Genomic DNA, 141,493 nt, shown 5'->3' with positions numbered 1-141,493 from the left:
TACTTCTCTCCAGCCTCCCACCCTTTTTGGGCCTCCCACCCCTTTTTGGCCTCCAATTTTTCCTGGCCTCTACTTCTCTCCAGCCTCCCACCCTTTTTGGGCCTCCCACCCCTTTTTGGCCTCCCACCCCTTTTCGGCTGCTAATTTTTTCTGGCCTCTACTATTCACCGGTCTCCCACTCCTTTCTGGCCTCCCACTCCTTTTTGGCCTCCAATTTTTCCTGGCCTCTACTTCTCTCCAGCCTCCCACCCTTTTTGGGCCTCCCACCCCTTTTCGGCCTCCCACCCCTTTTCGCATGTTAATTTTTTCTGGCCTCTACTGTTCACTGGTCTCCCACTCCTTTTTGGCCTCCCACTCTTCTTCGGCCTCCAATTTTTTCTGGCCTCTACTTCTCTCCAGCCTCCCACCCTTTTTGGGCCTCCCACCCCTTTTTGGCCTCCAATTTTTCCTGGCCTCTACTTCTCTCCAGCCTCCCACCCTTTTTGGGCCTCCCACCCCTTTTTGGCCTCCAATTTTTCCTGGCCTCTACTTCTCTCCAGCCTCCCACCCTTTTTGGGCCTCCCACCCCTTTTTGGCCTCCAATTTTTTCTGGCCTCTACTTCTCTCCAGCCTCCCACCCCTTTTTGGCCTCCCACCCCTTTTCGGCTGCTAATTTTTTCTGGCCTCTACTATTCACCGGTCTCCCACTCCTTTCTGGCCTCCCACTCCTTTTTGGCCTCCAATTTTTCCTGGCCTCTACTTCTCTCCAGCCTCCCACCCTTTTTGGGCCTCCCACCCCTTTTCGGCCTCCCACCCCTTTTCGCATGTTAATTTTTTCTGGCCTCTACTGTTCACTGGTCTCCCACTCCTTTTTGGCCTCCCACTCTTCTTCGGCCTCCAATTTTTTCTGGCCTCTACTTCTCTCCAGCCTCCCACCATTTTTTGGCCTCCCACTCCTTTTCAGCCTCCTATTTTTCCTGGCCTCTACTTCTCTCCAGCCTCCCACCATTTTTTGGCCTCCCACTCCTTTTCGGCCTCCTATTTTTCCTGGCCTCTACTTCTCTCCAGCCTCCCACCCTTTTTGGGCCTCCCACCCCTTTTTGGCCTCCAATTTTTCCTGGCCTCTACTTCTCTCCAGCCTCCCACCCTTTTTGGGCCTCCCACCCCTTTTTGGCCTCCAATTTTTTCTGGCCTCTACTTCTCTCCAGCCTCCCACCCTTTTTGGGCCTCCCACCCCTTTTTGGCCTCCAATTTTTCCTGGCCTCTACTTCTCTCCAGCCTCCCACCCTTTTTGGGCCTCCCACCCCTTTTTGGCCTCCCACCCCTTTTCGGCTGCTAATTTTTTCTGGCCTCTACTATTCACCGGTCTCCCACTCCTTTCTGGCCTCCCACTCCTTTTTGGCCTCCAATTTTTCCTGGCCTCTACTTCTCTCCAGCCTCCCACCCTTTTTGGGCCTCCCACCCCTTTTCAGCCTCCCACCCCTTTTCGCATGTTAATTTTTTCTGGCCTCTACTGTTCACTGGTCTCCCACTCCTTTTTGGCCTCCCACTCTTCTTCGGCCTCCAATTTTTTCTGGCCTCTACTTCTCTCCAGCCTCCCACCATTTTTTAGCCTCCCACCCCTTTTTGGCCTCCAATATTTCCTGGCCTCTACTTCTCTCCAGCCTCCCACCCTTTTTGGGCCTCCCACCCCTTTTTATCCTCCCATCCCTTTTTGGCCTCCAATTATTGCTGACCTCTACTCCTCTCCAGCCTCCCACCATTTATCGGCCTCCAACCCCTTTTTACCCTCCCACCCCTTTTCGGCTGCTAATTTTTTCTGGCCTCTACTATTCACGGTCTCCCACTCCTTTTTGGCCTCACATTTCTCCTGGCCTCTACTTCTCTCCAGCCTCCCACCATTTTTTGGCCTCCCACTCCTTTTCGGCCTCCTATTTTTCCTGGCCTCTACTTCTCTCCAGCCTCCCACCATTTTTGGGCCTCCCACTCCTTTTCGGCCGCCAATTTTTTCTGGCCTCTACTTCTCTCCAGGCTCCCACCATTTTTTGGCCTCCCACCCATTTTCAGCCTCCAATTTTTTCTGGCCTCTACTTCTCTCCAGCCTCCCACCCTTTTTTGGCCTCCCACCCCTTTTTACCCTCCCACCCCTTTTCAACTTCTGATTTTTTCTGGCCTCTACTACTCACCGGTCTCCCACTCCTTTTTGGCCTCACATTTCTCCTGGCCTCTACTTCTCTCCAGCCTCCCACCCTTTTTGGGCCTCCCACCCCTTTTTGGCCTCCAATTTTTCCTGGCCTCTACTTCTCTCCAGCCTCCCACCCTTTTTGGGCCTCCCACCCCTTTTTGGCCTCCAATTTTTCCTGGCCTCTACTTCTCTCCAGCCTCCCACCCTTTTTGGGCCTCCCACCCCTTTTTGGCCTCCCACCCCTTTTCGGCTGCTAATTTTTTCTGGCCTCTACTATTCACCGGTCTCCCACTCCTTTCTGGCCTCCCACTCCTTTTTGGCCTCCAATTTTTCCTGGCCTCTACTTCTCTCCAGCCTCCCACCCTTTTTGGGCCTCCCACCCCTTTTTGGCCTCCAATTTTTCCTGGCCTCTACTTCTCTCCAGCCTCCCACCCTTTTTGGGCCTCCCACCCCTTTTCGGCCTCCCACCCCTTTTCGCATGTTAATTTTTTCTGGCCTCTACTGTTCACTGGTCTCCCACTCCTTTTTGGCCTCCCACTCTTCTTCGGCCTCCAATTTTTTCTGGCCTCTACTTCTCTCCAGCCTCCCACCATTTTTTAGCCTCCCACCCCTTTTTGGCCTCCAATATTTCCTGGCCTCTACTTCTCTCCAGCCTCCCACCCTTTTTGGGCCTCCCACCCCTTTTTATCCTCCCATCCCTTTTTGGCCTCCAATTATTGCTGACCTCTACTCCTCTCCAGCCTCCCACCCTTTTTTGGCCTCCCACCCCTTTTTACCCTCCCACCCCTTTTCGGCTGCTAATTTTTTCTGGCCTCTACTATTCACCGGTCTCCCACTCCTTTTTGGCCTCACATTTCTCCTGGCCTCTACTTCTCTCCAGCCTCCCACCATTTTTTGGCCTCCCACTCCTTTTCGGCCTCCTATTTTTCCTGGCCTCTACTTCTCTCCAGCCTCCCACCCTTTTTGGGCCTCCCACTCCTTTTCGGCCGCCAATTTTTTCTGGCCTCTACTTCTCTCCAGGCTCCCACCATTTTTTGGCCTCCCACCCATTTTCAGCCTCCAATTTTTTCTGGCCTCTACTTCTCTCCAGCCTCCCACCCTTTTTTGGCCTCCCACCCCTTTCTACCCTCCCACCCCTTTTCAACTTCTGATTTTTTCTGGCCTCTACTACTCACCGGTCTCCCACTCCTTTTTGGCCTCACATTTCTCCTGGCCTCTACTTCTCTCCAGCCTCCCACCCTTTTTTGGCCTCCCACTCCTTTTCGGCCTCCTATTTTTCCTGGCCTCTACTTCTCTCCAGCCTCCCACCATTTTTTGGCCTCCCACTCCTTTTCGGCCTCCTATTTTTCCTGGCCTCTACTTCTCTCCAGCCTCCCACCCTTTTTGGGCCTCCCACCCCATTTTGGCCTCCAATTTTTCCTGGCCTCTACTTCTCTCCAGCCTCCCACCCTTTTTGGGCCTCCCACCCCTTTTTGGCCTCCAATTTTTCCTGGCCTCTACTTCTCTCCAGCCTCCCACCCTTTTTGGGCCTCCCACCCCTTTTTGGCCTCCCACCCCTTTTCGGCTGCTAATTTTTTCTGGCCTCTACTATTCACCGGTCTCCCACTCCTTTCTGGCCTCCCACTCCTTTTTGGCCTCCAATTTTTCCTGGCCTCTACTTCTCTCCAGCCTCCCACCCTTTTTGGGCCTCCCACCCCTTTTCGGCCTCCCACCCCTTTTCGCATGTTAATTTTTTCTGGCCTCTACTGTTCACTGGTCTCCCACTCCTTTTTGGCCTCCCACTCTTCTTCGGCCTCCAATTTTTTCTGGCCTCTACTTCTCTCCAGCCTCCCACCCTTTTTGGGCCTCCCACCCCTTTTTGGCCTCCAATTTTTTCTGGCCTCTACTTCTCTCCAGCCTCCCACCCTTTTTGGGCCTCCCACCCCTTTTTGGCCTCCAATTTTTCCTGGCCTCTACTTCTCTCCAGCCTCCCACCCTTTTTGGGCCTCCCACCCCTTTTTGGCCTCCAATTTTTCCTGGCCTCTACTTCTCTCCAGCCTCCCACCCCTTTTTGGCCTCCCACCCCTTTTCGGCTGCTAATTTTTTCTGGCCTCTACTATTCACCGGTCTCCCACTCCTTTCTGGCCTCCCACTCCTTTTTGGCCTCCAATTTTTCCTGGCCTCTACTTCTCTCCAGCCTCCCACCCTTTTTGGGCCTCCCACCCCTTTTCGGCCTCCCACCCCTTTTCGCATGTTAATTTTTTCTGGCCTCTACTGTTCACTGGTCTCCCACTCCTTTTTGGCCTCCCACTCTTCTTCGGCCTCCAATTTTTTCTGGCCTCTACTTCTCTCCAGCCTCCCACCATTTTTTAGCCTCCCACCCCTTTTTGGCCTCCAATATTTCCTGGCCTCTACTTCTCTCCAGCCTCCCACCCTTTTTGGGCCTCCCACCCCTTTTTATCCTCCCATCCCTTTTTGGCCTCCAATTATTGCTGACCTCTACTCCTCTCCAGCCTCCCACCCTTTTTTGGCCTCCCACCCCTTTTTACCCTCCCACCCCTTTTCGGCTGCTAATTTTTTCTGGCCTCTACTATTCACCGGTCTCCCACTCCTTTTTGGCCTCACATTTCTCCTGGCCTCTACTTCTCTCCAGCCTCCCACCATTTTTTGGCCTCCCACTCCTTTTCGGCCTCCTATTTTTCCTGGCCTCTACTTCTCTCCAGCCTCCCACCCTTTTTGGGCCTCCCACTCCTTTTCGGCCGCCAATTTTTTCTGGCCTCTACTTCTCTCCAGGCTCCCACCATTTTTTGGCCTCCCACCCATTTTCAGCCTCCAATTTTTTCTGGCCTCTACTTCTCTCCAGCCTCCCACCCTTTTTTGGCCTCCCACCCCTTTCTACCCTCCCACCCCTTTTCAACTTCTGATTTTTTCTGGCCTCTACTACTCACCGGTCTCCCACTCCTTTTTGGCCTCACATTTCTCCTGGCCTCTACTTCTCTCCAGCCTCCCACCCTTTTTTGGCCTCCCACTCCTTTTCGGCCTCCTATTTTTCCTGGCCTCTACTTCTCTCCAGCCTCCCACCATTTTTTGGCCTCCCACTCCTTTTCGGCCTCCTATTTTTCCTGGCCTCTACTTCTCTCCAGCCTCCCACCCTTTTTGGGCCTCCCACCCCATTTTGGCCTCCAATTTTTCCTGGCCTCTACTTCTCTCCAGCCTCCCACCCTTTTTGGGCCTCCCACCCCTTTTTGGCCTCCAATTTTTCCTGGCCTCTACTTCTCTCCAGCCTCCCACCCTTTTTGGGCCTCCCACCCCTTTTTGGCCTCCCACCCCTTTTCGGCTGCTAATTTTTTCTGGCCTCTACTATTCACCGGTCTCCCACTCCTTTCTGGCCTCCCACTCCTTTTTGGCCTCCAATTTTTCCTGGCCTCTACTTCTCTCCAGCCTCCCACCCTTTTTGGGCCTCCCACCCCTTTTCGGCCTCCCACCCCTTTTCGCATGTTAATTTTTTCTGGCCTCTACTGTTCACTGGTCTCCCACTCCTTTTTGGCCTCCCACTCTTCTTCGGCCTCCAATTTTTTCTGGCCTCTACTTCTCTCCAGCCTCCCACCCTTTTTGGGCCTCCCACCCCTTTTTGGCCTCCAATTTTTTCTGGCCTCTACTTCTCTCCAGCCTCCCACCCTTTTTGGGCCTCCCACCCCTTTTTGGCCTCCAATTTTTCCTGGCCTCTACTTCTCTCCAGCCTCCCACCCTTTTTGGGCCTCCCACCCCTTTTTGGCCTCCAATTTTTCCTGGCCTCTACTTCTCTCCAGCCTCCCACCCCTTTTTGGCCTCCCACCCCTTTTCGGCTGCTAATTTTTTCTGGCCTCTACTATTCACCGGTCTCCCACTCCTTTCTGGCCTCCCACTCCTTTTTGGCCTCCAATTTTTCCTGGCCTCTACTTCTCTCCAGCCTCCCACCCTTTTTGGGCCTCCCACCCCTTTTCGGCCTCCCACCCCTTTTCGCATGTTAATTTTTTCTGGCCTCTACTGTTCACTGGTCTCCCACTCCTTTTTGGCCTCCCACTCTTCTTCGGCCTCCAATTTTTTCTGGCCTCTACTTCTCTCCAGCCTCCCACCATTTTTTAGCCTCCCACCCCTTTTTGGCCTCCAATATTTCCTGGCCTCTACTTCTCTCCAGCCTCCCACCCTTTTTGGGCCTCCCACCCCTTTTTATCCTCCCATCCCTTTTTGGCCTCCAATTATTGCTGACCTCTACTCCTCTCCAGCCTCCCACCCTTTTTTGGCCTCCCACCCCTTTTTACCCTCCCACCCCTTTTCGGCTGCTAATTTCTTCTGGCCTCTACTATTCACCGGTCTCCCACTCCTTTTTGGCCTCACATTTCTCCTGGCCTCTACTTCTCTCCAGCCTCCCACCATTTTTTGGCCTCCCACTCCTTTTCGGCCTCCTATTTTTCCTGGCCTCTACTTCTCTCCAGCCTCCCACCCTTTTTGGGCCTCCCACTCCTTTTCGGCCGCCAATTTTTTCTGGCCTCTACTTCTCTCCAGGCTCCCACCATTTTTTGGCCTCCCACCCATTTTCAGCCTCCAATTTTTTCTGGCCTCTACTTCTCTCCAGCCTCCCACCCTTTTTTGGCCTCCCACCCCTTTCTACCCTCCCACCCCTTTTCAACTTCTGATTTTTTCTGGCCTCTACTACTCACCGGTCTCCCACTCCTTTTTGGCCTCACATTTCTCCTGGCCTCTACTTCTCTCCAGCCTCCCACCCTTTTTTGGCCTCCCACTCCTTTTCGGCCTCCTATTTTTCCTGGCCTCTACTTCTCTCCAGCCTCCCACCATTTTTTGGCCTCCCACTCCTTTTCGGCCTCCTATTTTTCCTGGCCTCTACTTCTCTCCAGCCTCCCACCCTTTTTGGGCCTCCCACCCCTTTTTGGCCTCCAATTTTTCCTGGCCTCTACTTCTCTCCAGCCTCCCACCCTTTTTGGGCCTCCCACCCCTTTTTGGCCTCCCACCCCTTTTCGGCTGCTAATTTTTTCTGGCCTCTACTATTCACCGGTCTCCCACTCCTTTCTGGCCTCCCACTCCTTTTTGGCCTCCAATTTTTCCTGGCCTCTACTTCTCTCCAGCCTCCCACCCTTTTTGGGCCTCCCACCCCTTTTCGGCCTCCCACCCCTTTTCGCATGTTAATTTTTTCTGGCCTCTACTGTTCACTGGTCTCCCACTCCTTTTTGGCCTCCCACTCTTCTTCGGCCTCCAATTTTTTCTGGCCTCTACTTCTCTCCAGCCTCCCACCCTTTTTGGGCCTCCCACCCCTTTTTGGCCTCCAATTTTTTCTGGCCTCTACTTCTCTCCAGCCTCCCACCCTTTTTGGGCCTCCCACCCCTTTTTGGCCTCCAATTTTTCCTGGCCTCTACTTCTCTCCAGCCTCCCACCCTTTTTGGGCCTCCCACCCCTTTTTGGCCTCCAATTTTTCCTGGCCTCTACTTCTCTCCAGCCTCCCACCCTTTTTGGGCCTCCCACCCCTTTTTGGCCTCCAATTTTTCCTGGCCTCTACTTCTCTCCAGCCTCCCACCCCTTTTTGGCCTCCCACCCCTTTTCGGCTGCTAATTTTTTCTGGCCTCTACTATTCACCGGTCTCCCACTCCTTTCTGGCCTCCCACTCCTTTTTGGCCTCCAATTTTTCCTGGCCTCTACTTCTCTCCAGCCTCCCACCCTTTTTGGGCCTCCCACCCCTTTTCGGCCTCCCACCCCTTTTCGCATGTTAATTTTTTCTGGCCTCTACTGTTCACTGGTCTCCCACTCCTTTTTGGCCTCCCACTCTTCTTCGGCCTCCAATTTTTTCTGGCCTCTACTTCTCTCCAGCCTCCCACCATTTTTTGGCCTCCCACTCCTTTTCAGCCTCCTATTTTTCCTGGCCTCTACTTCTCTCCAGCCTCCCACCATTTTTTGGCCTCCCACTCCTTTTCGGCCTCCTATTTTTCCTGGCCTCTACTTCTCTCCAGCCTCCCACCCTTTTTGGGCCTCCCACCCCTTTTTGGCCTCCAATTTTTCCTGGCCTCTACTTCTCTCCAGCCTCCCACCCTTTTTGGGCCTCCCACCCCTTTTTGGCCTCCAATTTTTTCTGGCCTCTACTTCTCTCCAGCCTCCCACCCTTTTTGGGCCTCCCACCCCTTTTTGGCCTCCAATTTTTCCTGGCCTCTACTTCTCTCCAGCCTCCCACCCTTTTTGGGCCTCCCACCCCTTTTTGGCCTCCCACCCCTTTTCGGCTGCTAATTTTTTCTGGCCTCTACTATTCACCGGTCTCCCACTCCTTTCTGGCCTCCCACTCCTTTTTGGCCTCCAATTTTTCCTTCCCTATACTTCTCTCCAGCCTCCCACCCTTTTTGGGCCTCCCACCCCTTTTCGGCCTCCCACCCCTTTTCGCATGTTAATTTTTTCTGGCCTCTACTGTTCACTGGTCTCCCACTCCTTTTTGGCCTCCCACTCTTCTTCGGCCTCCAATTTTTTCTGGCCTCTACTTCTCTCCAGCCTCCCACCATTTTTTAGCCTCCCACCCCTTTTCGGCCTCCAATATTTCCTGGCCTCTACTTCTCTCCAGACTCCCACCCTTTTTGGGCCTCCCACCCCTTTTTATCCTCCCATCCCTTTTTGGCCTCCAATTATTGCTGACCTCTACTCCTCTCCAGCCTCCCACCATTTATCGGCCTCCAACCCCTTTTTACCCTCCCACCCCTTTTCGGCTGCTAATTTTTTCTGGCCTCTACTATTCACGGTCTCCCACTCCTTTTTGGCCTCACATTTCTCCTGGCCTCTACTTCTCTCCAGCCTCCCACCATTTTTTGGCCTCCCACTCCTTTTCGGCCTCCTATTTTTCCTGGCCTCTACTTCTCTCCAGCCTCCCACCATTTTTGGGCCTCCCACTCCTTTTCGGCCGCCAATTTTTTCTGGCCTCTACTTCTCTCCAGGCTCCCACCATTTTTTGGCCTCCCACCCATTTTCAGCCTCCAATTTTTTCTGGCCTCTACTTCTCTCCAGCCTCCCACCCTTTTTTGGCCTCCCACCCCTTTTTACCCTCCCACCCCTTTTCAACTTCTGATTTTTTCTGGCCTCTACTACTCACCGGTCTCCCACTCCTTTTTGGCCTCACATTTCTCCTGGCCTCTACTTCTCTCCAGCCTCCCACCCTTTTTGGGCCTCCCACCCCTTTTTGGCCTCCAATTTTTCCTGGCCTCTACTTCTCTCCAGCCTCCCACCCTTTTTGGGCCTCCCACCCCTTTTTGGCCTCCCACCCCTTTTCGGCTGCTAATTTTTTCTGGCCTCTACTATTCACCGGTCTCCCACTCCTTTCTGGCCTCCCACTCCTTTTTGGCCTCCAATTTTTCCTGGCCTCTACTTCTCTCCAGCCTCCCACCCTTTTTGGGCCTCCCACCCCTTTTCAGCCTCCCACCCCTTTTCGCATGTTAATTTTTTCTGGCCTCTACTGTTCACTGGTCTCCCACTCCTTTTTGGCCTCCCACTCTTCTTCGGCCTCCAATTTTTTCTGGCCTCTACTTCTCTCCAGCCTCCCACCATTTTTTGGCCTCCCACTCCTTTTCCGCCTCCAATATTTCCTGACCTCTACTCCTCTCCAGCCTCCCACCCTTTTTTGGCCTCCCACCCCTTTTTACCCTCCCACCCCTTTTCGGCTGCTAATTTTTTCTGGCCTCTACTATTCACCGGTCTACCACTCCTTTTTGGCCTCACATTTTTCCTGGCCTCTACTTCTCTCCAGCCTCCCACCATTTTTTGGCCTCCCACTCCTTTTCAGCCTCTAATTTTTCCTGGCCTCTACTCGTCTCCAGCCTCCCACCCTTTTTGGGTCTACCATTCCTTTTTGGCCTCCCACTCCTTTTCGGCTGCCAATTTTTTCTTGCTTCTACTTCGCTCCAGCCTCCCACCCTTTTTGGGCCTCCCACCCCTTTTCAGCCTCCCACCCCTTTTCGCATGTTAATTTTTTCTGGCCTCTACTGTTCACTGGTCCCCCACTCCTTTTTGGCCTCCCACTCTTTTTCGGCCTCCAATTTTTTCTGGCCTTTACTTCTCTCCAGCCTCCCACCATTTTTTGGCCTCCCACCCCTTTTCGGCCTCCAATATTTCCTGGCCTCTACTTCTCTCCAGCCTCCCACCCTTTTTGGGCCTCCCACCCCTTTTTGTCCTCCCATCCCTTTTTGGCCTCCAATTATTTCTGACCTCTACTCCTCTCCAGCCTCCCACCCTTTTTTGGCCTCCCACCCCTTTTTACCCTCCCACCCCTTTTCGGCTGCTAATTTTTTCTGGCCTCTACTATTCACCGGTCTACCACTCCTTTTTGGCCTCCCACTATTTTTTGGCCTCCAATTTTTACTTGCCTCTACTTCTCTCCAGCCTCCCACCCTTTTTGGGCCTCCCACCCCTTTTTGGCCTCCAATTTTTCCTGGCCTCTACTTCTCTCCAGCCTCCCAACCTTTTTGGCCTCCCACCCCTTTTTGGCCTCCAATTTTTCCTGGCCTCTACTTCTCTCCAGCCTCCCAACCTTTTTGGCCTCCCACCATTATTCGGCCTCCCTTTCCTTTGCAGCCTCCAATTTTTTTTTTGGTCGCTTTTTCTCTCCAGCCTCCCACATGTTTTTGGCCTCCCACCACTTTTCTGCCTCCAATTTTTTCTGCCTTCTACGTCTATCCAGCCGAAATTGGGTGGGAGGGCAAAAATGGGGTGGGAGGCCGGAGGGAACTAGAGGCCAGAAAAAAGTGGAGGCTGAAACAGGGTGGGAGACTGGAGAGAAGTAGAGGCCAGAATACAGTGGAGGACAAAATGGGATGGGAGGCTGAAACGGGGTGGGAGGCCGGAGGGAAGTAGAGGCCAGAATACAGTGGAGGCCAAACTGGGGTAGGAGGCCGGAGAGAAGTAGAGGCTAGAAAAAAGTGGACGCCGAAATGGGGTAGGACTCTGAAACGGGGTTGGAAGCTGGAGGGAAGTACAGGCCAGAAAAAAGTGGAGGTCAAAATGGGGTGGGAGGATGACAAGAGGTGAGAGACTGAAGGGAAGTAGAGGCCTGAATAAAATGCAGGCCAAAATGTGGTGGGAGGATGAAACAGGGTGGGAGGCCTTAGGGAAGTAGAGGCCAGAAGAAAGTGGAGGTCAATATGGGGTGGGAGGCTGAAACGGGGTGAGAGGCCAGAGGGAAGTAGAGGCCAGGTGAAAGTGGAGGCCAAAATGGGGTGGGAGGATCACAAGGGGTGGGGGGCCGGAGGGAAGTAGAGGCCACAAAAAAGTGGACGCTGAAATGGGGTGGGAGGCTGGAGGGAAGTAGAGGCCAGAAAAAAGTGGAGGCCAAAATGGGGTGGGAGGCTGAAACGGGGTGGGAACGGGAGGGAAGTAGAGGCGGGAGAAAAAAGTGGAGGCCATAATGGGGTGGGAGGCTGAAACGGGGTGGGAACGGGAGAGAAGTAGAGGCGGGAGAAAAAAGTGGAGGCCATCATGGGGTGGGAGGCTGAAACGGGGTGAGAGGCCGGAGGGAAGTAGAGGCCAGAGGAAAGTGGAGGCCAAAATGGGGTGGGAGGATCACAAGGGGTGGGGGGGCCGGAGGGAAGTAGAGGCCACAAAAAAGTGGACGCTGAAATGGGGTGGGAGGCTGGAGGGAAGTAGAGGCCAGAAAAAAGTGGAGGCTGAAATCCAGTGGGAGGATCACAAGAGGTGAGAGACTGTAGGGAAGAAAAGGCCAGAAAAATTGAAGGCCGAAATGGGATGGGAGGCTGAAACGAGGTGGGAGGCTGGAGGGAAGTAGAGGCCAGAATAAAGTGGAGGCCAAAATGGGGTGGGAGGATGAAACGGGGTGGGAGGCCGGAGGGAAGTAGAGGCCAGGTGAAAGTGGAGGCCAAAATGGGGTGGGAGGATCACAAGGGGTGGGGGGCCGGAGGGAAGTAGAGGCCAGAAAAAAGTGGACGCTGAAATGGGGTGGGAGGCTGGAGGGAAGTAGAGGCCAGAAAAAAGTGGAGGCCAAAATGGGGTGGGAGGCTGAAACGGGGTGGGAACGGGAGGGAAGTAGAGGCGGGAGAAAAAAGTGGAGGCCATAATGGGGTGGGAGGCTGAAACGGGGTGGGAACGGGAGAGAAGTAGAGGCGGGAGAAAAAAGTGGAGGCCATCATGGGGTGGGAGGCTGAAACGGGGTGAGAGGCCGGAGGGAAGTAGAGGCCAGAGGAAAGTGGAGGCCAAAATGGGGTGGGAGGATCACAAGGGGTGGGGGGCCGGAGGGAAGTAGAGGCCACAAAAAAGTGGACGCTGAAATGGGGTGGGAGGCTGGAGGGAAGTAGAGGCCAGAAAAAAGTGGAGGCTGAAATCCAGTGGGAGGATCACAAGAGGTGAGAGACTGTAGGGAAGAAAAGGCCAGAAAAATTGAAGGCCGAAATGGGATGGGAGGCTGAAACGAGGTGGGAGGCTGGAGGGAAGTAGAGGCCAGAATAAAGTGGAGGCCAAAATGGGGTGGGAGGATGAAACGGGGTGGGAGGCCGCAGGGAAGTATAAGCTAGGAAAAAGTGGAGGCCAAAATCGGGTGGGAGGATCACAAGGGGTGGGAGGCTGGAGGGAAGTAGAGGCCAGAAAAAAGTGGAGGTCAAAATGGGATGGGAGGATCACAAGGGATGGGAGGCTGGAGAGAAGCAGAGGCCAGGAAAAAAGTGGAGTCTGAAATGCGGTCGGAGGCTCAAACGGGGTGGGAGGCTGGAGGGAAGTAGAGGCCAGAAAAAAGTGTAGGCCAAAATGGGGTGGGAAGCTGAAACGGGGTGGGAGGCCGGAGGGAAGTAGAGGCCAGAAGAAAATGGAGGACAAAATGGGGTGGGAGGCTGAAACGGGGTGAGAGGCCAGAGGGAAGTAGAGGCTGGAGAAAAAAGTGGACGCCGAAATGGGGTGGGAGGCTGAAATGGGGTGGGAGGCCAGAGGGAAGTAGAGGCCAGAAAAAAGTGGAGGCCAAAAGGGGGTGGGAGTATCACAAGGGGTGAGAGGCTGGAGGGAAGTAGAGGCCAGAATACAGTGAAGGCCGAAATGGGGTGGGAGGCTTAAATGGGGTGGGAGGCTGGAGGGAAGTAGAGGCAATAAAAAAGTAAAGGCCAAAACGGCATGGAAGGCTAAAACGGGGTGGGAGGCTGGAGGGAATTAGAGGCCAGAAAAAAGTGGAGGCTGAAATGGGGTGGGAGGATCACAAGAGGTGACAGGCTGTAGGGAAGAAGAGGCCAGAAAAAAGTGGACGCCGAAAAGGGGTGGGAGGCCGAAAGGGGGTGGGAGGCTGGAGAGAAATACAGGCCAGATAAAAGTGGAGGCTAAAATTGGGTGGGAGGCTGAAACGGGGTGGGAGGCCAGAGGGAAGTAGAGGCCAGAAAAAAGTGGAGGTCAAAATGGGATGGGAGGATCACAAGGGGTGGGAGGCTGGAGAGAAGGAGAGGCCAGGAAAAAAGTGGAGTCTGAAATGCGGTGGGAGGCTGAAACAGGGTGGGAGGCTGGAGGGAAGTAGAGGCCAGAAAAAAGTGGACGCCGAAATGGGGTGGGAGGCCGGAGGGAAGTAGAGGCGGGAGAAAAAAGTGGAGGCCATAATGGGGTGGGAGGCTGAAACGGGGTGAGAGGCCGGAGGGAAGTAGAGGCCAGAGGAAAGTGGAGGCCAAAATGGGGTGGGAGGATCACAAGGGGTGGGGGGCCAGAGGGAAGTAGAGGCCAGAAAAAAGTGGATGCTGAAATGGGGTGGGAGGCTGGAGGGAAGTAGAGGCCAGAAAAAAGTGGACGCCAAAATGGGGTGGGAGGCTGAAACGGGGTGGGAGGCCGGAGGGAAGTAGAGGCCAGAGAAAAGTGGACGCCAAAATGGGGTGGGAGGATGAAACGGGGTGGGAGGCCGCAGGGAAGTATAAGCTAGGAAAAAGTGGAGGCCAAAATCGGGTGGGAGGATCACAAGGGGTGGGAGGCTGGAGGGAAGTAGAGACCAGAAAAAAGTGGACGCCAAAATGGGGTGGGAGGCTGGAGGGAAGTAGAGGCCAGAAAAAAGTAGAGGCCAAAACAGCGTGGGAGGCCAAAACGGGGTGGGAGGCCAAAACGGTGTGGGAGGCCGGAGGGAAGTAGAGGCCAGAAAAAAGTGGCGGCTAAAATTGGGTGGGAGGCTGAAACGGGGTGGGAGACCGGAGTGAAGTAAAGGGCAAAAAAAAGTGGAGGTCAAAATGGGATGGGAGGATCACAAGGGATGGGAGGCTGGAGAGAAGCAGAGGCCAGGAAAAAAGTGGAGTCTGAAATGCGGTCGGAGGCTCAAACGGGGTGGGAGGCTGGAGGGAAGTAGAGGCCAGAAAAAAGTGGAGGTCAAAATGGGATGGGAGGATCACAAGGGGTGGGAGGCTGGAGAGAAGGAGAGGCCAGGAAAAAAGTGGAGTCTGAAATGCGGTGGGAGGCTGAAACAGGGTGGGAGGCTGGAGGGAAGTAGAGGCCAAAAAAAAGTGGACGCCGAAACGGGGTGGGAGGCCGGAGGGAAGTAGAGGCGGGAGAAAAAAGTGGAGGCCATAATGGGGTGGGAGGCTGAAACGGGGTGAGAGGCCGGAGGGAAGTAGAGGCGGGAGAAAAAAGTGGAGGCCATAATGGGGTGGGAGGCTGGAGGGAAGTAGAGGCCAGAAAAAAGTGGATGCTGAAATGGGGTGGGAGGCTGGAGGGAAGTAGAGGCCAGAAAAAAGTGGACGCCGAAATGGGGTGGGAGGCTGAAACGGGGTGGGAGGCCGGAGGGAAGTAGAGGCCAGAGAAAAGTGGAGGCCAAAATGGGGTGGGAGGATGAAACGGGGTGGGAGGCCGCAGGGAAGTATAAGCTAGGAAAAAGTGGAGGCCAAAATCGGGTGGGAGGATCACAAGGGGTGGGAGGCTGGAGGGAAGTAGAGACCAGAAAAAAGTAGAGGCCAAAACAGCGTGGGAGGCTAAAACGAGGTGGGAGGCCGGAGGGAAGTAGAGGCCAGAAAAAAGTGGCGGCTAAAATTGGGTGGGAGGCTGAAATGGGGTGGGAGACCAGAGGGAAGTAAAGGGCAAAAAAAAGTGGAGGTCAAAATGGGATGGGAGGATCACAAGGGATGGGAGGCTGGAGAGAAGCAGAGGCCAGGAAAAAAGTGGAGTCTGAAATGCGGTCGGAGGCTCAAACGGGGTGGGAGGCTGGAGGGAAGTAGAGGCCAGAAAAAAGTGTAGGCCAAAATGGGGTGGGAAGCTGAAACGGGGTGGGAGGCCGGAGGGAAGTAGAGGCCAGAAGAAAATGGAGGACAAAATGGGGTGGGAGGCTGAAACGGGGTGAGAGGCCAGAGGGAAGTAGAGGCTGGAGAAAAAAGTGGACGCCGAAATGGGGTGGGAGGCTGAAACGGGGTGGGAGGCCGGAGGGAAGTAGAGGCCAGAAAAAAGTGGAGGCCAAAAGGGGGTGGGAGTATCACAAGGGGTGAGAGGCTGGAGGAAAGTAGAGGCCAGAATACAGTGAAGGCCGAAATGGGGTGGGAGGCTGAAATGGGGTGGGAGGCCGGAGGGAAGTATAGGCGGTAGAAAAAAGTGGAGGCCAAAATGGGGTGGGAGGCTGGAGGGAAGTAGAGGCCAGAAAAAAGTGGAGGCTGAAATGGGGTGGGAGGATCACAAGAGGTGACAGGCTGTAGGGAAGAAGAGGCCAGAAAAAAGTGGACGCCGAAAAGGGGTGGGAGGCCGAAAGGGGGTGGGAGGCTGGAGAGAAATACAGGCCAGATAAAAGTGGAGGCTAAAATTGGGTGGGAGGCTGAAACGGGGTGGGAGGCCAGAGGGAAGTAGAGGCCAGAAAAAAGTGGAGGTCAAAATGGGATGGGAGGATCACAAGGGGTGGGAGGCTGGAGAGAAGGAGAGGCCAGGAAAAAAGTGGAGTCTGAAATGCGGTGGGAGGCTGAAACAGGGTGGGAGGCTGGAGGGAAGTAGAGGCCAGAAAAAAGTGGACGCCGAAATGGGGTGGGAGGCCGGAGGGAAGTAGAGGCGGGAGAAAAAAGTGGAGGCCATAATGGGGTGGGAGGCTGAAACGGGGTGAGAGGCCGGAGGGAAGTAGAGGCCAGAGGAAAGTGGAGGCCAAAATGGGGTGGGAGGATCACAAGGGGTGGGGGGCCAGAGGGAAGTAGAGGCCAGAAAAAAGTGGACGCCAAAATGGGGTGGGAGGCTGAAACGGGGTGGGAGGCCGGAGGGAAGTAGAGGCCAGAAAAGAGTGGAGGCCAAAATGGGGTGGGAGGCTGGAGGTAATTAGAGGCCAGAAAAAAGTGGAGGCCGAAACAGTGTGCAAGGACTAGAAGGGGTGGGCAAAAAGTCCGGCAAATACCCAAAGACCCGAGCCCTGCTTACAGGGAGGTCACCTGGCACAACGCCGGCCAGGGCACCAAAGGTCCTGGCGACACCCTTGCGCGACCGCAGCCCCGGTGACAGGGAGGTCCCGTTGCCCAGAGTGCCCTTCTCTTGCCTCCACTTGTTGCCCAGACTTCCTCCGCTCCTACCCCCACTCTTACCTTTGCAGGTCCTTTCGCACGTGGTGTTTGTCTCTTCCTTTTTCTCCACCACCAGCTGCTGCAAGGCCAGGACGCCACCATTGGGTCTGAGAGGGACGCCGGCCCCCGGACAGAGCTCGCCACAGCACCACCCGAATCCTGGCTGCCCTCCCATCCGCAACCCCCTATACCCTAACACCCCCCAACCCCCTCCCAGCAAAAAATCTCACAGATCTGCTTTTCTCATCCAGTTGGTGCTCCGGGGCTGCCACCCGTGCAGTCCCAGCCGGCACTGGAGCTGGGCTCAGAGTCAAGTACTCTGGACAAATGGGAGCTGGGCACACAAAGTGGCAGCCAAAGAAGCTGCACCCCTGCTTACAGGGGGCTCGAGCCGCTGCCGGCACTGCAGAGTGCCCGGGCCTGCAAGTCACTGGCCAGCCCCGGACCTACAGGGCAGCCCCAGACTTATAGGGTAGCCCCTGCTGGCTGCCTACAGCAGCCTGCCCAGCCCTGATTACAGGGCAGCCCAGCTTCTCCTGGGGACAGAGGGCTCCACGGCTCGTGGCACTCGCCCCGAGTACAGGGCAGGCACGCTGGCAGGTCGCCAGCAGGACAGGCGGCCACCCAGGCAGAGACCCGGGCCCTGAACACAGGCGGGTCGCACATTGGCCATGCTACGGCCACGCGGCTTCGCTCTGTCCTTGGAAAGGAGGGGCAAGCCGGGACTCACCCTCCGCTCGCGGGCTCAGAGGGGACCGACCCCCTGTTGCTGCACAGAGTCCTTCTTTCCCTCCTGGGAAGTTTAAGCTAAGTACACTGCAGCAATTTCAACAGGGGCCTAAACGAGAAGCTCATTTGCTCGCTCACTCACACCCACAGACACAGACACAGACACAGACACAGGCAGGCACACACACACAGACACACACACAGACAGGGACAAACAAAACTTCCCGGAAGAGAGAGCGAGCTCTGTGCAGCCAGTGTCTGGGGAGCCATCCCTTCCCACGAGCAGGAGAGCAGAGCCCCAGACCTGCCCCCCAGGATGCACGGAGGCCACAGGGACTCAATGTGCCGCGGGCCTTCACGGCTGGCCAAGGGACAAATGCTGTGACACGCCCCGACTCCAGGGGGTCACGCTGGCCAGGCCGCCAGCAGCCAGAAAGCCGCCAGGGCTGGGTAAACAGCCCTCCCCTGCTTACAGGGTGGGCGTGGGGTCTGGAGAGCCCCATTTCCCTCTCAGCACGGAGACAGCGCCGCTCACTCTCCTGACAGGGCCGCCCTTCTCTCCGGGCAGCCAAACCGTGGGGCAAGGTGGCAAAAGGCCAGAGACCCGAGCCCTGCTTACAGGGAGGTCACCCAGTGCAGTGCCAGCCAGGGCACCAAAGGTGCCAGCAATGGTCTTGTGTGACCGCAGCCCCGGTAGCGGGGAAGCCCCTTTGCCCAGAGCTCCCTTCTCTTGCCCCGCTCCTCCCTTCAGCCCGCCACTCCTCATGATGCCTCGTCTTTCTTCTCCAGGAGCTGCTGCTCAGAAGGAGGGTGCAGTCAGGCAGCAGCTCCCCCACCCAGAGCACAGAGGGAAGCCGGCCCCTGGAGGGAGGTCCCCACAGCACTCCGTGCACCCCCCCATACCCCCCCCGCCGAAAAAACCTCACAGATCAGCTTTTCTCACCTAGTTCGTGCTTCAGTGCTTCCTGCAGGGACGACTGTGATGGGCACTCGTCTGCTCCGGGCTCCTGGCTGCGTCCAGCGGGGCCTTGGACCCTCCTCAGCCCCTGAGGCGATGGCGCTCCCCCCCCCAGGCAGCTCCAGTCCACCCCCACCCTGCCTCGCGGTGACGGCGCTCCCCCCCGCCCGCAGGCGGCGACGGTGCTCCCCTTCCCCTCAGGTGGCCGCTCCGCCCCTCACAGTGCTGCTTTGCCCGGAGCACCCTTCTCTTTCCTCCACTTGTTGCCTAGACTTCCTCCACTCTTCCTGCCACTCTCTCTTGCCTTGCGGGTCCTTCCGCACGCCATGTTTGTCTCTTCTTTCTTCTCCACCACCAGCTGTTGCAAGGGCAGAAGGACGCCATTGGGTCTGAGAGGGACGCCGTTGGGTCTGAGAAGGACGCCGGCCCGTGGACAGAGCTCACCACAGCACCACCCGAATCCCGGCCGCGCTGCCCACCCCCCCCACCCCCCCACCCCCCCCCGAAAAAACCTCACAGATCAGCTTTTCCCACCCAGTTGGTGCTCCAGTGCTTCCCGCAGGGACGACTGCAACGGGCATTCATCTGCTCTGGGCTCCTGGCTGCATCTGGCAGGGCTGGACCCGTCCCCTTCCCCTCAGGCAGCCGCTCCGCCCCTCACAGCGACTTTCCCACCCTTCGCCCTTCCCACAGGCAGGTCCCGCCCCCTTCCCCTCAGGCGGCCGCTCCGCCCCTCACAGCAACTTTCCCGCCCTTCGCCCTTCCCACAGGCAGGTCCCGCCCCCTTCCCCTCAGGCGGCCGCTCCGCCCCTCACAGCGACTTTCCCGCCCTTCGCCCTTCCCACAGGCAGGTCCCGCCCCCTTCCCCTCAGGCGGCCGCTCCGCCCCTCACAGCGACTTTCCCGCCCTTCGCCCTTCCCACAGGCAAGTCCCGCCCCCTTCCCCTCAGGCGGCCGCTCCGCCCCTCATCGTGACTTTCCCGCCCTTTGCCCTTCCCACAGGCAGGTCCCGCCCCCTTCCCCTCAGGCGGCCGCTCCGCCCCTCACAGCGACTTTCCTGCCCTTCACCCTTCCCACAGGCATGTCCCGCCCCCTTCCCCTCAGGCAGCCGCTCCGCCCCTCACAGCGACTTTCCCGCCCTTCGCCCTTCCCACAGGCAGGTCCCGCCCCCTTCCCCTCAGGCGGCCGCTCCGCCCCTCACAGCGACTTTCCCGCCCTTTGCCCTTCCCACAGGCAGGTCCCGCCCCCTTCCCCTCAGGCGGCCGCTCCGCCCCTCACAGCGACTTTCCCACCCTTCGCCCTTCCCACAGGCAGGTCCCGCCCCCTTCCCCTCAGGCGGCTGCTCCGCCCCCCACAGCCACTTTCCCGCCCTCACAATCTATTACCTGGGCTACAGTACTTCATTTCTTGTGGCTCTTCTGAGATGTAAGCAGTATGCGTCAGGCATCTTTTTAGAGCCAAGGCACCTTCACACACAGCAATAGCGAGCAAAACTCCAGGAGATGAGAAATTTAGAGCAATGCAGGTTAAGGAGATAAGAGAGAACATTATTACATAGCCGCGACTGTTGCGAGTGCAGTGGAAATTATATGTCAAACAGTGAGCCAAAGTCAGACAAGTAGCATAATGACAGCTGGGAAAAGCCCTGCAAAAGACACCAAGGACGAGATGATTGCTTTATCTCCACAGATCGGTGTATAGCTCGGGGGAATGTGGGTGGAATCACACCTAGCACCAAGCAGCCCAACAAGGAGGAGCGGGGAGGGGTAAGAATTGCACCACCACAATCCACCCCGTGACTAAAGTCAATTTATCTTGTCCATAGACTGGCAGTGTGGTTGCCTCTTGCCTCTATGCCTATAAACAGATGATGCCATAATCCAATTATAATTGAAGGGAATTTTGTGTTTTATTAGCTTCTATTAAAAAAAAATATTTTAGGGAAGTATACACACAGGGATACTTTTGTAACTGAGTGATCTGTTTAACCATCCTCCAAACCTTAATATACAATACTATTAGAAGTAGTAAACATATTAAAGTTGGAATTAGGAAAATCAGACCGAGTGAAACATGGAATTAAACAGTCCTGTTGTTGGTGGTGACCATCCAAATAAGCTTTCCCACCATCGATGTTCTTCAAGGAAAGAAAAGAAAACTGTTTGGGGGGGGGGGGGGGGGGGGGGGGGAAGACTTATTTACTTGTAGAAAACTGCTTAGCAACTTATTTCCTTACTTCTAGCAAGTTATAGTATTACTTATAGTATTTTTTAATATTGCTAACAATCCTGCTTGCCCAGACTCTTCTGTGGAATTTTACCAAGGACTGCTGTGTTCATCAAAACAAAGCAGTTTACTGTCAAAATCTACCAAGAACTGCAGTGTTCAGCAAAACATCATGGCTTTGTCCTTGAGGATCAGGTGTGCTCTAACTAGTTCGGCCTCGGTAATGAGTAAAGATAGACATATACGGATGGCAGAAGTTTCATTGCTTCCCTTAAATAAGATAGCATGAGTAAACCAGCTGAAAAACATTTCTGTTGTTCAAGAAATTGGCTAAGAGAATCTGCGCATGCTCCGGGGAAAACACAAGGTGAGAAAGACTACGAGCCTTCCTCCCAAAGACCCCGAAGACGCCCCCCAGGAGGCAATGCGCAGGTGCAAAGATAACATAAACTGCTGGCACCAGCCTCTAGAACTAACCCAGCCTTACTCATGCATATGCATGTTTGTGTTATGTAATCCAGTGAATATGTATATCCACACTCTGTAAGTTTTTGGTAAAATGTGTTGGTGGTGTGCAAGCTTTGTGGAGAAATCCCCTTGCACCCCGGCTGGAGTAAAACATACCTGCTTTATAACTCCATTTCGAGTTGTAGAATCTTTTTCCGCGAATCAAAGGCCACTGCAGATCCATTGCAAGCAGCAGCGAAAACGACAGTACAGCGAGGCCTGTGCTGGTCATTATCAGCATCCCGTGGTGCTGACGGCTGCAGTCTCTGTTGTGGCATAACTTCGTCAGCCAAAGCTTTCTGGGGGGAGGCAGAGTAAAGTCCACGACCCCCACGGCTCCCGCAATGCCGACACAGCAGCTGAGGTACTGGCACCCACGGGCACACCGCCCCCCAGCCCGGGGCAGTCTCTTGCCAGCTCTAACCCCCCCGCCCCGCTTTCCTGCCTCCCTCCACCCTGCAAGGGCATTTCAGATGCCCTCTCGGACTGTCCCTTCAAACCACCCAACCACGCAACCCACTGAGCACGACCACTGAGCCCTAAAAGCCCTGACCACTGCAAAATTATCTTCTCCTCTTCTTCAGGAGCGCTGCGGCCGGAGTAAAGCAGCAGGCGCTCGGGATGGCCTTGAAGCCTGGGGCAACTTTCTCACACCTGTGGTAGCTCACAGCCCTGGATGTGACAGTTGTGACTCCAGAACTGCAGAACGGTTTGAGGTGGGAAGGGAACTCTTGCAGGTCATCTGGTCCAACCATGCCCTGGAACTAAAAAGTAGCCACAGCGAACAAAAGAGGGGACGATTTAAAAAGACAGAGAGAGCATTAAGGAAAGAGAAGAACTCATTAAAAAGACACTGAAGGGAAAAAGAACATTTTAAAAGCAACAGGCATTGGTGAAATAAAGGAAAAAATGATCACACATGGACACCAAACTAGAACAGAGGTAGAAAAAAGAAAATTTTAAAAGTGACGGCCCTAAGGAAACACGAAATAGCAACAGCAAACTAAAAGACGTAGAATGAAAATTTAAAAAGTGACGGCACTAAGCGCAGAGACAGAAGATGAAAAAAAGGAGGGAGAGGCAGGACAAAAGCGCAGAGAGAAATGAGAAAAGGGAGCAGTAGGACAAGAGAGAGAAAGTGAGAAAGGAAGGACGGAGGAGCAGGACAGAAGAATAAAGGAGAGGTATAGGAAAGGGGTGGGGGGGGGCAGAAATAACAGCAGCATGGAAAAGAGAGAGGTACAGGAGAGGGGCAGGAAGGGACCGGGATGCACAAGACAGGTGACAGGGCCCCGAAGGCCCAGGACTCACCGCAGCTCTTGCTCTCGGCACTGCCGGGAGAATTTGACAGGTCAGATGCTTCTTTCTCCTTCCTTCCTCCTGCCCCTCTTCTTCTTCTGAAAATCCAGTCGCCTGGCTGTCCTCCCCCTCAAAGAATACGCGGGTGTCTCTCACCTCTTACAAGACCAGGCTTCCGACACACGCAGCCTCACTCGCTCGCACACTACGCGGCCGTACTGCGCTTGGGGTGACGCACGCAGACCTGGGTGCACGCTGGCGGCCTGGCCTGCTGCAGACTGTGAAGAGGGCTCCTTCCTCACCCAGAGAGGCAGGCTCTCTCTTCCTGCACTGGGAGGCGGGTGCTGCCCACATAGCCTTGATTTTCTCCTTCTTTCCCTTTCTCTGGCCTCTCCAGCTTCAGCTGCGGCAGCTCCTGGCCACGGTCCACAGCCTGTCCCTTTTTGCCCCCATGCTGTGAGAAGCACAAGGCCAGGCAGAGACACCCCACACAAGCCCGAGGTGGGTGCAGTGAACAGCATCCCCAGGACAGGAACGGACCAGCGCGGCCTCAGCACGGTCTCTGGAAGAGGGAAAGAAGCAGCACTGACCATTACTACCTTAGATCGCCCCCGGCCGGAGCCCCACCTTCCACAGGGGCTTCTGCAGACGCACCGAGGACCAGCCTGCTGCCCTCACCACAGGGCTTGGCGGTGGCCTGGGGCTACGGGACAGGCTTCAGGGCAGGTGCTGGAGCTCGAGGCAGCTGCACTGGGTGAGCGGGGCCAGAGCCGGCTCAGGGGGAGCTCTGGCGAGTTGCGGAGGCGCCCGGCAACTGCCCCTCTTCCCCTCTACCAGCTCTCGGGGAACTGCCCGGGGCTGCCCCGGCCCGCCTCACCTCCAGCGGAACGGGACCCTGCCGCAGCGGTGGAGGGAAGCTTCCCGTCCCGCCCCCGCCAGGCGGCCGGCGGGCAGCAGACACCCCCGCCCCACCACTCCCCTCGGCCCTCACCCGCCGCCAGCAATCTCGCCCCTCCAGCCGCCATATTGCAGCGGCAGCACCGGGGCACCACTGCGCATGCGCACTGCTGGCGCACGGGCACACCGGTCCTCGGGGAGCCCCGGGCAGCCCGCGGGAAACCGCACGAACCCGCCACAAAACCGCCCCTCGCGCTGCACCGCGGGGCCGCGCCGGTAGCGAGGACTGTGCCGTGCCGCGCGCGCCCGGCAGCTATGCAGCTGCCGGGCAGCAGAGTGCGCGAAAACTACAGCTCCCGCCGTGCCCCGGGGAGACAACATGGCCGACCGGAAGCCCCGATCACGTGCCTACAGCACCCACCCCCCCCAAACACACCGCCACAGGCGGCCGTCCCGCCTTTCTGACCCTGCGGGGCACCGTCCTTCCCACCCCCCCCCCCCCATCGCCCACGCACCCGGAAGCCCGGCCTAGCGCGGCCCCCGCGCGGCTCCGGGAAGCGCCGCTGCCGCCCGGCCCCGACCCGGAGCGGCTTCTGCCGCCGGTCCCGCCGCACCGCGCGGCCCCCCCGTCGCGGCTTTCCCCAGCAGCCGCCAGGCGAACGACCGCGCGGCCCCGCTCACCTTCTCTCTGCTGCTCCCTCGGCTCGCACCGGCTCCTCCTCCAGCACCGCCCCGGACAGGGAGGGTCCACTGCCCGCAGCCTCACTGCCCGCCCCGGGGGCTCCTCCAGCCCGGCCCACGCTCCCCCCCCCCCCTCCCCCCCCACGGTAACTATAGCGACCAGCACCGGGATTAACCGCGGCCGCTGGCAAGTGCAAAGCGCTTGGTAGCAATTCCCCCCCGAGAGGCTTACCCTGTTGTAAACAACGCAAGGCTCACACCGTTCTTTTCTAGGTTTTTTGTCTCCAAAGCGCCATACGCTGAATTAAGCAACAAGTTCCAATCGTCAAGAACTGACGCTCAATACCATCTAATGGAAGCGCTCATAAACTTCCGAAGACTTCAATCTCCAACTCTGATGTCCATCCTTAGCACAGGTTAAATTCTCTGTACAAACAGGTTAATACGGCTATTCTCCCCACACTTGTAAGGATACAAACCAGAGATATTCCTTGTGTACAACCTAGATGAACCAATGTTTCAGCAGCATTGCAGGTGCGATTCGTTAACTGCATCTTAAAGTGAATTTCCAAGGTCCCTTAGGTACAGACGCCCCAGCCCAGGAGGTGTTTCCTTTACCCTCGTGTCATGGACCCAGGGTTCCGCTCGTCCCAGCTTCACAGCAGCGCTCATGGTTAGCAACACTCGATAGGGTCCCTTCCGCTGTTCATCAAGGGGATCGTCCTTCCACGTCCGTAGGCAGACCTGATCTCTGGCACAGAAAGAGTGTGCCGGGAAATCAAGGGGTACAGGTGCTCTTAAAAGGACACATTTGTGGATGGACCTCAATAACGTATTCGGTTCATACCTTTTCCCCTACGAGATGCAAGCGTTGGGGCCTCCCTGTCAGACTGACGTTAGAAGGTTTGCTGTATAGACTTTCACATGGGCTTATCCTTCCTCTAGTTCTAGGAGTCACTCTAATCCTCAGCAGGGCAAGTGGCAAAGCTTCAACCCATTTTCCTTGGACTTCCTGGCATAATTTAGCAATTTGTCAGTTTCGTGTTTGATTCATTCTTTCTACCTGTCCACTGGATTGGGGCCCCCAGGGGGTGTGTCGGTTCCACCCCATCCCTAGTATTTTGCTCATATTCTTGACAACCTCAGCTATAAAATGTGGACCTCTGTCAGAGGACATTCGTAAAGGAACCCCAAACCTTGGAATAATTTCTTTTAGTAAATCCTTTGTTACCTTGCTGGTTTGACATGGGAAAGCTTCAGGCCAACCGGAGAAGGCATCCACCAGTACCAATAAACATCAGTACTGGTTACACCTTGGCAATTCTGAAAAATCTATTTGCCAATACTCACTAGGAGTTATGCCTTTTCTTACCTCTCCCGGAGGGCGTCGGGCTTGTATCTTTGGATCGTTCCTAAAACAAATTTCACAGGGGTTACTCACACTTTTGGCAGTGAGCAACATTTTGACCCCGACTGCATAACGTCTTCCTGATCCGACCGCTGCTTCTGCTCCCACATGCGTTTCTTCACGGGTTTTAGTCGTTAACCTTTTCATGTTTTCAGGAGTCACTACGCATTGCCCGTGTGGGGTAATCTACCACCCTCCACCGTGTTTTTGTGCTTTAGTAACTCAGCCAATTTATTTTCTTTCTCTTTAGACCTCGGGGATTCTACTTGCATTTCCCTTGATGGAATTAGAACACAAGGAGCACTGAGCGTCACTGGTTTTGCAGCTTCATCTGCCCTCTGATTTCCTTGGATTACATCCGCATTTCCTCTCTGATGTGCTTTACAATGTATCACGGTGACTCCGGCTTCTGTACTGCTTCCAGCAAGTTTAAAATCTCTGCTCTGTGCTTTATAGGTGTGCCACTGGCAGATCAAAGTCCTCATTCTTTCCAAATAGCGCCATGGGCATGAACAACCCCAAAATCATATTTAGAGTCTGTATAGATACTGACTCTTTTTCCTTTGGCTAATTCCAAAGGCCTGGTTGAGGCAATTATTTCAGCCTTTTGTGCAGAGGTATTTGGAGACAATGCTTTAGCTTCCCAATCCTCAGTTAGTGTCACCACAGCACAACCAGCCTTTCTTATTCCTTTCAAAACGCAACTGCTTCCGTCAGTATATACAGTTCCTCAGCTGGAGTTTGGAGGGGAGCATCTCTCGGGTCTGGTCTGCTGGCATATGCCTGTTCAATCACTTGTAAACAATCAAGGTTAGAGTCATTTTTCTTATCTGTCGGCATTAAAGATGCAGGATTTAGTACCGTACTTTTTTCTAAGGTGATGTCGTCTTGCTCCAATAACAGGGCTTGATACCGTAACAAACGACTCGGCGCAAGCCAGTAACGTCCTTTGTGTTCCAGTGCAGTAAGTACAGCATGAGGGACGTGCATTGTTATCTTCTGCACCATAGTTAATTTTCTGGCTTCTTGCATAATGAGAACAGCAGCTGGGACTGCCCACAGACAGCCCGGCCATCCTGAACTCACCTGATCTAATCAGCTCCACATACAACACACCCTGGCAAGGCCGGAGCAATTTCAACTCCTCAAATCACCAGCAAGGCCAGTCGATACGATCCCGAGCACATTCTGCCCATAAAAGCAAACGCTCTTGGTGGTGTTGGAATGTCTCATCCCGTCCTTACAGCAGGGCTGCAGGGAGGGAACCCTGTGAGGCTGCAGGACGAGGTCGTACCGTCATCACAACCTACAGCTGACGGATCCGCCGCGACAGCCGCAGCCCTTGCGCTGCTGCTGCTGCACATCCTGCTTGCTGGGTCAATAAAATCAGAAGTGAAGTGTAAAACTTTAAAGAGTAAAACAAACAATAAAGCTCAGTCCTTCACTCTTTAGTGTAAAGGTGGGCATACGCTTATAGAAGTGTTTTTATTAGATGTGTAAGTATTTGATTTTCCTTTTGCATTCCCTGAACTCGCCCAGCTGTGAGCTGATACCATTAGACTGTCTATCTCCAAAATACACCCGTACAACTTGACGAGGGGGGGGGGTTTGGTGTGTTCCATAATTAGCAGGGATGTCGGGCCAGCTGCACCGCCCAAGAGTACTACTGCCAAATACATCATCTCTGAAGATCCACTCTGATGGAGAGTTCATAAAATGAAACTTCCTTGAGAAAGGTTTCCATTTTGTAAAGTCTCTTTATAACTGAAGTCAAGATTAGACACTGTAGGGCACCGGTCCCTCATCCCTCAACTCAGCTTTCAGAGGGCTGGGGGTCTGAATCCATCCTCAACAAAAACCACATCAGCTAACCGGGACATTCCTGCAGCTGCCAAGTTCCTCTTCATCATCTGCAAAAAAAACCAGTGCCAGCAGTCAGAATCACATCAGCTGACACACCTCTGCCACAACACCCTCCACCTCAACAGCCACGGGGCTTTCCCCTCAGCTGCTCTGCACAGAGTCCAGTGTTGGACGCTGCGGCCAGCATGGCCCGTGGCACCTACGATACCAAAAGACACAGAGCTACCACTGTGCTTGCGAGAAATCACCAGCACCGTGCTCCTGCTCTCTACTACCCAGCTCACCTCAAACGCTCATCCGATTCCAAAGGCAGTCTGCCCGGCTCCTGCAAAACCAAAGAGAAATGCTTCATTGAGCTGCCACATGATTCTCTGCATGAAAACCCTGACCCAGCCGACAACCGCCTCATTGTCCTGGACTGCTCAGCGGCACGCGGCTTCGCCCCTCCCAGCCTACATGTGGCACCTGCATAAACCAAAGCGAGAGGCACAAGCTGAACCTGCAGCCTGCCCACACCGACTGCCATCTCCTGCCCCGTTACCTTGGCCACTCACCCACCCTGCCTCTGACATTTACCGGTCGCCACGTCGAGGCCTGGGTACCACCTGTAAGACACAGACAACAGGAGATGCTTCTAGCTTCACCAACAGTACGACACATGAAAAATAACTGAAAAATAACTCAGCCGACTCATCTCACCTTGCCCGAGTCACCTCCGGTGCCGATATCCTGCTTTGCACCTTCAAAACAAAAAAAAACCCAAACCGATAAGCCAGTCATGTAGCAACCAGTCACGTCTTCTCCTCCGACACCACACGCTGACCCACCTTCTTACAGTGCCCTGCTCGCTGCCTCTGTCACTCTTCGGTGCATATATTGTCCCTCTGGATCTGAAAAAAACTTTTAAGCAAGTCACCTGGATGTTGAGTGACAGCTTAACAATTCCAGAGTTCTTGACTCCATGTAGGAACACCGTCTAGGGTGTCATTACAGCCTGCCATTAAAAAAAACCATAAAAATAAAACAGCATTAAGCCCTACACACAAGGAGCCTTAACACCTTTGAGATTCCATCTGTTCAACTACCACTCCCGCAGCCTCTCCCAGATAGCTCCTGTCATCCTCGTGACATCCTTGCCTGCTGCTGAGGGCTGCTTGCTGCGAGGGGGCTGTACGGGCTGTACCTAAACAGTCCAGGCAAATCAACATTAACTACAGACTCTTAGTGCTATTCTTCCCCTGACCGACATCGCTGTGCCCCCAGGCAGGGCAGTTCCAACCCACTTACGTATGCAGGCTGACACGCCAGAGAGTAAGAGAAGAGTGCTCTGAACAGCGCCAAAAACCAAAATCCAAAGGGAGCTGAAGTGCCACAAGAGCGCGGTGGAGTACGCAAAAGGACTCGGAAGACACTGTTATACAGAGTAGAGGAGTTAGGAGGAAGCACGGTAAGAAAAGAAGCCTTGCAGACACAGCGAGGGCCCTGGAGTCTCAGGAGGGCATCTGGGCAAACTACAGATGACTGAGAGAACAACCAAACGGAGACACCCTCGATGGCAGAGAGAAAGAAAAAGGAGCACTGCACAGCAAAGAAAGGAGGGAGGCTCTGACAGAACGAGAGAGAGAGAAAAGGAGATCGAGTGCCTCAAGGGGCTGCGGAGATCGAGGGAGGTCTCAGCAGGCACTGCGACTGTGAGGAGAGGGATCGTGGGGGCGGGGCTGATGGATAAACGAAGGCTGAGGGACAACCAGGAGGAACTCGGGTGATCACCTGAGCAGAGTACAGATGGTCTTGGGTGGCTGGGAACTAAACATGGGAATCCTGGCTAGCACAGAGGAACAAATGAGTTCGTGTGCAGCTCAAAGACGGCTCCACCTAAAGTGCTACAGGATGGAACCGGACCACAAGGAAGGTCTTGGCAGGCATCGTGACTGGGAGGAGAACTGTCCCGAGGGAGCCAGAGAGACAGAAAAAGGACTGGGGACATGACGATTAAATCCCGAGGGGATCTGAACCAAGTAAACACGTCATCAGAGGGCCAGGGAACGAACAGAGGCACGGCTAGAGGGAAGGGAGGACAGACTGACTGGGCTGGGTCACAGATAGCAGGAACACTCGGGAAGCCCTCTGAGGGAATGAGATGGCTGCGAGGTCTGCTACAAAGCTAGAAGTCTGCTAGGGGCATCCTTGAAGGCATCGATAGGCATCATGACACCCTTAGAGAGGTCCTGATTGGGCCAAAGACGCCAAAGAAGGCTCAGGGACATGAGAAAGGAAGTCTGGAGGGGATTTGAACAGTACAGATGTCGTTGGGAGGCGGGGACCAAATGGAGACACCCTAGATGGCACAGAGCATGATTAAGAGTGCTCTGAGGTACAAACACACCTGAGGATGGGTTTCTGAGGGCATGAGAGAGAATCCAAGCCCGCTACAGAGCTAAAACAGGGCTGTGGTACACAAAGAAGGTCTGAGGAGGCATCCTAGGTGGCATAAAGAAGAAAAAGAATGCTCTTTTTTGGGAACAGAGATCTTAGGAGAGGTGCTATTGCGACAAAACAAGTCCAAAGGAGACTTACAGGGCTAAAAGTGTGCTGCAGGGATCATCCAAGACCTCGGGAGGCATCGTGACAGCAGCAGAGGAGGACACCCAAAAGAATGCTCAAGGACATGATGAAGAAGTTCGGAGGGGATTTGAAGAAACTGCAGGTGTCCTCAGGGGACCAGGTAGGTATCCTAGCTAGCACAGAGGACAACGTGAGCGTTCTGCAGATGAAAGGTGGCATCAGGAAAGGGTCTCAGGGAGGAAGGAGGGTGCAGAGTGCGCCACGGTGCCAAAAGAGGGCTGCGGGGCACGAGGTTGGCCTCAGTAGGCGTGGTGACAGCAGGAGCAGGGTGCTGAGACTGAAAAAGAGACAGAGGGCGGCTCTGGGACACGGTGCAAAAGTCAAGGCGTTCCAGCAATGTACAGATGTCCTCAGGGGATGAGCGACTGAATGGAGACATCCAAGACAACAGTGAAGACTGTGAGAGAGCTCAGGGGCACAGAGAAAGCCTGAGGAAGGGTTCTATCTGAGTAAGAGAGACACCGAACCCCCAGCTAGGCTTTTATTTTAAACACAATTTTAAAAAAACATTTACTATCTCAACATTAAATACAACCTGAAATGAAAAAAACTTCACACACACAAGGTTAGACACATTCAGAAACTGACGCTCATTCAACAGCCACTCGATCCACCCCTCACTCCAAACATCCGTTCCACTGCCCACCTGCCACAGTGGCAGATCACCCCCATTCTAAACCCACCCCTGGAACTGCCTCACCGTGCGCCTCGGCAGTGTCACTGCTCCACACACCCCCACGGTGTCAGCCTTCCTAACCGGGAGCCAAGGAAGATGTTTCGCAACGGGCCCCGCTCCCGCTCCTCCTTCGCTTCCGTTTGTACGCTCCGGCAAACCTCGCTCGAGGATTTGCTCTGGGGATCCAGATGGCCCTGTGTCACCTGCAGAACACAAAGCCCTGCAAAGCAAGGCGTAGTCAAAACCGACAGCGAGTGCTGCAGCGCAATACACAACCAGAACAACCGACGTGGGAGAAGCCGGGCTTTAAGGCCGAGGCCCACAAGGACACGGTGGGTGAAGTGCTGTAGGGGCGGGACCTCTATGGAAACAGAACTCTGAAGAGCAGAGCTGTCATTCTGGCCCAGATCTCCTCCACAAAGGCAACCCTCCACAAACATCTGTGATGCAAAAGACATCGTAAGCTCCACTCACGAGACGGTGAGTGCTCAACGGGCTCTTTTCCAAAGCAGCAAGGCATCTGAGATCCTATGGACGCCTACCAAGGTGCATGCGCCGTGCAGAGAGCCCACGGGGTACCACAGAGACGTGGGGAAGGCACCGCACACAAGACAGAACACAGACACCACAAATGACACGAGTACACTGACACAGGCCAGAACATGCACATCCTGTGGGACAGACCCTGCTCTCTTCCCACAGACTTAAGGAAGCCTAAATAGCCCTCTCCACATCCCTGATGGTAGAGCCTCTGCTGGCCCCACCCTACCCACAGCTTTTGCCCCTTGACTTACCTTTCAGAGAGCACGCTCCAGAATCCATCCTCATCAGGAGCACATCATCTCACTGGGATGCTCCCGCATTCACCAGGTTCCTCTCCATCACCTGCAAGACAGAGCACCGCCAGTCACCTCAGACGTGGAGTTTGGCCTGGTGCACGCCGGCCTCCCAAGCTTCGGGGTCCCATGCCACCCCGACACCCACCCCCTCCTTTCCCCCGCAGCCCCCAGGGCCCTACCACAACCCTCCGCCTCTCACCTGCCTGCAAAACCAGCCAAAATGCATTCTGTTTTTGGCCCCCAAACCAGCTGCCTTAGTGCCTCTTTATGAGCCCAAAAACCTGCCTGCTGAGCCGCTTCTCAAGTCCCAAAAATGCACGACTTGACCTCTGTTCCTGAGCCCAAAGCCACACAACTCCGTCTGTTTCTGAGCCCCTCAATCAGCCACACGCGTCTGTTCTCAAGCCCCAGGAAGGCAAAACGTTGCCTCTATTTCTGGCCCACAGCACAGCTCACCCCGTCTGCTCTCTGACCCCCTCCGCAGTCCCCACGGGCGATGCCGAGGGGTGGGGGGGGTGGGGTGAATGCAGCCACCCCACAGCCCTGCACTCCCAGAACCCCACGTGCAGGTTTGGGGAAGCGCTTGGGGATTGCAGCACTTCCGGGGGCCGCCACCGCGCATGCGCACTGCCGGGGCACGGGCACACCGGTCCTGGGGGAGCCGCGGGCAGCCCGCGGGAAACCGCACGAACCCGCCATAAAACCGCCCCTCGCGCAGCGCCGCGGGGCCGCGCCGGTAGCGAGGACTGTGCCGTGCCGCGCGCGCCCGGCAGCGACGCAGCTGCCGGGCAGCCGAGTGCTGACAAACTACAGCTCCTGGCGTGCCCCGGGGAGCCAACATGGCCGACCGGAAGCCCCGCTCACGTGACTACAGCGCCTCCCACACTGGCACAGGCGGCCGTCCCGGCTTTCTGACCCTACGGGGACACCGTGCTTTCCCACCCCCCCGTCGCCCATACACCCAGAAGCCCGGCCGAGCGCAGCCCCGCGCGTCTCCGGGAAGCGCCGCTGCCCCGCCTGGCCCCGACCCGGAGGGGCTTCTGTCGCGGGTCCCGCCACACCGCGCGGCACCCCCCGTTGCGGCTTTCCCCGGCAGCCGCCAGGCGACCGACCACGCGGCCCCGCTCACCTTCTCTCTGCTGCTCCCTCGGCTCGCACCGGCTCCTCCTCCAGCAGCGTCTCGGACAGGGAGGGGCCGCTGCCCGCAGCCTCACTGCCCGCCCCGGGGGCTCCTCCAGCCCGGCCCACGCTCCTCCCCCCCCCCCGCGGTAACTCTAGCGACCAGCACCGGGCTTAAGGCCAGGCAGCGTGTCCTCAGTGCAGCCTCTGGAAGAGGGCAAGAGGCAGAAGCACTGACCGTTATTGCCGTAGATCGGCACCGGCGCTGCCGTTCCGCTCTTTACGCCCCGAGCACCCGCCGACAGCGCGGACGGCGCGGGGGGGGCGGAATTATCCGAGCATGACCATCCGTACGGCCGTGCGCGGGGCAGGTGCAACACCGAATAGGGTCCGGGCGGGAACAGTGACCCGCGTCAAGGTGCAACCCCCAATAGGGTCCGTGCGGGAACAGTGACCTGCGGTAAGGTGCAACCCCGAATACGGTCCGGGCGGAAACAGTGACCAGGGAGAGCGTGCAACCTGGAATAGCGTCCGGGCGGAAACAGTGACCCGCGGCAAGGTGCAGTCCCGGAATAGGGTCCGGGCGGTGACAGTGACTTGGGGGAGATACTGGGGGGGGGCTGTAAGAGGTGTGTTTGGGTTGTGATTTTTCAGCTGTGAAGGGAGGTGAAGGTCACCTTCACACCACCCCCCCCTCCGTCGCACACGCACCTGGAAGCCCGGCCAAGCACGGCCCGGGGAAGCGCCGCCGCCGCCCGGCCCCGACCCGGAGCGGCTTCTGCTGTCGGTCCCGCCGCACCGCGCGGCACCCACCCCGTTGCGGCTTTACCCGGCAGCCGCCAGGCGACCGACCACGCGGCCCCGCTCACCTTCTCTCTGCTGCTCCCGCGCATCGCACCGGCTCCTCCTCCAGCACCTCCCAGGACAGGGAGGGGCCGCTGCCCACAGCCTCACTGCCCGCCGCTGGGGCTCATCCACCCGGCCCACGATCCCACGATCCCACCCTCCCCCCTGCGGTAACTATAGCGACCAGCACCGGGATTAACCGCCTGAACTGCCCCTCAGTCCCGCGAACTCGCGCTGTAGGAGCTGCCAGTCCGCCACTCCCGGGGCCACCGCGGCGCATGTGCAGACAGTAAAACTGATTAACTTGACTTTTTTCTTTCCCCAAAAGAGAATGAAATGCAGACATAGTATGAAGATCGTGAGCATTGCCAACTAACGAGGACAGTCCCTGCTCAGGCTGAACTGCCTCGACTGTTGTCAGTAACACGACAAGAAGCCATACGAGCATGTGATTTTGAACTGGGCAAAGACCCCAGAACTAGCGTGTGGTGACCACGAGTGCATGAACCTGAGAAAATACTTAAACAGAAATACAACAAACATGGGGAACCCGAGGGGTTACCTCAGGGACAAAGGACACTGTCGAACGCCTGCAAGGGGCAGAGGAAGAAACCAGAGAATACTGAAGAGCGGGTCGGAGCAGTGTAACCTTTACCACGGGAGCGCTAGTAACAGCACGCGCACCTTTCTGCCTTGGCTCCCCAGCTGTCAAAAGGGTTTAACGACCCTTGTCTGGGTCTCGTGCATGTATGTCTTTAAGGACTTAGCACAGGGATGATCTCTGTAGGTGAGTCCATGTCAAATGGAACGTGACACTGGTTTCCTCAGCGCTACCGCAATACGAATCGTAATTGGTATTTCTGAAGGGTAACTGAGTCTTCACCTGGGATTTTTAGCTACATACGAGATCTGAAGAAACTCTTGGAGAACGACTGATCCCGGTGGAAGTGCAAGCTACTTCTCCACTGCATTTGACATCATGAGGTGCTCGGGCGGCGGCCCGTCACTCACACCTGCAAGGCTTTCGGGAAAGAAGGAAAAAAGCCAGCCAGGCTCTGCAGCCTTTTAGGGAAAGAAAGCGTTAACCTGACACGTGATTGTCGTTGGTTCCCGGGCATTCTCTGAGAGTTGCCCCCCGAGGGGGGATACTGCCCCCGGCCACCTCCACTCCCACTCGCCAGCACTCACCTGCCAACACAACTTCTGAGCTGCAGATGAGCACAACGGGGCTCCGTTGCCTCAAGTTTGGGCACAGGCAGGGCAAACCCTTCCTGAACCGCTCAAGTTTTATTAGAGAAAGTTCAGGAGAAGGGGAGGGAGTGGAGGAAAACACTCCATGGTTGTGGAGTGGCAGCTGCTGCTGCTGCTTCACTTCCTTCACGGAGCTCACGGGTGTGCTGCACTTCTTGGCAGCTCGCTCAGGCACGTTCCGGGGTCTGTCTCAACTTTAACAGCATTAAAATAGAAGGTTAAGAAGTGAAGCGGTCGTGCCGATCGTTTACACCTTTACCGGTAGCAGCACCTTGCATTTCTCAAAAGGAACCTTTCCTGTTTTTGCCCCCAACTGGGCAGCAATTTGACCCCAGTCCACTCCGACGAACACCTTCGCTGTGGAAGCGGCGCTCAAACTCACAAGTTCGTGACGGTGACGCTTTCTTTTAACTTTCCTAAGGCGCAGGTTTGCAGCGCTTCTCGGAAGGAGATGGGAACACTGCAGTTACTGACGGCCTCCTCAGCCTCGAGATGCAGAAGGATGGAGGCCGAGACAGTCAGGGAGGGCCGGGGCCTTGTCCGCTCTCAGAAACCCTCCCCACTTTGCTCTGCACACCAGTCCCGTGCGGAACACGTGCAGCCGCGGCTCTGGCTGACCCGACAGCTAGCCCATCCATCCCCTTGCCAGGAACTAGCGCCCCGTCGGCTACAGCTCAGCCCAAAGCCAAACCAACATAAAATCGCTCCTACGGCGACACCGTCCCACCACCAACCTCGTCTCTGGAAACCGCCACCTGATCTCCCCCTGTTTTGCTGATTAGGGGTATCAAACTCAGACACCAGAGTGAAAAGCGCAGGCATCTTTTACTAGAAATAACTAAATAATGTAACAGAATAATACAGAAAACATACAGTAAGAAAACACAGAATAGTGCACTCAAACAAACAGGAAAATACAGGGTAATGCATCAAATCATTACTACCCGAGAGAGAGGGAATAGCGATTAAGAAAGACCCATCACCACTTGCACCCGTTCCCATCATCCAGACCCGCAGGCGCTGGGCAGCCCCGGTTACAGCGAGGATTTGGAGAGCCTTTCCCGGCAAGGGGGAAGTCCTACGCGGTGCGTCCACCCGTAGGTGAGGCTTCCAAAGTCGCTGTGAGCGGGTCCAGCCTTATATACCCAAAAATCAGCAAGCCAGAATAGCTGGCACCTTTGATTTGAGCGGAAATATCTGGTTTCAATCTCACATTAGATTCCCCCAGAGCCTGGCCAGGGCTCAGGGGAGAAGCTAAGGGAGTTCCTCGGCTTATCTAATTGCATTAGGCGCAAGGTCTCGCATCAGGCCACAGCGACAGACAACGGTCTCCATGACCCTGTTATTTTATCCACACACAAAGAAAGATAAATATACATTCAAGATAGCTACGTCTTCCATACGTATCTCGCTAATGATTACATACTGAGTTAGCAGCTTCGGCTCAGGGCCTGCTGCTCAGGCTTCAACACTTCCACTTTTTACATCAGAACCGTGCAGGTGCTGAAAGAGAAGCATTCAGAACAGGGGAAACCACCTCCAAATCCCTGCTCCTGACTGCTCTTCCCCCGGCATGCCACACAGCCTCAAAGGACACTTCGGGTGGCTGCAGAGCCCTCCCTCTCCCCACAGCTGGTGCGGCCACACCAAACTAAAAAAAGGAGTTTCCTGACAACTTCAGGGAGTCGAGTCAACTTCAGGTGGATTTGGAGCAGTTTCTAAAACTCTGGGGAACCGCCAAGAACCAAGTACCTGCTTGAGAGGCACAGAAAACATCCCCAAAGGGGCAGGGATGCTTGAGGACTTCTTTCTCTCGCTTCTTCGGCAGCCCGCTGCCGCTCATCCCCCCGCTCACTCTTACCTTTGCAGGTCCTTCTGCACGCGATGGTCGTCTCTTCCTTGTTCACCACCAGCTGCTGCAACGGCAGAAGGACGCCGTCGGGTCTGAGAGGGACACCGGCCCCCGGACAGAGCTCGCCACAGCACCACCCGAATCCCAGACGCCCTCCCACCCGCAACCCCGTATAACCTAACGCCACCACCACCCCCCGCCTCCCCCCAAAAAAACCTCCCAGATCAGCTTTTCTCACCCAATCGACGCTCCGGGGCTGCCACGCGTGCAGTGCCGGCCAGCGCTGGAGCTGGGCTCGGAGTTGGGAACTCTGGACAAAGGGGAGCTGGGCACACCAAAGCGGCGGCCAAGGAAGCTGCGCCCCTCCTTACGGGGGGCTCGAGCCGCTGCCGGCACTGCAGAGTGCCCGGGCCTGCAGGTCACTCACTGGCCAGCCCCGGACTTACAGGGCAGCCTCTGCTGGCTGCCTACAGCAGCCCGCCCAGCCCTGATTACAGGGCGGCCGAGCGGCTCCTGGGGACAGAGGGCTCCACGGCTCGTGGCACTCGCCCCGAGTACGGGGCGGGCACGCTGGCAGGTCGCCAGCCAGGACAGGCGGCCACCCAGGCAGAGACCCGGGCCCTGAACACAGGCGGGTCGCACGCTGGCCGCGCTACAGCCGCGGGGCTTCGCTCTCTCCTTCGAAAGGAGGGGCAAGGAGGGGCAAGCCGGGACTCGCCCTCCGCTCGCGGGCTCAGAGGGGACCGACCCCCTGTTGCTGCACAGAGCCCTTCTTTCCCTCCCGGGAAGTTTAAGCTAAGTACGCTGCAGTGATTTCAACAGGGGCCTAAACGAGAAGCTCATTCGCTCGCTCACTCACACCCACAGACACAGACACAGGCAGGCACACACACACAGACAGGGACAAACAAAACTTCCCGGAAGAGAGAGCGAGCTCTGTGCAGCCAGTGTCTGGGGAGCCATCCCTTCCCACGAGCAGGAGAGCAGAGCCCCACACCTGCCCCCCAGGACGCACGCAGGCCACAGCGACCCAACGTGCCACGGGGCTTCACGGGTGGCCAAGGGACAAATGCCGTGACACGCCCCGACTCCAGGGGGTCACGCTGGCCAGGCCGCCAGCAGCCAGAAAGCCGCCGGGGCCGGGGAGACGGCCCTCCCCTGCTCACAGGGCGGGCGTGGGGTCTGGAGAGCCCCATTTCCCCCTCGGCGCGGAGACAGCGCCGCTCACTCTCCTGACAGGGCCGCCCTTCTCTCCGGGCAGCCAAACCGTGGGGCAGGGTGGCAAAAGACCAGAGACCCGAGCCCTGCTTACAGGGAGGTCACCCAGCGCAGCGCCGGCCAGGGCACCAGAAGCGCCGGCAACGGTCTCGTGCGACCGCAGCCCCGGTAACAGGGAGGTCCCCTTTGTCCAGAGCTTCCTTCTCTCGCCCCACTCCTCTCTTCAGCCCACCGCTCCTCACGATGCCCTGTCTTTCTTCTCCAAGAGTAACTGCTTGGAAGGAGAGTATGGTCAGATGCCAGCTTCCCCACAGGGAGGACAGAGGGAAGCCAGCCCCCCCTGCCCATACCCCAACACACACCCCCCCCCCCCACCCCCCGAGAAAACCTCACAGATCAGCTTGTCTCACCCAGTTGATGCTTCAATGCTCCCTGCAGGGACGACTGCGACGGCCACTCATCTGCTCCGGGCTCCTGGCTGCATCCAGCGGTGCCTTGGACCCTCCTCAGCCCCTGCGACGATGGTGCTCGCCCCCCCAAGCGGGTCCAGTCCACCCCCCGCCCACCCCGCGGCGACGGTGCTCCCCCCGCTCCCGCCTCAGACGGCGATGTCGCTGCTCTCCCGTCCGAGACTGCGACCCCCCCCGCGTCTGACGGCGATGGCGCTCTTCTCCCCCACCCCTCCCCCCCCCGGCGGCAACGGCGCTCCCCCCCTCCCGGGCGGCGGCTTCCCCCCACCCCAGGCAGCGACGGTGCTCCCCCCCACAGACGGCTCCACACCACCCCCCGCCCGCCCCGCGGCTACGACGCTCTCCCCCCCCCCACGGCGACAGCGCTCCCCCCGCCCCAGACTGCGACCCCCCCGCGTCGGACGGCGACGGAGCTCTTCCCCCCACCCCTCCCCCCTCCGGCGGCGACGGCGCTCCCCTCGCCCCCCCCGGCGGTGGCTTCCCCCCACCCCAGGCAGCGACGGTGCTCCCCCCGCTCCCGCCTCAGACGGCGACATCGCTGCTCCCCCCTCCCAGACTGCGACCCCCCCCCCCCGCGTCGGACAGCGACGGCGGTCTTCCCCCCACCCCTCCCCCCTCCGGCGGCGACGGTGCTCCCCCCCCCCGCCCCCGGCGACGGCTTCCCCCCACCCCAGGCGGCGACGGTGCTCCCCCCCACAGACGGCTCCACACCACCCCCCGCCCGCCCCGCGGCGACGACGCTCTCCCCCCCGCCACGGCGACGGCGCTCCCCCCCGCCCCAGACAGGTCCCACTACCCTTCCCCTCAGGTAGCCGCTCCGCCCCTCACAGCGGCGCTTTGCCCGGAGCGCCCTTCTCTTTCCTGCACTTGTTGCTCAGACTTCCTCCGCTCCTCCTGCCGCTCTCTCTTGCCTTGCGGGTCCTTCTGCACGCGATGTTTGTCTCTTCTTTCTGCTCCACCACCAGCTGTTGCAAGGGCAAGAAGACGCCGTCGGGTCTGAGAGGGTCGCCGGCCCCCGGACAGAGCTCGCCACAGCACCACCCGAATCTCAGCGCCTCCCCCCCCCCGCCCCGCCCCGCCCCGCCCAAAACTCACAGATCGGCTTTACGCACCCAGTTGCTGCTCCAGTGCTTCCCGCAGAGACGACTGCGACCGCCACTCCTCTGCTCGGACTCCTGGCCGCGTCTGGCGGGGCTGGACCCGCCCCCTTCCCCTCAGGCGGCCGCTCCGCCCCTCACAGCGGCGCGCGACTTTCCCGCCCTTCCCCTTCCCACAGGCGGGTCCCGCCCCCTTCCCCTCAGGCGGCCGCTGCGCCCCCACATGGACTTTCCCGCCCTCACAGTCTATTACCTGGGCTACAGTACTTGATCTTGTCCAGAGAGTGGCGGTGTGGTTGCCTCTTGCCTCTCTGCCTATAAACAGAGGATGCCATAATCCAATTATAACTGAAGCGAATTTTGTGTTTTATTAGCTGCTATTAAAAAAAAAATATTTTAGGGAAGTATACACACAGGTATACTTTTGTAACTGAGTGATCTGTTTAACCATCCTCCAAACCTGAATATACAATACTATTAGAAGTAGTAAACATAATAAAGTTAGAATTACGAAAATCAGACCGAGTCCTGTTGGTGGTGGTGACCATCCAGATAAGCTTTCCCACCATCGATGTTCTTCAAGGAAAGAAAAGACAACTGTCTCGGGGCGGAGGGGGGGGAAGGCTGAACAGGTTACCCCTTAGGATGCAGGATAAATCCATCTCGTACTGAGTTTTTTTTTACTCCATTGTTGTCACTAGCATCCCATGCTAGAGGTAGGGGGGGTGCATCTAAAATTGGTGAACGTTTAAATGGCTGCTGTAATGCTCGTGGGTCAAGTATTAATAGGCATTTGTAATTTAGATATGTTTTTAATTCGAGTATCAGAGTTTTAATCGCTTCTTCATGTTCTGAATCCCAACTCCACCGTTTTCCTTTTTGTAAAAGCGAATACAGTGGACAGGCAATGGAGAATCCAGGTACCTGTTTTCTCCAATATCCTAAAGTACCCATTACAAAGCTGTTGTAATTTTTTTTCTAGATTGGGGCATTTCTGAGTGTTTCTACCCCCCTCTGGGAGTCTGGTAAAGGTATGCTGGCTACCCTCCCATGTAAATGCAAATTTTTGTTTTGCCTTCTTCCCCTAAGGGAAAAACCATGTCTTTGACATGTAGCACTGCCAGCCAAGGATGTGCAGGGACTTGCAGCCCAGTCGTTAAGGCTGCATTGTTGGGGTCTGCCGCTGACAATGGGGCTCTATTTAAGCACTTAAACGCCAATTCAACTCCACCTCCCCCTCTGGTTTACTGACTGGCCAAACAGGAAAATTGTAGGGGGGGGGGCGGGGGGGCGAGTTCTGGAAGTAATCTGTCGTTTTTCTAAATCTGCAACAGAAAGCTGCTTAGCAATTTATTTACTTACTTCTAGCAAGTTATAGTACTACTTATAGTATTTTTTAATATTGCTAAGAATTCTGCTTGCCCAGACTGTTCTGTGGAATTTTACCACGGACTGCTGTGTTCATCAAAACAAAGCAGTTTACTGTGAAAATCTACCAAGAACTGCAGTGTTCAGCAAAATATCATGTTTTTGTCCTCGAGGAACAAGTATGCTCTAACTAGTTGGGCCTCGGTAATGAGTAAAGATAGCCATATACGGATGGTAGAAGTTTCATTGCTTCCCTTAAATAAGATAGCACGAGTAAACCGGCTGAAAAACATTTTTGTTGTTCAAGAAATTGGCTAAGAGAATCTGCGTATGCTCCGGGGAAAAAAACAAGGTGAGAAAGACTACGAGCCTTCCTCCCAAAGACCCCGAAGACGCCCCCCAGGAGGCAGTGAACAGGTGCAAAGATAACATAAACTGCTGACACCAGCCTCTAGAACTAACCCAGCCTTACTCATGCATATGTATGTTTGCGTTATGTAATCCAGTGAATAAGTGTATCCACACTCTGTAACGTTTTGGTAAAATGTGCTGTTGGTGTGCAAGGTTTGTGGAGAAATCCCCTTGCACCCCAGCCGGAGTAAAACATACCTGCTTTATAACGCCATTTCGAGTTGTAGAGTCTCTTTCCGCGAATCAAAGACCACTGCAGATCCATTGCAAGCAGCAGGGAAAACGACAGTACAGCGAGGCCTGTGCTGGTCATTATCAGCATCCCGTGGTGCTGACGGCTGCAGTCTCTGTTGTGGCATAACTTCGTCAGCCAGAGCTTTCTGGGGGGAGGCAGAGTAAAGTCCACGACCCCCACGGCTCCCGCAATGCCGACACAGCAGCTGAGGTACTGGCACCCACGGGCACACCGCCCCCCAGCCCGGGGCAGTCTCTTGCCAGCTCTAACCCCCCCGCCCCGCTTTCCTGCCTCCCTCCACCCTGCAAGGGCATTTCAGATGCCCTCTCGGACTGTCCCTTCAAACCACCCAACCACGCAACCCACTGAGCACGACCACTGAGCCCTAAAAGCCCTGACCACTGCAAAATTACCTTCTCCTCTTCTTCAGGAGCGCTGCGGCCGGAGTAAAGCAGCAGGCGCTTGGGATGGCCTTGAAGCCTGGGGCAACTTTCTCACGCCTGTGGTAGCTCACAGCCCTGGATGTGACAGTTGTGACTCCAGAACTGCAGAACGGTTTGAGGTGGGAAGGGAACTCTTGCAGGTCATCTGGTCCAACCACGCCCTGGAACTAAAAAGTAGCCACAGCGAACAAAAGAGGGGACGATTTAAAAAGACAGAGAGGGCATTAAGGAAAGAGAAAAACTCACTAAAAAGACACTGAAGGGAAAAAGAACATTTTAAAAGCAACAGGTGTTGGTGAAATAAAGGAAAAAATGATCACACAGGGATACCGAACTAGAACAGAGGCACAGAAAAGAAAATTTAAAAAGCGGCAGCGCTAAGGAAACACGAAATAGCGACAGCAAACTAAAAGACGTAGAATGAAAATTTAAAAAGCGACGACACTAAGCGCAGAGATAGAAGATGAAAAAAAGGAGGGAGAGGCAGGACAAAAGCACAGAGAGAAATGAGAAAAGGGAGCAGTAGGACAAGAGAGAGAAAGTGAGAAAGGAAGGGGGAGCAGGACAGAAGAATAAAGAAGAGAAGAGGTCTAGGAAAGGGGTGGGGGCGGCAGAAATAACAGCAGCATGGAAAAAAGAGGTCCAGGTGACGAGCAGGAAAGGACCAGGACGCACAAGACGCGTGACAGGGCCCTGAAGGCCCAGGACTCACCGCAGCTCTCGTTCTCGGCACTGCCGGGAGAATTTGACAGGTCAGATGCTTCTTTCTCCTTCCTTCCTCCTGCCCCTCTTCTTCTTCTGAAACTCCAGTCGCCTGGTTGTCCTCACCCTAAAAGAATACGTGGGTGTCTCTCACCTCTTACAAGACCAGGCTTCCAACACACGCAGCCTCGCTTGCTCGCGCACTACGCGGCCGTACCGCGCTTGGGGTGACGCACGCAGACCTGGGTGCACGCTGGCGGTCTGACTGTGAAGAGGGCTCCTTCTTCACCCAGAGAGGCAGGCTCTCTCTTCCTGCACTGGGAGGCGGGTGCTGCACAGATGGTCTTGATTTTCTCTTTCTTCCCCTCTCTCTGGTCTCTCCAGCTTCAGCCGCGGCAGCTCCTGGCCGCTGTCCACAGCCAGGAAGGGCTCCGCCTGTCCCTTTTTGCCCCCGTGCCATGAGAAGCGCAAGGCCGGGCAGAGACACCCCACACAAGCCCGAGGTGGGCGCAGTCAACGGCACCCCAGGGCAGGAACAAACAAGCGCAGCCTCAGCACGGCCTCTGGAAGAGGGAAAGAAGCAGCACTGACCATTATTGCTGTAGATCGCACGTGGCCGGAGCCCCACCTTCCACCTCCCACCGCGCAGCAAGGCATCACAGACCCCATGGACACCTACCAAGGTGCATGTCCCGTGCAGAGAGCCCACGGGGCACCACAGAGACGTGGGGAAGGCACCGCACACAAGACAGAACACAGACACCACAAACGACACGAGGACACAGACACAGGCCAGAACATGCACGTCCTGTGGGACAGACCCTGCTCTCTTCCCACAGACTTAAGGAAGCCTAAATAGCCCTCTCCACAGCCCTGATGGTAGAGCCTCTGCTGGCCCCACCCTACCCACGGCTTTTGCCCCTTGACTTACCTTTCAGAGAGCACGCTCCAGAATCCATCCTCATCAGGAGCACATCATCTCACTGGGATGCTCCCGCATTCACCAGGTTCCTCTCCATCACCTGCAAGACAGAGCACCGCCAGTCACCTCAGACGTGGAGTTTGGCCTGGTGCACGCCGGCCTCCCAAGCTTCGGGGTCCCATGCCACCCTGACCCCCACCCCCTCCTTTCCCCCCTAGCCCCCAGCGCCCTCCCACAACCCTCCGCCTCTCACCTGCCTGCAAAACCAGCCAAACTGCATTCTGCTTTTGGCCCCCAAACCAGCCATCTTGGTGCCTCTTTCTGAGCCCAAAAACCTGCCTGCTGAGCCTCTTCTCAAGTCCCCAAAAACGCACTTGACCTCTGTTTCTGAGCCCAAAGCCACACAACTCCGTCTGTTTCTGAGCCCCTCAATCAGCCACACGCGTCTGTTCTCAAGCCCCAGGAAGGCAAAACGTTACCTCCATTTCTGGCCCAGAGCACAGCTCACTCCGTCTACTCTCTGACCCCCTCCGCAGTCCCCACGGGCGATGCCGACGGTTGGGGGGGGGTGGGGTGAATGCAGCCACCCCACAGCCCTGCACCCCCAGAACCCCACGGGCGGGTTTGGGAAGCGCTTGGGGATTGCGGCACTTCCGGGGGCCGCCACCGCGCATGCGCACTGCCGGGGCACGGTCCTGGGGAAGTCGCGGGCAACCCGCGGGAAACCGCACGAACCCGCCACAAAACCGCCCCTCCCGCTGCGCCGCGGGGCCGCGCCGGTAGCGAGGACTGTGCCGTGCCGCGCGCGCCCGGCAGCGACGCAGCTGCCGGGCAGCCGAGTGCGCAAAAACTACAGCTCCCGGCGTGCCCCGGGGAGCCAACAGGGCCGACCGGAAGCCCCGCTCACGTGACTACAGCGCCCGCCCGTCGCCCACACACCCGGAAGCCCGGCCTCGCGCGGCCCCGGGAAGCGCCGCCGCCGCCCGGCCCCGACCCGAGCGGCTTCTGCCGCCGGTCCCGCCGCACCGCGCGGCCCCCCCGTCGCGGCTTTACCCGGCAGCCGCCTGGCGACCGACCGCGCGGCCCCGCTCACCTTCTCTCTGCTGCTCCCTCGGCTCGCACCGGCTCCTCTTCCAGCACCGCCCCGGACAGGGAGGGGCCGCTGCCCGCAGCCTCACTGCCCGCCCATGGGGCTCCTCCAGCCCGGCCCACGCTCCCCCCCTCCCCGCGGTAACTCTAGCGACCAGCACTGGGCTTAAGGCCAGGCAGCGTGTCCTCAGTGCAGCCTCTGGAAGAGGGCAAGAGGCAGCAGCACTGACCGTTATTGCCGTAGATCACCCCCGGCACTTGCTCACGGGCGGCACCAGCGCTGCCGTTCCGCGCTTTGCGCCATGAGCACCCGCCGACAGCGCGCACGGAGTGGGGGCGGCACTTCCCGAGCATGACCCCGGGCACGGCCGTGCGCGGGCGCGCTACCCGGGCTGCAGTACCCGTCTTTAACCACAGGGCGGAAGCACAGAACAGGGCAAACAGCCGCGCCGTTCCGCCAGCCCGGCCCCGCGCTGCAGTACCGACATTTGCCCGTCGGGCGGCGCCATCGCCCCATCCCGCCCCTCGGAGCAGTTCCCGGCAGCAGAAATGACGCCCGCAGCAGCCCCCTTCTACCATCCCAACGCGGCAACTGCTCCCCGGGCGGACAGGGCTCGCGTTCCCCGGCCCCGGCAGCGCCGGCAGCAGACACTGCAGAGAGAGTTTTCACCCCGGCGGCAGCACAGCGGGTGCTGAAGGCAGCAGGGCACAGACGGAAAGCTGCTTTGTGCCGGGGGGGCGGCCGCGCTCAGCAGCAAACAGCACGGCCGAGCAGAGTCGGGGACAGCGGCGGAGCTGCACAGCAGCGATGACACGCTGGGGACCCGCGGGCTCTGCGGGGCTGTTTGCACCTTTCCTCACCTCTGGGCTACCGGTGCTCTGCTCTCCTCCCCCGGCATCCACACGAGGCTCCCTGGGCAGGGCCTGTCCCTTCGAGAAGAAACGCCGCACAAAGTTCCTCCCCAGCCTGCCCTCCAGCGCGCAGCGAGCCGGGCGGCAGGGAAAGCAGAGAGGCCCGTTGGGCTGGGAGATGTCCTCAGCAGGGGACCGCAGAGCCCAGGAGGGTCCGTCTTTGCTCCGGGCAGCCGCGGCTCCTTGCCGCTCCCGCCAGCGGAGCACTTTGCTGCCTGCAACACGCAATACTTGGTCGGCTGGAGGGGCTGTTCTGCCACTGGGTCAGGCGAGCAGCTCAGTGCCTTCGGCTGCCTAATTCACCTTAAAACACACACTTCAACCCTCGCTTTCTTTAATTGAGACCCCTCTAGCTATCTCCTGGCCTGCCAGCCGTTTTCAGCTAGCAACACAGCTGACATACAGTGCTGGTGGAAATCGAGCGGTCATCTTGCTTTGATGGCAAAAGGTCATGACAAACAGCTTGGCTTTTGTGGCTCATACTCATACGCAGAGACTCAGAAACACTCCATGACATGGTTTTGCTGGAAAGACACATTTTAATCCTGTCCCCAGAGGCGGGGGTGTTGCATGACATGTTGGGGACAACTTTCTCTGCTAGCAAAGCTGAGGTCCACCCCAGATCCTGAAAGGAGCTTGCTGAAAGCTCTCTCAGGTGCCAGCCCCAGGGCAGAGGCTGAGGGCTGGAAGGCAGGGGCAGTTTTTGGGTGGTGGTGTCAGCTATGGGGAAGGATCTCAGGATGTTTGGGGCCCAGAGGTAGGATTTGGGGCTGTTTGGCAGTGGTGCTGGAGCCCCTGAGGCAGGGTCTGGAGTGTTTTGGGGCCCTGGGGGCAGGCTTAGAGGTCTTTGAGGGTACTCAGCCAGGGTCTCATGGCCAGTCAGAGTTTTGGGGCAGTGTTTGCTGGCTCTGAGGCAAGGTTTTGGGTAGCTGAGAGCCACAAGGATGCTGTAGAGCCAGAGCAAATGGCAAGGAGAACCCCAATGGAGTAGGAGGCTGCTGGGAGGGCAAGCAGGTTGCAGAAGCATCGGTGTGGGCCCTGCCCTTTACCCTACCTGAACCAAAAGAGAGGCTGTGTGGGTCCCGTAGGGTGCTACATGGCCACAGGGAGGTCCCCCGAGTTGGGTGGTCCACACCTCCACCCGAGCTGTGTCACATCATCCGTTGTTTCCTCACTCCGTGACCATGCCCATAGGCGCAAGAAAGGCCAGGACTGAGGTGCAGAGGAGGGTGAGTTCACTGGTGCTGCCCCACCGTGCTCACCAATGACGGTGCCCGCTGCCACAACGCTGTGCCTGGGGCCCAGCCACGCATTCATGGCTACTGCTTGCAGTTAAGAGCTCACACAACGGCCATGGGGACAAATGACTTTTTACTTAGATGTGAGTTACAAAGGCAAATTTTGCCAGGAAAGAAAGAAGACAGAGTTTGTACTTGTAGCTACTCCCACAGTAAATAGTTGTGTAATGGAGTAAGCAAAGCTAAGTCACCAGTAAATCATAAAATACATATATTTTAAGTGCTGAGATGGGATCTTTTAAAAGAGCTTTTTCTTTTTAAAAAAAACCTCCACAGTTCCATACTGTTGCTCAACTAAGATGAGTAGACTCCCATTTTTAATATTACTTTTAAAGAACCGATTTGTTGGGGTTTTTTTTTCAATTTTTGCCAAAAATAGATGTAGGCAACAAGGGAATTACTGTAAATCACAGAGCAAGGCTGCTTTCCACACAGGTACTACACAGGCCTCTAACACCTCATCACCTTATCCCTAAATATCAGCTGGGTTATAGCTGAAATTTATTTGAGAGACATTGGAAAGTATTAAAAGTATTAATTAAAAAAAAAAAAGGTGGGGGGGGTGATCAATCCCTGTGGCTCAAGAGCTTGCAGAGTACAGCTGCATTTTCTTAACAATCATTTTATAATGTTCTACCATTATTCTCATCATCCCCAAATCAAAGGAATTAAGTCCTTCTACAATACACAAAATTCAGAGGGAGGAAAAAACCAAACCCAAACCAAAAAAAAAAAAAACAACTACCCACCCCACAAAAGAACAGGCAAGACCTTTATCCCATTTCAGGCCTCTTCTTCAAGATTTCAGTAGAAATCCAGTTCTGAGGTATCTCTGTCTCAGATGATCTGGACCATAAAGATCTTTCTTGGGTTTGGCAAGTAATTTTTGTTATTGGGTTGGACTGCACATGCACCAACCAGTATGTTTAAACACAGTCTAGACACCAGCAGGTTGAAATAAATATGTGCTTCCAAGACGACTGCAGAACAGTTATCCTCAGGGATGTAGCCATTTCAAATACTATGAGGATCCTTCATGAGAAAAAAAGATCTGATCTGAAGTAATCTGAACAAGTGACCTATGAGCAACTTGAAATTTGCAATTAAGGTATATGTCCCTTTTTAAAAAATAAAAATATTAAAAACATTGGAGGGAGAGCTGGAGCAACCCATGAATTTAAAGGTCAGAATTTTTTTTTTTTTAAAGAGTCCCTGCATTTTTATTGAATATAGCAGAACCAGCAGCACCACCATAGTAAAAAAAACCCCCAACAAAGTAAAAGAAAAGGGAGCTTGAGTATAGCTAGAAAAAATTAACTTTTTAAAAGCTAACCTATTTAAAGATAGTCTTCTTCCTTTGACAAGTCTGCAAGTAGAACCTAATATTTTATTGCATCAGATACAGATATATAGAACATTGCTCTAAACTGGAAAAAAAGTTATTTTTACATTTTAAATGCTTTGCAAGCAACATTAAAAGTTAACATGTTTCAAGAATTTCTTTAAGTTTGCCTCCCCCAAAGGCTTATTTTCATCTGAAAGCACTAGTAAATACATTCCATGGTCCCTCTATTTAAGGGGCCATCTGTAAATTATTACAGTGTGACAAATAGAAACAAATCAAGAAGAATGAGACACTAAAGCTGTTATATGTGGCTATAGTACACAATCACAAACAGTTCAGCGACCATTTATGACACTTACTGATTTCCCCAAACCGTAGTAATTCTATCTTGGAAACTGGCTGCTGCCACCACCACCACAAGCTTACAAGCAAGTGGGTAACCTGGATCTTGGCCATTTTTTGTTTTGGTCATTACTGTTGGAGAATAATTGGAGTCTGAATACAATCTGCAATCCTTTTTTGCTTTCAGAAAGAGGTAAACCGACAGCTGTACAGTGCTGGCTTTCTCTTTGCACAGGCAACCAGAATTAAGCCTCATGAAGCACACAATTAGGCAAATAAAGCATCCAGATGCCCTAAGTATACTCTAACATTAGTTTAACCCCCAGTGCCATGTAAAAATACATTCTAAATTAACTGCTTTTCAGGGGACCTTCAAAGTTGAAGATAAAGATCATAAATAAACAAGAAACCAACTCCCTGCAGACTCAATCAGGGTTGTCAATTCACAAGAGGTTCTTAGTCCTCCTCCATGATACATTTGATATATTTTAGCACAGCATGGGCATATACTGGTACATAGCTATGTCATTAGAAGTTGTATGTGCAGGTTTCTATTCATGTCCCCTTTCACAGACTTGCTGTCAGAGGTTGGTTACTTCCCATAGAATTTCTTATTCAGAAGAAAGATCAGAAGATTGACATTCACTTTTGCTCTGTCGAACAACTTCATGACCGCAACGCCTTCATACTGCAGCTGCAGAAGATCCTGCCAGAGAGAATACCTTTATGAGCGAGGAATCCTCAGGAGCCTATAGAGAATATACAAGACCCTGTGGTACAGTATGTTTTTGAGGAATATCTATTGCAAAGTACATGGCCTAACACAGAAAAACGGGAGACTCATTAAAAGATCCATGCACACTGCGTGAAAAATCAAGTTCTCTAAGGCATTCAAGATCTTAATTTTTTACAGCTGTGTTTATTAAAAAAAATTACAAGAGAGGGCAGAAATAAAAGACCATTCTAAGAAAGCCAAATTTCAGATCTAACCATCTCCAGACTTTTTATTTGCACAGTAACCATAAAGTTGTTGTAACGTTTAGAAAGGGTCTCATATGTACCTAATTGTATTATGTACCCATGAAACATTACAACATTCCACAGCATCACTTTCTAAATCTTAGTTGCCACAGGTCTCAGTGAGGTGGTTTAGAGCACTGCAATCTAGGGCAGAGAAAGAAATGAGTCTCTCGGACATTTATGTAGGCAGTTCTAGTTACACTTTGCTGTTGTCAGTGATGCACCTGACAGAGTAGTAGAACTCCCTGCACTGATTTCTCAGCAATGAGTAGTTTTCAGCAAGCCCACTCTTAAACAATACATATTGAAGGTGGCCTTCAGGTAGTGCTACTGCAGGAAAATGTTGTGTGCATTCCAAAATCCAAATCTGGCTCCTGCAGGTGTCCAGCCTGGGTGACACTGGAGTAAACAATCATAAAGCTATTTCTGCTGCTTTCTGTAAAAATTTTGGCAATGGCAAGCAAGTCTTTTTAACTGATGCCACTGTTAATGCTATACTTGGATGACCAAGGGCAGTTCCCTCACTGCTGTCCTCTCAGAGCATCTGCTTCTTCTGCAAAGCAGTGCTACAAAGGCATAGTGGTAAAGCGACACATGTGCCCGAGGAACAAGTGACCTTGGGTAGCCCCATGAACCAAGAAGTTTGTGACCAGCTCTGCCAGATTAGGACTGGAATGAACTACGGGACTCCTCAGAGTACACGAATGGGCACACGCAAGGCAGCTGTGCCTCCCAGCAGCCAGTGGGGCGGCATGGACTTATCCCAGTGCAAGGTGCTCCCACACACAATCTGTTTTGAGACCCCTGAGGCATTCATAATTAACAAACCTAATGTCAAGTTGGGTGGGGGTTGGGCAGGGACAAAGTGGAAGAAGGGGACAGAGGCACCAGGCAATACAGTACTGCCGTAGGAGGAAGAACGGGGAACCGTTTGGGAAAAGGTCAGTCCGTACGCCTGTTTGGTAGTCTGGCCTAAGGAAAGGTTGAGGACTCCTAAGAACCGTATGGCTGAAGAAACCAGGAAGTATAGGGTGGCAGAAAAAATACCACTACGTGATGACCGGCTGAAGCCACCACACCCAAGGCCTGGCTGACTGCTGCCAGACTCCCAGTCTCTGCTGTAGCAGGAAGTTCTTGAAAATGCATGTGTTCATTTTGTGTGTGTGCATCTAAATGTTACTAAGAACACAGACTGACATCAGGCTTTCACTTGTAAAGAAATACAAGTAGTCTGAATCCCCCATTTACATTGCATCTGTTTCTCCTGCAACAAATGGGTTGTTTTTGAGAGCATTTTTCAGACTGTTCAGGCAGATAACATGTCATTAGTGTTTTGATGAAGAGTCTGGCAAGTGGAACTTATATGCCACTATTAAATAGGACAGTTCTTACCTGATAATGTAACATAAAGGTTTCCATTTGTACTCCCATGAATTTTGCTTTTACCTCGAAATCTCCTACTTCTTCTGTTGGACTGATTTCAAATATCACGTTTTTAAACCTATGAAATTTGAGAAATGAAAAACCACAGTTCATTACTGAACACGTAATTCCTACTGGAACAGGGAGAGAATATACAAGATGAAACCTGAAGATGAATTCCTAAGAACTATATTCTTTATTCTATATCCCCATTTGGAATGAGACCACAAAAGCTGACCAGACAATATGACAGTGAATAGAAGCCTAACAGATTCTACGTCCGGTAGACCACACCTTCACACAAGCATAGTATAGCCCGTGCAGTCTAAACAGTCTACTTTAGTGCTGCACAGCCACACGTCATTTAGTGCATGAAGTACAACATATGATTCAGGACTGAAAAAAAAGTCTAGTAACAGGCAGTCTCTCTGTATTCCACCAAGTTCTCAAGGCTAGCAAACTGCACCTGGACCAACTCAAGCTAGCATTAAGTTGATTTTTCAACTGAGAGCGCTAATAATCATAGTAGCAATTGACCTGAGGAGGTACCCTTCCAGGACTGTGGGGATGACAGGGAAGGGGCGGGTGGGAAGAGGATGTCATGTTTAAATCCTGTTACACTTCTCAACCAAAGAGCTGCTTTGCTTCAACCAGGAAAAAAAAAAAAAAAGAGAGCTGTAAAGTGATCATTATGCAAGGTTGCTTGGCCCTAGAGATGCTAGCCTGGATCACCAAAACAATTTCTTCCGTTTCAATAGCTATATCTACCAACAACGCTGAATTCCAAGAACAAAACCACAAGACAATCTGTCACTATTTCAAACAAGCCTCAGAGCTTCTGTTCCTCAATTGCCAGCACCTAGACTAGTTCAAAGGAAGAGACAAGAACTCAACATACCCATTTTCCTCTGAGAAGGTTATTTAGCTCTGAGTTTTAGAAAGATACTCACTGGTTACTTTGCAGGTCCTCAATCTCTAAAAGCACTCCCTTCTCATGAAGTCGAGCTGCTGTGTATTTTAGAGAAATCTTTTTACTGTTTTTGCCTTTCATCTCCCGAGGTTTCTTAGAGACTCTGCGGAAAAAATAAACAACAAAACCCAAACAAGATAATCAGTCAAATGAGTAAAGAAATTTCGAACAGCAAACATTTAAACCTATTTGGATGAGGGGATAGAACCAATATAGCTAATTAACCGTGACTAAGGCAGCTGATAGATGATGTATTTCTACTAGTGAGTTTATCTACATAGCACTTGTAGCTCAGGTCAAATCTCTGATTTTCTACTATTTACCAGTAACTCTAACACTACAGGAGAAGAAAAAAAACCCACACCAACAAAAGTCCCCAAAACAGAACCACATGGTACTTCACAGAAAGCAGTACCATCTATCATTAGGCAAAAGAAGATCTGGTGACAACTGACATGGAGAAGGTCGAGATTACTCAACAACTTTCTTGTCTCCGTTTTCACTGGCAGTTGCTCTTCCCACATTGTACTGGGGAGAAAGACACTTTTTTTTTTCCAGGAAAATCTGAATTGTCTTGCACTATAACAACTGACTCCATTCAGGATAAAAAGAAGACGACCACTCATGATCAATGCTTTCCTTGTAGGTAACTGTTATTTTTATTCTCTGCTCCTAGGAAGGATGACAGGTCAGACTGAGCAGCACATGCATTATCTGGGCAACCTCCTTCATTCCCACTGGACTCTTCTAAACTCCCCTCTCCCAGAGGGACCAAAATTCTTTCAAATGTGTCTTTTTGACCCCATTCCAGGCACTGCCCTCTCCCTGCATTTTTCCACCACTGCTGAGACCCTTTCCCTAGAACTACTGCTGTGACAAAGAGCTTGGCCGAGAAGCTTTGAGCAGATTGTTCTTAGCAACAACCTACACGTGCTTCCTATAAGAAGCACTTCTAGGTCCGTGGCATGGTTCTGAGACACTTACTTGCCCTTGCTGGCCAGGTTATCCAAGCAGGTTTTGATGTAGCTTTTATAATAATCCACTTGCTCCCCATAAAAAGTAGCTTTGGAGTTCAAGGCACTGTATGTCTGCTGCAGCTTCACCAGCTCTGCCTTTCTTCTCTGACGGTATCTACGCTGATTTCGGATATCCTATGCCGCAGAGAAAAACAGGCACAGACTTAACAGTCATTTGAGCTCTCCAGCTGCTCAAGCCCAGAACAGAGTATTTGAAACACACCATTTGATTTTGCTTAGTCTTGCTTCATGCTACAAGCTGGAGCCCTCAGTTGCACTTGCCCCAGTTTAAGCGTAACCACTTCTTCTCTGTGTTGACTGTTTTTGGAACTCACCCACCCTACACAGTAGTTCATTTGAACCTTTTGTTGGCTTTCTCAAACTTCAATGCTGTCCTAGTTGCAATGACTACAGTGGGCACTGACAGTATACGATCTAAAAGCAGGCAGCAATTTCTGCCACTGCTGGGTAGGAAAGGTATCTTACAATTCAAGCATTATAACCACAGCAGCGCACAGACATCTTTATTTTTCATTGTTAGTTGGCCATCTTTAAGCATATGATACCGTAATGATGAACAAAAAATATCATGTCTTCAAGTCGACTTCTATTTTGATTTTTAGCATGTATTAACGACAGTACGATTAATTCTAATTGGTTCCCTAAAGGCAATTATTTGTTTACTTTACATACATGACACTTCCCAAGTAGTTTTTTTGTAAGGATGTGATTTGAAATACATTGTCACTGTAGCAATGTACAACAGTATTAGACAACTTTTACAAGTTTTTCTCAGCTTCCCCCTTTATCATTTAGGTGTTCTTGAATGGGTACACTTAAATAAAAGTTAGGATGTCTAAGTTAGGGCAAAACTTCCTCTTGTGACTAGGTCTGTAGAGGCATTACTTAAATTAGTGAAAAAGAGCAGAAAAAAAGGTCACACATCAGGACTTCCCCTCCAAGGTATAATGCTCTCCCTTAAAGTACCTGAGATTCTGGCAACACAGTAATTTGAGAAAACACAAATGTCCTATAAAAATAAAGGACTTGCCAAGTGCCAAGAGGTGGAAACGCTGTGGCAGAAGGTAGGCTTCGTGTCTGTGAATTACTGCTACAAAAATTACTCCTCCTGAGAACTCCTGCCAGTTTCACAACACTGCAGACTGTGGGAAAACTCCCCTATGATTACTAGGAAACCACTGACTGGCATACCTTCGCGATATCATTGATTAGTTCCTGGTATTTATTTTTTGCATTCACTATCCCCAGTTCTGTCAACTTCTTCAGGCCTGTCTTGATTTTATCTTTTTTTTCTGCAAGATTTAAGTTGCCATCTTCCTTTACAGACACAGATTTTTTCATCTTATCAGGAGTTTTAGCATCACGAATGGCTCGTTTCTGCATAGCTCTTTGATGCTCCGCTTCCTAAAAAAAGAAACCAAAAAATTATAAGTTCAGAAGCAGATCAATTTTAAGGTGACAAAAAACCAGAAACAGACTGCCTGACCTTTGGCTTAACATAGGATACTGAATCCACGTTTGATGAACACATTCCACATATGGGAACCATCAGAAGCCTACCTGCCATTTAAAAAGGTCTTCTAGATAAACAGTTTCTAGCAACTCCCAGAGGAGTAAGATTCACACATACCATTTATTTCCATTATATCCCCTCCTCGTTATTGTTACACACTGCTCCAACATCAGTGGAGACAGCTTCACTGCAATACATAAATGCAGATTTCCAAGTATACCCACATATATCTAGATAGGTGACAATCTCCTAGTCTAGAAAAATGCAGGTAAACAATTTCGTACTTGCTCTGAGGTAGCTGGAGTTTCCAAGATTTCAGTCAGCGTCTCCCCTGGTTGGAAGCGGATTACATCGACAATTAAACGTTTTGTGCTGCAAAGACATCGAGGAGAACAGGAGAAAAAAAACTTTAAACTGGAAGAGCTTCAATACTGTTCTGTTCTGCAATACCAACGTTACTGATTTACCTGAAATCAGATTATCACTGGATGCACGCTTAGACAGTAATAGACTAGACCACACCAGAACCCTGAGAAGCACTTTACTTATTTGACAGTGTTATCAAAAACTGGTTCCCTGAAACGATCACATATGAAGGATTTTCTCCCCAGTATCCCCTCAAACAGCAAGGACGTTACCCCATATATTCCAAGGCAGACCCAGTACTGCCAAGTGGACCACAGAAGCTGCAATTCCAAGGTGAAAGGTAAAGCAGGTAACAGCAACAGTGAATTTCTGCAGCTAGAAAAAGTCGGTAATGTTATCCATCCGTAAGAGTGCTTCAGTGCTTTGTAACAGGTATAAAAAAAACCTCCATAGGACTATTTTCTTGTGTGTACAGTAACTGATCCAAAGCAGATCCCTGAGTCCAGTCTGGTGATAGACACGGCTGTTCCTTGAACTCAACTGTGACTTAATCGTAGCCAGTGCCCACTCTGAGGCAATTTTGTCCTTGAGCCACACAATGAAACCAAACAGCACCTTCAATACTTCACAGTTAGGCTGAAATTATTTCTGGCCTCACAAAAAGCACATCACATGGATGTCTTCCTCATCCACGACTTGGATAACTACCAACACATCTAGTAGGTCTTTATTTTTTAAATCAATGTCACTCTCTTCCAGCAGGTAGGGAAATACTGATGTATCTTTTGAGAAGCCCAGTTAATTTAGTTATTTTTGGAGACAAGATTTTCTTTTGGGATATCACTGTTCCGTCTAGGCCAAGCGTAAGCTGACCCCAACAATTCTCAGTTAAACTATCTAGCGCTTGAGCAGGAATGCATCAGAGTGGGTAAACATGCATCTGAATGTCAGGTAGCTGCTCTATATCTCTCAGCAACAAGGATTTGCTTAAAACTGTCCAAGACTTAATACTAGTACTAAGTCCTCTGGAATACAGAGCCTAGCGATCGTGAAATCCCTGACAGTCCATTGCTCTCTTTCCATTAGGCTAATATCACCTCTATTTCCCAAAAAAGGCTATCAGTCTCCATCTATTAAGAGTCAGGTTTGGGGGACAGTGAGTGCAGAGAGAAGGGAAGTGCATCATAAACCAAAAGAGGAGAGCAGCAACAGCAAAAATATCCTAAGGAAATATTTCCCACAGACAGGGGAAAGCTACAGGGAGAGTATCGTGAACTACCATCGTCTCCTGCTTTGCTGGCAGGATACAGACATAATCCGCTCAAAGACTGTGTGAAGAAAACTGATTCTGCAGGAGCTAGCAAACTTAGCAACAGAACGTTATTCACATATACTAGACATTTAGTTACCCTTAAATTTTCTGTATGTCACATGTATTCTATTGAAAACATTTGCACAGGGCATTATATAGGTAACACAGATATTCATAGAATTACAGGATGGTTTGGGTTGGAAGGGACATTAAAGCCCATCCAGTCCCACCCCCTGCCCTGGGCAGGGACACCTTCCACTAGCCCAGGTTGCTCAAAGCCCCTTCCAACCCGGCCTTGAACCCTTCCACGGAGCGGGCAGCCACAGCTTCTCTGGGCAACCTGTGCCAGGGCCTCACCACCCTCACAGGGAAGAATTTCTTCCTTAGATCTCATCTAAATCTCCCCTCTTTCAGTTTAAACCCATTACCCCTCATCCTATCCCTCCCCCCTTTCCTGTAGCCCCTTTCAGTCCTGGGAGGCCGCTCTAAGATCTCCCCGGAGCCTTCTCTTCTCCAGCTGAACCCCCCCAACTCTCTCAGCCTGTCCTCACAGGGGGGTGCTCCAGCCCCCCGAGCATCTTCGTGGCCTCCTCTGGACCCGCTCGAGCGGGTCCGTGTCCTTCTGCTGTTGGTGCCCCCAGAGCTGGACCCAGCACTGCAGGGGTGGTCTCACGAGAGCAGAGCAGAGGGGGAGAATCCCCCCCCCCCTCACCCTGCTGCCCACACTGCTCTGGGTGCAGCCCAGCACACAGTTGGCTTTCTGGGCTGCCAGCACATGTTGCTGGCTCACAGTCAGTTTTCCACCCACCGACACCCCCAAGTCCTTCTCCTTGGGGCTGCTCTCCAGGCACTCCTTGCCCAGCCTGGATTTGTGCTGGGGATTGCCCCAACCCATGGGCAGGACCTTGCCCTAGGCCTTGTTGGAGTCCACGAGGTTTGCACAGGCCCACCTCTCCAGCCTGCCCAGGTCCCTCTGGATGGATCCTTCCCTCAGCGTGTGACTGCACCACACAGCTCGGTGTTGTTGGCAAACTCGCTGAGCGTGTGATTATTGATTCATCTAAATTTCACGTTAATAGACTTCAGAGTTAAAACTCAACTGTGATGAACACTACAGATTATTTACGATGATCTTTACAAATTATTCACGTGCAGGCAAATCCAACTGCTGTCACACTCACATCTAGAAAGTTTTATTTTCTGGTAGTTTTCTGCTCCAGAACCGTCCAAGGTAGACTTTTAAAGAATAACAAATTCAACAGTGACAAAGAACTAACAGGAACAAATTTAACAGCCACAGCATTGAAAGGACATAGCTACAGGCTCAGTGTATTTGGAGTAACGGTTCCACGTTTGTTTAAATTGCACTTCCGTTCTCTTATTTTCACGTGCAGATTAACTGTGAAAATTCAGGTTCCTCATTCTCAAGAAGCATACCCCTTACTTACTTCAACAGAATCGTCCTTGCATCCATCTCTGCATTCTCATCACCAGGAACATCAAATTTATTAGTGAGTGTGAGAGAAACCTCAGTCTTTGCTAGCATTTCCCTGTTGGGGTCATTAACATTGCCAGACCCTTCCCCTGCCAAACCAAAAGAGTTTATAGATTAAACTGTATTCTTTACATTCTTGACTGCTAGAGCTTTGTAATTTTTCCCTATGTAACAGACCACAGAGAAACTACACTGGTTCCTATACTGTCAAAAGGACATTTCAAAAGCCATAAACGGCTTTTAAAAACATCATTTTGAACATCTTACACTTATTCTTCACAAAACTGAGAAAGCACCGGCCAGAAAGGCACCACAAAAATGACTAGTTTGTATGCCTTAAAGATGTACACGTATTCCACACTGTATCTCAGCATCTCACTCTACTGAGAAGAGTAGCTGACCTGCCAAAAATACTTTATAAATAAAAATATGACCATGCCTCTATGTCCGTGTCCTCATCAGAATGAATTTTCAAGCTAAGAGAGAAGCCCTTGTTGGCAGCTGAGTTTATAATCTTCTATTAAACAAAGCCATCTGTCAAAAGGAATTTTTCTTGTTCTAATTGTGCCTGAACTTTCATCAGAACAGTTGTTAGGACGCTTCCCCTCCTGCCCCCCTCTTTTAAAGGGCTGCAGAGAGGTTAAACTCTGACACATTAACCACATAGATACAATGCACACAGGAGAAATTACATGAAGAAGAAGGGTAAGTTCTAGTTGAACTCAGGGTCTAGTTTAGCTCTAATGCTTCTTTATATTCTGTTCTTTGCCAGTGCTTGGAAGAAAATGTGCTACCAATCATTCCTTTAAAAGGTTCCAACCTTTTAATCAAAGTGACTTCAAGACAAGCATTTTGCTGTCAAAGCATCCTCTCCAAAAACTGTGTCTGTTTGCCCCCCCCACTAGATTTCACACTTCAAACAGCTGCAACATAGATACCAAGGAAGGAGAGGCTTGTGCACCTTTCTAGTGTTTGTTATATCCTGAAGCAGTGAAACATGGCTCAGGTTTATAGAAAACTTTCACAGATTAGTGAAGTCAGTTCCTTCCTCCCCCACCCAGAATAAAGAGAATAAAATTCTTAATGTATAGAAAAAACTCTAAAGGATGGAAAAAACTTAATTGTCCATATGCCTAAGATCCTTGTAGGGTCACATATCATTTAATACACTTATTACTGCACTCTGGAAGGAATGCATACGGACGTCCAGAGTGGAGGACAGATCTTTGCAAACAAGCTGGGACAGACACACGCACAGAAATGGCTCCAGTGTAATGGAATGAAGAAAACATGTCAAAATATCCATCTGCCTTGTAGAAACTTCTGGAGTGGGGGTGAGGTGAGGAGGGGTGGAGAACAGTAAGAACCCCTCCCTTCTTTCAGGGTCACAAATTCTGCAGTTGGAGAGAATACACTGGAACAAATCTGCTGCTGCTTTTTAGAGCACATCTTCCCTAACGACCTATAATGATTCCTTAGTTTCTTTACTGCAGTTCAAACCATTTAAGGTAATATCACATATTTCTTAAGCACAATAAACTAGACAACCTATTAAGGACTCAATTGTAGGAACCTCTCCGAGATCATCCAGCAGCTCATGAATTGGATCGTTGTGCTCAGGAGCAATTGCATCTTGATGGTCTAAGAGCAACTAGATGGACAGAAAAAACATACCAACATTACTTTGAGTCGGTATCTTTTAGAAAAAGATCTTATTTCACTGAACTCCACAGCAGCAATATCAGTATGCAAAGCTGTGCCATTATCACATACTCAAAAACTTTCAAAAGAAACTTAAAGAAGTCACAAATTACTTAATTCTTAATTACTTAATTAATAAACCAACAAGCTCTTGCATACTATGAAAGATAACTTTTCAGCCTTGTATTTGGTAACCTTGCATTTCAGCCAGAAGCAGCATTTTCTTTGCAAGCACTGCTTATAAGGAGCAACTGTGACCAATGTATACTTACAGTGTGTGTATTGATGATTTCACCAATAGAAATATAAATAACTGGTTTAGTAAGAGTCACCAAGTCAGAATATTCATCAATATTAAATTTATCCTGCAATTCAGGAACCTCACAGGCAGCCTGAAAAAAACGTCTTCAGAAAAAAGGAGGAGAAAAGAATCAGTATGACTGACAGTCACATGATGTACCAAGAGCATTAACTCCCCATGACAATCCCAAGCATAGTCTCTCTGCTTTAAACTATGGTACATTATGGCATACACCAGTCTGACAGCCTTAATTTAACATATCAGAAGTAACCTAGTAAATTCAATTACTGATACTGGTCACGTTGATATTGGCTCATTTTCAGCATTCACGGGACTGGTCTACGGCTCCAGTGACGTTGTTCACACATCCTCCTGCCTCCACTGCAGTAACACCTTTTGCTCCCAGCAACCTCTGGTTTTCTTTCTTCCACAACACATGAGGTCTAAGATGACAATTCTTGAACAAAAGCTTACTTGAACTATATGAATGACTAAATGCCAGTCTGCTTTACTCCTGAGCACCACTGGGTTTTCAGGTGGAGCCAGGGTTCACACAGGACAGAAGAATGTATGTCCATTTGTTGTTCATGTCCAAAGGATCACAATCAACATGTCCAGAAGCAACCTTTATTCTGGAAACTCCTAAGTCCAAACACTTGACTTCACAATCTCATTAACATACAATGTATTGTTCATAAATTCGAGGAACACATTTTACCTGCCATTGTCACTGATGCTTACGGCAGCCTGGAGTGCAACCTCTTATCTTCAACAGACCGCATATTTGACAGAGACAGAATTTATCATATTTAAAATTTATTATTATCCCTTTTTACTTGCAATGTTACCCTCTGCCACACTTTTCAACTTAATTAGCTAAGGTCTTCTACCTGAATTTCTGGTATGACTGCGATAGGTATTCATTAATGATGCTTAGGTGCGCATTGTCTCCCATGAACATCTTATTGGATGCAGCGTGCTGCAACATCTTTGCAATGGAACCAAGGTTTCTGCGTTGATCCGTGGTCAGCTGACCTCCAGCTGAAAGATCAATGATGTCAAACGCATCTGGTGCGACAATGGCTGGATTCATGTAGCGGTAATAGAGTAAGTTGCCAACAATCTGGGAGAAGTTGAGTAGAGAAGAAATGCATCAGGAAACCATGATATAGGACCTGACTGAATTTTACTCAAACTACTCTGAGCTTTGATAAATTATTTTCTTGTAAGCCAGAGGCCTCTTCCAAGATAAAGGTTCTGCTGTGCTGCTGTATGCAAGTATATACTAGGATCTACAGTGTAAAATAAAATAAAATCATTAAGATGCAATAGGATGGTCAACACAAAGAAGGAAGACTGAGCACTACTAGTCACAGGACAATACAGCAGCAGATATTCCTATGCCTAAAGATTTAAAACTTTAACTTAAAATGTACAGACAGAAGACATTATCAATTACCAACAGACTACTCATACGAGCATGAGACAATCTATCAGGAGAATTAAACGTAACTGAGTTAGTCTAACAGAGGGCAGAACGATCATGGTATAGAGGAACCCAGTAATGCAGTGTCAATATGGAACAAGACCTAATTCTTAGAGAAGCATGCAAAATTGCCCACCATTTCTGACAAAGCAAAAATGGTGAGGAAGCATGGCACACCAAGGAGCTAAACTGAGGAAACTACTTTCCATTCCTTCTTCAACATTCTTTTCTATTTCAGAGTAATTCTTTGATAAGCCAGCAACATTTTCACACGTAGACCCCCAGTTCGCAAGAGTAACTGAGAAACCATTTAATTCAGAGGCAAGAAAATCAGAAGTACAGAAGACAAATGGCACTTGATGTTTCAAAACCCAATTTACCTAGTTAATTGTGAGCAGCAATAAACTTCAAGGAACCAAAAATAAAGATGTCACGTTATCCATATGGTCACAAATAAGACTTCTAACCTGTATTGAATGTTTTGCCAAAAGTAATTCCAGCAATGAAAAGGAATTAACCCAATACGCTGATGTAAAGCGGTAGTTCTCACACCACATGCTCTAGTATTTTCTGGTAGTTCACAGAAATTTGCAGAGGGCCAGGTCACTGAATCTTGGCTTTGCCTACTTGCCACGTGACCTAAATGCATGGAAGAGATCGGGGTCTGAACTAACAGCTGAAAACAGAGAAAAAAAAAATCTAGCCATTGCTGAGCAGCCCCAGAAATTATTAACTGCTTTCAGTGAGGTCATGTTTTTGACAACTGTTTCATGCAAGCCCCTGCTGTACTCTCACAGATTATGTCATGGGATGACAACAGTCAAAGCTGTTTACTACCAGTAATAAGAAAACACATCTGTGAAAGAAACTGTATTAGTGACTTTCAAACTAGCAGAGGGAGAAGAACAGTATGTTATATGGGTAGCTTTGGTTGCTAAAAAATCTAGGAGTAGTCATTGTACGCAACTGCAGTTTTGAATTTCATGTGGACATTTACATTGTTTCCACAAAGATTAATGAAAACCGCAGTTTTCCACCTAAATTTACAGATGGAAGAAATTAATTCACCTGCATAGAAAGAATCGATGTCTCAGAATGGGAAAGCACAGAACTAGAAGAGAGAAGAAAACAGCATTCAGATTGGTAATTATTTTGTGATTGAAGCAGAGGTAGAGAAGTTTAAAGAGACGCTGTCAAGTATTCCAAGACCCAAACTTTGTTTTATTAACAAGCAAAGCATTCATGGACATAAAGGCTTTCACAATTACCAGAAGCCGTAAACCCAAAGAAACTTTAATGAAAACCCCAAAGCTATACTAATCTGAGACTGCCTACTATTAGGATCCTTCTAGTTCTCCAAACCTACTGAAATGCAAAGTATAAAACTGACCAGGCATCATGAAAAGTGACTCTCTACCCGTTGCTATCAAAATATCCTGGAGTGTTACAGATAGGGGAATTAGAAACATCAGAATTTTGCATACAGACTTTTTAACTTGACATTGTCTCTTTAAGAAAGGAGCAGCTGGCTGTGATCATACCAGCAAAATCAAGGTTTACTTTCTAGGCGCAAGAGTACCCCAAGTCAAGAAACCTAAAGGACCCAATGCCCAAGATATTAAAAGCAAAGCAGAAGCAACAGGACATCTCCTTCTGAACAACGTATTACATCTCAGGTGACATATATGAAGCTAACAATCAAAAGCCCAATATGAAACATTTTCTAGCCGTAGAAGTACATAAGTTTATATATGTTTACAGGCACTCCTCTCCACACACATAGCTGACAAAGAAGAATGAGATGCGTTCACCACCGCGAATTTGGCCGACAATTATTCACAAAGTTGTTCAGATCCTCACCTTCAGAAGATCATCCTCGCCAGCATCAGGAAACTTCTCGTGCAGGGAGTCTTTTAGTACCTTGGCAATGAAACGCATTCCATAACTTCAAGACAAAAAAATGGGCAAATAAGACTGCTGCAAGCATGAACCCATCACCAACTTCCCCGAGATAATACTGTGGTAACACCAGACTCACGGGATTTTGTCCACTGAACTAACAATGGCAGACAGGAACTTGTCTGTCACTGTTCTCATGTTTCTGATTGAGGCATCCAGGCGCGTCCTCACCTCTTCATGATTTAGAGCTTGTTCAGGTGTAACATCATATGGCAGTTTGCTATTTGAAAAAGCCAAACATGTGAAGGTGAGTATTCCTCAGGTTAGCGTATTTCAAGAATTTCTAGCTGGACACAGAAACAAGCTTATATTCACTTAGCTGCCAAGAGCTGTGCATTGCCTTCAATTAACCTTTCAGGCACTGGAGGAGCTGAATACTTCTTGTTTTTACTCCCTCTACTCTCCCTTGCAATAGCCACTGTGAGAAAAGGCCCAGCTAACTCAAAACTGGTTGGGTTTTTTTGTGGGTTTTTTTATGGCATACACACATGCACACTAAGGAAAAAAGTGTCATCTGAGACATGCAGTGGTACTTCAGTCTGCAAATAAACTGGTGAAAAAGCAAGCTACGCATTTGAACGTTAACATGATAAAATGCTTGGACACAATCCAGCAGCTAGAACAGCATCCGTAAAATTGCTGTAACATGCTATGGGCAGGAAGCAGTGCCAAATGCGTAGTTATGTTTTCTCCATCAGCTAAAGTTACTGCACAGTACTCCAGTGAAGACAGACAGATGAAGCAGGTAATTCATATAAGTGTCTCCTAAATCTCATGTAAAGAGAAAGACCTGAACACACACTTTTGCCTGCATTTTTAACACATTCAGAATTTTGAACTAGGCGTACATCAAGATATATGACTGCAGATTGCTCTGAATGGGGAAACTCACTCATCTGTATGGTGCTTTTTGTGGGTTTTTTTTAAAGCTATGTTAAAGAACCCAAACACAATAGAACACAATAGAAACCTCAAGTTCTAGCAAATCACACGCACTGGAAGAAACCAGAATGACATAAAACCATCTAGTACAATCTAACTGTTATCAGTGTCTGATATTAATTAGAAAGATGTTAGGACTAAAAGAACTGCAATCTCACACTCCTCCACCAAAAGAGGCTTTGCTGGCTTGCAAATAGTACCTAAGTTTGCAGAGGCTATATACAACATGAACAGAGACTGACACGGACAGATTCCCAAATAGTTTTTCTTACCATGATTTCTTTTAGGTTAGAGGGCACCTCATAGCTCATTACCAAGTCAACGTAGGCAAACACCAAAGAGCATTTCTTCTTCCATCTCCTAATGAGATTCCCTTTCAATACCCTCAGCACCATCGGCAGAACACGATCTTTAGAACTCTCAGATGAAAGCCATCTTAGATGGAAAAGCCGGTATCAGCTGGACACAGGCACGCAATGAAGCCAGGGATGGTTTGGACTGATTAACAGAGCAGTGCAAAGCAGCCAAGCAATCTTTAGAAAAACACAGTAGTAACAGTTCCCATACCTGGCCTCGCCAGTTTGAGACTCCATCTGGTTAACCCAAGACTTGTAAATATCCACTGGATCAGTTTTGATATTGAGCGATTTGTCATCGATGATTTCCTTCACAACTGGTGCCAGGATCTGTCTCAGGGCATTCTGACCACGGGCACCACGGTTGAAACTTACCACCATTTTAATAACAGTAGGATTCCCCGTCACAATTTCATGTATTTGGTCTACTTTTGATCTGAAGAAGAAAGACTCTATATGAAATATGAGGTATGCATAACTCTGTCAGCTTTAGATCCATTTCCCAGCATAAAACAAAATGTTAAAGAGCATCACCCTCACGAAACAGATGATGGATTTGTACTAAAAATCTTGATACAGCAACAAACTACAACACTGTGTAAGACCAATACTGGAACACTTCTCAAGACAGATGAGGCAAGAAACTTATGACCTCTGTTCGGGAATTTCAATGCAACTTGCCAGTAGTCATCTCAATGACAGTTAAAGCAAAGGTGACTGTACGTTGTATTTGAGAGCACAATTCAAAAATACAAAGGAAACAGAGCACGTGCTATGTAGAGAAGAAAAAGAACAGCAGGTTTCTTCTAGTATTTAAAATGAGAAAACAAGCAATTGACAACAAAAGCCACTCCTAGTATACAGCTATGTGAAACACAGCAGAGGAGAACAAAATTTCTACAATTCCCAAGCATTAATTTAAGGGGTGAAAAAAAATAATCTCTTTTAGAAGTTATTTGTTTCAGGGCATATTCCAAAGTGCTTAAAGAGTAGTTCCTCAGAAATGTTATTGCGCATTCTTCTTCACAGCAAGTTGGGCAGCTCTGCACTGTAAAGAACTGAAGTCACACAACACCAAGCTCCTAAGGCCCAACTGATCAAGCAAAACATGCCTGAGGACAGAGTCCCTAACACTGACAGTAAATAGAAATGCCAAACAATAAAGACTCTCGGTTTCAGCCTCCTCAGCAGCTTCTGGAAATCCAGAGAGCTTAGTGTTAGCTCTCTCCCCAGCTTGTAAAGCCCGAGTTTGCTTTTTGTTGGAGGTGTTTATAACCAGACACTGGAGAACTGAGATTAGCCTGAATTTCAGGATGATTTTGCATCAGATTAAAAGTAGCTGCCGTGTTGAGCAGTGAAATCTTGACTGAAGTAAAAAGCCCTCATCCTCAATGGACATACTCAACTCTTCCTTTATAGACCTCATTAAGAACAGATGTGAAGTGGGAAGAGGACACTGAAGGGACATGTTAGCATTATCTGCATATTAGCATGAGACATAACATGAAAACTGCCGCAATTCAAGAAATTGCCAAAACTGATTCAACAGCAAGAATGTGCCGTACGCTACCACATACTTGATCTCTTCCTGCAATGCTGTTTGGAAAAGCCGCAACAACAGGTATTCCTCTCTTTGATTGGATGCATAGTTATACAGCGTGAAGATGACAGAATCCATGAATTTTGTAGATTTGTTTTGAGGCATCTGAAAAATCAGCTTGGCCAAGTAGGTTGGGTTAGTCTACAACAAGAAAAATGACTTAGTGTGCATGTCCACACAGGCCGCTGTCTATGGTGGCTCTGAACTACAGTGCATAACCAAAGACTGTGCCAAGACATACAAGCCTCTGAGACAAGAGGTTACCAAGCAGTGTTAGAAACTGCTTACCTGAAGTAAGTAGAACAGGTGCTGATAGGCTTCCAGCTTTTCTCTCTTCTCTTTGCTCAAAGCTTTCAAACCTCCCCTTTGTTTGTTGAGCATCATCATGTCAGAAAGCTGTTCCTTGTTCTTCTTGGTAAGTTTTTTGCTATGGGAAACAACATCCTGGAAAGAAAGAACAGGGACAGATTCTACTCTAAGTATTTTATAACAGGCAATATTGGAAACCAGTTGCATCTGAGAGCTCACTTCTCTTGTATGTGGAAAGGCAAGGTCAGGATATGCCTGGGGCTACTGAAGTGAAGCATTATTTGCGATGGCAGCAATTTCTCTGACTGGAATTACATGTTCTGCTTTGTCCCTGACTTTGTTCCTGAATTTGTCTGAAACCCTAGAAGGGTTAGTCACTCTCAGCAGAGCTGGTAGCATCCTGAAGATGCCTGAAAATGTCTTCCTTTTCTAAATTGGGCTTAAAACGTAAAAATCCTATTTCATAGTCAGCTAGGTTTGCTACCTCTGCCTACTCTGACAGCAGTGGCACTTCTCACTGCAGGCACCAGCCCAAAAGCTGCAGTCTCCTTCCGAGATTAATTTCACTACAACTGAGATTTTACACTGGGAGAAGCCTAGTGTCATGCCATCCAGGACCAAGTGAAAAGCTGACCAGAACTTCAGCTTGAAGAACAGGCAGTGCTGTATCAGCAAGAGCTTTTTTTTTTTTGTGAAATTAGTCACATCAGCCAAATGATAGAGGGGGCCTCCTTTAACCAACACCAAGTGGCATGAGTGTGTCTCCAGCCTCTGAAATCACCGCCATCGCTGCAAGCTTGCAGAGTGTCGCTTGTTTAAGCACAAAGGAGCAACAGAACAGAGTTCTCAAAGCCTTCAAACACACAATCTGTTGCATTAATTAGGTCAAGACAGTCTGGTGTTTGTCTTTTTGAGCTTCAGGTCTTGTTTCTTCTCCTTCTGCCGTTTTCTTTCCAAGGATACATACTAAATTAGTAGAATGGAATAAGAACGTACTGGGAGTAAAGTCTGCAAGGCTAGGGCAATGTCTTCCGCTGGGCCTGAGCAACTGACATCCAAGGCCAGGAGCTCTCCATGCTAACTACCACTGAGCTCAGTTCAATCTGTAGCTGGTCTCCCATCAGCACATTTCCTACCTGCAAAGTAATTTTGTTCTTCACTAGCAGTCCAATTTTAATGTCCATGAGATTGAGGTCATTTTCCAGTTGCTGATTGGATCGGATCAAGGTTACAACCTCCTCACGCAGTTTCATTAGCTCAAGCTCCTCCTGAAAATCTTGGTCACTCTGATCGAGCAAGTGGACAAATTTCCGGACCACAGCCATAGGTGGGTTTTCAGCATTAACTAAAAATAGGCATGAAAACATCAGGGGATGGGAAACAGAAGTAAACATATATCTTATCTATGTTTAAACAGTGTATCAAGGAGCAGCCAGAATAAAATTAGCACCACCATGTCTAAACAGATTCTGACATTTTGAATTTCTTGTTTTGAGTAAATCATGAGAGAAGCAAACAGTAAAGAATGACATCAGTATAAGTCTAGGGTAGTCCACGCCACCAAAGTTAACTGCAAAGCTATGGTTCTATTTTTCAGCAGCAAAAGCAACAGTTGGAATCACATTTTCCTTCAGCCTTAAGAACTACCTACTCTCCCACACTGCCCTACCAATTTCATCCCAATCGCTCTTCAAAACTGTCTTGATATAATAAGATCACACTAGGAACATCCCTTGCAAACAGAGGTTCAAGGAACATCAGTTTTATCCTCTTGGCAATACTTACTGAGCGTTTTGTAGTCTTCTCGTGCCTTGTTTGCTCGTATAAAGGCTTGAATTTTTACAACATCATTTATCTAGGATTAAAAAAATAAAAGCACTTGACCTCATTCTGGAAAGAGTACAGAAGTCATGTACCAAATTCATTTACCAAGATAGCCTCTTACGTGGTTTCTGAAATACTGTAGACGATCTCTGTAACGCCTTCTGGCTTGATACATCCTGGTCATTGACTGAATCTATAGAAGGGAAACCAAAATACTCAGATAAAAACCTTTCCTACAAAGTTCACTACCCAAAAGGTTTACCAAAAAAGTCACTAGAGAGCCTTCACTACCTTCACTACTTGGTCCTTTTGTGCTCGCAGGTAATCCAAACGAATTTGATATGCCTTCCTCTGCTTGTAGCCGCGCCACTGGGACTGAAAACACAAAACAGCTGCACTGACTTTACTTTTCTACTTGAAGAGAAATAACTACAAATCTGAGCTTCTTTCTGCTCCTCAGCTTCCCAACTTCCCTCTTGGCCAAGTAAAATGTGGGGGAGACATGATTATCTTATCAAGAGATATACAGTGTGCAGCATTAACTATTTCATCAACTGTAATCATGAGACTTGAAACTGCTCCATGAAGAGCCTGGGCCTTCTGAAGCACAGTTAGAGATCAAGGATGCAGCTAAACAGTCAAGTTGACAGAAACTGTTCTACACGAGCATCTCTCAGATGCTGCTGCTGGCGAGAACAGTGATTAAGATTATAAGCCTTCAGAGCAGGCTCACTGCTACTGATACTTGGAAGAAAAGTTAGGCAAGGGGTTCTACTACACTTAAAGGGAGAAAGTGTTATTTTAATGAGCTGGGAGTGGTTTTAGGGGTTTTGTTGTGGATTTTTTTCAAATATACACACAAAGCACGTGCTACTTAGGCAGAAAAAAACCACACATCTACTGCTCAATTAATAAAGTGGTAACAGGGTGCAAAGCATCTACTTCATTTTAACGCATTTCGGTTACAGCACCAGAGAAAGATTTTTTTCATTGTTCTCCTGTAAATGCACCCAATCTCATGCTGAATTATCCCACCATCTCTTGCAGGTCCTCAATCCTCAAAATACCTGGACAAATTTAAGAGACGAAGAATGTTACTCAGGAATACTGAAAGCCATGTTGTTTTTCTTCAATTCATGAGGAATCACAGTAGTAATTCATCACATGGCGTCCTGGTTTAGATAGGATAGGGTTAAGTTTCCCCAGCAGTGGGGGGAAGCTCTAGCGGGGTTATTCATATACCACGCTGAAGTCACCTCCTGGTGCCCAAGTGCGGCAGCGTGGGAGAGTCGGTTAACGCGTGTGTTATGCCATCTCTCTGTTCTCACTGCTGTATTGGTACATAGCTTGCTCTGTTCATCGTTATTACTACTGTTGTTGTTGTTTGTTGTGTTGCTGTTGCACTGTTGTATTAAAACTTCTCCTTATCTCAGCGCCGGGGCTTTGTATTTCACTCCCGTTGTGAGGGAGGGGCAGTGGCCGTGCGGTCTCAGACCCCAGCAGGGACTAAACCACCACACATGGTATGATCACCACAAAGACATATAACAAACTTCATATCGCTCTATTCCCAAAACACTGAATCTGATAATGAAGTGATAGGTAAAGCTTCCTCAAATAAGTTCTCTCTCCAATTCTGCCTGAGAAGACTTTCTTGATTATATATGACATGGGAAAGTAAGTAATATACCAAAACTCTTCAGGAAAAGGAAATGCCTTCAGATCATTTGCAAAACGAGGTGAAAACAATTGTGTGCTGTAACTGTTTGAACTGAACAAAAACTGTCAATAAGCTTGCGTATAGAAAACAATTGCAGAGTATAAGTTTCAAACATAATTAAAGGATATCTTTACCTGAATGCAAGTGATTGCTGGGACTTGTTTCTTCAAAAAATTCATTCTTGAGTTGAATTCCTGGCGAACAAGATATCCTCGACAGCAAGCCTGAAGTTTTGTAATCAGGTTCTCATTGGCCAGCCACAACTGCTCTCGGTTGTATGCCGCTGTGACTCCAGATATGGTGCTCTGGATTAACATTATGGTAGGAAGAAGAGTCAGAAAAAGAGAATGGAGATACAAGCATCATGATGTTACATCAGCTTTCTGTATCGTGCTTACAGGAAACTTCAACATTGCCTTTCACAACACCATGGACCGACAGGATGAATTTTTCTGAAATGGGAGAAGGAGTTTTGACACACACAAATCTGATGACACCCAGTGAAATAAATGAGTTACTAAACTTGTTAACGTGACTATGGCATTGAGGCATTTTCTCTTAAGAGCTGCATTAAGGATGGGAACAGTAGGAACATCATCTTTTCAGAGAAAGAGCATGTGTTATCTACGCTACCTGTATCTCCTCCCGTGACAGCTGCACGTCATTTTGCACAAAATCCGCTGGTTCATCCCATCCTCCCTCTTTGGTCCTCAGGTTATGATAATAATGATAGCCTCCTCTCACCCAGTGTTTCACCCATTCACTGCCATCGCCCCCTAAGAGCAGAAACTGAAGTGTAAGTCTCAATAACAGACAAGTGTCTTATCTGTCCCACATACAAATGTTGCAACTAGGAAATCCACATATACAGATGCTCCTTCCTCCAAGCAAGAGAAGGAATGTTTCCAAGTCCCTAATGACCTCATACGACAACTACCTAAACACAACACATCCTACAAGTGGACAACATTCTACTATTCACTTTTTAAAAACTTAGTTCACAAAGCATCCACAGTTGCCACCTGTAACACACGACTTCTCCCCAGAGTCTTTTTCACTTCTGGTTCTGATTCCACATCCAATAATATTGAATTTATTTCACTGTTAGCTACTTGACCTTTACCTGCTGCCATTTTTCTTCTCTTAACTTCTGACAGCTCTCGCTGGTACGTCTCAGCACATTCTGGAGTGACTCCATATAGCCCAACATCCGGTGAACGCAAGGCACTTAGGGTCTGGCTCACATCACCATGATCTACTGCTTCATTAATGGCCAGAATTCCTAAAGAGACTTGGATAACACAAGGAAGCAGGTTATCTTGGCATTCAGGGGCTCAGTGACTCACAGCAAACACAGAACAACAGAATAGAGCAAGGCAACTGTGAACACCTGCTTACAGTTGGTGTGTATACACACAAATATTTAAGTTTATATAAATACAAAATACAAATAAAAACAATCAGGCAACTTGCAGCATGGAGGCCTCTTCCGTATCCAGTGTCCAACCGTATGTGGTACTGCACCTGGCAGCACATAATTTGTGTGCCCCAAGTGCCAGTATGGTGCTGATTTACCACCAATACTTCTCAGCAACACACAATGTTTTAGCTCTACGCTGACATCCATTTTAGTTAAGGCAGTTTTTTCTGGCAGAGCAAGTCACAACTCAAAAGGGGCCTTTTCAACAACTAGTACCATCCATCCCTAGTGAAAAAAAGTATGGAGTAGTTTGTTAACAATTCAAAAACCTGATTGGGGAAAGACAGAGGGCAGAGGAAGAGGAAAATAACAACATGTCATTCCAGGGCTACTCCACAACCGCAACTCAAATACAGATGTATTCACAAGAGCACAGGAATCACTCTGACACAGCGAACGTCAAATACAGTAATTTTCAGCAGTAGGTAAGACTGCAAAAATGTCTGTTCATACATGGATAGATAAGGGTATCTGAAGATCTTATTCAGGCTTAAGGGCACATACTTTAATCCTGGTTTTGACCAAATGTTCCTTGCCATGATTCCTTGGTACCCAGCAAACCAACAGCGTATACACAGAACAGGCCATCAGAATATATCAAAAGACTTTAAAAACCCTCACATTTTGTTAAAGAGAATGCTTCTGTCAGGAACAACAAGAAAAAACCCAAACCAAAACACCCCCACAAAAACATCAGTTTAAAAAAAAAAACCCCAACTTCAGCAAAGAGTAGTAATTACTTCACTGATTCTGGAGACAGAAATGACATCATTATAAAGACTGGGATGTAATGATGGGCAGGCCAGTCCACCTGCAAACTGCGCTGAGGAGCAAAGGTGGGTATCACTGATGTGTGTGATTGTCTGCATTTGAAAAAGATGTGGCGTAGTCTAGAAATACTTAATAGAAGCAAGAGAAGACAACAGTATGCCACACAACTAAAAGGTAACGTGCACTGGAAAACACCATTTAAATTCTGCATGTGAACAATCTCATACTTAACCACCCACACACCCAATTAGTTGCAAATGACAAACAATGTGATAGAGGTTTGCCAAAGGAGGCAACACTGTCACATGCAAAACTGGAAAAATGGCATATCCCTCCAAAATGTAAGAAATTCAGTGTGTGAAGAATCACTCTTCAAAGAAAAATTATTACACCAGAAGCACATAAGCACATTTGATGTCCTTTGTCACATTTACATGACATTTCCAGCTCCCAACATTTCCTGAAGTAACCAGTATTTGGTTGATAATGGGGATTAATTGCAATTTTGTGTGACAATACTTACATCTCTCCGACTCCTCTGTGTCCTTGTTAGCCCTATGAATCCCATCCTGAATTTCATCTAGCCAAAGTACAGCTGTTTCATCCTGTGTGTCCTGAAGAGAATATACGATGCAGAAAATATACATAGCATGAGGAGAAAAGTATCACTATTTTTGCAAAGTAAAATAATCTGTAATCAACGATAGTCAATATTGTAGTTTTCTGTATCAGAGGGAACAGGAAGCATTTCAGTCTTTCTAACTGACTCCAACACAAAGACATGTGCATTTGTGACTAGTAAAGACTACTAGGGCATTACCAGACTCAATACCTCCCAATCAAATACTCTTTTCAGGAAACAGAATGAAGACGAAATTCTGTCAGTGGGAACCACTCTGATATGCAAAGAGAACACAAGGCCAAGGACTCAGTACTGGTTAGTCCTAAAGCCCTACTTGCTAAGAGGACATGACTTTCAAGGAACAGAAGTTAGTCCTTTGTCAGAACACGGTTACAAAGAGTTCTTAGAACAGAAAGCTGCTGATGCACATCTCTGTGCAGAAGCTAAAAACTCTCAGGTAACTAATGCCACATCAGGCTGTTATTGTTCCTGTACACAGAAGTTCACAAGTCTGTACAAACTAGCAAACCAAAAAGCATTGTACATATGGTGGCTGGGTGTACATGCTCAAAGCCATGTTTCAAGTTGCTGTTTAAGAGATTGTTTGTCAAGGAGCAGTGATCCCACAGTATCCTGTATTTTGGTTGGGATTTGAAGAAATCCAGTCAACTAATATTACATGCAGAAATTTGAGAAGAGGAAAGAGACAAGTGTTTAGCCAGTCCCAAAATATACATAAAGAACAATGATCCAGCAGTTGCCAAGTGTAGCCTTCTCCCCACCCACTGTTGCTTCCTGTAGGTAACTACTGAAAGAAGTGCCAAGACACAACTGCCACCTCTCTGACAACTCTCGTCATACAAACAGAACACAGGAAATTTATTTCTGGTATGGAATAATAATCACACTGCACAAAAAAAGCCACTATTTACAGTGTTCAAGAGCTTTAGGGCCAGACTGAAAATTAACATTTCTTTACATGCCCTCCACATTTTTCCCCACTCTTTTGGTGGGTCTGAAGCTGCCATGCTTACTGATATCTCATTCAAGAGACCAACACGCCTTTCACAGGCAAGTCTCATCTGAAAGCCCAGAGGGTCCCACAGGAGTACCAGCAACAGTGAAACTCTTGTCCAGGGAGTGGGGGAGAATAATCAAAGAAACAACTTCCTCTACTGTAATCTCTACCAGCAAAAATCAACCCAAAGACTATCAAAACCATCCCATGGTTTTCTATGGATTTACTGTTGCAGGCTTTTCGGAAGGTACACAGTGCAACCTATTACAGAGTCTACTGTTTTTCTCTCTCTCCTCGTCATGTGAGAAACGTGCATCACACAGCGCTCCCCATTCACATAAGCAACTGAACAACGTCTTGCGGTGAACTACAACCCCTCTCAGCCCCGAAGTACCAAAATCACTAGTTAGCAAGTAACAACTGACTTCAGATAGTGGCTATTTTCCCCACTAAGTTACTTTATAATATGATCTTTCAATTTCTGAAATTATTACCATGCTGCTAGGAGAAGCCCTAAACTGAACACATGCCTAAATAAGGTAATTTCATGCCAACTGAGAAGTTACCAGCACAGCCTGGCAGAAGCTTACTCGAACTAAAGAGAGTTCATTATTTCATTCTGACTCAGCAGGAGGAAATGCTTCAGCACAAAATGGGTTCCTGAGAAACATTAACCCGTTCAGGGTCCTTGGGGAAGCTGCTTAATGATTTTCATCAAAAATGTATAGTTTTCAGCTATTGACATCATGTGGATTTACCTTTAGTCAAAATAATTAAAAAAAATATATATATCAGCGTTCTGATCTTATACCAATGTAGATCTCAGTCTCCATGCAAAATTCTGCATTGGTATTAGAGCAATGAGCTTCACAGCAGAAAAAAAACCCCAAACCACTCTCAAGCCACTGAAAGCTGAGACATCTGCTACTTCTTTGCAAATAGATTAGAAAAAGAAGTCAGAATCTCATCTACACTACTCAATCAGTTGCATATACACAGGCACAGTCTCATCGCCTTTCCTAAACCCGTAAGATAAGACTTGCCCTTCCTCTCCCCACCTTCACCTTCAGTCAGTTATTGAAAGCGGCAACTATGTACAAGTAGGTAGAAGTCCTTGGCTAATAAGAAAAACAATGAGCGCTCAAAAAGTCACTAGCAATAGAAGTGTCACCAGGTGAACAAGAGGCATCAGTACATATTTTGCTAGTAGCATGTATTTTGCTTCAATTATTTTTTCTAATTTATCCCTTAACAGATTTTTCTACTTTCAGAAACTTTCTTTTCTCCGTATATAACTATGCCTATGACTACATTTAACAAAGAACACTGGAAAAATAATACTTAAGCTTGCAGCAAACTTGCATTCAGAAGTTCAGAGCTCCTAGAATGAACATGGTCTCCTTGTGAAAACAGATGAAGCAAATTATTTCTTCACAAACAAGACACACATCTCATTCTGGACCCACAATTAGCTGTAGCAAGCCACCTCATGCTTATATTAGCATGATATTATGGGTATAATATCCTTATACCCATCTCTGTAGTTCATGAAGATTCATATGGTCTGGCTGCAAATCTCTTTCTCTAGTATAGAAAGATCCAAACCGACTGGGTAAGATCAGTTGATGGTATGTATGAATGCCCAGCTCTCCACTTCCAGTTTTGATTCCTGGCTTTCAGGATGAGTAATAAGCCCATTACACAGACGTAAAGGTTTTTTGAGAGGTGGCATTTACTTGCACTCACCTGTGCTTTCTCTCTCTTGGCTCGAAGTAGTGTATCCTGGTAATGCTGTGCTACCTTTCGGGCTACACCCTCCAATTTTGCTGCAGGAATTTGTAAGGCTTGAATAGTCTTTTTAGTGTCCCCTTCATCCAGAGCTTCATTTATAAGACCAATTGCCAAAATCCCTAGGGAGAACAGTGTAGGGGGAGAAACGCAAAGTTCCATTTTTGGTCAACAATAATCATAAGCATTGTTTCACAAGACAAGTGCAGTTAGTCCTTCCTAAACCAGGTATCGGCTGAGAACTGCAATATTTTTTAACAGAAAACTTTATTTACTTATAAAGAAAGCAAGACTATTGCTCCACCTGAAAATAGTCATAATGCCTGCGGCACTGCAATTAAAAAAACGGGGTGGCCAAAAAAGAGGACTCAGGGAGACCACATGCAGGGATAGAATTGAGTCCTCAGACATCCAACTCAGGGCCACTGGAAGAGAACTATCAAAGCCCAAATGGCCAGAGTTCATAGGTTACAGTCTTCCAAGGTTCTGACTTCTCTAGAAAGAAATCTTCACATAAAGCTAAAGATTCGTATAGAATACCACTTAAAAATAGTAACTTCATATTTCAGAAAATTTTTATTGAATATATGTACTATTAGCTGTATTATCAGAGATGTGGATGCTATTCAAGTCCAGTAAAATTTACCATTCAGCTAAATAAAAATAAACAAAAATACCTATCTTATAGTTAGCTAAATGCAAACAGAGTCTACATCATACATGCCCTACCTACAGAAACCATCTCCTGCGAATCACAAAATAACTTGGGTTGAGGTGGACCCTAGAGGTTATCTGATTCAATTCCCTGCTTAAAGAAGGATCAATTCAAATCATGGTTTGATCAGTACAGAATAAAGAGATCTTTTAGACAAAAGAAAGCAAGGACCTTAGCGTGGAGATTTCCAATTTTGGTTAATGTAGCCGAAGACTGTGACTTTTTTCTTCTACACAGGAAAGTGAATCACAAAAGTTTGTATGAAAAACAGAACCTCTTAGGGAAGAAGTGGTATTTGCATGAAATTAGGGAAAAATATACATTGAGGACACTGCAAGAACCAGAACTGCTAAAATGATGGCATGGTTTTTGTCAAAAAGCAGATATAATAACTGTTTGACTTTGGAAAAGGCACAGAATGTAAGTAGTAATTCTGATGGGCATGACAAGATTACTTCATGGAACAACAATATATTACAGCTCCTCGTGAGAAAGCATTTTTTAATTTGAATCTACCGACAAGGATAGCGGAAATGAAAAATATATGCTTGTATGCCTTGAGGACCTACTTGGGACTAATTTAACTTATTCATAGACAGGAGATAAAAAAAGTGTCTTTGCATAAGGACATATATGAAGCAGACCAAAGAATTAAGAAATTCCCCGTGAGAACAGCTTATGTCATTATAGGATTTCCTGTGCCTTTTCTACAGCATAAGGAGTGCTATAAGAAACAGGGTGCTGGGACTACACAAACTTTTAGACTGCTGCTGTGACCTCTTACATAGAAAAGATACTATGAGACTGGCGTGTGCAGGCACCAGTGTGGGTCTGTGTTTGCGTGGTTTCCTCAAATCTGCTCATGTGACCCAAACAGGAAAACCAGCGTCTATTTGGAGATCCAGGAAACAATTTAATCAAGATAGCAGCTCTTAAATTAAAATGTAACCCTCTCTAGAGTATAAAGTCTTTTCAAGGTGAAACACAACTCACCAACTACACAACAAGAAGTGGCAAGAAGACACCTGTTTGTCTCAGTGTACAATATAAACTTTATCATCACCTCCACATTTGCAACAACACTCTCCCCCCTTACGATGCAAGGCTTTGAGCTAAATATTACAAAAATGGCTTGAAATTAAATGTCACACTACTTGCACATGCAGGAGGTTTTCAGTACTGGTCACAACCAAAAATTACGGTCCGCTAATGAAACTGAAAAAAATTAATAGCAAGTTAAACCACCTGATATAGAACCTTACAAGGATCTACCTAAGAATAAGCTGGCTTAATTGTGCTATTTTCAATGACTCCTCTATCTCCACTCTGGATTTTAAGTCAACACTGTCTTAGAGAAAGGCGAATTACTCCAGTTTTCTGTTTTGCTGAAATTTTCATCGTTACGCTCAATCCCAGTCTTTTATCACTGATAAAGACACACTTATTAACATAAACACTACTAAAAATTAGAAATGAAAAAAATGCAGAACTAGAAGAAGCATAGAAGTTAGGTTAACACCCATTCACATTTCTCAGCTTGCATCACGAATTTTTTCCTTCAAGAGTATTTGTTTTGCTACTCGCACTTGCTGCATACACTTATAACTTCTATGGGTTTTTGTGTATTTTCCTATCAGGGATTTTTTTGCACTTTACTAATATCTTGTACTAAAAGGCAACAGCTGTGCAGGCATATTCTTCTACTGGTCAGAAGATCAGTTATCAGTCATTTCAGCTTTTATAGATACTGGTTTTAACAACTAGTAGTCATATACAGTGTTAAAACAGAAAATAAAAGCTTCTAATTTCCTGATGGAACTAACTGTAAACAAAGCAATTAACCTCTTAAGAGATCAGCACTTTCCATTTCAACTCTAATTTGAGATTTGGGTCTCAGTATCTTGAACTTTGAATTTGAATGGCATCACACTGATGAGATAATTAAATGTTCTTTGAAAAAATAAAAACCTGTATCAAATGTTTTAAGCAAAAACATCTGAATACATAACTGTTGAACAGACAGCACTTCAGAATAAACTTTTTTGGGCATCTCTGTTGACCTATCCCTGAATCAAAGTAACTCCAAAAGCCTCTTTCTTTGATGCAATATTTGCACTGCTGATCTTCAAATAAACTGTAATTTTGAAGTAGTTTTAATACAGCAAGGCGTTAAAGGACTGAGAATAAGACCTGGAAATAAACTCATCTCTTTTTCATTCAAGCTCCTCATCCACTACAGAAATGCATCTGACAGATCATTACATCTGAGAGTCATCAACACAAAGACGGGTAGCTTAGCTTGCATTTGCAGGTCAGAGTACCCACAGATGAAGAGTAGAGGGGCATCCTGGACTGAGCCTGTGGAACACTAAATATTGTAAATGTAAAAAGGCCAAAGTATGTTCAAAAGAAGGACTAAAAGGGAGAAGAGGAAAACCTGAACAGGCCAGAGATGGCAACCAAAGAGAGAACAAGACTTCAAAAAAAAGTGACTTCTACTGAACACAGCAAATGAGGAAAAAGGATGGAGTACTCCCAGACTAGACTACAATTAACTCAGAGATTTTGTTAATAGTTTTCATTACATTTGAGAGATTGAAGCAAAATTAGGAAATATTCTAGACTAATCCTAGACACTGGCAGCAGACAGCATATTTTGTTATCCCAAAAGGGTTGAAATTTGCATTGGAAGGATTAATAAACTGTTTGGAGATACTGATTTCAATACCACAGACACTCCTGACTGCCTGATCTCTCCATCAACAGTCCTGTTATCAAGCCTTTTATATTACAGACCACCAAGTCTTGCTACAACTAAGATCTTCCTAGACATCTAATCTATGACTCAACTACAAGTCAATCAATAACTTCTTGTATTGACATGCACCTAATTTTAGAATTCCTTATGAGCTAGGATCAGTCAAGCATAAATCGAGCAAACTTACTTTCATGTTCCTCATGCACAACTATGTTCACACGATCAACACATGACTGGATATCATTCCATGTGATAAATTCATTTCCTTCTGCACGTGTTTGAGCTTTCAGCTTCATCAAATCATCGATGTATCTGTCAAAGAACAAAAACCAAAACCAACAAACATCACATCGCAACAAGCTGGCCAGGGAACATATAACATGGCATGAGATTTGTGCACAGAGTGGGAGAGGTAACGTAAGGGTTTAAACTGGAACAAATATGAAAAGGGGGCAGAAGAGAAAGAGGAAAGGCTGCATGCAGGATGGTCAGCCCAAATGTGAAATAACAGACAAGAGCAGTAAAACACTGAATGGTGGTCCAGGGCAAAGAACACAGTGGGTGAGCTGGTGTATTATCGGCGACAACCTAATTGTACCACAACATGGCTTTAATGTGAACTTCACAAGAAAGTGTTGTAAGATGGCACAGAAATCAGACCAGTAAGAAACAGTAATCACAACTACAAGATGCAAGAGCCAACGGAGATTAAATCAATACTGTAATAAATAATGTAGAAAGAACATTAAGTGTAAGAGGGGAAAAAAGCATTCAAGAAGCGACAGAACATAATCAAAATCAAAGAAAGACATGATCCCTTGAAATATCCACCTCTGAGAGTTCTCATCCTCAATGTTTGTAAGCCCTGTGACAGGACTGCTCAGTTGTTTCCACACTGTATTCACATCCCCTGAATCCAAAGCCCTATTAATCAGGGCCACAGAAGACAGCATCTCTACAGCAACAGATAATTCTGGATGAGTGAGGTTACCCTGCATACAAAGAGGACAACAAATTAATTCCACTTGCTCTTTACAAACTATTGCTGCACATGCAACACGGAATAGAGTAGTTGTCAGAGTAGTGGCTTAACAAAGCAAAGGGACAACCTTTATGACATGAAAGTAGAAAGCTGAGTATCATAAACAAAGCTAGAACACCAAGTAAGAGATTAAAGTAGAATCTCTTATAGGGACAAGCAGCTCAAGAGTTAGGAATTAAACTGCACAACAGAACAGACTGAACACCAAAACAGTTCTATGAAGACTCAAGACAAGTTTGTTCCAGAGAACACATTGAACGAAACAGAGAAGGTAGGGCCGGTGATCCACACCAACTTCCAGAAATAGGAGAGCACGTGGTACTTACTTCAGGGCTCTGTTGCTGCAAGGTGGCCAGCTCCCTTTGGTAAAGATCTGCAGCAAATGCATAAACCTCTGGTAACTGCGCCTCTGGATTCATCATTTCTGTCACAGTCTTCTCAGCATCACCCATTCGAATTGCAGAATTAATTCTGGCTACTGCTGCCAGCCCTAGAAGTTCAAAGAGGTAGCACAAAAAATGAGGAAGGCAGACAGTTGACTCCCCAGTAATAAGAGCACTTTTATTCTACTCAATAATCAGATACCTAACAAGGAAAAGAATAATTTCCTTAGCTTCAGGAAGTGAGTGAAGCTTTCTGATCCATACTTTCCCACTTAGTCTTCCACTACTGTAGACAACTAAAATACATAATGCCTTCTTTACAATAAAGCTCATGTTTAAAACCAATTCACCTTTTTGCTTGGTTATCAATGGATTGTTTCTCTGTTTCAGTCTTTTGATAGTAAGAAGCTTCATGATTGCAAATTTTTGGACGGAGGAGTAGTAACAGCTTTTTCTTCCTGTGTCTCTTCTGCTCAAGGCAGTAACAGGCACTCTATAGTGGGTACACATTGGCTAACTTTAAAATATCACACATAGGTAAACAAATGCTGAGCTCCACATTGAACAAGTAAGGTACTTTGCAGGCAGCCTCCTAGTTATTAGGCATTCACTATTTTCCTCTTGCATTCTAAACCCTCTCTCCCCAGATCTCTAGCAGTCTCCTTTCTACCTATTATAAATTGAACTCATTCCTCTTGCACAGCCAGAACTGAACAGTCTTCTCCAGAAAAGAGCTCTGCATGGTGTCAGAAGCATCAATCAAAAAACAATCAGCCATTGTGATCTGTATTTTATTTGCTACGTGATATTTAGAAACAGTTAAATGTTCTGTAGCTCAAACCAAGTAAGATTTATGTCAATGGTCAGCAGGTAACCTAGCTTTCACACCTCATGGAGCAATCCAGATCTCCTTCACAGATCCATACCACAAAAACTTATCCAAACATTCTAGAAAAAGAGGTAATTTAAGGTGGATGACGAAGGTCCATGTTTCTTAATATTTCAAATTATATGCTATTATCTCCAGCAGTACTGTAAGAGCTGGATAAAAGACACTAAATCATCAGGGCAAGTCTCTCTTTAGTGTTCTTAGCAGCCACGAAGTACTTAAAAGGACATTCATAATGGTTTGAGAGAGACTTCATGTATCCCCACATAGACTCAAATATTGTGTCATCTCATCTTTTTGATCACATCCATGGCCACTTCACTGCAGTAATTTCTGCTGATCCTTACTTTGCTGATACTGTTGTGCTGCCCTGTTAGCAGCATCCACTCCCGACTGCAACTCTTCCTTCTGCAAAGGACCTGTAAGGCCAGCCTAAGAAAAAAAAAAAAGAAACCAGGAAGGTGAAATGATGTCAGCTTACTCACTTCAAATAGCTCAATAAAAAACCAAACCAACCAGCTTTTCCTTAAAACGCTCTAATGCCACATAGCTTCTACAAACAAATAATGCCACATATGTGAGGAAGATAGAAATTACTCACCAGATTCTCAGTTCATATGCTGAAAGGCTGTATTTATACATTGCAATTCCTTTTACACTATTAGAAGTGCAGTCTGATGAACACAGCAGTTAAAGTCAAGACCCAGCTTCCAAAATTGTAAAACATTTAAGACAAAGGGGACAATTCTGTAGGAAAAGACTCCCTGTACACGAACTGTGTGCTGGAGTGAAATTAGTACTTGTATAGTTTGCCATGAAGTGGCACACTAATTAATTAATGCTCCATTTTACCTCTGAGCTACAAAAGAGGTAGCAAAATGTCAAAAATTAACAACATGCAGTTTTGGCTTATACATACATGCTTCTTGGACTACACAGTACCACATGAATACAATCAGAAAAGGAGACTGATTGACTGGGAAGCAGGAGGGCTTGAACAACTTGGGTAGTAGCCATATAGGTCACGCCCCTTCGTATAGTTCACACAGTAAAGATGGCAATTCTCCAAAAGCAACAATAGACCACATTCATGTAACAAAACCCTTCAATTACATTCTGGAATCATGTGCAATCTGACTTGGCAGTTTAGAACACAGCTGAACTTGGGTTTTGTGGCTGCTAAAAAACTTGGTAAAAATCTTCCCAGTCCTGTTTCATCCCTAGAGACATCTTTGGACAACTACTCAGAGTTTCTGCCACACCAAAGTTTGGTAGGACTTTTAAAAAAGCCCCCACTTTTCCTGTTTTATCTTAACTGTAGGTCCCAAGAAACACAGCTTGTGAAGATCATTCTTCAGAGTTAAGTGACAAATCTTCTGAATAGCAACAGCTGCGAGGCTGTGTGCTGTAGAATTCCTCATATCCCCACAGAAGGGTATAACAGCAATACACACATCCTTTATCCCAAAACAGCACATTTTCTGTAAGGAATTATTCTCTTAGGAACATTGTTTAGCTATTGACCAAACAAATCTTGCATCACATCAAAAAAAAAAAACCCACACCCAACAAATAAAAATAAATAAATAAATAATCAAGAGTGGCTCTGAATTACTGCTGTATGCCTTTCAGATTGAGGAATCCTCCTGAACACAAAAAAGGTGCAGTCCAGCAGAAAAAGCTGTAACGGTCTACTAAAAAAAGGTATTGTATACCTATATATATATATATATCAACTTATATTGATGCAAATAGATTTTGACAGGGTTCAGGGAAGAGGACATGTTAAGTTAGTAGAAATGCAGGTCCTAATGAGCTTTATGGAGGGACTGTGCAAAGTGGGAGAATGTATCAGGTACAGTCACAAAGCTAACTCAGTCCTCCTCTACTGATAGGTATATCTTCATGTTCTGTACTTTCCCACTGGTCTCAGAGGCCTGGGATTCGCAAGAAAAAAATCGTATCAGTAGAGGCAAGGAAAGTATTCAGTACCACAGCCTTTGCGATCCACGTCATCTGCTGCCCTTCCCCATTCAGCAGCCGTCCCAGGTATTTCTCTAGTCTTCCTTTTGCTGTCGATATATCTATGTAGAAGTCATTCTTGTTACCCTTCATGTTCCCTGCCAGATTCAGGTCCAGTTGGGCTTCAGCTTCCAGCTTTCTTAACCCCACCCCACATGCTCAGATGGCATCTCTGTATTCCTCCTGAGCCACCTGATCCTGCTTCCTTTTTCTGTTTGAGCTTTGTGGGAAGTTCTCTGGTTCACCCATGAAGGCCTCCTGCCACCTTTGCCTGACTTTCTGCTCATGCAGACAGGCCATTCTCAAGCTTGGAGGAGGTGATCCTTGAAAAGTCAACAAGCTCTCCTGGACCTCTCTTCCAGGAGTACAGTCTGCAGGATTCTTCCAAATAGATCCCCGAACAGGTCTTCAGGCTCTCTTGAAGGCCAGAGCTGTGATCCCACTTTTTACCTAGTTCCCTCCTCTCAGGATCCTCAACTCTATCATCCCACTGCCTCATAGTCACTGCACCCAAGGCTTCCCCTGACCTTCCCATCTTCAACTACTTCCTCCTTGTCTGTATTAGGTCCAGCAAAGGACCTTTCCTCATCAACTCCTCTGTTAAATATGCCAAGAAGTTATCACCAGCGCACTCCACAAATGTCCTGGATTGCTTGTGCACTGTGTTGTCCTTACAGCAGATCAGCCAGTTCAAGTCCCCCCAGAGGGACTCAGGCCTGTGAACACAAGGCATCTTCCACTTGTCTGAAGAAGGCCTTATCTACTTCTGCCTGATCAAGCAGTCTGCAGCAGATACCCACCACAATGTCATACACGTTGGTCTGCCTGCTAATCCTGACCCATAAGCTCTCAACTGGTTCATCATACGTCTCAAGACAGAGCACCATGCATTCCAGCTGCTCTCTCACACGAAGGGCTACTTCCCCTCATCGCCACCCCATCCTGATCTTCCCAACAGGCCTGTATCCAACTGATGGCAGCATCCAGTTCTGGTAGCTATCCCACCACATCTCTGTGATCCCAGTGATAGCACAACTCTGTCGCTGCACACAGACCTCTAATGCCTCCTAATCATTCCCCACCCTACATGCAGTAGTGTACAAGCACTTCAGAGAGGCACCTGGTCATGTTGACTTTCCAGGAAATGGGTAAGAGATTCCCTTATAACACTGCTCTCATCGCTTCTGGACAGACGCTAGAGGTAGGTCCCCTTCAGCCCTGTCTTGCTGATTTCAGGGTGTCTCTCATCCACACCACTCTACACCCTTTGCTTCCCAACCCAGCTGACCACTTCCTCACTTGGAGACATGATCACCAGATACCTTCAACAATTTGGGAATAAACATGGTATGGGGTTTGATCACCTCCTTCATTCTTACACGTACTGCGTAAGAAAGGTCAACCCAGAAGCTTGATGTTTGCTGACTTCACAGAGAACTAAAAGGGCAGTTTTGTGAGGAAGGCAGTGTGAACAGCATTCTGAGGCTCGCATCAGGTTTGTCAACACAGTTTGACAACACACTCTGATTTGTTCTCATGCCTTTAACTGCTGCCATTAAATATGCATTTAAATATGCTGAAAGACACACTACTCAGCTAAGCAGTGGCTTACAACAGTGAATTACGTATGATCCTTGGTGCCTGACACTGAATGTTTGTTTCCCACCTGCCAGCTCTGGCGATTTAAGAGTCATACTATCAGTGAGGTCTGCTCCAGTACCTCATGATTTAACAGTGCTAAGATTTAAAAGCCTTATGACAATGCATAGCTACCCTCTCCAAAAATAAACAGAATTTCAAACTTTACATTTATTCAGGACCTCAACTTAAACTGCCAGGCCTTACTACAGATTCAGTGCTCTGCTTGCTTGACATATACCACTTCTGCTCTAAACTGTGGTTCAAAGGTCTCAAGAACAAATATGCTTCTTCAGCCTCTTACTGTAATTATGCAGTCTGAACTTTCCTAGGTCCTTCTACACTTCCTACAGTGCAAAAGCCATTTCATCTCCTCCTCCTCAACAGGTCTTCCAGCAGGCGCTGTTGGGTCACATCACTGCATTTTCTGCTTACAACATACAAGCACCTAAGCATCTACCACAGTTCCCAAGATCTAGTTCATTGTAACGTATAACTGACCTGTCTGCATTTTTCCTGAATCCAAACACATGCGCTATTTTACTTGTTTACCTTGCTGCAGCTTTTAAAAAATATCATTCATTAAAGAGATGCAACAGTAATAACCATCTTTGTATCAGCGTATTTTCTCCTATTGACATACATGACATTGCGATAATTGAAACAATGCTGGCTTTAAAAGCTATTCTGTGCGTTTTATAAACAGCATACATAAGCAGCCTGCACATAAAATCCACGGAAGAGTTGGCTTGAAATGAGAAACTAAGGTTAAATAGTTATAGAAACAGAATCACTTAGGTTGGAAAAGACCTGTAAGATCGAGTCCAACTGCAAACCTAGCGCTGCAAAGTCCACCAGTAAACCACAGCCCTAAGCACCACGTCTACAAATGGTGTATGGTGGGATTCTCCACAGTGAAAGGAGTTTATGCTTATCTGATAGGTATTTATAAACCACAAACATCCACATTATTTGGGTACTGACAATAGTCAAGTGAGAGGCAAGACACACTGCTCTATACACACTAGTTAGTATTTTAAGGTTTAGTAAAAGTATTTTAATTATATATATATATATAAGCATTATACTGGCCTTTCATATGCAGAGATGAAAACTAAAGGATAAATACGCTTACTGTATGCTTCTGTCTCTCAGCATTAACTTTTTCAAACCAACACTAAACTGTAATGCAGGTATCTAGCAAGCGATTAGTATACAGTGGTACGGTGAAAGGGGGGAGGGGGAACCTCATGAATCAGGGTAATCTGGACTTTTCCATACCTCCTGTTTCTGCTGTCTGTCACTCAAAAACTGCTTGAAATACCAGTCGCAATTTTCTCGTACCAATCCTCGGAGTCCCAGGGCTGGTGTTGCCAAAGCTTCATAGAGTGCTAATGCATCTCCTTGTTCCAAAGCTAGGTCAATCTTTGATATGGCTGCATGTGCTGCAACAGTAAGAGTTTTGAGAAACATTAAATGAGCAACTCCCGTGGTTTATGTAGTCTACTGCTCAGAAAGAAATAGTCTTGGTAGATATCAAGTTATGTATGTGATCTGAATGGAAGACTTCTAAAGTCAATTGCAAAATAACACTTGAAAAAGGGGCTGAAAGTTGGAAACAGCATGCACTACTGAAGAATTGGGGGGCCAGCAACATGGACAATCCATTTCCTAAAGGAAGGGCAACAGAAGTCAAAATGCATTCAGCTTACAACTACGTACTGGGTTAACAAAAAAAAAAAACCCACCAAAACAAACCACCAAAACCTCCCCTTCGCCAGAAAAACCCACAAAAACAGGGGAGCTGCCTTCCACTTTTGTTAGCATTACAGAAAGCAAGGAGGAGCATAAGTATCGTTTCTAAGTACTCTTTTATTTAAGAGTATTACTTTGGCATGATACCTACTGTTCACTTTATTAATGTTTCCCTGAATCTCAGCTTGAGTCAGAAGTTCTTCATACACATCTCTCTCTCTCTCTGAATTTTCTGAGGCAATCTGTAGAAGAAATAAAAACTAATCAGTGTTTCTAGTCTCCTTTGCCCTCATAGATCCTCTCATTGAAAATGTCAGGAGGATAACCGTATATCTATATAGAACTCTGATAGGTCACAGACAGGCCTCCTCTACACATGCAAAATGAAGTCCTAGAAGTAAATACATATAAAGTAAGTATACTCACACTCTGATACAGAGAGCCTAGAAACACCTTATTTCAATGTAATGGCTCTACATGAACACACAGTAGAGCTCCAGAACATAGTACACATAGAACACTCCAGTACACACAGCTAGGCTATGTGTTTGATATACAGTGTTCTAAAGCAACACTGACCCTTTATGAGAGCATCAGTCAGTTTTGCTCATCATTTCAGTGGAAAACATATCCACATTGTATGAAAACAGAGGGACAGCATTCCCAACATATAAAGGCTGACATGAATTCTGTATCTATGCGGCCCGTCTTTCAGACAACTAAACAGGGTAACACAGCTAACTGCTGCCTGTCTTCTGCAACAGGAAGACAGATTACTGGGGAACATACTAGAATACCACCAGGAGTAAATCCACCTAACTCTATACATACAGGACTGTAACACACATTCTGTGAATTTGTCAGTTTACACTGCAATACAAAATTACAATGCATGCAAATAGATAGTTTGAAAGAAGAATTGACCTACTCTGTTTTTAGCATTCTCCATCTTGTCTTGCTTTGCTCTGTAGAGTGTGTCTTGGTAAATGGATTCCAGTTGATCATCAAGATTTATTAGCATGGCATTAGGGTTCTTCATTGCCATAAGAGTGTCAGCTGGAACCTGATGGTCAATTGCTTCATTAATGGCAATGACAGCAGCATGTACTGAAAAACAAGACACAGTTTGCCAGTTAGCCCCAAACACAACAGCTCTGTTAAAAACTGAGAACTTAACTGGAAAGAGCAGAATAATTATCTGGAAACTAACTGGAAAGCAGAAGAACTATCGAAGTACCTCTCATTTCATCACGGCTTTGTGTTCTTGACAAAAACCAGCAGCCTATTTCCTAGTAGTATACTCTAGCTAGTCAAATCATCATGTTCCAGAAAGAAAAAATAAAATAAAAATACATAAGGCAAAGAAGAAAACGCTCCTCCCAGTCTTCCAAAAGGCCTGTACTGTCTTACAACAAGAGGCATTAAATCCACACTTAAAAAAAATGTCATCTGCTGATTTGAATAATCACATAAAACAACACTCCCATTTTTTCCTTACGTGCTGCTTCATCCACAGAAAGTTCATTTGCAAGAATTCCTCCAATCTTGCTGAAGGCAGGCATCTGAATACCATACTTCTCCAGTTCAAGCCTCATATTACTGATTTCCTCCTCTGAAACATACATAAAAAGTGTTATGCAGGCTTAAATACATAAGGAATCAGCACTGCTACACCAACCGCTGCTATAAAAAAAATTTAGGATAGCTACAACAAATTACAATTACTGTTTAAGTAATACTTTGAATATAACTCAGTAAGTGAAAGAAAATAAATGAAAACTGATAAGCCATTTTGCATACTTTCCTAAAATCTGCATTTCTCCTAGAAATTCATATGGGAATATTCTGTAGTCTCTCTCACTAGAAAACAGTACGTGACTCTTATGAGGAGCTGGAAACAGACTCCTTCATTCTGAGGTGCCTCCACTATGGCTGCCTACAGGTCAGGAAAATGCACAGGCAGTATTGTAGCATTCTTTTTTCCCCACACAGAGACTATGCCGAGAAAAGCGAATGGAGGTTATTGAGACATGCTGTTGCTAAATACCATACAACTCAAAAAACAGTTGATAGTTTAGCATTTTATAGGTACAATCAACAACTATTTTGCAGGAAAATAAAGTTCATACAACTTTTAAATCAGACGCATGCCCTCAGGCAGCAATCCCACTAATGCGAAACAGAATTTGACACTTTTGCAAAAATCAAGGAACTGACACCTTGAGAAGGTGTGTGGACATAAGACCCTGTGCTGAATCTCCTGCAGCAGATCAGCTGGCAAACTCTTCTTCAGCTGACGGCACCTCTACTTTAGACTGTCCACGGAGGTCAGAACTGTTTACAAAGTTCAAAACGGAAACCTCGCCCAAAGGGATGGAGGCAAGGGCAAAGTTTAAGCATCTTACAACAGTTAAGGAAAAAAAGTTAAGGAGCTGTTATTTGGGAAAGGAATGATTAGTGAACTGATGGCTATTTAACAGCCTGGCTCAGAAGCACCCAAATCAAACCTTTCTTATAAATTACTAGAACCTCTCACAGCCATTAATTTTGAATTTAACTTGCATTTAGGGTATCAACAGTAACAAACCTTTAGTTGATCTCTACAATATCTAGTAGAGTATGAGATAAAGGCAGCACAAAACCAGCACTTTTTTTTTTTTACCTGTGAAGTCCACCTTCCCATATAAATCCTGAATCTGGGGGGCAAGACCCAGCTTGAACAGGTACAGGCTAGAAAAGAAAATAATCAAATAATTAGAACTAGTAATTTTTCTTTGTAGTTCTGACAATGACACAAATAATTTTAGGATACAGATATCCAAGGAGCCACTCAGATAAGCCAATGTAACAGCTCATCACCACCAAGAGGCTGAGCTGACTCCTCTCTTTCCCCCTCAGCTGCACATAACTGGTCCACCACTGAAGTCTTCACAGAATTACAGAAAGGTTGAGGCTAGAAGGGTGCTCTCAAGTTTGTCTTGTTCAAGCTCCCTCCTCAAACAAGGTCACGTGGGACTACGTTCCTCAGGATCACACCCAGATGGCTTTTGAATATCTCCAAGGCTGGAGACTCCACAACCTCTCCGGGCAACTTGTGCCACTCCTCGGTCACCCCTACAGTAAATCAAGTGTTTCCTGATATGCAGAGGGACCCTCTTGTGGTTCAGTTTGTGCCAGCTGCCTCTTGTCCTGTCATGGGGCACCACTGAAAAGAGCTTGGCTTCATCTTCTTTCCACCTCCCCTTCGGATCGCTGCACACATTGCTGAGACTCCCCTGGAGCCTTCTCTGCTCTAGGCTGAACAGCCCCAGGTCTCTCAGCCTTTCCCCACAGGAGAGATGCTCTAGTCCATTAACCACCTTAGCAACCCTTCCTTCAACTCCCCCCAGTACATCCGTTTCTCTCATGCCAGGGAGCCCAGAGCTGGACGCAGCACTGCAGGTGTGGCCTCACTGGTGCTGAGTAAGGTCAAAGTATTCACGAAGCTGATTTGGCTTACTACAACAGTGTAAAGGTATTCATTTGAAGCTTGACGAGAAATGGAACTGCTACAAAGGAAGGATGACTCTGTATAGCTAAGGACAAACGTGACTGGGGAAGGAGAAGCAACCCCTCTCCTTTTTGCCTGTTGTGCTGGCTCAGCACAGATTATGGAAATGTACTTTCTATTGAGATATCCGATTATACAGGAACATTTAAAATAAACTATTAATAAAGTAAATATCCATTCCTCCGGTAAACTCAGTTTTACTGTGATTGTAAAAGAGAGGGTAAGCAACCACCTTTTCACATGACCTCAACATGTCAAATCTAAATCTCCCATCTTTATAAGCAGATTGTTTTACAAAACAAAACACAGGCAGGAACACTTCTGACCTATGAACTGTCAACAAAACTGCATTCTAGATCTTTATTTCTTCATTGGAATATACTTAGGCACTAAGCCTAAAAAAAGAACAAGGTTTTATAAAAACATCCTTTTCCATATTTATATTTACATATCAGAATTACTCTTCTTTCCTTGATAAGTAAAATTATTGAAGTGATAAAATCTTGAGGAGGCTGCCTTTTCAGAGAAATTGGTTACAGAACATTTCAGCCAAAAAGGTTAATAACTGAAAAGAAATTAAGCAGTACAGAAAAGGTATTATTAGATGAAAGATTATAACTTCTACAGCCTTAACTACTGTGACTGTTTGCATCTATTCATTTTGCTCCCTGAAATAATTTTCTTTTCCTAATATATGGTCTAGAAAGAGTACAGCAACAGCTAACTTAATTTTCTTGGGAAGCTTGGTAATTGTACACCATTCAGACTACTGGGGGGCAGGGTGTGGGGTGGGAACGACCAAGACAGAACAGAAGAAGTAAGAGGAATATATGCCAGCCAACTCCTGCAGAAAGCAGCTACAGTAGCTATCAAAGCTGCCAGTGAGGGAGGAACTTTGCCACAGCCTAAACAAAAAGCAGCATTATTCTTGATAGCGGCAGTGTACCCCACCACAGGTCTATTCCTCACTGTTCTATAAACTCCAAATTACTTATTCTACAGAGATAACTCCTTTTAGATCTAAAGCTGGGATCAAGCTCACTTCTACAAATAATAATTTCATCTACAGCAATCTGAAATATCAGATAACATTCAGATAAATGCAGTCCATCTCTATGGATTTCACACTGGCAACAGATCAGAACAAGCCATTCATGAGAACTGAAACTGAGTGAGCAATAGATGAAGACCCAAATGTATACAATCTAGCATTCAGTCACCTAGTAAATTCTACAAAAGGAATCCTTTTTAAATAAAAATCTCAACATGTTCCAAAAGCCGCACTTGCATTCAAACCAGCTAGCCAGGGAGGGGAAAAAAAAAAACAAAAAACCACAACACAACAACAAACAACCCCAAATTAAAAAAACACATGCAATCTGCCATCCTGTCAAATTGAAGAGCAAAGCTTCAACAAATGAATCCTCCCAGTTTTCTCAAGCACTGGGATTATCTTACTCAGTCTACGTGAGATTTTAACATTTAAGAGACCTTTCAACAACAGTTCCTGCCTCATCATTTACTGTGGTCATCAAGATACACATACTGCAGGACAATGCTATGACCACACTGGCTTTCATTCAGTGATCTGACTGAGCCCTAGACAAAAGAATATTTTCCTTTCCACAAACACCTTTTATGGCTTCAGGCTTTCCTTTAAGCCCCAAAATGTTTAGCTCTGCCTCAGAGAGTAGAGAGGGAGGGTGAGAACTGGGATGGGAAGGTAGCCATCACAACATACTTGACTGGTTCTTTTTCCTTCAGCCTCTGATTTGGCCACTGCCCAAGGCAAAATATTGGCTTCATGGATCTTTGCTCTGACCTGGTAAGAGTGTTCTGCTAGAAAATTCATCCTCGTCCAGCCTTCAGTTCAGCTCTCTCCCCTCTCCGGTTTCAGCTTTGCAGAAGATTTCAGAAGCGATTAGATTTCTGCCTAGCATGCCTTACCTGAGTGCATGAATACAGTAGATACAGCGTGGCATATTCTTGCGATCATAGATATCTGTAGTTTCTGGGTAGAATATCTAAAGATAAAACAAAGTTAGCAGTCTGAATCATACTCTATGTAGCCAAATCACGTTAACTATGATAAGCCCAATTCTTCTGCAGTACTCTAATGAAACAGCCCACAGAACAAAACTCTTGAAGCTTCTCTGCCCTGGCCCAACACTTGCCCTACTTGAAATCCTTCCTTTTGCTTCTACCACCCAAATCAGGGGTCCCCTTTTCCTGCCCAAGTTCTACACTCATGGATGAGTACACCCTTTCTTTTGTGTGCCCACCAAGATACTGGGTCATAAGGTACTAGTGAGGACTTTGGTGAAAGCCAAGAAATAAAAAAATACTTACAACAGAAGAGAATAAAGAGGATTTTGTTTGGACTAAATGGGGTTGAGAAGCAAGAGAAGAGACAGTGACAAAGGGTAACTGAGACCAGCACTGAGGTGCTCTCACACTGCATTTTCAGTTAGCTGAAGCCAAAAGCTTTCAGACAGTCTCAAATGCAAAGTTTAACACAACAGGCTAATACCGGAAGCGTCGATCCATTCAGAAGTGCTGACAAGGTACATTACTTTCTAGTTACTGGAAGGCTTCTTGCTGTTGCCTATGACCACAAAATAACATCACTCTTTCTGTAAAAGAAAGAGCAACGGAAGGACCCTCACAATTCCACAGCATTACTTCCCTGGCTCTTCTGCAAGGGAAAATACTGAAAGCAGCAATATGTCTCTGTTAATGTACTGGACCCCAGCCCAGTTTCTTTAACATGTCCTCACACGGTTTCTTCCCCCCAAAACCCACTTACATCTGAAAATCTTGCCTCATACATGGCACTTCACTTCTGTCTAGCTCCCTCCTCATTTATTTTCACCTAACAACCTTCACAGCATATTTCAGTATTTCCTAATCCAAAATTTGTTCCTGTAAAATCATCATAAATCCCAGCAAGGCTAAACTAATAAATCTCAACAAATTATTTGAAAAACTTTGCCAAAACAAGTGTTTAATTTGCAAGCATGTATAAAAACAAAACATACGTTAAACTATGCAATGCTGGTTTTAGTGGGACTAAGTATAAACATGGCTTACAAAAAAAGAAAACCCATATTAAAAAAATGTACTTACTATTCATGTATGCAACTTGACTATCAGCACAACACTACCACAGTTTCGTGTATTTTCAGACAACAGTGTTAATTAGCTCAGAGTAGTTTATCTGGCCATTCTCCTAGTGAAGCTAATAATTTATATTGACTTAAACTACACCAGGAACATTTCAACTTGATATATTTGGTAGGGAAATTTGAAGAAATGGAAAACATAGTATTTTCTGTTGCGCTACTTCTTTTAGCATAGATTTCTAAAAAAAACTTCCACAACCAAACTGTAGCTCAGATAATCGTTCAAAAGAACGCATGGCAAGAACAACGTAATGCAGATGTTATGCAAGATTAGCAATATTAAGGATATGGCACAGAGGAGGAATTACTTTGCTCCTAATCATTCTCACACACATAGCAGAATGAAATCGTACAGCAAGTTTTAGAAGAGAATTTCTATAGGGATGCAAATCTAGAAAATGAAGAATTAACTAGATGAAGCCTGCTGATTCTGTACAACAGCAAATGCTTCCATGGAATGTAAAGCTTTTCAGAGATTATTTATTTATCTGCATGTACAACACAGAAATTACCTTGGGGAGACCAATCTCAGCCATGGCATTCAGCCACTGGATTACATTATCTGTGTGCCGGAAGTGGAGACCAGTTGCCTGAAATAAAAACAGGCAGGAACAAGGGGAAGGCCATTAAGAAACAAAATACCACAGCTGCCAAGAACAGCAGGGAGGTTCATGAAGACTGATACTGAAAACGGTACTCTAATAGAAAAGACGTCAGAAGTCTTCTATATATGATTATATTGACTATTTATGACAAGTTCTTTCACATGAGTGCAAGCTCAGATATAAAGCTAAGAGTCCACCCTCCCCCCCAACCCCTTAACCAATGTTCTAGAGTCAAGGTAGAGTTTCTCAGGCAATACTAATATAAACTAACTTTCTGCTTATTTGCTCACAGTAAGTCCGCATGCACGTTCTTCTATTTTAGATGTCTACCTAAAGCAGAATGTATGGCCAACAGCTCTCACCTTATATCTAGTCTGTTCCCTATCATAGATTTTCTTCACAGAAACCACTTTAGGGGAGAAGAAGTTTCCAAGTTTGGCCAGGTAGACTCCATTTCTCAATCCTTCTTCCAGCTCTGTTGTGGGAGGCAGCTCCTCATTCAGACAGGCCTCCATCCATCTGGAAGTGCAAGAAGAACAAAGCTGGTCACATGAGTCCATTTCCAATTTGTGAACACAACCCCACACTAAAGAAGTTTCATGCTGCCACTGCTGTCATACTCTAACATACTATTTACTTAACATTAGGGGGCTGAAAGCACTACCACACAGTCCGTGTTGTTAAAATGCTACTCAGTAACACTTCAGAGAACATATCACGGAGAAGTACGGAGTCCAGTAGCCAGTTTCACAAGTAATTAAGATACCACCTCACTGTCATATTTCTCCTTTAGCTGTTACTGGTGTAGACCTAGTGGCCAACCTGTCCTTTTAACTAACTTCAATCTTCCTCTTGAGTACAGGTTTATCCCACAAGCATTTATTTACTCTACTCTCATTAAGTAATTGCTATTTATTTCATAACTTTGCACCATTTATTCAAGCTCTTCTAGCTAATCTCATAGAGAGGCCCTACAATGTGTCATCAAGTCTACCTTCCCAACCTATATATTTTCTCACACTCTACTATAAATTTCAAAATCAGGGGGGAAAAAAATAGAACAGGCATTCCTCTCCTCATAACAACTGATGTTCCTTTGTTTCCTTCTACTTCATTTAATGATGTCATGGATCCTCGTGACAAAAACAAACAGGAAATAACTTGAAAAGTCACTGTTCTCAACACAGAGGTGCATCTTGATATTTATTCTGTACAGAGCTACCAGAGGCTGTACACTGCACGCTCAGCTATGCGGTTTCTTCCAGAGACGACAGGCTCCCTGCCTGTGCTGATCTCAGAGAAAGGCAGCTGCACAGCCACGGGCCACTTTCTAAAACATTTTCCTTAGATCACACCCCACTTGCGGACAAACTCTAAAGGTCTTACAGAACGTATGAGCCTTGGATCAATAAGATCACAGAGAAGCAGCTTTCAAGACAATAGTGGCCCAGAATAGCGTTAGCCCATAATATAAAAGAGAGCTGACAGCGTAACATAAACAGGGTTAATAATCTGGCTCATGGGGATGAGTCATCGACATTACTGGGACTGATCTTAAAGACAAGTGAGTAGAGGATCCTGCTTGAACCCAATGAACAGAATTTTAATATTCTAAATACTGTTTCAGATGCATACATAACTGTCAACTATTTAGCTCCATATTAATCCAGGCAAAATAACAGAAAAACACCGTACTGGATGCAAGTGGTAACAGATTAAATGAATAACTGGTAGTGAATTAACACAATTTCACAGAAATCAGTTCTGTAAAACACACCTGGGAAAACTACGTGGCTCTTGACCAACTGAAACTGCAGACATTTCACATCTGCAAGGTCTGAGGCCTCATGCCTCGTAATATTCTGATCAAAATCAAGCACTGTACATACATACAAAAAATAGCTCATATATACTATGAACAGACATCTCCAAGCAGTGTTTACATGGAGATTCATTGAATGGTGCTGTTTCTAATGCATTTTGGCATAGATGCATGCTATGCGCCCTTCTTTCAGTTTTCCAGGAAGTAAACACAAAAACAGAGGCTGACAAAATTAGAAAATTAAAGGATAACACCACTATTAGCATAACGGTAACCTATAATTAGTAAACAAGTGGTCACAGCTTGAGTAAGAATAGGACTGTTCAAATAACCTAGGCTTCAGACATGGTTAAATATTACGTCATTGATCTAGTTTATCTACAGACTGGGGTTTGTATCCTAAAAGACAACCGTGACACTGAAAAATGTGCAATGAGTACAGCAGACATAATTAATTCAAAGTTTAAAGCTGTAAGACCTAATGTTATCATAGGGTGTATACAAAGGGGAACAGTAAAGTCAAGCACTACTATTCTATACAACACCAGTGAGACTAACCTTGTCACTGTGGTCTGCATTTTTTCAAACTGGAGAGCAGGAATAAGACAGGAAAGAAGTTTTTGATTAGCTAAGATAATACTTCACAGTGAGAAGCCTGAACATTGCAGTACATTCAATTTGTTGAAATAAAGTCTGAGAAGCAGCTTGGTGCTCTGACAGTCCTTTGGTAGCAGACTGAAATCAGATGATTGAAACTGTGGTCGCTGACATCAGCCTGCTCCACCTTTTCTGATAAACAGCACCAAATCTAAGGCAGAAGCATATGAATGACACATCAATCAACTTCTGAACCACCAATTTTCAGCCCAGCATGCAAGGCTCAATGGAAAGAGCTAAAAATTATTTAACCTGCAATATCTGAGAAGATGACAGAATAAGTGACTGTTCTTTCTGACCTTCATGAGAAAATAATACGTGATGATTTCTTTACAGTAATTTAGAACAGAAGCATTATAAACATGAAATTTAATTTGCATTTTGGGGATATTTTTGCACAGTTTACTCTTGATCTCTAATACAGAACACTGTAGTAGTACATGACAGAGATGAGATGCATTGAAATTCACCATGGTCAGTTCTTCATCTCTCCTGAAAAGGCAGTAAACTGCATTTCTAATTATAGAAGACAGGTAGCTGTTAGTTAGAAAATGGTAGAAAATGAAAAATCTCCCAAGGCTGCAATATTTAAGAGTCAAAGGAAAGATAACTTTGATTAGTGCAGATACGCAGTCTTAGACGATCTTCTTGTCTTGCCTGTATTCAGTTTCAACTATCTCTAAGGTTTACTTTTTTTAATCTACCACAGAACTAGCTTGTTATTACTCTACCACAGCTCCTCCATCTTCATGTCTGTTAGCATAAACAGAATGCTTGCTAAAACATACATTTCTGATGAAGATACATCTGCACTACTGAAATTCAAGGGGAATGCCAGTCAAGTTCTCTTGTCTGAATCTATTACTTCTCCGTCCCTCTCTACTTGAAATGTTAGTAGTGTACAATGCAGTCTCATAGTACATTAAGCAGCCATCTGCCTTTTAAGATAAACAAGACAGTGTTCTTAAAACAACAGAAAAAGGTGTAACACTAGTGCTTTGTTCTTTGCTTTTAAGTCTATATTTGCTGAAATGTACACATCTATTTAGCTCAGCTGCCACTAATCTTCATATGGCCTTTTCTATTAGCACAAGTTCAAATCAACTGCGGTGATTCCGATGCCTACACCCAGGAGCATCTAAAAAAAATGTAGAGCAAATACAGCATAAAGTCCTCAAATTTTTAATTTATCCCTCTTGCACTTCTGAGGTTTTTTAAAAGATCTAATTGCTGATGCTGTCTTCCTGTTTGTGGATTCTGCAGCGGACAGTTATGCTTACAACCTCACTGTTGATACTCATTATTCAATAGAGATTTTACAAGCAGCTTGATTTCACTGCTATTTCTTTGGTTATTCTGATTGTTTTCAGTATCTGCGTTCCTCTCCAGATTACACAGAAAAATATGAAGTTATTTCAAAAGAAAAAAAAAAAACCAAAAAAAAACCACTCACTGACATTCCATAGCTCCTCATCATAAAGTACCAACAATCAGCCACTACTACAGTCCCCCAAATCTCTGTTCTATTAATTCTTCCATCTGAATGCAAACAACTACTCAATTTTAAGACCCATCCCCTTTGCCCAGAAAAGCCTTTTCCTCACACCTGGCTTCTCTACAGAATCACAGAATCATCTAGGTTGGAAAAGACCTTGAAGATCATCTAGTCCAACCATTAGCCTAACATTGACAGTTCTCAACTACACCATATCCCTAAGCGCTATGTCAACCCGACTCTTAAAATACCTCCAGGGATGGGGACTCCACCACCTCCCTGGGCAACCCATTCCAATGCCTGACTACACATTCTGTAAAGAAATACTTCCTAATATCTAGTCTAAACCTTCCCTGGCGCAACTTGAGGCCATTCCCTCTTGTCCTATCACTTATTACTTAATTAAAGAGGCTCATCCCCAGTTCTCTGCAACTCCAAGCAGCAGAGGTGACACCTTTGAAAAGCTAACACAAGCAAGAAAAAGGTGCCATGAAGCTTTTCAATGAGGTTGCCACAGTAACTAACCACAGAAACAGGTCAGCAACCAGATGTCTCCAACAGTCACAGTGGTGGAGATTTCAGCAGAGCCTGGAAGCAGGGGGAATAGAAAATGGAAACTACACATTTCTCAGGAACTAGCACTCCCAAAAATGAACAACAGTAAACAGTTTTATGTTCCTGCTGACAGTCCTCCCACAACAAGAAGTGGTTTTCTGCAGGAAACGGGCAACACACCAGATTTTCCAACTTCTGCTGGCTTCTCGTTCCCCAGCTCTCACTCACTTCTAGACTTTCCCAACCCTCAAAACTGGAATAAATTTCCTAATTAATGTCTCACAAAACCCTTCATAAAATGTACAACATGGAGAATTGTATCCTCTGCTCTGAACGTCCAGATTACAAGGTCTCTGTGTGCAGAAACTTTCAATCAGCAAAAAAGTAGCTGGTTGGAATGGCTGACACAAACTTTACACAAAAATGACTGGGCCTTAGCACTGCTGAAGAAACTGTCACTTGAAATGGGACACTGCAATGCTAGGGGGGGGGGGGGGGGGGCAGAGGGAGAAAAACTCCCCCACCAAGAGTGGATACTCCTCAGAAATCAATAAATATCCTTCTGTATTCTGGAGACGCACTTAAAACTCTATTTGGAAAGGTACATAAAAACAACATTTCCAAGCCTCAAGTCTCACACACTCTTTGTGGGTTCTACTTGCTTTCCTAAAAAAGCTGTGAGAAGTCAGAGGACTGATTTATGTACCCTTTGATAGCACCTGACTAACTGGAAATGGTAATTCATCCCACTGCCTGGTTTATTCACAGAATCACAGAACAGCCAAAGCTGGAGAGGACCTCAGAAGATCATTGGGTCCAACCTCCCATGGGAAAGCAAGCCTAGATGAGATTATCTAGCACCCTGTCCAGTCATGTCATGTAAACCTCCATGATGGGGACTCTACTACATTGCTGGGGACTTTGTTGATTGTTCTCACTGCAAAAAAAAAAAAATTTCTTTCTTGTATCAAGATGAAACCTCTCCCCGGTGCAACTTGCATCCACTGCCCCTCATCCTCTCCATATGGCTCCTTGTGAAGAGAGAGCCTCTGCCCTCTCTGTAGCTGCCCTTTAAGTACTGGAAAACTGTGATGAAGTCTTCCCTGAGCCTTCTCTTCTCCAAGGTGAAAAGACCTAAATCCCTCAGCGCTTCCTCATAGAGCAGGTCCTCCAGCAGTTTTATCATCTTCACGGCCCTTCTTTGGACCTTCTATTCACATATGAGAAAGTCACCAAACACCAGATGACGCGCAGCCATGTTCTCTCCCATCTTGCCTTTGAGTTCCTTGCCATCTAACTTGGGAAGGCAATAGGAAGACTGTTTATGCAAAGCCTGTAAGGTACAGAAAACAAATACAACCCAAAGGACATGTTAAGCTAGTAAGGAACTGAGTCAAAGTACAAGTTACAGAAAGCAAAACCAGTTCAACAGGTTTTGACAGGAGTTCAGTATTCAATGTGAACAGCTTACAAATTTTATGCAGATAGATGGAAGTGCAGAAGGCAAAAAAAAAAAAACACCTCAGGACACATACAAGCCATAGACAGTGGGGGCTACATGTCAGAAGAGTTCGAAATAAAATACCCCATATTAGAGAAGCTTCCACAAGAGAAAGGACGCTCAGTCCCTCTAGTCCAAGTGAAAACAGCATTAATAACTTCAAAAAGTCTTATGGACCTTACATTTAGTACTTCAGGTATAGTGTATTTAAATGGTAAGTAACAAGTTTGAAGTGGAAAAAGTATATATAGGAAGTTGCTAATGTGAGCCTAGTTTAGCCTGGAAAGCATTAGCTTTCCTGCAAGCTTCTCCTATATTAAGCCCCCTGCAAGTCTCTTGTATTAAGAGGCTTAGGACCACACTTTCTAATAAATACAGTGCTTTGTGACTTAGACTGTCATAATTCCTCAGGTTAATTTTGTAAGTAGGAATGCAAACACTCTCCTAAAATCAAGCTGGTCACCACAGCTTACTGAACAGAATGTTCTCAAAGAAGCCTCTAGTGCAAATGAAGAGCTGTAGATCATGGGCAGTTAAACTTGGAGAGCACTTTAAATCCCAAATGAGACACCATTACACTGTGGTGCACAGCCTGAGTCCAAGAAAAGGGGGGCTTGCAACCCACAGCAGGACAGGGAGCCTGGAAAAGCATCAAGGAGTAGTGTTTACCAGGAAGAAAAGTTTTCTGGGAACACCTGGCCAACTTCTGTACACGAGCTACAAAAAAGACATTCTTCTGCAAACTACTCTTTTCCTAGGTTTTGCTGCTTTCCTCTCAAAAAACTTAGTTCTTCTTGAACTGTAAGTTCTAGAAAAATGCAGATAATAACTGAATGAGTGATAGAGAAAACATGACATAAGTTTAAAAATTCTGGACCATTATCCAAAAGATACCATAAAGCAAGCCAAACACTATCATTCACATCATGCTCTTCGCCCGTCCCACACAGCTGCATTTCCTGTGCTCCTTCAACCCAACCTTCACAGAATCTCTGAGGCTGGAAGGGACCTCTTGAGATCTAGTCCAACTCTTCCCCGCCCCCACAAGTAACCTTTTACCCCATTCCTTCTGAGTGGGCAAGAGGTTTCTGTAACATCACTTGCATGCCTTAGATCATCACAACCAAAGACTCCTGAGAGGACACAGAGCTACTCAAACCCTGGAAGAGTCCAAATGCTAGCAACAGGGTTCATAATACCCTCTTCAAGAAACTTACTGGGGCAACAAAAAAAAAAACCCGATCAGCTTTGTTCAACCTAGGAAGACCTAAAATGAAAGTAGAAGGGACATGCGACTGAATCGAAGGAGGTAGAGGCAGTGAGTTCTGTTTAAGCATCTCCATAAAGTAAAATAAATAGCCCATAATTAGAACATAAGCTGTCTCAATGTACTCATACCTGTTTCAACAGATTCTTATGTGGGTGTTAATGTAACTACAAAACTAGGGCAATTTACATACAATAACGCTTCCCCTGGTGCGGCATTGCTTAACCATTTGCTAGGCCAGAGGACAAAGTCATGTTTTCAGAAAACATTATGCAGTACCTTTTACATTTAAAAGCTCACATACTCATATTAAAATTAACACCTGTCATCCTTAAAAGGCAGAAATAAATGCAGAATTTCCAGATGAACAAGAGAAAAGCATTTCTCAAGTCTCTCGGGGCAGGGGGCAACGTGGTCGAGGGGCAGCAACCTCTACTCTCTTTAGACATTAGGGATTGGAACAAAATGTCATCAATAAGCTTTCCACAGAAATCTTGAAATTTTTTTTGCTACTTCAGCAGTTTCCACTACACTTCCTCCCTCTCACCAGCATAGAAAAGATAATTTTTAACCCAGAATTAATTCTTCACTCAAATTTAATCACATGGCTGCATAGTTAATGCTGGACCCTCCAATTTTACTGAAGCTAGCTCAAATTAAAGTAGTAATTGCACCTTTCTAATCACTCCGTCCTACTGCTGTGAAATGCAGATTCTCCCCTCCCCCCCCCTCCGCTGAAAATGATCCTTGAATATCTATCTACATGCATCTACTACCATCAGCTGCAGTTTAAAGCAAGGCCTTCCTTGAGAAGATAGGGACACTAAAAATGTAACATCGGGTATTGTCAGGCAGCCAGTCTCTCAAATAATGCTGTCTTCAAACTTCTAAATGAAACATTGCTCCATTAGCAAGGATGGGAAAAAATTAACATCAGTCATCTCAACTACCAACTTGTTTACTCTCTCCCAATACAGCATTATCAAGGATTCTGACAAGTTACACAAAGATGTCACATTTTTCAATAGTATCACAGGCAAATTTTATGCAGAAATGGAGTTTAGACACAGCAGAAACTTAACGCTGATTACACACACATATTTTGCTCTTACATTTGCAACAGCATTGAAAGTCTGGCTAGCCCCAAGACAGCGGAAAAAAAGGCAGAAAACAAAGAAAAAGTCACTCTCTGTCTCTCAGACCGATTATAGATAAGCCTGAGGAAGAACTAGCAACCCCTCTCTCCAGAAATTTTTGCCATACTCAATTTAATAAACAAAAATAGTAGAGCATACAATTTAAAAACTGGACAAAATCTGTAAGGAACACTGCTCATTTCATGACAGGACTACTATGCAATGTGTTCCAACACAAAAAGAAAACAGAACATGGCACAGAAAACACAGAAGGCATTAACAGTCAAAAAAGGTGTTCTTTATCAAGCAATGAGGAAAGCTCACTTCTTGATCATCACTAAGTAGTAGTAATTTCAAGCTAAAATTAATTATTTGCAGAGGCCAGAAATAACTTTTTCTAACCTTCAGCTGGCCTAGAATTTCAAGACAATTATTTTCCTTTTGTACACAGATCTAGCCAGTGACATTTTTCAATTCTGAGACCAGACTGCAGCCCAACACACCATCTGGGTCTGCGCCTGGTGGTCACTTCCACTGCGATGGTCTCAAGAGCAACACTTCAGTACTCACAGCCATTAAGAACTCTAATAAAGCATGTAACACTAACACCTCATGCTAAAGGATAACCAGTACCACTTGTATCAGTCTGGTAGCAATGCCACATGTTGGTTGAAGCTCAGTTGTCCACAGGATCACATCACATTCTGCTTATTGCACACCTCACCAATTTCATTAGCAGGAAAGTTGCAAACAGAAACTCAATGCAAACTTCTGAGCCTCTAGTTTGGGAGCACTGGCCACAGAGTTCTTGATCATGGGTCAGAATCACAGGAGTCTTCTCTTTGTAAGCATGTCAGCGCCCCAGCACTCCTTGCTTACTTCTAGTGGTCCCCTACCAACTATATTTCAGAAGGGTGTTGTCTCCTTCTTCAAGAAGGCTGAATATACTTTATTTCCACCTGAAGGAGATCTAGAGGTGGACTGGAGAGGCATAAAGTTTGATTCTCTTTCCAGGTGCATATGATATTATCCTCCAGTCTTTGTAACACTGTCTGTATACTATACCAATATATTTTATTTCAAAAAATATGCCTGTCTAAACCTGTGCTCTACTAACACTGTTAGACTGTCTTACACAGTTAGACTGTCTTACACATCTCCTTCTCATAACCATGAAATAGACAGGCTATTTGCCCAAAATCAAGATCTTCAAACACATCTCCAAGATGTCATATTCATGTGCACACTCACACTATGGGTACAAATTCTTGAAACGAGGTGATCTTTTCATGCTTTCAAAGTAATCCTATGGGTATTCACCCACTGCCTGTTGCTATATCAATATACAAACAAAAAGTGCATCTTGCACTCTTTGTTTCTTCAAATCTCACAATACCCAAAATTAAATGGATGAGAAAATAAAAGGTGCATCCACCTTTGTACTGGAAGTGCCATGAAGAACTTCATAGTTATTTCCAGTTGCTTCCCCTTCTGAATGTTCACCCCCTAACATTTAAAATTTGCAACTCCAAGCAGCATTGTTCAGTCTACTCAGGGATCTGGAGAGGTACCTGGATGCTGTTCAAACAGTGACTGAAGAGCTGCTCAACCATTAACTATGGTTGGAACTTGGAAGCGGTGCAAAAGCTACATGTAGTGCTTAGCAAAACTGCTGACAAAGCTTCAAAGATCTCTCTCAAAAACACCAAAGTTATTTGTACTTGTGAAGGTATTCACAGCACAATGAATACTGGCACTGTTGTAGAAGGTTCTGAAGAGTCTAGTACTGAATGCAACAAACACCCGTGTCAACATGAACAGTACAGATGCCCTCTGCTATCAAAACAAAGAGGCAGGAGATCACACTGGAGTCCTTCAGCCTGGTGAAGATAAAGCATTCACAGTGTCCAAGACTATGAACTTATTTATTAATCCTGAATGCTTATAGTTCAAGAAAGAGTGATTAACAGTATTTCATGCTAAAAAATACAGCTCAGAAAAGACAACTCTAAGTGGCAAGAGCCTTACAACTCATCCCTCTGTTGAAGTGACATCCTGTTGACCTCAGAGAGAGACTCTGACTGCCAGCACTCAAGTCAGTTGAGGGACTGCCAACATATTCCCTAAGAAAATAACCATCTTGATTTTAAGTAGAGCCAAGTCGCTAGGAAGTACATGGAGTTGTAATACACAAGCACCAGGATCCTTTCACCTAATACTGCATGCACGTCAGGCTGGGATTCTACACAAGCTCTTGCAAAAGCAGGCCTTCAAGTGATGATTAAATAAACTAATCCCAGAACACTGAGGCAGAGATTACTGGGGATATCGTTACCTCACAGGGAACTAACTCAGTTCTTTAAACACCATCGTCTATAGAGGGACTGGGAAGTTCATCCCTCAAACTATTACAGTACACCATGTCTTAAAATCAACCCCTGTAATTCCAAGTTCTACACTGACCTACAGCACTGCATTTTCCCACTTCATTTATCAGATAAGAAATCTTTTTGCTCACTCCTCTTGAAGGAAAAGGTTCCTGCAAGAGTTTACTACTTACATCTCCAAACTAGATAGTAAAGATCACCAGCGTTTAACCTCATCCAAACAGTACAGCTACCACCATGTAACAAATAGGCTTTACTGTTGGCTCCCTGCTCTTCTCTCGCACCGAAACACACCAGACGGGCAGCAAAATCTAGCGTGGCAGTCAAGCACCTACTACAACTGAACATTTTCAGGCCCATGAAGAATTCAGGGGTGGGGGTGTCTATCTCTTTAGGATTTTATTTTTTCCCCCCCAGTCACACCACATTCCCAAATGGACAACAGAAGTTACAAAAGAGAGGCGAAAGCATACCAACCAAAGGCCAGAAAGGGGCAGGGACAAATACCTTTAGAAAATTCAAGCTTCCCAAATTACTGTGGAGTCATCTGCATTTCCCTTAGGCAACCGCTCTATGCTTACTTCTGTTCTCTTTCTAGGTTTTGATAGCATCTGCCTGTGCTTTATGGCTATCCAGTCTAGCAATCTGGTGAGCACAGTTGCTGACAATGCCTTCTAGCTACCTCAACCATGTTTAATCCAGGAAGCTGTCACCAAGGAAGGCACAGATGACAACAGCAGCCCCTATGCCTGTTCATGGTGTCAGACCAACAGTTCCCACCCCACAGATCCCAACACCCTGTCTCTGACAAAGGCCAGTAAGAGAGATGCAAATAAACATAACCTTTTATTAAACTAGGTAATTAACTGCTCAATTAAATATGCTGTATCTATTCATACTTGCCTAAATTATTGTACATAGGATATGTTTAATTGATTAAACTTTTCAGCAGAACTTTGTATCGATACCACATACTTTGACAGTTTATGTCACATTTGTGAGTTTATCTAGTGTGCAAAAACATATTTGGGAATAACAGAACTATTAAGATGCGCAAAAATGGGCTTTAAATTTACTTTCACTAGTTGTATCTCACACACAGAAAGTACATAGGACCTACCAAATACATTTTGCTTTAAGACTAAGGCAAAACTAGTACCTAACAGACTGGTTTTAGTCACCCTAAATCAGACTTAACTGTATTCACATAACCAGAGATGTCTATAGATATATATAGCAAAACCTTCAGAAGTACTTATGTACCCCAATTTCTATCTCCTGCAGTAATCAATGAAGATAAGATCTGAACCTGCAAGAACATTTCTTAAATAACAGCAGGCCTTTTCAGATCTTTGAAGATGTTGCTCTATTTTATTTTTTTTAACTGGAAAAATCGTCATTCTTCTCCTGGACTTAACTAAAACAAGCTTTCTTGTATTTTTTCCGCTCGTGTCTCTACCATTTACATGACTCTGAGCGAAACATTCCAAACCAAGATAGTATTCTATATACTGCAATACATTACAGAACAGGAGGTAATTTTAAAAAGGTCTTTTAAAAGTCTTCTGTAAACTAACATACTCATTTCTTTCTTTTAACCGTTAGCCACATAGCCTCAGACCTCACCCAGAAACTAACAGCCAGCACTCGGGATGCAAAGCTTCAAGTTGCCACTTCACTTGAAGTACACTTGCAGAAATTCAGAAGAGGAATGGCAGAGTTCCTGCATTACTGCAGACACAGACAACACACAACAAACAGAATTCAACTTTGCTTCTCCATTTTGCCCTTAGCACTCTACACCAAGACAAGATAACCCCTGTATATCCAAGTAGGGCTACACTGCATAAGCATGCCATATACCAAGGATACAGGCAAATGATTTATTTAGCTTTGAGAGAGATTCTCTTAATCAGTACAAGAGGGTCTAGTACAAGCCTTAATCTCCCCTCCAGCCAGGAAAAACCCAAGTATCCTCACATGACATGCTCATGTCTACACAGGTGGATTGGGTTTGCATGGCAAGATTCTGGCAGCAGGGGGTCTACAGGGGTGACTTCTGTGAGAAGATGCCAGAAGCTTCCCCCATGTCAGACAGCACCAGTTCCAGCCAGCTTCAAGATGGACCCACCACTGGCCAAGGCTGAGCCCATCAGCAATGGTGGCAGCATCTCTGTGATAACATATTTAAGAAGGGGAAAAAAACTGCTGCACAACAGCAGCTGGGAGAAAGGAGAGAATATGTTAAAGAAACACCTGTGCAGACCCCAAGGTCAGTGAAGGAGGAGGAGGAGGCGCTCCAGGCACCAAAGCAGTTTCCCCTGCAGCCCGTGGTGAAGACCATGGTGAGGCAGGCTGTCCCCTGCACCCACGGAGGTCCACGGGGAAGCAGAATCCACCTGCAGCCCACAGAGGACCCCACACCAGAGCAGGTGGATGTGCCTGAAGGAGGCTGTGACCCCCATGGAGAGCCTGCGCTGGAGCAGGCTCCTGGCGGGACCTGTGGACCCGCGGAGAGAGGAGCCCACGCTGGAGCATGTTTGCCAGCAGGACTTGCGACCCCATGGGGGATCCACGCTGGAGCAGTCTGTTCCTGAAGGACTGCACCCTGTGGGAGGACCCACATTGAAGAATTTCGTGAACAACTGTTTCCCGTGGGAGGGAGCCCACACTGGCGCAGAACAACAGCGTGAGGAGGAAGGAGCAGCAGAGACCATGCATAATGAACTGATTGCAACTGCCATTCCCCATCCCCCTGCGCCACTCAGGGAAGAAATAGTTAAGTCAGGAGTGAAGTTGAGCCCAGGGAAGAAGGAAAGGATGAGGGGAAGGAGATTTAAGATTTGTTCTTATTTCTCATTATACTACTCTGATTTGATTGGGAAAAAAATAAATTAATTTTCCCAAGTCTGTTTTGCCCAAGATAGTAATTGTTGAGTGATCTCTCCCTGTTCTTATGTCAACCCATGAGCCATTCATCTTATTGTCTCTCCTCCCGTCCAGCTGAGGGAGGGGAGTGAGCAAGCAGCTTAGTGGGCACCTGGTAACCAGGTCAAGGTCAACCCACCGCAACAGGAAAAGAATCCTCTCTGAAATCCCGCCCATCCAGTAAACATACAAAGTGGTCCTCCAGAGCAGCCAGAAAAGGAAATTATTATTTACTGTGGTGCACAGAAAACCCAATTATGCACTGTGCTTCAGCACGTTATCGTCCAGGCCATCCCTTGTCCCAGGCAGCCCACAACATGCCATAAAATGTGCAACACACCAAAAAACAAAGGTGAGCACTGGACAAAGAAAGTACACTCCAAAAAGCAAAGGAAAAAAATTCCCTTACCTCGGCACTCTCAAATTCAGTGAAATGACCACTGCTGCAGAAGGCATTAAACAGCGGAAAAGACAGATGCTTTACACCAGTTGGGGGTAAAACAAATCATCTTCAGGAGGGACCTTATTTGAGGAAGATATGGAACAGGAATTCAAAGCTACTGTCCTTGGCCAAGTGAAAGTAGTGGTCAGCAAAAAAAAAAAATATTATTTATGAAAAGGTAAGTAACACACATTGAAAACAAAAACAAGCTTGAATTTGATGTACTGGGAAAAGGAGATTAGAGAGGGGAAACCAAAGAGAGCCACAGTAATAAACTAGCAAGAACCAAGAACAGGCATAACTGTCTAGGCACAGGTGATAATTTAAAACTGCACAGAGAAAAACATGGCAATATCAGGGCACACCTACAAAAGATAAATCTCTTTCTCTGGCTGCAGCAAAGGACTCCAGCTGCTTCCCTTGCATTTTGGAGACACATGTGTCCCAGCAAGCAGATTCAGCACAGTTGCCTGATGTCCAGCCCAATGTCCCCACCCTCTATCTCAGGGAAAAGAACAGATTATTTTTGCCAGGCCAGCAAACTGGCTATTAGAGAATATTTAAACACTCTTAACCAGTACCAATATAAATAGAATATCAACAAAAGCAGGAGTCTCAACTAGACAAAGACAACAAGAAACAACAGCTAGAAGCTGAAACAGGAAAAACTCTTACTGGAAAACACACAGAAATTTTAATCCATTGGAATGATCCACCTAGGTATTGCCTGACCTCTCACTACCTGGAGTCTCAAAAAAAAATCAACACCGGATGGATACCTTTATGGTCTAACTCCGTCAAATGTCGTAACACTGATGTAAAAGTCACATAAAGTTGCCTAGTCTGGGTTAAAAAAAAAAAGCTGTCACAGCATGTATTGCTGATGTACAGGCTTTTTCAATACTTTAAAGGAGTGCCCGGGGAAAGATTTAAAAAGTTTCTCTCTTCTCCTTTCAGTAATTTTGAGGGCAAGTGAAAGGTAAAAGTTTTGTCCACAAGAAAACAAATGGAAAATTTGAACCTGATCTACCAAAGCCAAAATAAAAAACTGCAGCAGCAAAGACCTAAAAATATTCAAATGCTTCAGTGTTTGGCAGTTAATTCGCTAGTTTCACAATTCCTGGATATCTACATTTTGAAAAACAAGAACCTGTAACATAACATATCTGTCCCTGTGTTGAAAAGGACTTTTATTTTAGTGGAGAGTAGTTTGCTTCAAAGGATTTCTGACATGCAGTAAATGATATCATCATCCTCAAGCAATAGAGGTTGTGGTAACATCTTATTCATGCAGCTGTTGTAACAGGAAAATTTGGCAAGAATTTGGTCGAGGGTAGAAAAACTGCAGGGAGAAGAGGGCAGAACCGTCTGTCAAACCGAGTGTCAGTGATCACAGCATAACCGCCAATCAGAAGCTGGAAACAAGCCAGTGAACACTGCTAACCAGCCATTCAGTTCCACCTACAAAAATGACAAATGACATCACACAAAGACTTTCAGAATACCAAGCATTCCACTCAGAACAACAAAACCTCAAGAAAAAAAAAATAATCTTCCTTTCCCGAACTCCCCACCAGGTTTGCTCACCCTCAGGGTCAGTATTTGCATAACATATCACTGCCTTTTCCCCATCTTGTCTAGTATCCTGCACTGACACACAGAATTTCAAACATTACCATCTTTTGCCTGACAACTCATCCCACAGGAACAAGGCTCACAAAAGTGGACCAAGGGACACCAGCACATTCCAGACAGCAGGTGTCCAAGCTAAAGGAAGGCACCAACAATACTTCCTTAGAATTCCACTCTTCAAAGAACATATTCAAATCCACGGGGTAGAGGTGGGGGGGGGGGGGGGGGAAAGGCAAGTTGGCTTCCGCAGTGGTGTAACAAACATCTCCCTGGGAAACATCATCATCAAGAGAGAGTGTTCAAGATCAGCCCCCTGAAGTCATCCAAAGCAAGTAAATCTGAAATTATACCTATGAACACACAGGGCTCTGCTCAAATCAGTGTGACATATTAAGTAAGGTACCTTTACAACCATTATAATTACACCAGTAATTACCACAAAACAATCAGAACTGTATTTTGAAATGTTCTGTCGAGCAAGATCTCTTTCCTAAAGCACATTTTGCCTGTCCATTGGTTCACAATTTTCTCCAGTTCTCTATCAAAAGCAGCATTCTTAATCTCAATTTCAACTCAAAAGGTTTTGAGAAATCTCACAAGCTGAAATTGAAATCTTTGTTACTTGCCCCAGAAAAGAAAAAGCTCTTGCATTCAATGTAGGTCTAAAGCCAGTGTCTGCTGAGCCTGGAAGGTGACAGATGAGCAGGAAATGCAGTTATACCCTTGTACCAACAACAGCAAAATACAGCGTAACTGATTGTATTTGACATAAGAACTGAAAACAAAACAGGTTTCACTCAGTCTCAAACTCACAAGCACCAGAAAGCATTTGGTGCCCAAAAAGTCTGTCCAGCAATCAGGCAACCAGAAGGATGTTCAAGCTGTCCACGCAGCAGTGGGCCATTACACCTGGCCCAACAACATCCATTAGGAGGGCCAGGATCTGTCAGGTTCTCACATCTCCTGGCCTCTTCCTCTGCTGGCAAGGGCATGCAGATTTTACAGGTTACAGATATGCCTTTTCATGCCCTTTTGTAGCCGACAGTGATGACTATCTCTGTCCTGTACCACCTCCATGACTCACCAGGATTTGTTCACCATGCTCTGCCTCCCAACTGAATGCAAACGTGCTGGGGTCTTGATGACTAGCTGCTAATCTGGGAGTTTTTAAACACAGGTCGTTCCAACAGCCCTTCCTGTTGCGTGTGGTGCCTCCACATCTAGATGCTGCCATTCACATCCATTTAGCCCTTCTACTGCAATTCCCTACAGGCGTGCCAAGGAAAACACGCATGCTTGCAGCAGCATCACAGCAGAGGGAAAAGGGGCCAGAGCAAAAGGGCAGCACTTCTTCCCCCCATCCCCCCCGTGTCTGCATAAGCCATCTGAAAGAACGTATGAAGCTATGGCTTAAAGGCTTCTGCACCATTCAGCATTGCCAACACCACAGGTATGGCATTTTTTGGACAAATCATGCTATTCATTTTATTGAAAGAAGAGGGATCTCATATTCCAGCAGATCGCTGCCTCTACATATGAATCTCAAACATTTTTAGTTCAGTCACAATCACAGACTTTTCACACATTCTCAGAGAGGATCAGAAGCATGCCCTGAGCAAGGGCATTACACAGCCAGGCAAAAATCCCGAACAAAAACCTCTCTAAAATAACTCATTCTACCAATTCTGAATAAATCAAGGAATCACCCGAGAAGACAAAAGAAGATCTCTCAGAGAGGTGAGAACAACAACAAAATGAAATAAATTTATCACATCAGGAGCGTTCTCTTCTAGAGAAGCAGGTGGAAATTTAAATGAGCTTCAGTACAGTTTGTGCAGGAGAAGACACAGCCTCTCAAATGAAGAGCTAGGAAAACAAGTGCTTCCCACAGCTAAAAAGGCCTAGGACATTCTCATTACCCACAGAGTCATTCTCAGTTCAAAGATAGCAAAAAGCAAAGGATTAGCAAGTAACATAGGCCAGATTTTTCCCAATGATTGATACACCCTCCCTAGCAACACGCAGCTGAACAGAAGACCATATTAATATTCCGGCACTGAAATCCTTCCCCCCCCCGCCCCCATAAAAGTAAATACGATAAATCTTTTTTCCCTTGCAAACACTTCCAACAACTGGTAAAAATTACTTTAACTGCTCTCACTGATGGGGATCCGATCACATCTGCCATGTTTGCCAAAAAGATTAGACCTGAAGAGCCTTCAGATGAGTGCCAAGTGCACCATCGTGAGAAACTTAATTATCACATATGCGAAAATCTTTCTCAGGGCACATTTATCATTAGAAACTAAATAGGTTTAAATGCTGGGAAGATACACATCACTAAAGTTATCACCCCTCAAAACTAAGTTGATTTCTTGCAAATAAGGGTTATAAGCAACACTCCACAGTACTCAATAGTCCAACTGCTGCGTGACAACTACTGGCTTTCGGCTGCTCTCTTCTTGCATCATATACAATATTCCTTCAGAAAACACCATCCAAACAGCAAAACCCTAGTCTCTGAATTCTGTGCAAACAGCTGTTTCTCTCGTCCTGGCCTGCCTTTCATTACTATTTCCAGTGAGTCATAAAAGAAGTATTCAGAGTGAGGCAAAGATGGTGGTACTCCACCACTGTCCTCCCCCATCTCTCTCCACCCACTTCTCAGAAAAATATAGCTCTGAATGTGCATTCCGAGACACTTCCAGTCCAGACAGCCACTCCCTGCCAGCTGCATGAGGTCATCAACAAAACAGTACAGGAACTGTAGAGAAATACGTCCTCAAATCCAAACAGGAGCTGACAAGAAGCCCCAGATGAAGTGGTGAGAGCTAAACAACAGCCACTTCAACTCACAACTACCGATATTATTTTAAAATATTCATGGATTACAATCTAACATGGAACTTGCATCCTATCTGACAGAAGCAGGAAAAAAAAAAAGACACACACAACAAAACCACACACACAGAAAAAAACCCCACCACAAAACAGCCCAACAACCAACCCAAAAAACAGTACCTGACCAAATTTACAAGTGAGAATAAAATGGAAATACGAGGAAATAAAGTAAAAAGTTTTGATTAGCCTGGAATAAAAAGAGGAATCCTGTTTATGCCACATGAGAGTAAATTATACTATCTCAATTAGTGACCTTCTGACCCACTCACCTGATCTAGAGGGGTCAGTTTTGGTGGCAATTACAGAAGTCATTTTCAACCAAATGCCAGTTCCTGTAATGCTGTGACTTGAATTATACACGAAGAGATCAGGACTGCTCACGTACAAATACATCTACAAATACTTCAAGTTATGAATGAGCTTATTTCTCTCTTGATTCTGCAACTGGAAAAGTCAGATCATACTTGAGTATTACAAGTGTTTTAGAAAAAGAAGAAAATTTAAAAAGGCCTCATTCTACAGTTAGAAAAACAGAAGAACTCCAAAAATGAGTTATACATCTGAAATAAAACATGGGCAAACCAGTCAGACATCATTCAGAAGTCTCAGACTGCCTCCCATCTAAGTCTGAAGACCTCACCAATAAGAGGAACACTTTCTTAGGTTCTACTACAAGCTACTGACTAAATTACTGCAGATGTTTTCTAAACATAACTAATTACATCTTTACATCTTTTCCAGCATGCAATACAGGCCAGCAATTGTTAGAGGGGAGCATTATGATCTGATGGATTAAATATAGATGCAGGTTGACCTGCACAAGGCAAAATAGCTTTCACATGTTGTAACTACAGAGTATGTTTCATATCTAGTCTGTGAACAGTTTAAGATCTACTGCATTATCCTCTCTCTTTCTATTATTCGCAAAGTTGCAGTAAATCCCTATGCTTCTGAAGTAATACAATTAATTGCTAATAAATCACTGAAGGACACTAAACTGTATCTGGGCTGCATACACTCTGGACTTTAGAAAATGAATGCAGATAGAAGTATCTTTAAAAGTTAAAAGAAACCCCATCCCACAAAGTCAGGTTTGCCTAAGTCTGGGAAAACAAAAAAGGAAACAAACAAAAGACAGGAAAAAAATAAGGAGCTCAGAGATAAACCCAAAACAATCCTCACCTTTCTTTTTATTTGAGGGACTCCACAGTTACTGATATTTACAGTAAAACAAAGAAAAAAAAAATTTCTTCAACTGCGGCTCCGCTTCACACGATCAGGACTGTGACACTCCAGGCTGTACTCCACAGACTGCTGTTACCACTCCATCCTCAGAATCCTCCAAGAGGTAGTGCGCTAACTCTGCGGCTTCAAAACTCACAGGAAACTTGCCTGTATCTAATTTGCAGACTAATTTAAGCAGGATTTAAATAAACAAGTTGTGTGCAGAATATTTTACCTGAGGCACACTGAGAACTGTACGAAAGTAAGTGAGAAAGACTAATTCTGCTTTTCTCAAACTACCTTACTGGCACCTAGTTTTCTATTACAACTTTGTTCTTAACAGAGGCTCATATGACACATATTTTAACTGAACTACCTCATTTTTTCCAATTTCGGGTTAATAAAAGAATAGAACCAATGCAATTTATCGCCTTTCTGAAAAACCTCTGATTTGCAATGAAGAAGCCTCTTGAGACTAATTCTGTATTAGAGACCAACTATCACATTTCCTTTACAAGCAGATATAAGCTGTAGTGTACTATTTTAAGTATTTTATCTTCAAACAGGAGCTCCTTCAACAGCCGCTATCGACACCCTTACAGACACTGGTGAACCAGCTTTACAAAGTTATTCACCGAATAAGCTTTATAGAGCTTCCCATCTAGCACTAACTCTAGATGTGTTCAATCTGTCCAGAAAGTGGTATCCTCTACAATTCTTCCCCTTCATTCTTCCAGGCACCCTACACCTCTGAAGATAAAGAAACCTGTTTAATCAGACCTTGGATGACTATTCCAAATTCCAAGAGACAATGATATCAATCCAAACACTTTCAAACAAAAAGTGGGAAACACAGAAAGATGAAGACCAGATTTTTTTCTTTAAACATTAGATTTCTTCTAGGAAACAAAACTTCACTGGGTCACCTGACAAACAATTTAGGTTTATTTTTGGCATGAAGACACACACAAGTCATCCCAGTCAAAAAAACAGCTCCCCACTTTAAAGAGAGAGAGCATGCATGGGAGAGATGGGAAGTAATTCTTACAGAAAAGCAATCAATGGAAAAGACCCTTCAGACTTTACCACACAGGCACAAAATACTAATTTCTCTCAATGTTATCATCAGTTTACACTAAGGCATCTTCCAATCTGTTAGAAAGAAAGAGATTACCACAAAATCACAGACAGTACACTTCAATCCTGAACAGATTAAATCAGCAATAAAGAGCAAGCAGCATCCTTTTCTTGGTCAATAGAGAGCATCTTCTATAGAAACCCCAAAAAGGAGAAAAAAAAAAAAAAAAACAAAAACCCAACACATGGTCAGATTCCATCCTGATGCATACAAGAAGAAACACAGTGCTCGGGCACAACGGAAGTTACAGAGTTACTGGAAGCCACATAATCTGGGCACTAAAATGCTCACACCATGCTAGGGCGTAACTCAGAATGAAAATATTTTGTACTATCCCAGGGGAAAAGCATGGTACCATCACCCAGCAAACCAGGTAACAAAACAGCCAACCACATTCCAGTTTCCAACTTGGAGAACCTAAAATATTTCACAGTGAAAGACAAAGCTTGAAAAAGCCTTTGCCAAATTGACAAGTGCTAATTTCGTCATGAAAATGCCGCAATATCCCAACATACAACTCAGGTAGGAAAAAAGAGGATCACACAACACAGATGAAGAATATTATAGTGCACCAGCCTGACTTCTAGACAAGGACCACAAAAAGAAGTTCTCTCAGGTTGCTTCTATTCCAGGTAAGCATAGCCTTACCCCTTCGTGAGCACAAGCTGCCATGTCACAACACAAACAGAGCAGTACTTACAGTTTTATATGCACTGCCACAGCTTTTCTCTTTAGACTACTCTGATTTGGAGACAGCAAAAATAAACCCCAAAACCCCAAAAAACACCAACCAAATATGAAACACCAAACTTGAAGTATGAAACAACACTTATTCAATACGGTCATTTTTATTCAAGGAAGAGGTATCTGGTCCAAGCATAGTACAGGAGTCCCTCTATTCACAACCTTCATTTTAGCTCCAATTTTCATTTCAATGTCTTTCACAATCTTAAGCAACTTAGTTGCACACTCTGCCTCGCTCTCTCCAACTAGCAAGAATAATGCCTGTTTCACAAGATTGTTGCACATTAGTAGCCGAAGTCAAAAACTGCTAAATAACAGTAGAACAGCAGTGACAGCTCAAGAAAAAAACAAACGAAGCTGGAATACCGTTAAATAAGTACAAGTTATTGATATTCCTCTGATAATGTCTCTGATGTATGCTCCTTAGCAGACAGGTACTCCAAACAACTTCATTAAATACTCAAAGCTACTGCACATATGCTGTTACATCAGACAGTTCAGAAATCCAGACTTTTCTGGATTTTTCATTTCAGTATGAAATTAGGTGCTAGCTGATTTTCACCATACCTTCTCCTTTTAGCATTCATGGGAAAGGGAAACACTTTTGCTTCTAGATTCCGTATTCTTTACTTGGTTAAAGGGATAGCAAGACTCTGACAATGCTGATGCAATGCAAACCAGCATGATATTACATCATTTTAGGTGCCTTTACATTATAAAAAACCTGAATATAAACTACACTGTCTAAATGTGATACTATAATGTAAAATGATAATATGAGTACAGGGGAGAGGCGGGGAGCCGTTCTTCAGCTGCCTTCCACCCTGCCTCAGCCACCATCAACTTCCAACATTCACCTTCTCAGCTTCTGACACCGGGCGCATCAGATACCTTCCTCTGCTATTAGGTCCTCCTCTTCTCCTTATAGATAGAGCTTCCAATCCGAAAATCTCTCACTATGAAGAAAGATTATAAACCCTCCTATTTGTACCCATAGCTCTGGAGCACTGTCATCAGTAACACAAGCGAAATGCTACAGCATCTAATTCACACATCATGTCTCAGTTACACTACAGGCAAAGAAGTAAAGTACAGAAAATCTCAGACCAAGGACATTAATTTCAAATATAATGATCTCTTACAGTTCTGGTTTAGTTGTTTTTGTTAAATAAACTCCAACAATGCAGCCAAGAGGCCTATTTTAGGCTGTACCAGTAGGAATAAAAAAAAAAATTCAAAGAACAATTTACAAAGACTGCTCAGTGAGGGAAAAAAATTATTGGGAGTAGACCATGAACCCAAGCCTTTCTGCTCTCACTTGTGTATCTTAATTATTAAACTAAGGAGTCTGCTCCCCTCCTTCTGGTAATCTAATGTCTAACTCTTAGGCAAAGTGGTATGGCTTCAGCTGCAAGAGTCAGGAAATCCCACTCACATACACAGGAACAGCCTGCAGGCTGGCACTAAGCACACACGGGTTGAGGGTTGGAAAAGGTGTATTTGAAGCTCTTCAAGCAGACCTTTCACCTCACAAGTGCGTGCTCTGACTGCCAAGGTGGATAGGAGGAAGGCTGTAAAACCACTGCCTGCATTTTGAGGGACACAGCTGTTGCTTCATTCTTCACAAAGCACACTGGCAGTCACTAGGCGTTATCTGAAACATCGGACTGCTCATCCTGAGACAAAACAGTGAAAACATCTTGTTTCTGACAAGGTGTGGCAAAATCAAATGCCTAGCCGCTCAGCCTCATCAGTACCAAGGCAATACTCACAGGCTGAGATAAGATGGCCAAGAAACTTGAGAGTCAAAGATGATTTATCTGAAGAGTAAGTCCCCATGATTAAGCAAGAGGTTAATGAAAATATTAAAGCTATTGTGGTGTTACGCATTTTTGTGTGGATTTTTTTGCAAATCTGGATGTGGAATTGAACAGAGAACAAGAAATTCAGAAAGCACTGACTCTGAGGCCAACAACAGACAGAGTCACAAGTGATAGATCTGGGGCTCCTTCAAGCACAGACAGCGACTACTGCACAACTCATCTCTCCCTGTTGCCCAGCATTTGCTCCTAGAGACTTTGGATTCAAAGGGAATGAGTTATTTTGATTTATAGTCAGATCTTTCTCAGTACTTCAAACCTCACCCAAATCCATATGGACAGAAAATTATCATCTCCTAAGAACTAAGCAGCCTCTGTGAATCTATAGTAGTGACAATTGTTATGAAGCACCTAAGAGACTACAGCATAAACTGAGTGCTCCCTGCCCCTTCAAAAATATACAATATATTCTTGATAAGGCAGCGTAAACTATTGAAATCCTGGAGTGAAGTCCTTCTTTATACTCTGCCAGCACCAAACTCGCACAGACTCAGCATTTCCTCCCCAGTAAAATCACTACAGTGGAACATGTCTGTCTTGCTGGGGAAGGCTTACACAAATTTATCCAAAATTCATCACCCAGCCAGCGGAAGACAAGGTTTTCTGGCTCTTAATCCCTATCATCTTTTGAAGGACAAGGGCAGACTGAAGTATTCGGTGAGCCATGACAAAACATGCTGTTGACTATTTTGAACACGTTTTTATGCATGGTCTGTACTTTTCTACTGCTCCAGAAGTTATCTTCTGTGGCACACACATTGGCTAGTTTGCCTAGATCTTTGCGGGAACAAGGAAAGTCTGAGATCACAATCCATTTCCTGACTAATTACAAAATGCAAACTGAAACACTAGCCTTACTTTCAGGAGTGCTGGGGGCAGGGGGAGTCACCAAAACAAATATTACCTCACCCCTTTTTCTGTAATCTTGTTCTTGAAAACCTGTCTTTGGACTCAATCTCAGTTTCAAAAAACATTTTAAGTTACAGTAAAAAATTCAATTTATACAAAGGCATGAAAAAAACCAACTGTCATAAAGGAAAGCAGAAGAAACTGGTCTGTCTCATTCCTATTCTCCACGTACAGCATATAGGATTGAATGTTCGCAAAAAGATTTTAAAAATACCAACAGTAAGACTTCATGCATTCATTTTTAATATTGGTTCCTTTTCCTTTAATAGCAGATATATAGCATCTACTGTGTTCTGATCATACTTTCTGAAGAATTGTCTGAATGAAGAACTACAGCATGCCTACGTGCTTATTAAACACGGAGATGGCAACAGCTACACACATGCTAGAGGACAGCAGTAAGGTCAAAATTATTTCAACACATTAAACAAAGATGGGGAAAAAACGAATTAGGCAGCATCAAGTGAAAGGTAACACACTCAGGAAAACACAACAGACTGCAAATACAGGATGAGGAACAAATTTCAGCAGCACACCTTCAAGGAAAAGGGTTGCAAGTCAACAGAACTCCACCACATCATACCGTTATGAAAACGTCGATACCATGCCATAATGTCCAATACCGGCGTATCTATCAGGGTACACAAAACAATCCTTGTGCTCTTGTAAGTATGCATGTTAACACCCCTGTTGGAAAACCTCTGTTTTGGCAGTGCACTTTCAGAAAGATAGGAAGTGAGCAGAGTGAAGTCAGAACAATCCAGGGAAGAGTACTACAGATCTATTAAACAGGACCCACAGAGAAATACTGAAAAATTGGGTTTTCAGTCTAAGAAGACAAGTGCAAGGGAAATACACAGTTACAATTTTAATTTGTAGAAGGTTGCATTATGAGGAAAAGAATAACCTGTTCTTCATGTCCACTGAGAAGTAGCGAGGTAAAACTGCACCAAGACATACACATGTTGGGTAACAGGGAGAACCCATCCAGTACTAGGAATACTGGAGCACTAGAGGTATATGGAGCCCTTGTCACAAAAAATCTTTAAGAACATATTAGATAAGCACATCAGAGGTTGGTTGCTTCGGGGGGCTTTGGTTGGTTGGGTTTTTTTTTTTAAGACTAATCTATACAGTCACTAAGAAACACAGACGAGAAGTAAACTGCATCCAAATTACTCCCCTTACCAAATATCACAACTTCTTTTAAAGCGCCAGCAGTTTCAAAACCACTTATTCTTACCTCTTTGCTTCCTCCAGATGACAAAGGTATTCGTAGGCTACATTCTGGCGTCGTCTTTCATCCATTTCCTCTGCTGTTAATCTCTCGTTATCCAACACAGCTGCAAATAGTCAAAACGCATTCTCAGGTTGTTGAAGACTGAATGTAACTGAACAGGCACACCAAAAGTCAGATCCAACCTTTCCCACAGAAACTCATCACAGGTTTTGAGTCAGAAAAATGAGAGACCAAATATAGCTGTTCTTTACATGCAACAGAAGAGACCCTGTTTCCTTATTCTTCCTTCCCTATCACATAAACTTGCCATCTTTCCTCTTTCTGACCTCAATCTGTGATCCAACTCCTTCCACCTTCCAATTCCTTAGAAACAGTCCTTCATTTTCTTGTTTTCTTCCAGCTTTGCCTTCTCCTCAAAAGCACATCAGTGACCACATGTCCCTCCATCTATCCTTCAACTTTGGCAGTCCAGGACTAATAACAGACAACATATATTAACACCATATAATCCCTTCTGTATCTTTATAGCCCATGTCTAAAAAAGATGGAAATGCTACTCCCAATCCTCAAGTGGAAGGGAATCATTCAGATCCACAACCTGCCTGTCGTCTTCGGATCAAGCTGAGGACCTCCACAGGGGTATGTGCCTAAATCTTCCAGAGGTTTAAAACCTCAGTGACAAAGCCCGCTCCTTCCACTCTTACAGCTAAGTATCTCAATACAACGTTCCCATGTCAAAAAAAAAAAACAACCCCACAACTTTTTAGGTTTTATGGACCAACTTGACGAACAGGAAAGTCTCATACCATTGCTAATCAAAGCTTAGCTTACACCTAAAATGCCTTCAACAAACACACGCGAGTCGTGAGGCATACACTACAGCACCTAGGATCAAACCAGACCTCGGCTCCAGCTCCACAGGGTCTCCTCGAAACCAGTTCCGAGCACCGCGGAAGCATCTTGCCGATTGCTCCGACCCCACCCAAAGTTACAAGAGCTGAAATCTGCCCCAAACCACAGGGTGACGCCTACCACTGAGGTAAAGTTCTCTCCCCTCCCGACTCCTCAGCTCCATCCTCCCTTCCTCCTTCAAGCCGTGGGCCGAGCAGGTGGCCCCGCTCCCCGCACTCCACCTGCCGCCCCAGCCCTGAACCCCCGGGCGTGACCGGCGGCCGCTGACGGCCCCTCCCGCCAGCAGCGCCGCGTTTCTCCCCGCCTTTGCTCATTTTTGACGCGGTATCGCAGCACAAGCGAGCGCGTATCCCGGGCAGCTTGACCCAACGCCTCCGCCCCGCAGCAGCCGTCGGAGGTGTCCGACCGAACGCGCGTTCCGCACGGTGAGCCGGGGGCGGCTGAAACATGCGGGAAGGAACAAGGGCCGCAGCCCTGCACCCCCCCCCGCCCACGGCGGACATCTTGGGCGCGGCGCGGAGCCCGCCCGCGGAAGGCACGGCAGGACGGGCTGCGCCCCGGCGCCCGCGCCGGGAGCCGGCGGGGCCCACCGCGCCCCGGGGCCGGTCCCGGAGCCGAGGCCCCGCGGCTCCCCGCGCGCCCGCGAGAAGGGCGCTTCCTCCCTGGAAGCGCCGGGCAGAGCGCTGCCCGCCGGATCCCCGCGCCCCCCTACTCACAGCCATAGTGGGGCCGGGACAGGGGCAGCCCGTCCACCTCCTCCGCCGCCATGGCGCTGCGCTGGGCCGCGGCCGGCCGGGAGCTGGGTGCGGGCGCGGCCGTTCCTCTTCCTGCCGCACCGGGTGTGGCGGGGGAGGAGCCGCCGCTCCGCGCTCGCTCCCGCTCCCCGCCCCGGCCGCACCCTCGACCGCCTCCGCCGCCCTCGGCCGCCGCCGGAGCGGGACGGCAGCCCCGTCCCACCGCCCTGCGCCCAGCGGACCCCGCCCCGCGCGGGTCCCGGCCCCCCCATTCCGCACAGGGCCCTGGCCCTGGCCCACCCGTAGCCCCGAACTCTCCCGCCAGCCCCGTTGACAACGCGCAGCCCCGCTCCGGGGGGGCGGCCCAGGCCAACCCGGCCGTGACCCTTCATCCGCCCGCTCGGCCCTTCTCGCACGCATCCCCACCGCGCCAGCCCCGCGCCGCCACGCCACCCCCCTCACGCCGCGGGGCCGGGCTTGTGCAGGGCCAGGCTTAGTGCTGGGCCAGGCGTCCCAGCTGCATCAGCCCACCCTCCGTAGCCAGCCCGGGCCTGGCTGGACGCGGTTGTACGTGCCCGCCCCAGCGGCTCTGCTGACCCCACCACGGCAGCACCTGAAGGCCGGCCGCAGTTTGAGGCAGGGTGCCCCAAAACGTCAGCACACAACAGCAGCAACGCTCAGCAGCACTGCCACGGAGACAGCCGTGCCCCCAAAGTTCCCTTCCCCTCAGCACATTAAGCTCATCTTTCACTGTTGCTTTCCCTAGTTCTAGTTCAAGAGTACTGAAGGTGCCACAGCGTGTCCATTTTAGTTAGTCCCATCAATTTCACTGCCAGAGGTTACTGCTTGAACACAAATGAAGTAATCTGGTAGACCAATAGCCTCTATTAGGAAAAGCATCACCAACAGGTAAGGGAGGTGATCCTTCCCCTCCTCCCAGGGCTGGTGAAACCACATCTAGGATACTGGGTCCAGTTCCGGCTTCCCCAGTAGGAAGAAGGCACAGACATAATGGAACAAGTTCAGTGAAGCACTGAGCAACTGATTAAGGGCTCGGAGCATCCAACATATGAGGAGAGGATGAGAGAGGACAGGGCAAGAAGCAGTGGGCAATGGACAGAAGTTCATGAAAGTCCACTTAAACATAAGAAGAAACATTTTTACTCTGAGGGTTGTCAAACACTGGTACAAGTTGCCCAGAGAAGTTGTGGAGTCTCTGTCCTTGGAGATATTCCAAACCAAACTGAACACAGTCCTGGACAACCTGCTCAAGCAAGGCTGGACTAGAGACTTCCAGGGGTCCTTTCCAACCTCGATGATTCTGCAGGTCCATGAAAAAGTACATTTACATATGTTTTTTTAAAGAATCTGTATGAAAGGGAGACTAAGTGAAAGCTGGTTTTGTTGATTATAAGGGTTACATGTCACAGTTCAACAGTTACAAGAATAACTACATAGGTGAATGCCAGACATAAATTACAAAACAAAAGGTTTTATGACCAAGTTATAGTTCTAATTATTAACACTTATTTGCATAACTTCACATGTGGCCACTTTGCAGTTATACAATGAGAAGACATTTAAAGTAATGTTTATATGTAGATTGTGAAGTGCAGAACTGGTTTTGTTCCCCCTAAAAAACCTGTAATACTTTTTGCACACTCCCACAATCCTCCCTCAAAAAAACCTCATAAACTTACTCTTTCCTGTAAGCCCCATTCTGATAAGAAAAATAAAACATGATTATCACACATCATCAAAGAATCTGGCTAAACCTCTTCAAGGTTTTATTTCAGTGGTTCTTGTAATAGCTCCCCTAATTTAAGATTTCTGGTCTTTGTTACTGTCTCTGCTAACTTGTTTGTTAGGGTTTGTCTATCTACATGTTTAATGTACTGCCTCTCCTGCTTGTCTTTTTTTTTTAATGTTGAATAGGCACTAGTCAGATAGCCTTACAAAGAGCCTTACAGAGGTACCTATTTCTCTCTAGTTTCAAAATTTGAGTGATTTATTCTGTAAAAAAAAATTTCTTTAAGTACTTTGCCTTAATGCCTAATTACTAGACCTCCTAGGGGACACAAGAGCTCCAAAATTCAGTCCTTTATTTAAACTACTATTATCTGTTCTTTTGGAGGTATTTATTGGCCACTTCCTTTATGAGAAAGATTTTTTTATGTGAATGGTGCTGAAAAAAAAAAATGTTTAGAACACCTGAAGACTATGAAGCTGTGATTCTGTAGTCACTTAAAGATACCACTGAAACATAAGGAATCTCTAACCTCTTCAAATCCTCCTCCAAACAGAATAGTATATACAGCTATCACACCTGCCTTCCCAAAGTATTACAGTCTTGCAGTCCAAAAAAGATTGGGAAATAAAAACATATTCAAACAACCTTCTGCTGAACAATTGTTCACATGTATCCTCATTTCTGGCAAAAAAACCCTGAAGACAGAGTAGGATCTGCTCTAGGTCCCATTTAGCACTAAGAATTCTAAGCCATCACTTATTCTCTCTACAGCACACATGAAACTCGGACAGCTGGAATAACATATGACTATTGCCACTCTACATCTTAGCATCCTTCATTCTGATGATCCATCTCACCCTTATTAATCGTTTGTCTCTTAATGCCATTTTTTGTACTTCAATCACGTATAGCCAATCATGACCTTTCCCTTTAGACCCCATTTATCCCAGATAAGTTTAAATCCTATCCTCTATGTCTGTAATAAAGTTTAGATCCCTATTAATTTTCACAGTCTTCTCTAATTACCTGGTTTAGCTACATGTTCTGTGCCTACAGGGTCAGAATGCCCTGCAGGAATCTGGAGGGAGCTATTTAAGTTGAGTAAGTACATATATATTGAAAAATGTGTGTGTGTATGTGTATATATACAAAGACGACTCCTACCCCTCATATACTTGATGATACTCTCCTGTATATGGTTGCATGTTAGGCTATGGATTGCCAACAGCAAAAGTTGCCTTTTGTCTCCCAGCATCAGATCAAAATCAGTGGACAAATGAGAGAAGTTACTGACCTGATCTTAGCAGAAACACACAGACATACTCACAAATATCCCTACCTGCTCCCACCAGTGCTACTTCACAACTGCACTCTCAGGGCCAGCCCAGATGACTCCCACAGCCCTGATCCACCCGTATTTCCAGCAGGGAACTTTGCATGAAGCTCTGGAGAAACTGCAAGGGAAGCAGCTGCACACTTGGGGCAAGAGAATGCAGACCACCCCATCCCACATGCTTCCACTGCACCAGACAAGCCAGGCAGCAAAAAGGGAAGTCTGGCTTTCAAAATGGGTCTCCTCAACCACCTCTGCTTCCAGACTCTGCTTCTGCATCCTGACCTGGCTTCAATGGCCCAGCAGCTGCCTGGGATACAGGCCTGCATGCACAGTGTCTGCAGGACTCCCCACGGAAGACTGAGAGCAAGTGACAGAAAAGCATGGAGCCCAAATCCTGCCCATTTCTGCTGATAGCCATGACATGATGCTAGGGCACAGCAACAGGTTGCTGGAATAGCAGAGGAGTCCTTACTCTTTGGAGGCAAGCTGGCAGTCTCCCCGCTCTGAGTGCCAATCATAAAATCCTCTCCTTCCCCCCTCGTGACAGTGCAACATGGGCAAGCTCTGTACTGGCAAAAGGGCTTCCTGAACTGGAAAACTGTCCACTTGTCCCCACATACCAGGTATAGTTTCTCTTGGAAGACCTGTAAGGTCAAAGGAAGCCTCACAGCTATGTGGAAAAACAAAACAAAACAAAAAATTGGGTAATTCAAGATTAATTTTTCCCGAGGTACATGCTCCCTGTCTTTTTATCTGCTTTGTAATGCTTTACATGTTTTCTATTTGTTCTCATGTAGGCTATGGGAAACCAATAAAATAATTTAAGTCCTGAGCAGACCACAATATTTAGCTGGAAGCAAGTGAGTGGGGATGAGCCAGATTTACAGATTGTAAAGCAAGGACACAATGACACATCTAGTCTGACCAATTCTGCAACACTGCCCACATACCATAATACACTCTGCATCAAACCTGTAACTTCCACCATCAGAGGACTCCAATGATGAAAAAGTCACCATCTCTCTACTTAAATTGCTTTCATAGTTAATTATAATCTTATCCCTAGTATGATTCAAACAATTCATCACCTTCCACAAAACTTAGCTCCCCCCCAACCCCCACCTTTATAGAGGAAAGTTCCTTCTTTTCTAATAAATTTTACACCCCATTTACTCTTGCCCTGTTCTTAAGGAAGATGTGCGATTTTCCACTTTTTGTGACGGAATACTGCTGTAAGCTTAGTTTCTGTCTGCAGAAGACTGTGTTTAGACTGAAAGATTTCTTTAACAGATTAAATATGTAGTATGTATTTATGTTAATAAAAGCATTAAATTCATAGTACTGTACAAAGATACCACTAAACTACATATTTAGTCTTTACAGACTACACAGGTTTTGGTCAGTTATTGAGCCATCACTACATATTTAACTACCTATAAGCTCTCTATAGCATGCTTAGCTTTATAATCTACTGGAAATAGTGTTTAAATTCGACATTAATCAATGTTAGCACAGAACTTTTGGTCAGCAGCATGCGACTGAACCAAAGCCTTTCACGAACAAGGGAAGGTCGGCCCAACGTCAGCACTGAAGGTTGAAGCCAGCAGTGCTAAACCTCAAATGCAGCTTCCGCACAGCAGCAACGGCACGTGGCTCTCCTGGCCCAATTGTATACGGTGATATTCATGTCAATGGAGAACAACAAATTCTTAGCCTAATTCCTCAGTCTTTATTCAGACAATAGAAGCTTTATCAATATAAAGAGGATAGTTTTATTATACTGCTACATGACAGAACAATACTGTTGGGGCTCCCAAGTTATACATAAAGATAGCTATTGAAAGCAAATGCATACATATCAGAGGGTCTGTATTAAAAGAAAAAATTATTTAGAAGATGGGGCAACACATTAGGAACTTGCTCATCCCTGTAAGAACAAACAGAAATTCTTCTTCCTATGTTTCACAGCTCATAACAATAGCTGATAACGCTATTATTATTGCTATATAATAGCTGACAATGCACCCAATACACGTTTAAAATGCACAATTAAAACAGACATCTGTTATATGATACTTAACGGTAATTTATTCTAAGCGAAGAAGAGTAACATGAAGAAAAACACTGCCAAAAATAGGAAAAAGAAAAGGAGATTGCTAAACCCCAGTTTACTAGATAACTCCACAATTTTGAAAGTGGGTGGTACTGATTAAAAGACTACCTGGGTTAAGAGAGAAAGTGAAGGAAAACAATATAGAATAAATGGAGAAAGGTAGAACTAGCAGTGATAAAACACTGACGAGTAATATGCGAAACTGACAAAGAAACCCGGTAAGGAATACCAATAACAAAAATCAACCTAGAAGGCTGCGGAGATGCTGCTGTCCTAGAAGGGGCCTTCCGGGCCAGCACTCGCCATCACAAGCACCCACGGGACTGGGCCGCCCACCTGCAGCAAACCAACGCGCCCCAACAGCGGCCGGGCGTTCCCGGTACCCTCGTACCCCGGTTCTCCCCGTACCCCGGTACCCCCGTACTCCCGCCCGCTGGCCCCTCAAGGCCCCTCACAGCCCCGCCCTTCCCGGCGGCCCCTGCGCGCCTCCCAGCAGCCCGCGCGGCGCCGCGCGGCAGGATGATCCACGAGCTGCTGCTGGCGCTGAGCGGGTACCCGGGGGCCGCCTTCACCTGGAGCAAGCGCGGCGGCCTGCAGGTACCCGCCGGACCGGGCCGCCCCGTCACGGCCACCGGCCCGGCCCGGCCCGGCCCGGCCCCGCCCCGCCCCGCCCCCGGCACGGACCCGGCCCGGACCCGGCCCGGTCCCGCCCTCACCGCGGCTTCTCCCCTCAGGTGTCCCAGGAGCTGCCGTTCCTGCACCCCAGCGAGACCAGCGTCCTGAACCGGCTCTGCCGCCTCGGCACCGACTACATCCGTTTCGCCGAGTTCGTGGAGCAGTACACGGGGCACGTACAGCAGCAGGTGGGGCCGCCGCGCCGCGGTGCTTCCCGGGCAGAGCGCAGCGGCCGCCGGTGCGCGGATGTCCCGCAGCCAGCGCCAAGAAAGGCGCTTTCCCGAGCAGGGCCGCGGGAAGCTCTGTGCGGCGCACGTAAGAGCGGGCTCAGAACACCGAAGGATAGGCCAAATGTAAAATCTCATTCTTGCAGAAGTGTACTGTAATAATTTCTGGTCACTGCAGACTGGTCGGGGTTTGTGACCTGCACAGGATGCTCGTCCCTGTGTTGTAGTGAGTCCTCGTGGTTTGTGAAGAGCCTCGAGATCCGAGAGGCACGCGTAAGTGCAGAGAAGCACTGAGGTTACTAGTGGTTCCCAGCACTTGCCTATGTCCACAGAAGAGCTAAATATAACCCTGCTCAAGTAACTCTCTTTGTGACAAACTTCTGTGTTGTTTTTTTTTTCTGGGCACTTTCTGGTGGGCTAATGTGCATTTCAACATCTTTGGACCACTGGCAGCTGGTGTAACGCTCCACAGAAACCCCTTGACTCTTTAGGCCTGCACAGGGGAGCTGATGTAGATTTTATTGTTTGGTTTCAGGACCATCATCCATCTCAGCAAAACCAGAGTGGATTACATGGTATTTACTTGCGAGCCTTCTGCACAGGTCTTGATTCAGTGCTGCAGCCATATCGACAAGCACTACTTGACCTAGAACAAGAGGTAAAGGAGAGAGACTTGGAACAAGAGGCTGTCCTGCTGCTGACAGATTGTGGAAAGTTGTCATTTCTGCAATTAATATGCTAAGTCATAGTAGCTAAAGAGGAGAGAAAGTATTTTCCTTTCCACATCAGGGATGTCTTCCAGATTATCCCTGTGAGGTGCTATTGTAAATTACACTTCATTCTAATAAGTATTAAGTGTCTTCTACCTTCAATTCAGTAAGTGCCCCATCTGCCTCAGAGCCCAGTGCTGTCTCAGACTATTGTGACTTCTGTTTTCAATCGTAAAAGTTTTGATTAATCTCTGCTAGATTAGCAGCTGTCATATCTCGGGTATCACCATCCAGTGGTTGTTATAGCCTAAAATGGGACACAGCCCAGAAATATGTGGGGCGTGAAAAAAGCTGTGGGAACTAAAGGTTTGGAATATAGAGCCAAACATGCTTTTTTTACTTATCCATGCCTTATTTTAATTTTCATTACTTGCTTTGTCGTTATTACAGTTTCTGGCCGACCCACATCTTTCCATCTCGCATGTTAATTATTCCTTGGACCAGGTATGTCATGTTAGTAAACACGTCGTGCTCTTTGGTTACTCTTATCGCTTCTTGAGTCTAATAAGAAAGTGGGTGGGATAAATAAGGGTTAGTCTGTCACGTTGTGCCATTTCTTTTTAATGCCTCTACGTTTGTAGTCCCTTACTCATGCTCAGAGGATCACTTGTGCTTTGACACAAAGCCGAGGTCCTCCACCTTGACACTCGCATACTCCTCACTGCCAGTGTTTATCCTGAACTGCAGCTGGGATGCAGTAACTTCATGCATCGTGGTCCAGTGGAGAGAGAACATACTTCCTAGAGATTTTCATGTTGTGTTTCTACTTTGTGGGGAAAGCCAGGTGACAGTTTCATTAAATGATTGTCATCAGGTGCTGTCCACGCTTACTCAAGTACAGTTTTTCTCTCCCTTGCATAGCAGCCTAATTCAATATTTTGCTCCTTGTTCTGCAGTTTCAGTTACTCTTCCCCTCTGTGATGGTGATGGTGGAACAGATCAAGACTCAGAAGGTACAGGAAAATTGTAGCTAGTTTCTCTTAACAGGTTTCCTCTCTTGCTGGTAAAGTTATTTCTGCCCCTATCCCAGACGTCTAATACTAGGAAAGAATGTGGTTTCAGCAATGGGTACCCTATTCCTAGTACTACTGTAAGTATTGAATAACTATTTTGCAAATCCGTGTATGCTGGATTTGACTTCATTATCAGTGTCATCTGTGATGACTTGCATTTTACAATCACAATACATTTCATAGTACAAGATGCTGCCGGTTGGAATTTCTTCTTTTCTGAGTCAGTATTCTCCCACCGTCACCTGAAAAAAAAACCCAAGGCAGAAGTTAATGTTTTCAGAATCCAGAGATGCTTACGTTTTGTTAAGGGAAATTTTGAGAGAAGCTTGGGTGTGGAGCCACGTATAGAAGGCCTCTTTCTTCACTACATGGCATATGTTACATCTTTCTTTAAGACTTGTGCAGCTTCTTAAGGCATCTTCTTGTTAGCCAAAAGTGTAGCGTTTATATGTCTGAAAAGGTCAGTACAGATCCAAATAACAGGCCCAGTCTAACCATCTTTTCTTTCTGTAGATTCACGGATGTCAGATATTGGAGACAGTCCACAAACATAGCTGTGGGGGGTTGCCTCCTGTTCGCAGTGCTCTTGAAAAGTATGTAGATACAGTAAAGCTATTATTTAATTCTTCTGTAGTAACTGGAGTTAGTGTCAAAATGTTTATCTTACTTGTGAAAACTACATGCAAAACAGGCTTGCATGATCTAATAGTAGGAGTAGCATGCAGGGAAAACTGCCACAGTCCCCATTATTTATCTAAAACATGCTTACGGCAGGAATTAAGGCTTTCTCCTTACTTTGGACTTAGGGCTGAGGAAAGTTCAGACCCTATGTTTTTTCTTCTTTTGAGGTCTGTATGTTTTGCATATGGTTGGCCTGTTGTTATTTTTTGATCCTTCAAAAGGATGTGACTGGGTGAGTGTTGCTGGGTTTGTATGTCCTTGGGGAGAAAGTCAGACTACTTAAAAGATAATTTGTGTTCGTGCTGAAATGGTAATTGAGTAGAAACAGGAGGACTAGAAAGCCACTGCAAACTTACTTATACTTCTGGTATACTAGCAGATCTCCATGGAGCAGCCACATAGAGGATATGTTGGTTTGGTTTCGCAAGTGATTGGTCCACCTTTCTCTGTTTAAAAAAAAAAAAATTATAAAATTCCACCTTAGCCATTTAGCACTTGCTGTATTGCCTAACTGGACTTTCCAGGATGATGTACAGTCAGGTTTTGATTACTGTGTGCAGAGGCCCCACTGTCTTATTTCTCTTGACCTCAGGATTCTGGCTGTGTGTCATGGAGTCATGTATAAGCAGCTCTCCGCCTGGATGCTGCATGGATTGCTACTAGACCAGCATGAAGAGTTCTTTATCAAACAGGGCCCCTCTTCTGGGAATGTCCCTAGCCAACCTGAAGAAGATGATGACGACCTAGGAATTGGGGGACTTACAGGAAAACAGCTACGAGAACTGCAGGACCTGGTAAGACTGCAAGTCATAGCTTGGCATCCTTCAGTCCTTAGGGAACTAAAGGAGAAATAGATTGTCTTCTGCTTCAGTGCAAGCTATGCTAGGCTGGACGTATGCTGAGAGCTGGTGGGATGGCAAATCAACAGAATATTGTAATGGGTTGCAGCCAGGCATAAAGAACAGAGACACTGTTTGGCACAGCTGGATAATCCTGGGGCAGAAAGCCCCGTGGATGGAATCTGTAGATGCTGATGTCAAGGAATTGGAAGTGCTGTACTCTCGCCTTGCTCTTGAGTGACTCTTCTGACTCCTTACGGCCATCACTGATCTGCTGCACACAGGCACTGGCAGGACAAGCAAGTGCAAGGGAAGGGGTCTGGGGAGCTCGGGTGTTGGCTTGACTTGCACCCTTTCTGTTGGCAGCTGGGTCAGGTACCTTTCTTGCACAACTGTTTGTTGTGCAAATGTTACCTAGCAGGATAATACTGCTGACATTACTGGGGAAAACGTGCTATGTGAGAGTCCAGAGACTGCTAAGAACACGTCCAGGGTGCTAGGCTAAGCAAGGGAGCAACCTGCCAGCACACTGGTGAAATGCAGGAGCTCCTCACGGAGATGACAGGCCGTTGGAGTGCTCTTGTGCGAAGTAGCTTTCTCAGTGGAGTAATCTCCCACACTTTGTGCACCTGAATAGCGTCTGCATCGGGGACCAGTGAGGAGCAACTGCAATTCTGTAAATTTACACTCTGGGCACCCATGGTGTTAACGTGCTACGTGCAGCTTGGCTGCGAGCACACAGAAGATTCACCCCCAAAACACCCTGCGTTGCATACTGATTAAGTGCCCTGTACAGGGAGTCTCTGCTACACACAGGCGAAAACAAGGGAAAACTTTAAAAGGCAGTTAGTGAAAAATCTATTATTTCACTATATTGGATATAGGAAAAATGTGAATATTGGTGAGTCTTCTAGATCTGTGGTGGAAAATGTAGGCATTAAGAAGATGACACCAAGAGAGCCTAATTAACTCTCTTTGTCAGTATTATTGACTTAACAGTCTTGGCAGTTCTTCAGTCAGAGAGAAAAATAAGAAATAGAGTTTTGATGGGATTGGCCAGTAAAATACTTGCGTATTTCCTCATCTAAAAGTGTCAAGAATCTTAAGAATTGCCAAGCTGTTAATGTTAGTATACAAACTTGTACTGAACTCCTCTACTAAAATGAAGAATTCTGTAGATGGCAAACGTTCTCAAAAATTTGTCAGCACAGTGTTTTTTGGATTATAGACCAATGAACCTAATTCTCCAATAACAAGAAAGCCAAATGAAATAATCACTATTGCTTCTCTGAGGGAAAATCTTGCCTCTGTACTTGGAGCTCTTTATTAATACATTCAGAAAAAAGTTAGTAACTTACTGTATTGTTCTAAACACCTTTTGCAGGAACTGAGAAAATTGCCTAATTTATGCTAGCAAGCCTTCAGATCTTTAGCCTATTAGCTCACTAGCGGAGGTGTTTACATTTGGCCCATATCACAAGTGTTCTAGCAGTGTTAAAACATATAGGAATGGATGTAGGGGAGGAATATTTTTGGTAGTGCTAATTAACATTGTTATGGCTGCAAAAAAACTAATGTAATGCAGTTGCAACAAAAATTCCGCTGGCTGATGTAACATTATCCTTTGGGAGAGCCAATTTGCTGCTGTTCCACAAAGGTTTAGCTTCTCCTTTTCCCGCTTCTGCTCCCCTCTCTGATGAAAGCAACATCTTCTCTAGGGAGATCTGCTAGCGTACCAGAAATATAAAAAAGTTTTCAGGCTCTTAAATGATGCAGATCAGGTTTGCTACCTTTCTGCTTACTTCAAATAACTTCGGTTCTGCCTCTCTCCCCCTGCTCCCTTTACACACCTTTTCTGTCTGTTTTTCTCACACTTTTTTTGCTTGATTTCTTTTCCCTGGGGTCTCTGACAGCGCTTGATTGAGGAGGAGAACATGTTAGCTCCATCTCTAAAACAGTTTTCTCTGCGGGTAGAAATGCTGCCTTCATACATTCCTGTGCGGGTTGCTGAGAAAATCCTCTTTGTGGGAGAATCTGTACAGATGTTTGAGAATCAAAATGTTAACCTGACCAGAAAAGGTAAGGAACATCTTTCTTGCAGACTTTGCTCAGTTATGCGTGATTGACAAGTATCTTCCAAAATGCTGCATTAATGAATGCCTCAACAGTCTCCCACTATTGGCCAGTATTCCTCAGAACATAGGGATGGTTGTGCCAGGACAGAGCAGTGGCCCCAGTGTTCTGCTTCGGATTGATTTCAAGGGATCGGTATAAGAACAGGATGAGTAAATAATAATAATAACACTTCCCAAACACAGTCTCCAAGTTTCCATCAACAAGTCACTGTGTGATTTGCTCTGGATAAATAAATAAAACAATTGCAAAGGTCATGTTTTCAGTTTGCATCCCTGTCCCTGAAGGGCACAGAGAGACACAAGGGCACATCTTGCTCTGAGTGTACATGTTGCAGAATGATGTCACAGGATTAAAGCGCATCCACAAACAAGAGATTCATTGCAAGGTGGTCCCAGAGGTCACTGTGGAAGACAAATGATCACGATGGAGCCTTTACGAGAGTAAGAGAGAGATAATTCCAGCTGATGGTTCTCTTTGAGAGCCTGATGGAAATACATTCCTACACCACTTGGGGACTGCTCTATCTTGAACTTGTCTATGCAAAAGTACTGAAGTGACTCGACATTGCAGAGAACAAAGGACCAATTAAATTAGACTGTTTTCTTGCCTTAACAGAAGGCAGGTGAAAAAAGGTCTCCTAGCTTAGTTGATTTAAAAAAAAAAAAAAAATCCCCAAGTTCAAGCAATAGGACAGATTTGAAAGGGGCAGGGGTAGATGGAGAACCAAACCAACTAGTTAATCTGGCAGAAAAGTTGGGGTTTCAAAGATCTAGCTCAGCCCTAGGAAGAGGGCTGTTAGCGGCAGTCATTCACATGGACGTATTTTGGGTGTTTACTGACAGCACAGCACGGCCACGTCAGGTGTCTCTACTGTAACTGTACTTGCAGTAGTTGTCTTGTACTCTGGTACCTGTACTTTGAGGCCTCCTCAGCTTCGCATTCCTCTCCAGACCTGGGATGGTGCTGCCCAGGCGGCCTTTCTGTGCTGGGAGGGGTCTGCACTTCTCCAAACAGTATTCCTTGTTACTGTCCACAATGCTGTTCTCACCGCTGCACAGGCTCCATCCTAAAAAACCAGGAGGACACTTTTGCAGCAGAGCTACATCGACTCAAGCAGCAACCGCTCTTTAGTTTGGTGGACTTCGAATCAGTGGTTGACTGGATACGGAGCACTGTTGCCGAGGTGAGGATCCTGGGAAGGGTAACGGCAGCTCCTGGTTGTGTGAAAGACAGAGAGGAGGCGGCTCTTTAGAATCAGTGGTTGAACAAGCGTGTGAACGCTGCAGGTGGCTTTCTTAGGGGGGGCTCAGAGCTTCGTGTTACCCCAACTTCTGATGACAAAAGGACACTAACAAATACTATGCACTTTCATGGGGGAAAGAGGAGAATTTTTATGTATTTTTTTACTTCACCTGAAACAACTTCAGAACTTCTCATCATGCTTTCAGCATAATGGCATCTCACTGGAGAAATTCTTTGCTTCGGCAATTTTTAATCTTTTTTTCATTTAGGGCTGGGAGGGAACCTGAGAAGATGGGGAGGTTAGAGAAGTGAGAACAAAGCTAGGGTGGACCTGATTTAATAAGAACTTGCTTATTTTTTTGTCATGGGTTGTCATGTTTCCTAGGCAGTTTCTTGCTGGTATACATCAAGAGTGTACTAACTAATAGCGTGGGCTGCCTACACACAGGATTCTTAGTGTGTTCTCTTGTGCTTTATATAGTATTTTATATAGGTGCTTTTTTATATGCATGACAAGTACTTTAAGACAGCTGCTGTTCTCACCGAATGGGTTTAGATAAATCTGAAGGGAGCTTTCTTTTGTGTTTTTTTTTTTTGTTTGTTTCCTCACTAGCATCTTTGGAAACTGATGGTGGAGGAGTCAGATTTACTAGGACAACTGAAGGTAATTTAACTGCTAGTTTGTTTTTGCTCAATCAGCTTAATTTTTTTTTCTTTTTTAATGGCTCTTTCCAATTAAACTCTTTAGTGTGTTACATTGTGCGCTTTCTTCTTTTAGGTAAAGCTATTTTCATTTTCCGGATCTCAAGAATAAACACAGAGTGACAGAACTTGGTCAGAGACAGAGTTAGAGGGGTATCTGTACGTGGTTTTGTGGTTTGCACCTTGAAGCAAAGGCAGAGTAGACTTTCTGGGCACTGGATGAAATTCAGAGCTCCCTAGCTGTGTTTTGAAGGGAAGAAGTTGTCCAAGCAATAGTAAAAATGGATGCTATCAGCTAGGATGCTTAAAATTTCAGTTTTTGATATGCTTATATACAAAAAAATTCATCTCTACAGATTATAAAAGACTTTTACCTTTTGGGAAGAGGTGAGCTGTTTCAGGCCTTCATTGACACTGCACAGCAAATGTTAAAAACACCACCTACGGCTGTAACTGAACATGGTGAGTGTTGCTTCTTTGCTTACCAAACTGTCCTCGCTATGGTATAGCCACGTCCAGTCCAGAAGAGCCCTCTCTTATCCTGTGGATGTTGCTGTTAGTTCTGAAAGAACAGCACTTGTGAATTAGAATGTCTCACAGAGTGGGTGGAAATAACATCTTGGAAGCTCTCAGATGGCAGGCTTCACTCCATGTTTGAAACGGGAATTAAATGAAATGAGTGGAAATAGCGTGTCAGTTGTTTTTTATGGCTGAGCATAAATAATTAATGGGTGCAAAAATAGGACTAGCTGCATCATCTTGTGTTGGTATCTGTGCTCTCTCATCAGATGTCAACGTTGCGTTTCAGCAGTCTGCTCATAAGGTGCTGTTAGATGATGACAACCTTCTTCCTCTGCTTCACTTAACCATTGAGTATCATGGAAAGGAGCATAAAGGTATCTACTTGCATCTTTAGTAGCGAGTTAAGAGGAGAGATGATGACCTTGTTTTCAAGTCCCATTACTTACCCTTCTCTGATGTTAAAGAAATACTAACTTTGTTCCCTGTGCAGCCCTATGTGATGGCCTGGCCTGCTTTGGCTCTTCTTACTCTGTTCTTTCCCCTTGTCTTCCTTGCCATGGTTGTCTTGACTGAGAAGACAACTTAATTCAGCACCTCATTTGTTTTCAGATACTTCTCAGACTCGTGAAGGGCCTTCCCGGGAGTTATCTCCACGTGAAGCCCCCGCATCTGGATGGGCAGCTCTGGGCCTTTCTTACAAAGTGCAATGGCCACTGCACATTCTCTTTACTCCTGCTGTTCTGGAGAAGTAAGTACTAGGTATGGTCTTTGTATATTCATCTATAGGTTCCCTGATCTCAGCACTCACTAATGTGGTGGTGGGGTTTTTTTTTCCCCTCTGTGGAGAGAAAGGCAGAGCTACAATACTTCATCTTGCTTCTTGAACCTTGAAATGACTCCACTTACTCAATTGAGGGTACTTGTTGTAGTGACAGTAAGACCTGCAAAATGCTGATGGATATTTTTTTTTTTTTTAATGAACAGTGCTGTTTTGACAAAACATTGTCAGCTCTTCCTATGGTGAAATTAACTTTGTATTTTTTAGGTCAGTAATCAATACAAGCAGAAATCTGATAACTCTGAGATGGGCCATCACCTGACCTACCCTGTCTGTTGGCTGGCAGCCACCTCCTGTTTCTTCTTCCAGTCTTGCATTGTTATGTCCTCCAGTACCTGCACCCAAGGAAGATTTTAATCTTAAACTTTGTATTTTTTGACTGTAGGTACAATGTTGTGTTCAAATACTTGTTGAGTGTGCGACGAGTCCAGGCTGAGCTACAGCACTGCTGGGCTCTCCAGATGCAACGCAAACACCTGAAATCCAACAGAACTGATGCCATCAAGTGGCGTCTGAGGGATCACATGGCTTTCCTTGTGGACAATCTTCAGTATTATCTGCAGGTCAGGATTATAGAGAAAGGTAAACTATCGGTCAGTCAGGCACGGGCAGAAATGCATGGAGGGAGCACTGAAGTCATGTGTTTCAGCGTTCAGATTCTTTGTACCTTAAGGAAATCAGGATTTCCTTTGGAACAAGTCTATAACTTTGAGTTCCCAGATTTAGTCCTACAATTATAAAGTTTTGGACTTGTGAATCCGTGAGTGTTACTGGAAATGCAGGAGGTTTGGCTATCCAGTGCTGCTGAACATTTATGAGAAGCCAGAGACATCTCTGAAGTAGCCTCATTAAGATACCATCCTGGCTTCCTCCCTTCACATGAACTCCAGTTTGAGTTAAGTGACAAGCTGTTTTGGGTTTTTTTGTTAGGCTTTTTTTTTTCTTTAAGAATTGAAAGAAGCCATATTCTGACCATTTGAAGTAAAAAGACTTTTCAAATGTAAACAGCAGTTACTAGTAGCATGATTTTGTGAGAATTATTATAATTTTGTTAATAGATGTAACAGCTGAGTTGAGGGTGCCTGGCCTTCTAGATTCTCCAGAGTAATCTGGCTGAGCTTTTGCACTGCAGCCTTTGCCCCGAGATTCCAGATAGTGTCTCCCAGTATAAAGTTCAGAGATTATTACAATCAAATACCTTTGTTTACATGCTAGTTGTATCCTTTTTCAATAGTTAATCTTAAAGAAAGTGACCATTTCCCTTTTTACTTAGATAATACTTAGGCATCAAAAATTGTCTGTTGGTCCATATGTCCCCACCCTGCCCCCCTTATGGATTACTGTTTTATGTAATTCCCCATTCAGGAGGCAGAGAGGTGATCCTCAGCCTCTAAGGTAAGAGTAGCAATAAGGAAAGTAAATTTCTCACACAAAACTTCTGGCTGGTCTGAAGTACTCCCATTCCTCAAGATACTAATGAGATTTCTTCACATATCCATCAGGTAGATGTACTGGAGTCTCAGTTCTCACAGCTTCTGCAGCAGATAAATGCCACGCGAGATTTTGAGAGTATACGATTGGCTCATGATCATTTCTTAAGTAATCTGTTGGCTCAGTCTTTCATCCTCCTAAAACCTGTAAGTAGGTCTTGTTTTCACCTTTTTCTACAAATTCTCCAACTGCCCTAAGAAACACACTTTTGAACAGATATGACAAACAGTCTCTTTTAAAACAGATCAGTGATAATCTCCTGCAGAGCACAGACTACAGTTCTAGGAATAAAGCAGGTATAAGCTAGAACAGATAACTGAATTAAGATCACTTAATTTACTTTAATTTACTTAATTTACTTTAAATTATTTACTTATTTAATCACTTAAAAGTTGGTGAGTGTGGATGCTGCATTCCTGGCAATTTAAAATCAAGGTTATTCCAGTGTTCAGTTAACCTTATTAACTTAAATTCTGTTGGTGTATTTTCTCACAGGCAATTTTATTAAGTACTAATTAGCATAGTGCTGAGAACTGTATTCCTGAGGGACTCATTCTGAAATGCATTAGATTAGGAAAAATTCCCTCTCTTATACTTTGGAGGATAAAAATAGTTGAGATGTTCCTGAGTGGAGTTTAAGGGTCTTTTTTACGGTTGCTTTAGTAAAAAATGTTACAGTGTTCCCAGTATTTTTAGTAAACACGTGACCTCACAGAAACATTCCCAAAGAAGGTTGGTATCAGTGAAACACAGTGATACGCAGATATTGTCCGTTTCATTATTTCACTCCGTTTACGAGGCTATAGCATAAAGATGGCAGAATACTAATTATCCAGTCGGGAACTTTTATGTGTTCCGGTAGTTCTGTCTGTGAGGCCTTTGGGCTTTCTTAACACTCCTGAGTGCATGTTACCTTGATCAACTGATACCAAAGAAATTCCAGGTTTTGTGAACAGTGGAACCAAGGCCTTGAACCACAGCTCATCCTGTTCTTTATCCTTCCTTCTCAATCCCGAAGCTGTGGTGGTGGCTTGCTGGCTGGGCAGGGAAGCCAGTGTTCAACTTCTGTGCCTGTGCAGATGGCTTAAGCCAGTCGCTGTCTCCCCAGTAAGGTCTGCAAAAGGTTGGGGGTCGGGGGGAAGACGCAGCATAACATTTAAGTTCTTTTTCCATAGAAAACCTTACAAAAATGCTATGGGTGCTTTAACATCTTCCTTACTGATCAAAAACAGGGTATCGGCAACATCTTGATTATAAACGCTGCAACTTTTCAGGTACTAAGAACAGCTTTCTCTGGGTTTGAACTCTGTTTAAACTACTATCTTGTATTTTTTATCCCATGCAGGTTTTCCACTGCTTAAATGAAATTCTGGATCTTTGTCATAGTTTTTGTTCCCTGGTCAGTCAGAATCTGGGCCCATTAGATGAACGGGGAGCTGCACAACTCAGTATTTTGGTGAAGGTAAACCTGTTTATATGGACCTGTTCTCCCATGCAAACATTTGCCTAAGCCATCATCTTGGCTTTAACAGCTGTAGAACAGGAGTGAGTTTAAGCTGAGACCTTCTATATGAGTGCTTGCAATGATTTTAATTAATCAACTGCTCCCAAGTCAAAAATTCTATGTGAAAAGAGAGGAGGAATGGGGGCAGATATGCAAAAATTACCCTATTAGAATAACAAGGAGTTGGGTATCAGTTGTTGCCTCTACTCCTCCTTTTGGATACCTAACACCTAATAACTCTTGCAGCTGACAGCTTACCTTACCCTGGACCACAAGCATCGCTTCTCCTGCAGTGATTCTTTCCTTCAGGCTGTCGTTCCTTCAGGATTCTTTAGGCAGGAAGAGATGAAAGGCTTGCTTGCTTTTTTTCTTGAGCGTGCCCAGAACTGACTCCTTCTAATTTGTAGGGATTCAGTCGTCAGTCCTCACTTCTCTTCAAGATTCTGTCTAGTGTTCGCAACCATCAGATAAACTCTGACTTAGCTCAACTGCTGCTACGCTTGGATTATAACAAATACTACACCCAGGCTGGAGGAACCTTGGGCAGGTAGGAATATCTTCAGGGTTGCTTGTAGCATTACCTTGAGGTACTTGAAGTACAAAGTGATCTAAATGAGCATAAGTCCTTTTAATTGGCGGTGTAAGGCAAAATAATTAGAAGCAAAGTGTTGCTAAATACGACGACAGAGAAGTAACAAACCAGCATGAGTTGATTGTTGGTTTTCTTATGCTTTCTTCCCCCCCAGTTTGTTTTGACACAAACAAGCTGCTAGCTCATATTGGCTGAGAAATGCTGATGTGGGTTGGTAAGGGGAGTTCCTTTCAACACCTAGTTAATATTGCACCATTCTCTTGCAGTTTTGGCGTTTAAGCACTAAGACCTTTTCTTCAGGCTGTGACCAACGACACGTCAAGCAGTGGAGACGGGTGCTCTTGGGAAGTCTGCACTCAACTGGTAGCTGGCTCTTGCCTTGTGAACCACTGTGTCAGAAGGAACTGGGAGGAAGCACCACTTACATGAGGCTGCCCGGTGACTGCAGAAAGCTACTCCACTTTTTCTGAGCTAGTAAAAACATGCTTTCTGCAGCCCTGCATGTACTCACAAATGCTTCTAGGGAGGCAATCTAGGCCCCTTCACAAAGTGAAAGTGCAGCAAGAATTATGTTCTCTTGACTTTTCAGCTGGACTATGATCCTTCGCGAGTTGGGAGCACGGAGGAACTAGTCTGTTGTTCTTGACTAGGAAGAAGTTTTGGCTGTATTAAGAAGTTCCACTTGTGCAGTAAACTGATTTTCAGTACACAATGTCCGCTCATCAAATAGCTCCTTCCAGGTAAATGAATCGACTGCACTGGCAGAGGTGAAGGGGGAGGGAAGAAGGAATAGATCTTTAAGAATCCCTTCTCAGAGTAAACTGTTGTAGCATATCGGCAGAGGAGCCACCGGTGATGCTACATGCTTTCTCTATAACTTAATACATTTTGTGTGTGCTAAATTTACACATCAAAACAGGAGCTTTGCCCTCTTCAAAGTGCAAACCTCCCTCTGCTGGCAGAAAAGGGGGTTAGAAACAAAGCTAGGGAGAAACTTAGCTACGCTGCCAGCTCTCAGTGTACTGTTTACATGCAAGACTCTGGAATGCTACTAGTGATCAGAATAAAACTATCTTGTCATGCAGTTATGTGGAATATTGTCAATGTCTGCACCCAAGTGCAAAGGGACTCGAGTGGCACAGCATCCTATTGCAATGAAAAATAGTACCTGGTGGGAACTTTATGCACATTACTAAGATTTCCCAGCCTTGCTGTAGCAGTCTTGCCCTAAGTCCATTGGGATGAGTGGCAGAAGATCCCTCCAGTCTGTCACGGGGATGCACTATCACATTTTCCAGTTGGAACACAAAGGCCACCAGGAAAACAGCCTCCCCCTCAAGGGTTGGTGTTTTCACAGTATCCAAAGCTGCAGCTCTCAAGAAAGTTCCGTGTCCTTGGGGGAAAAAAAAAACTCCTCTCTGCCCGCTCAGGACACAGTTAACAACAAACAGCAAGTATGAGGCCTGGCCTCTGCAATGCGCTGCAGCTGTTCGTGGTAGGACTGTGCTCGATGGAAAGTTTAAAATCCTGTGACCATGAAAAAAAGCTAGAAAACTGTGAAAGGGTGTTGCAAGAAAGTTTGGATGTGAGATTTACAGACCAACAGTCAGAAAGTGACTGAGCTAGGAAATAATAGGGGAAAAAACACACATCAAGAAAAACTTAAGACTGTCGAAGCAGGGGACTAAAGACTGCGTGCGAGGCTGGATGGAGGCCTGCGTACACCTCTAGCCTACAGCACT

At 46.7% G+C, this 141,493-nt stretch overlaps 4 protein-coding genes and 2 long non-coding RNA genes across 18 annotated transcripts; 1 reads left to right on the top strand and 5 right to left on the bottom strand.

Annotated features, from left to right (window-relative positions):
• Window positions 1-19,985: 19,985 nt before the first annotated feature.
• On the bottom strand, window positions 19,986-25,489 carry LOC141928552 (uncharacterized). The gene is made up of 11 exons (XM_074836947.1): window positions 25,451-25,489; window positions 25,307-25,346; window positions 24,998-25,188; window positions 24,782-24,789; window positions 24,553-24,685; window positions 23,348-23,600; window positions 22,659-22,918; window positions 22,369-22,485; window positions 21,712-21,821; window positions 21,175-21,356; window positions 19,986-20,181 (listed from the first exon to the last, which is right to left on the bottom strand). The coding sequence occupies exons 1-11, from the start codon at window positions 25,487-25,489 to the stop codon at window positions 20,135-20,137; spliced, it is 1,380 nt and encodes a 459-aa protein (XP_074693048.1). The 3' UTR covers window positions 19,986-20,134.
• Window positions 25,490-35,367: 9,878 nt separating this feature from the next.
• Window positions 35,368-38,297, bottom strand: LOC141928856 (uncharacterized). Of its 3 annotated transcripts, none has more exons than XR_012624885.1 (4): window positions 38,042-38,297; window positions 36,652-37,902; window positions 36,423-36,477; window positions 35,368-36,316 (listed from the first exon to the last, which is right to left on the bottom strand). It is a non-coding gene; the product is annotated as an uncharacterized LOC141928856 (long non-coding RNA). The 3 variants fall into 3 exon arrangements; XR_012624884.1 differs by having other exon boundaries at window positions 35,368-36,313; XR_012624886.1 differs by having other exon boundaries at window positions 35,368-36,313; window positions 36,423-36,474.
• A 543-nt stretch (window positions 38,298-38,840) lies between these two features.
• LOC141928855 (uncharacterized) lies at window positions 38,841-44,754 on the bottom strand. Of its 10 annotated transcripts, none has more exons than XM_074837626.1 (8): window positions 43,533-44,191; window positions 43,289-43,379; window positions 42,575-42,920; window positions 42,368-42,484; window positions 41,626-41,816; window positions 41,176-41,357; window positions 39,214-39,513; window positions 38,841-39,066 (listed from the first exon to the last, which is right to left on the bottom strand). In XM_074837626.1, exons 3-8 carry the CDS (start codon window positions 42,815-42,817, stop codon window positions 38,906-38,908), a joined length of 1,194 nt encoding a protein of 397 aa, XP_074693727.1. In that variant the 5' UTR covers window positions 42,818-42,920; window positions 43,289-43,379; window positions 43,533-44,191; the 3' UTR covers window positions 38,841-38,905. The 10 variants fall into 10 exon arrangements, with proteins under 10 accessions (XP_074693727.1, XP_074693725.1, XP_074693723.1 ...); XM_074837624.1 differs by lacking the exon at window positions 43,533-44,191 and adding an exon at window positions 44,599-44,754 and having other exon boundaries at window positions 38,843-39,066; window positions 41,626-41,822; XM_074837622.1 differs by lacking the exon at window positions 43,533-44,191 and adding an exon at window positions 44,333-44,590 and having other exon boundaries at window positions 38,843-39,066; window positions 41,626-41,822.
• A 1,878-nt stretch (window positions 44,755-46,632) lies between these two features.
• On the bottom strand, window positions 46,633-121,415 carry IQGAP1 (IQ motif containing GTPase activating protein 1). 2 transcript variants are annotated; one of them, XM_074836885.1, is made up of 38 exons: window positions 121,303-121,415; window positions 119,678-119,777; window positions 94,179-94,335; window positions 93,724-93,801; window positions 91,977-92,053; window positions 89,142-89,209; window positions 87,978-88,091; window positions 87,408-87,586; window positions 86,631-86,721; window positions 86,006-86,169; window positions 81,412-81,496; window positions 80,119-80,282; window positions 79,582-79,742; window positions 78,938-79,062; window positions 75,236-75,399; window positions 72,373-72,463; window positions 70,722-70,889; window positions 70,232-70,374; window positions 69,733-69,903; window positions 68,170-68,253; window positions 68,000-68,071; window positions 67,840-67,909; window positions 67,191-67,399; window positions 66,034-66,189; window positions 65,723-65,886; window positions 64,357-64,581; window positions 62,927-63,067; window positions 62,749-62,833; window positions 60,293-60,525; window positions 59,374-59,506; window positions 58,949-59,051; window positions 57,354-57,489; window positions 54,512-54,599; window positions 53,906-54,118; window positions 52,662-52,828; window positions 51,658-51,780; window positions 50,678-50,786; window positions 46,633-48,971 (listed from the first exon to the last, which is right to left on the bottom strand). In XM_074836885.1, the coding sequence occupies exons 1-38, from the start codon at window positions 121,352-121,354 to the stop codon at window positions 48,858-48,860; spliced, it is 4,977 nt and encodes a 1,658-aa protein (XP_074692986.1). In that variant the 5' UTR covers window positions 121,355-121,415; the 3' UTR covers window positions 46,633-48,857. The 2 variants fall into 2 exon arrangements, with proteins under 2 accessions (XP_074692986.1, XP_074692987.1); XM_074836886.1 differs by lacking the exons at window positions 119,678-119,777; window positions 121,303-121,415 and adding an exon at window positions 96,197-96,230.
• A 5,609-nt stretch (window positions 121,416-127,024) lies between these two features.
• On the top strand, window positions 127,025-140,835 carry TUBGCP4 (tubulin gamma complex component 4). Its single transcript, XM_074837388.1, has 18 exons — window positions 127,025-127,116; window positions 127,254-127,382; window positions 127,957-128,079; window positions 128,582-128,635; window positions 129,088-129,144; window positions 129,718-129,797; window positions 130,478-130,679; window positions 132,638-132,803; window positions 133,919-134,043; window positions 134,716-134,766; window positions 135,161-135,266; window positions 135,593-135,700; window positions 135,936-136,074; window positions 136,550-136,727; window positions 137,667-137,801; window positions 139,001-139,117; window positions 139,567-139,706; window positions 140,018-140,835. The coding sequence occupies exons 1-18, from the start codon at window positions 127,039-127,041 to the stop codon at window positions 140,028-140,030; spliced, it is 2,001 nt and encodes a 666-aa protein (XP_074693489.1). The 5' UTR covers window positions 127,025-127,038; the 3' UTR covers window positions 140,031-140,835.
• On the bottom strand, window positions 135,344-137,672 carry LOC141928727 (uncharacterized). The gene is made up of 3 exons (XR_012624849.1): window positions 137,594-137,672; window positions 136,432-136,499; window positions 135,344-135,366 (listed from the first exon to the last, which is right to left on the bottom strand). It is a non-coding gene; the product is annotated as an uncharacterized LOC141928727 (long non-coding RNA).
• Window positions 140,836-141,493: the final 658 nt, after the last annotated feature.

The sequence above is a fragment of the Strix aluco genome, chromosome 12 (assembly GCF_031877795.1).
Source record: "Strix aluco isolate bStrAlu1 chromosome 12, bStrAlu1.hap1, whole genome shotgun sequence".
Lineage (NCBI taxonomy): Eukaryota > Metazoa > Chordata > Aves > Strigiformes > Strigidae > Strix > Strix aluco.
Note: the sequence above shows the minus strand (reverse complement) of the source record. Positions and strands in the feature narration are given on the sequence as shown.

Coding starts and splice junctions, on each gene's coding strand:
- LOC141928552 (XM_074836947.1), bottom strand. CDS start 25,489: ATGAAAAGGTTAACGACTAAAACCCGTGAAGAAACGCAT. Junction 22,919..23,347: donor GGCGAGATTGCTGGCGGCGG/GTGAGGGCCGAG, acceptor TCCCTCTTCCAG/AGACCGTGCTGAGGCCGCGC. Junction 22,486..22,658: donor GAGAGAGCCTGCCTCTCTGG/GTGAGGAAGGAG, acceptor GTATTCTTTGAG/GGGGAGGACAGCCAGGCGAC.
- LOC141928855 (XM_074837624.1), bottom strand. CDS start 42,817: ATGGCACGGGGGCAAAAAGGGACAGGCGGAGCCCTTCCTGGCTGTGGA. Junction 41,823..42,367: donor TGCCGAGAACGAGAGCTGCG/GTGAGTCCTGGG, acceptor GCTACTTTTTAG/TTCCAGGGCGTGGTTGGACC. Junction 39,514..41,175: donor GAAATGGCGTTATAAAGCAG/GTATGTTTTACT, acceptor CTCTGTTTATAG/GCAGAGAGGCAAGAGGCAAC.
- IQGAP1 (XM_074836885.1), bottom strand. CDS start 121,354: ATGGCGGCGGAGGAGGTGGACGGGCTGCCCCTGTCCCGGCCCCACTAT. Junction 94,336..119,677: donor CATCTGGAGGAAGCAAAGAG/GTAAGAATAAGT, acceptor TTGCACTTCCAG/ATGGATGGAGGCCTGTCTGA. Junction 79,063..79,581: donor GAGGATGAGAACTCTCAGAG/GTGGATATTTCA, acceptor GTTCTTTGACAG/ATACATCGATGATTTGATGA.
- TUBGCP4 (XM_074837388.1), top strand. CDS start 127,039: ATGATCCACGAGCTGCTGCTGGCGCTGAGCGGGTACCCGGGGGCCGCC. Junction 130,680..132,637: donor TACGAGAACTGCAGGACCTG/GTAAGACTGCAA, acceptor GGTCTCTGACAG/CGCTTGATTGAGGAGGAGAA. Junction 135,267..135,592: donor TACGGCTGTAACTGAACATG/GTGAGTGTTGCT, acceptor CTCTCTCATCAG/ATGTCAACGTTGCGTTTCAG.